Source organism: Hippoglossus stenolepis, chromosome 12, assembly GCF_022539355.2.
Source record: "Hippoglossus stenolepis isolate QCI-W04-F060 chromosome 12, HSTE1.2, whole genome shotgun sequence".
Classification (NCBI taxonomy): domain Eukaryota; kingdom Metazoa; phylum Chordata; class Actinopteri; order Pleuronectiformes; family Pleuronectidae; genus Hippoglossus; species Hippoglossus stenolepis.
Genome location: NC_061494.1, coordinates 2,094,694 through 2,228,210, shown reverse-complemented (window position 1 = coordinate 2,228,210; position 133,517 = coordinate 2,094,694). Strand labels below are relative to the sequence as shown.

The window sequence follows — 133,517 nt, the reverse complement described above, 5'->3', positions numbered from 1 at the left end:
GCAAATCTATTAATTGTCAGTGTTTGATTATTCACACATGTTATATGAATCATCATCGGTGTTGTATTAGTTGCACTGATAGAGGAAGTGGACTGATGTAGAATTAGCTAGGTATCTTATTTACACAACATTGCATTGTATATGATTACATTTAAAGCACTCTTTGGGGGCCCACTGATGGCCACAGGGGCCCTCAACAGGCTCTTAGTTTGCTTCTACTTTCTATAAAGCCCCTTGAGTGTTTTTTATTTGTTTTCCATTTCCATATATATCCCAACTGGTGGTAGTGTTACTGTCCACTCAAGGGATTGGAGGGTTCACCTGATGTTTCAGTGATCCACATGATCTACATGAATGTCATGGATGAATTTACACGACTACAATCAAGGCTGGATAACCAGCGGGGCAAAGCAGGCAGCTACTATGTGGTATTGAACTCCTACTGTATAACATCTGACTTGATATGTATAAATAGAAAATATGTTTGGGAGTATCCATCACCACAGCACAATATCACCAGAGTGATAACTACTATTTAGTACAAGATCTTGAGGACATGACTCTAGAAGATATCCTGTGTCAAAATCCAATGCCTTCTCTTGTGGCTCTTACTCATTGGAGAATAAAATGAATGAATTCAAATCCTTGATGAATTATGTAACTACTCTTTAATAAGCATGTGAACATGTTAAAATCTTAAGTGCATGACCGACAGTTTGAGCAATATGTGTTTCCATCAGACACACAGGGCTGCAAACACACGTGCATGCATTCTGCTTGCTTCAGTTTTAGCAGTGACTCAGCAACAAATCCTGCCTCACTTCCAGCTAATGTGGGGGAAAACAGGAGCAAATCGAGAAATGGATGCATCTGTTCTTTCTCTGCAGGTAATCAATAACAGTCCATTCAGAAATCAGACTTGAACAAGTTATACTGAACTGATATTGTGATGATATCTCAAGGAAAGAAAGAAAAAAAATTGGCACTGATGATGTTATTTAACATTAAGAAGCTTATAAATGATGAAACTACTGTCTTTCATGGGTCATTAGAGAGACTGTTGAAAGTATTGTATGGTGTTTATCTGTCCAAAAAAGATTAACTCTAAGATGGAAAAGAATGAAAAACCTCCAACACAATCCAACCTGCCAACCCCGGCTGTGGAGAATTTACTAAATGCTTTGAAAATGGGTCAGATATCTGAATAGTCTAACAACCAACTGTTTCATCTCAAATGAAACTGGACCAAGGGGACAGTTCTTTGGACCCTGTACTAATCTGCTTAACAGACATGGAAAGTCATGACGACAGCCTGCTCTCTGTTGTCCAGGACTTCTCGCCTCCGCCTTTGCCTACATCTGGAGATTTAACCGAGGACCCTGTGTGTGATGCTTGCTAACTGGCAAAATTTATAGTCATGGGAAGGGGGACAGTAAAAAATCCAGAAAGCTTTATCATTGGACACAAAATCAATAAACCTGAGTGCCTGGTGAGTCATCACACAGATGAAACTGTTTTACAGGAAGAGAAAAGACAGATTTAGATGTAAAATGTAAAATGTTGATTTTATAATAAGATATGGATGAACAGTTAACAGAGGATTAAAACAGGGAGAATGGGCTTTTCATGTCATGAAATGAGCCTTGCCTTGTGTCCTGCTGCTGGTTGACTTTACAGTTTCTAGTTAACTTAATTAGTTGTTTTGTGGCAGGAGTCAGTCACAGAAAGGTGTTACTTTGCACTTCCTGCTGGGCTGATGTCTCCCTCTGCTGCAGCATCTGTACCGTGTGAATCCTCATGGTAAACACAAGAATGGTTTTGGTGCTGTTACTTTTCTCACACTGAATTCTATATCTAGACTCAAAACACATCATGATTTGGTGTTATAGAAATAATAACAATGAATGTAAATATCTTCAATTTTACCGTATTTCACAACTGTCATCCTGATATGGGAACCTTGGGACTTCAATGCTTTCTCTCAACAAGAAGATAGATGCTAGATCATTATGTGATGCGATTATTGTTATTGGCAAACAGTAAAAGTTTAGAGAAAATGAGCTGTATCCTCACACTGGATTGTGAGAATACACATAGATGGGACCTTGTCGCCACCCAGCTGTGAGAGGGTCAGCCTCCCACTGTTCTTCACTGTCTCAACTATGTGTTGAGAGACTCTTCACACTGTTACTGCTTTTTGTGTATTTACAGCGAAATGAAATAATGACACATTTTTTACAAGGTTCAGGTTGTCTGAATCCCTTCATTGTTTCAACCTGGTGGACAAATGCATGACAAATATTTGTGTGGAATTGGAGTTTGTGCCAACACCAAACCAAACACAGATTATCTATTAGTATCCATGATATAATGTGCTACCAAAAATATTAAAGTCATCAGCACTTCTCGTGTTTAATCCCCCCCAAAATTTGCGGAACCTTTGGAATGACTGGATTTTTTGCATTGATTGATCATAAATTGTGACCTGCACTTAATCACAATATGCTCGAGGTAACAACACACAAAAAACAATAATCCTTCATAACTTTACTCATTCAGGCAGAACTTTGGACGGTTCATCCTACACAGCTGCTTCAGCTACGACATGTTTTTTAGGATATCTGGTGTGAACAGCTCTTTGGGGGCCACAACCTTCGGGGGCTGCATTTGAAGACCGATTGCATCACAGCGGCTCCTTTAAATGCGGCCCAGAAATGTGTCTTTCAACCCTCGAGCAACGGAGACTCCACTGAGTGGATACTTCCCGGACCAACATATCCCAGCATTCATTGCGATCCAGTGACAAACTGTTTTGCAAAGAGGTTATGGCGGCAGCAAGCAAGGAGAACATGACAGAACACTTCATTTTAAAATTCAAGTATCTGCTCCAACTCAACTGAACAGCTAACAGTACACATGTGAAAAAGTATCTTTTCAGCATTTTGAATCAGCTGAAGAATTTTCTTCCAAGCTCTGTTGCTAGACAATGCCTTAAAGGGAGAGAAACGCTGGGGATGCAATAAGAAGACTAAACCATCTCATTTCAGTCCACGCAGCTGACGAAGGATGCAGCCAACAAAGGATGCATCTGACCTCGACTAGACTGTGTCCTCCAAAGGATTTGGTTCCTGAATTGAGACACAGCTTCTATTTTTTTGAAGTCCTTTTGTGGTAGTCAGTGTTTGGATTTATTGTTCTGCTGTGTTACCCAACATTTACTGAGTCTCCCCCTCAACAGCAGGATGCTCCCTGCACTGTTTTCATGTTGGTACACACCATCCTTTTGGCCTCGTACACACCTGGTATTTACATGGTTTTTGTGATCCGATCAGAAATGGACAGCTGTGACACCTGGCATTAAAATGGGGCCCCGTTTACCAATGTAATGATAGTATTGATCATTATGTGGTGATCAGTGTAGATGTTGTGGTGTTGGTCACAAACAAATCTACGAGAAGAGAAAAAATACGTTTGATTCATAGTGAAACTGCAGCGGATCAGAGGACGGCAGCTCAGTAGGCAGAGGCCCTTCACATGTGGCCCAGGATGGATTTGGGATCACACTTCTAAAAGAATGTGGTCTGGCGTGTTCAGATCTATATCTGATCTGAGTGTGTTCACACCTGTACTTAGTGCTGTCCAGTTGAGATCGCATCACAAAAACCACATGTTAATACTGGGTGTGTACGGGGCCTTTTACACCACACACACATCTTTACAAATCGAATTATGAACTGAATGGCATATTATATACAAACTGTTTTGTTCCTGAACACTCTCTCCACACACACAATCTCACACTTCATCTGAACTCGGACTATACTCATCATGAACTCTTAATGGAAGCTTCTTTCATATGTTTATTTAATGGACGGTTAATTGTTCTTATTTGGAAATTAATTTGTTTGCCATTGATTCCAGAATATTTTGGTCAATATGAGTTCTTTGTCTGTTTATTAATCATACCTATTTGATTTGATTGTTAACTTGATTGAATAATTCAATTGACAATATATTGATTAACCGAATTGATTGTTTGTCATTTCTTTTTCTTTGATGCCTTTTGTAGTTAGGTAAATAAGCTATCCAGGTTAACTCTCTTACCGGGAGATATTACAATTTTTGACAGGTGAAGAAGCCCTGTCTGGCGCCCAACTCTTTTATTTTTTCAATTTAGAAAACCTACTCTACAACAAAGAGCTTTTGGCTCTTCCCAATAGGAGTAGTAGGGAGAATAGCCACATTAATGAACAATCTCCATTTAGAGATCATTTGTGTAACTGTGTATGTGTGGATTACAAAGATGTTAGATGTGTATGGAGCCACTGTGTCTCTCACTCCATCAGTGGAAGTTGTGAGGGTTTGACCAGGCTTACCAGTGGGAAGTTGGACAAGCAGCCAGACAGGCAGGTAACAGACCCCAGGTAGCTAAATTCTGACAACAGGTTAGGTATATAAAGAGGTAGGGGGTGCGCATATATAATCACTAGTGAAAGCTGACAAAATACATTTTTAACAGATTACACATCGACTACACAGATCTGTGAAGACTCTCAGGTCATGGTATGAGGTGCTATAAAAAAGGAACAGGACTTGGGTCAGGTTCTTAACAACGTTCCACCTCTCATTGTAAAGTTTTCTTCAGATCTGTGGGGAGTACGAGGTGACATGAGAGTCGTTGAGTTCCCATGTGAGGCGTTAGGCCCCTGAGAGTCATGGTGTGTATGGGCGTTGAGCTGCTTGGGAGAAACATCAAGACTGCATCCTAAGTGGTGTCACAGGCCACCGCCTCTGTTTCGTGATTGTCATGGCTGGAGGTATCGCAGGCAGGCAGGACCCGAGTACAGACAGGTCAGTGCAATAAATTTACATCGATCTACTAATTCCAGAAATCTCTGTCAGTCCGTCTGTGGCTTACCCTTCTCAAGAACCATTCATTTTATTGGCTTCACACGTGGCAAGTGCTGTGGTAAGAGCCCGATGAAGAGCAGTGTTGAAGTTGGTGCGATGTGAACAAGCAAGACGTTTAATATTAATACATATTCAGTCAGTAGTTGGGCTGTTGACAGGTTTTGATCTATAAACCTGAATTTAACCTGCTCCTGAGCAGCTAAGCGGTTGGTGATTTACCCCAGAATGAGACTGAAAACCTAGAGTTGAACCTGAAGTTATCTCGATAAGCACACATCCTGTTTCCTAGTACAGGTGCCTGCTATGAAAACAGCTGCAGGAAATGAAATGTAGGGCGACTGTGATTTGATTACAAGTCTGGCTGTGGTATGGTCTGCCACAGATCATGAGCCAGTCGGGTTGCCTCACTGTGACAAGGGGCTGTTAAGTGGAGGAGCAGCATATACTGTATGTACAGAGATACACTGTCTCATGTAATAGCGCTCGCCACCTCTACATTCCCACGTAAACACAAACAGACAGACACATCAGATGAGATACTCACACAGCAGGTGATTACACAAACTGCATCATCTCTGTCCACTCTTTTTAAGTTTTAGAAAGTGCTTGACAGAAGTGCAATGGCAACAATGGAGTAAATACCAGACCTGTACATATTTATACCAAACCCAGTTTTGTATATACTCAACTTGTAACAATTCACCTTGCTTAGGATGTAAGGGGGAAATTACATACGCTAAGGAGCACGGGTGGATCTGTCACGCTGTGTACGGGCGCCGCCGCCTGACCATCTTACAATAAACGAATAATACTTCATAGGACCGATAACCTTGTCATCTGGCCCCACCACATATGAAATAATATATATAATAACGAAATTAACCCAGAACGTTGCATTCAATTATCTGTATTTTCAATAAACCTAATCATACACACGTAGCACCTGGACGTGTGCCCGCAAACAAAGTCGGGAAAGTGAACACAACCACTCAACTTAAAACAAGTCACATACATCAATATTTCCCCCAAACCCCAGGTTCATACAGTCCCTTATAGTGGTGAATCCCAAAAAACGTCCCAAAGCAAAGTTTAAGCAGCTGTGGCGTGGTGAGATTGCCGCAAACAATAATAACAAATAGGCCACGCTATTCTCACCACCTCTGACCACCCAGAAAATGAGTCCAGTCCTAACGGTAATCCCTGAAAGTTTCGCCCAGGCAATAATCCAGTTTATTTGGAAATAATCCCTTGTAGGTCCTCAGGTCCGCAGTTAACTCGAACGTCGCCGGTCGCTCACCGGCCCGCACAAATAAAACAACCCCCTGTCGAGACGTCACTTCCCCCCATTTTGGATATAAAGAAACCAATATATACACAATAATACATACAATAAACAAATACAGACGGAGATCCAATCCCTTATCCTTATAATTTAAAGCTTCTGACAGATGGATATGCACAGACTATAATAGATGTAGGTAACAAGAGCAGATTTATCTGTCCTCCCTAACACATTTCCTGTACATATAAAGTGCACTTAGGTGACCTTTACAAACTCTTCATCATTTCACACAGAGGGATCTCTCAATCTGCACCTCGGCCAAGGCTAAGGCTTGATTTCTTATTGCTTCTGCGCACTCTTCTTTGGGGAACGATGCAAATAACGCTTGCCAGTGTTGCAAAGTTGCGTTGCTTCACTGACTAACTGAATTGTTCCCTCTTCACTTAACACACTTGTCAAACCATCATCCATCGTCCAAGTTACTTTGATCAAGTGGATGGATGCTTAATTGTGGCGACTTGTCCTTGAGTGGCAATTTTCACACTCATACAATAGACTGATGGTTATGCGTGGAAGTCACTGTCCCACCACAGGAATCTCAAATAGTCTTGGGCTACATTCATACCACTTCATTTACGTTTGAAAGGGCATCAGCTCTGCCATGGATAGGCTTGGCGTCCAGACTGGAAATGCTGCTGGCTTTAGTTTGAAAACTCTGAGGCAGCATTTATTCTGGATGGGCAGAAACTGAGATGTTTGGAAACGTAGACACTAACAACTGCTCACCGATTGGGTATTTTTGGCTGATTCGTCAGGCTTCTATGCCGTTTTCAAACGAAAAAAGGAGTCTGGATATGGCCTAGGTCTTCTGATCTTACTTAAAATTGATGAAATATGAGTTCATTGTCACACATTATTGCTGCTAGCTCCTTGCAAAATTGACTCAGAACACGTATCAAAGTTTTCTGTGGGAGATACACTGTGGTAAGTAGGGTTCGTTCATTGTCAAGTTCATTCTCTGTAACCTTTGAAGCATCTCCATGAGTTATCGTTCTCTCAGGAAGGCTGGGTCATCGTTAAAGTACACTCTAAAAACGTATCTGTTTACCACTTTTGAATAAATATTTCTGTGTTCACTTAACTGGGGAGAAATATTAAGTTCGCCCAACTTGTCTACATGGTGAGTTTCAACTATGCATTTTTTCAAAGTTAAGTACACGCCCAAATTTGCCCGGGCTGGTTCCACTGCAGATGCCTCTATCACAAGAAGAGAAAGGAGGAAGAGAAACGGGAGTCCTAATATTTGAATATCATTAGGGTAAGTAACCATCTTTGTTTTGTCTTATTCACAACTACTAACTGCATCAGCAAAGAGTGAAAGATATCATTGTTTTACGCGGCACTTAAGTTAAATTACGAAGCAAATTTAGAAACTCATATAGGTATTCTTAGCTAGCTAACATTAATGTTGTCTCTTTTTGTCACTTTGTTTTGTTTTATGGCGGCAGCCGAATTACATTAAGTGTCACTGAACTTGTGTAGTGTTAGTTTTGCTACTGCAAAGGTAAGAGAATAAGTGTTTTATTGCATTTTAAGTTAAAGCTGGCACTGGTGTTGACATATAGTCATGTTAACGTGGAGAATAATCCAAAAGCCCATGGAAAAATCTCATTGTCTTTTTGAGGTAGAACCAGGACGATGCTAACATCCACAAAGCCTACAAAAATCTGTTATCCACTCTGTGGATGAGCAGCTGCAAAATGTTTTTTCTTGTTCTCAGGATGATTCACTGGAAAGAAGGAGAGAGGTCACTATCCGTTGTCTGGTCGTGTATTTTAGAGAAAAGGAGGAGGACCTCTTCAAAGAGCACTTGGTAAGAAACACTGAAGTTCAAACTGTTCACTGTACTTTGTGTTGCCCTTGATTTTATATATGATGACTTAAAACACCATATATTTTCTCTACCTATTTATGCCAGAATGGTGAAGTGCAGGCTACCGGTGAGGTGATGAAGATTGTCGTAACCGGAGGTGCCCTAATGTCTGACACAGCCAGTGCAAGGATAGGGATCGAGGGACCACATGTCCTGGAAGACCTGAATGTACCAAGAGCCTGTGCATTGCTAATGGGGCTGAAATACGCGCTACACCTCAGCTATCCAAAAGAACTGATCAAAACATTTGAGGTATTTCAAAAGATACTCCTTGGACTAGATGGTCTGAAGGCGAGCCCGAAGGCAATGTCTCTAAAAAAATTAACTGCTGGCCTAAAAAAGCAGGAAACATTGCACTGTTTATTGTAAAGATTACTATGTTGAATTGTGTTGTTTTGTACAGAGGTGTTTCTACTTTTTGACTGTGACAAAAACTGGATTAAGTTCCAAATATCATCTAAAATATTTTTTAAGAATGTGGTAGATTAAGCCACTCCAGTGAGTATGTGCAATACCAGGTCCCTGGCCCATCTAAATGGAACAGAACCATCATTGACATTGTTAATCACACCATTACACCTGTGTTTACCTTTCAATGACTTGTAAAAATGGCGGCTAAAGGGCTTACTATGAAGACTATCTCATTTGAGGATGAGGAACCAGCTTAGTCTTTTTTTTTTCAGTATTGTATGACATATCTGATAGTACTGCGCCAACAGTGCATGTGCCTAATCGCACCATAAATGAGACAAACACACCGGTGGGTGCTCAGATGGGTGCAAGTGCATTTACTATTCAAGCAAAGTTGGTGAAGGCTGGGGAATCAAATGGATGTATCAATTTAAACTTTGATGGGGTTTGAATTTTGGATGTTTTTGTGGACTGGACTGAAATAATCACTGAATTCTCTGTAAATCATACTTTATTGTAACCTCTAAACTTACATTGTAAGTAAAGGGAGACTGTTTGTCTGATGTAGCTCTGGAACCATTAGCAGTTGGGATAAGGTGTCATCCTCAGTGATGCACAGGATTTGGCTCTGAGCAGCTCAGTAAATGCAACTCTTCACTAGAATTGTAGATGTTTATCTTGACCGAGGAGATGTAAAAAAAATCATGATAAAAAATGTAAAAAACATATATCCATCGTCACTGTAGATGGTTTAAGACTCCCCATGCTCATTCATTCATTCATTCACACTTTGTTTTAACTTGCACTGAGGTAGGAACCTGGACACAAATTGCATTCAAATCTTAACATTATAAAAAGCCAAATTAATAAAATTGAAAAATGTATATACATAAATGTGTATATATTTTAATATATAATGTTAAAACTCCTGAAACAACTAAAACAAGAATAAATAGAGGTGAAATAAAATATGTCTAATTGCTCAAAGAATAAAAGGTGAGGCTTTAGAATTCTCTGCATGTTATTTACAGGTCACAGGTGCACAGGGAGAACATTGTGATTTTCCAAGCTCAGTAAAAGCAACTGGCATCGGCAACATAATCATCATGTGAGCATGTTTGATAAGGGTCATTGAAAGACTGCAACGTAAGGGAGATTTTAAAAAAGCAGTAAGAGCCTCTAAAATGAAATAAAAAAAACAGATCTTGCCTTGCAGAGAGAGAGAGGGAGGCCCACCCAACATCAGCCATCAGCTCTTTCAGCTCGCCTGATTGTATTATGATTATCATTGGTAATAAACCTAAGTGCAGTGTGATAAACTAGAGACGCAGCTAATTTCTGCTTGTGTAAAATTTTACCACATCCAAGACCGATGGGAAGGTTCCCTCAGAAAGCATCTACTACAAAGCAGAGAAAAGCAAGTCAGCAGTCCAGTGCACAGACCATGTCTTTCCCTTTATGGCCACAGTTTATCATTTTCTAATTATCCAGCAGGATGATGCTCCATGTCAGAAAGTAAAAGTCTCAAACTGGCTTCATGAACACAACAGTGAGTTCAGTGAACCTCAGTGACCTCCTGAGCCCGCAGATATGAATCTAGTTGAACCTTTGTGATATGGTAGACCAGAACATTACAGAGTTTATGTGATGCAGTCATGTCAACAGGGAGCAGAATCTAAGAAGAAAATGTCCAACATCCTGCAGTATCAATGACACAAATAACTACAGATCATTGGGGTGTCAGATAGGTTCTGTGTAAGGAAAACTGATCCAGATCATTATCACTGACTGTGTTGTCTTGGGAGCAAAATTAACCAATAAGCAGCTAATGCTTATTACACCTGTTTATCTTATGCATGTTTATGATTGAATGAACCTGTCCATCAACATCAGTTCCCTGAGCACTGTGTGGAAACAGTACTGTCCTGTCGCCCGACGCTCTGGAGGAGCTTTGTCAGGGACAGAATAGCCGTGATGATGTCATCATCATGCCATCAGGGTTGTTGTTTCGGTTTCTTTGACCATTTTTCTTTTAATGTACATTAATATTTCTGTTGGGAGCTGGCGGGTTTATGACGATCACCACCTGGTGTTCACAGTCTGCACTATCATTTACAACTACATCAGTAGAGATCAATGCACTGTGCTTCTATTCTGGTATGTTTACATGCAACTAGTACGATGGCAGCTGTTTGATGATTTTATTTGTAATTTAACATTATAATGAGAGCTCAAATCTTCTTTCTCAAAACTACACTCCTGTGTTCAGTGTTCTAAGTAGAAAAGAAGTAAATTCAGCTGCATTACTCAATGTGTACCACTAGAGGGTAGTACAAGTGTACAAGTAGAAAGTGAAGGAGGTTTACAGGCCTCAGGAAAGGAGGGGAGAGGGGTGTCTCACACACACACACACACACACACACACACACACACACACACACACACACACACACACACTATATATATAGATATATATATAATATTTAATATTAACGACAGAGTAATAATACATGATTTGTTAGTAATGTCTGACGTTTCAACAAATATAATTGTAATGCATGAACTGCATTATATTGTTAACTAATCAATCAGACCATTAAAACCTGTCACCTGTCAGGGACTGATGTGTATTTAGTGTATATAAATAAACAGAAATACTTTGATCGGGCATCATTTAAATGTTGATGTTTAATGATCAGTGTATACACAAGATTCTTCAGCACAATTAATTACAAACTATAATATATATACTCTCTCTCAGTTCCACCTGAAGCAGTGACATATCTTTCACTTACAAAGGACGTTGCAAGATACATTGGAATTTTTCAACCCACGTATTTAATTTCTTAGTTGCTGAAGAAATTAAATTAAAATATGGCACTGAAAGTAAAAATAAGAATATGGTTAGAAATGATGAGCTGTATGAAGATGTATCTTATTGTGAAGCACACAGGGTTAATATGTTCTGACCATTATGATGAAGTCAACCTCCTACACACTCAGCCACAGGTCAGACAGCATTTAGCCCCTAAACAAAGAGCCGTGCATGGCTCAAAACACGGCCGAGCAACCTGAACATCTGTGCTGATTGTCTGATCCCTCCGCTCTGCAGCTTCCAGAGAACAACAGCACAGACCTTTCTCTCAGGCAGATGTCACAGAACAGGACGCTGAAGAATTCCCCCTCTCTTCTTCTCTTTTTAGATCTGACATTTATCTCCTGCAGCTCGCTAAGCACCATCATGCCTTGTGTGTTATAGATTTAGACCGACAATTTTATGGAAAATAATTCTATGTGATCAATCAAATTGATTTTATTGCAGCCCAGATATATGAAAAGAAAGATAATTTGTTTTAATCAGCTAAAAACACATATTCTTTTTACATCAGTGTGTGCAGCCTGCAGGCCTGTAGCTCTGGGAATGTTTCTCCTGCACAATCATTATTTTATATTGTCCCCTGCAGCGTTTTAAAGTTTTTTTATGGCGTTAGTTCAACATTTTCACTGAGATTGTGTTTTAAATACCATTGTGGACTCTTATTTTAAGTGATTTTTTTATTTTCTTTATTTTTATCAGTGCTGTTGAGACAGTAAAATTATACAATAAATTATTATTCAAGCGTGCAGAATAAGAGAATATATCTTTATTGTGGATTAGCCTTGTATTATTTTAAAGAGGGTTTTTAATTTAGTTGGGGCAATTAATTGTACTTATGCCAAATAACTTTTCAAAAACCCAGTCTGTTATCTGAAAAATGTAATGTAAAGGGAATCTTGCATGTGTTACTCACAGCACTACGTGGCATCCGACAAGGAGAACATCTTTAAAGTAAAATCAAGAACAAAAAGTTCAGTAAAAATAGAATTGATTGTTTTCAGTGTTTATTTGATTCTCCTTTTATTCATCAGTCTGCACAGCTCTGTATCTCCAGAGCCACGAAACCAGGCCACACATACACATGTCACCAGTAACACTGGGAGGTTCCCAGCAACACCTCAGCTCTCTGTATCACCATCACAGGCCATTCTTCTCTACCAGTCCCCTGCCAGACTTATAAAGCCCACCAATACCCCCATTCAAACCACACCTGGTCAAGTTTGAAAACATGACTAGTGGATTTTAATTAGGTGCAATTAGAGATGGCGACCATGCGGAGAGCTGCATGCACCCCCTGCTTTTTAGACAGGGGGAGAGAGAAAAAATAGATGCGCTAATTAGGCCAGAGGCTACTTTTATTCATGTGACCTGTGGAGACCCCGCGCAAGCTGTTTAATGTCACTGCTCTGACAATTAAAGCAGGAATTCATTTGAATGAGCGCTGCATGTTGACATAAACAGACACCATTACATTCACGGCGGTGGGAAGAGTTGCCTGTGAGCCGTGAATGGCCTGTGTTAATGGGCCAGCAGTAACAGGTGACAAGCAGAGGAGGAGAATGATAGAAGCACGTGCAGCCATTTGCACACTTGTCGACATGTTGTGTTTGTGTAGATAAATACGAAGCCGGCGAGCTACTACATTGAGAAATTGTCGGGCAGAATGTTTCTGTCACATATTCCTTCACAAAAGATGATAGAGGTGAGTAAGTGTAAAGATTTCCCTTCAACTCATGGGAATTGTGTAGACAAAACTTCAGTTCTGCATCTAAATGACTCGGGCGACAATTTTACACTTTTTGTCAACTATTCCCCATTTTTCCAGGGGGACCTTTGAAGACCCTCTGAGGACCCTGAGAACCTGCTTGAAGACACCAAGTGGACCCCAACAAGGCACATCAGTGTTTTAAAAGGACATTCACAGTTCTTCTTCCTGTCACAAATTAGCTGAAGACACTTTTCATGCAGCCCAATTTCATATGCCATTTGTGTCACTTAGACCAAACTGGTCATTTTCTTGGCAGCTGCACTTTTTTAAAGCTGTTGGCACCCTGCTGTTGCAGTCTACCATCCTCTGGAGGAAAGAAATAAAAAAAGAAAGGAGTGATGGCCCTATTATATCCTCAGATGTGAGACGAGAGTGTCCAGGAGGGGGCTGGGGCTCCGCTTCATTGGCTGAAAGCTGCACATTTTTAGGATTTAGCGTCTTAAAATGTGCCCCCTCGCCTTTTTTTTTGACAGGCCTAAATGCCCTTTACTTTTTTTATTATTATGTTTCCATAAGGCTTTGGCTAAACCTGTTGCTCCAAGTGTGCCTATCCCGCTCTGGTAGATAAGGCATCAAGGATTCATGGGAATATAGTTTTAGTTCCTGAGTGTCTGAGGGGGAACATGCAGTGGAGTAAGACAACACACAGGAGATCCAGATAACAAAGACACAGTTCTTCTGCTCTGCCTCCAGGTTGTGGCGGCAGTAACGGCAGTAAGTGGGACCTGATGGTAATGTGGACGTAAACGGGAGATTACATGTTTAAGCATAATTACTTTAGGATTTAGATAGAATACATGTACTCTTGTTTTCTTTTCTGTCATCCTTAATCTCATCTTTTTGACTCCCCACGCAGATTTGAATATTCATCTATTTTACTGAGCGAGCGGAAACATACTTTTTACAATTTATTAAGGATGATCTCATAGAACACTCTTTAATTCTTTTCTGGAGTTTGGATCGTAAAGGGCTGTGGATGTTTGGGAGGAACACAGCCAGTCAGTTTTATTTTAATAATAAATATTTGACTTTTGTTGTTTTGTTGATGCAGAATCTAGCAGGGTTTTTTTCTCTGTATGATTTGATGTCAGTCCTCAGGTTTGCTGTATTGTCAACACAAATACATGTTGGTTTTTTTGTGCAGGTTTCCGACTGGGTTTCCACAGGAAGTGAGGTCAGAGCAGGTTTTGATGAGTAGTAATAGTGTGGTGACATCAAACATGCCTATGAACCCCTGCATGGTGCCAGAGCAATGAGGATAAAGACGTTCTTGTCCCTGTGTGGCACATTTGTGTCACTACTGAAATGCAGTCTAAATCTGAGCCATGTGGGTGCGCTCGGGCGATGGAGTCCGTCTGCCTGCTTGACTTTCTGTCCTGGATGAAGCTGGCCCTCGGTGTGACCCCGCAGTGACCCCTGGAGCTGCTGGAGGGGCCTCCTGAGCCGATGACTCTAATCCTGCTTGGTCCTGAATTAGGCCACGAGAAGGGAAGCAGGAAAAATCCTTTTGATTATTATGAAGACTTAATTAATTATTTATTTATTTATGCCATTATTTTAACTAGCACAGCCCCAGCTATTACATTTTTTTGACTCAATTTGAAAACTCAAAATGCAAAATGACCTGTTTTTTTTCTCATTTTAATCGAATTGAATTCTAATCATATTTTCAAGATTTAAATACTTTCTGAATATAATTAGGAACCGTTTAGGCAAAATCACAAGCGCCTAAAATTATTTAAAAAATTAATAAGAACCAAACTGTGCTTGGTTGAAGAATTAGAATATTAGAATAACAGGAGGGAAATTAATCTAAATTAAAAAACTGGTTAAATGTGCAGGATAAAATTAATTTTATTAATTTTAATTGAGAAAATTGACAGAATCTTTGAAGCAGCGTCAGGTTTTACGGTTTGACAACAGACTTTCCTCCGGGTTCTGACCCGCTGATCTGTCCGGGCTCCGGGTTCCGGGCGCTCCGGTCTCCGGGTGCTCCGGGCTCCGGTCTCCGGGGGCTCCGGGGGCTCCGGGCTCCGGACTCCGGGTTCCGGGGGCTCCGGGCTCCGGGGGCTCCGGGCTCCGGGCTCCGGGGGCTCCGGGCTCCGGGTTCCGGGGGCTCCGGGCTCCGGGGGCTCCGGGCTCCCGAGCCGGGGAGACGTTTCTCCTCTGTCCGCAAACCTGCGCAGCTGCAACGGCACCACCGCATCCTACATGTGAACTACATGTGAAGTGTGCAGGCCTTTATTGAGGCGTCCATTTCTTCATTATGACTAATGAACAGATACAGAAATCAGACAAAATGAAATAAATAAAACAACATTAACACAAGTTCAACATCATCAGGTGCAAACAACATTATGAATAAGTTGACATTTTTCCTGCGAATAAACAATATGGTAATCACTGGAAACAATAAGAGATCGGTGTGTGGGTGCGTGCGTGTGTGTTTTTTTCTCTCATTCCACACGGGTGTTTGTGACTTAAAGAGGTGTGTGTGTGTGTGTGTGTGTGTGTGTGTGTGTGTGTGTGTGTGTGTGTGTGTGTGTATGTGTGTGTGTGTATGTGTGTATGTGTGAAGTGAAAGTCAACAGATCATTATGGGTGTGAGGTGACTCGAGTATTTTCACTGTGAATATTGACAGAATATAAACCAGACGGAGGAAAGTAGGGCCTGCTGAACTTGTTGGAAATGTATATATTTTTCCAATATTTTCAGTAACACTGTCTCACAATTATTTCTTTATTTTAAAATGATTAATTATTATTAAATGTATTTTTGTAGTTGATGCTATATCAGTATTATTATTTTTAATTGTTTTATTATACTTTCCCTTTCAAAATAAAGCGTGAGCTCCTGCATCAACAACGCGTTGAATTACAGAGAGATGGAAACGGGGAGATTTTCTCCATCATCTGCTGTTGATCTGTCTCTTGACAAACACTAATAAAGTTAGGAATTCAACAGGCCCCGTGTGGCCCTGTGGGGATCCGAGTGAATGATGGTCCATCTCACCGCCTGGTGATAGGTTGACAGTCAGGTAATGAAGGCCTCTCTGTGGTTCTGCAGCCTGAGGCCCGCAGCTCAGTGAGTGGGAGGCTGCTGAGTGACGAGAGGACACAGTCACTGTGGTGTCTTCATCAAGCTGCTCACTGGGGTCACATCTCACTGGGGTCACATCTCACTGGGGTCACATCTCACTGTGTCCATTAGAGAAGAAACAGCAATTTAATGTGTCATTACAGGACAATTGACAAGTTTATTGGAATTATTCATACACAAGGAAAAGTACACACATATATTATGTATGTATCAAAATATTCATAATAAATCATTAAAGCCAGTTTATTGATCAAATATATACATTGTGTTCCATCTAGTTCCTGCTGCAGAGAAATAAAATAAAACAAGATAAAATACAATATGGGCTATTGGTTAGCCTGGCAATGTCCAACATTTACAAGTGTTAATATTCAGTGTTTTAGTCTTAAATATGAGCTAAATCTGAATTTGTGATAACATTCCATTATTTACAATGCTACATGTTCGGTTCAATTATTGATGTTTTCTATTCTTTTGTATTGAAACAAACACAGAGAACAAAATTAAATCAGGCAAACAAAAAGAGGACAGCTTCTGAAATTATTTTACGCAAAAGAAAGTAAAAGAAAAGAAACAAAATACTTTCCACTCCTCCACATTATGCTATCCTATTTTCACGGAATCTCTTTTGATAAAGTTACTGTATTTTCACCCCAGTAAGCTGAGTATATTTATAACAACTTTTTCAATAGAGTTTTTGATGTTTATCCATCAACTCTACAACCCAACATGTAATGTTAACATTGTGTTGCTCCTCCCCTTGCAGAGGAGAGCTGTAGCTGTATCTACTGAGATTGATTGTTAAGGTGCTGGTTACAGGAGGCAGACCACCACCATCCTCGTGTCTGCACCGAGACCTGCAGCTCATCATGTCCAGCTGCACTGCTGAAGCCCCAGTGAGAGGCACCACAGCTTGTGATTCACTGACTGGTCTCATCAACACACACTGTAGATACACTTCCTCATATGTCTGACCTCTGCACAGTCCCAAGAATAAAAGTGCCAAAAAATTGTTTCCAGAAAAAGGACCTGTTCTTCAGTAAATGTCATTTGTCATAAGTTGGGGAGAAATACAAGACATATTAATAAAGTATATAATATATATTTTTATTTCCTACTGTTAAATGTTTCTCTCATTCATCAGTTCATTATGAAAATCAACCTGCGTGAATTAGGTGTGACAGTGAACATCATGCCTGCTTTTATTGTTTAAGCCACTTGTCAAATATAGGCTACATGTTATATTCACCACCACACAAGAATAATTTGATTGATAAAAAAGTACAATGTTCTTTGTGATTTACTGTAACTAACTTTCATATCTTTGATGTTGATGGATTCAGTGGCAGGCATGGAAAAAGACACATGCCCAGGGTATTGATTATTGCAGAGGTGCTCATGGTGAAATTGGCTAATCAGGTTGATGGTAACTGAACGTGACTTAATAATAATAATAATAATAATAATAATAATAATAATAATAATGATAATTCATTTTATTTATTGGCCTTTCATGACACTCAAGGACACCTTACATGTACAAATAATACAAAATAAAACAGATACACAAAAATAAAAACAGACCAAACATGAATACAAACAATATACAACAACAGACTGACAAAATAACAAGTAAATACGATACAAATTATAGTGAATACAACGGAAGAGGTGAGTTTTTAAACGGGATTTGAAGGTGGGGAGAGAGTGAGATTCACTGATGGCTTGTGGGAGAGAGTTCCAAATAGAGAACAGTGGAGGTCACTCTGTTTCCAAATCAAGGTTAGTGTGACACACGAACCTGTCCTTGGCCTGTAGCTGTACTCACTCTGATCTTGAGAAGATTCAGCTCCGTTAACCAGTTCACCAACAAGCCACAGGCCTTTTGAACCCACTTTCACTTCCAAGCTCTTCACTACTATTGAACGTGTCCATGTTGTTGATTTCAGCCTTGACTCTCCACTGACAGACATGCACAGTGTTGAATGCACTTAACATGCCCACTAGCTGCCTGCTTAACTTTAATGCTGTTATTTTAAATGTGTTCATGGATAATGTGTCTTATAATGTTATGTTATGTTGTTTTTAAATGTGATCTTGACAAATAAAGCTGAATCTTCATGTAAATTAAAATATACATTTATATTTATATAATATTTATATTATAGGGCTGATGTAGATGTCAGTCATAAACGCAGAGTTTGTTATTTTAATTTAGCTATTGAGGAACCATTATAGTTGCATATGTAATTTTAACTTAGCAAATGCTGCATGTCATGGCAGAGAAAGAACCATCCATGGCTCCACAGTCATGCTCACTAAACAAATGTAAGCGATAGAAGTAAATTCTAAACATTCACGTGTTTACCCGTGAGATTAGAAATAGCCCACACGGGGGAGAGTAACAGTGAAGCACATGTCACTCGGATTTCCTGACCTGCCGCCGTCACTTGAACTTCTCGTTCCCATGGCAACAGACAACACAAAGCCAGTGTGGACGAGCCGACGCACGAACACGGAGAGACAGAAGCTCAAATCGTGGCAGCTCGTAGAGGCACTTCCGGTGGCAACAGAACCTGCCACTGATTTGTAAAGGCAGTCGCCGCTATGTTAAGGCAGATGTCAGTTGCCACAGCTGTTTGTGACTTATTCTGGGAGATTTGGACAAGTTTGTGAACGTTTACTTACTTGTTATTGTTCCGGGTCATGGATGGTTGAGACACTTTGTACAGTTATGGTGTCGTCCCTTCACATCTGTTTTATTATTTTCTACTTTCTGTGCTTGTATGTACTGTATTTGAATACGGCCGAATTCCCAAATAAATATTTTCTCAACTAAATATCCAGATATATTGGTTTTCATCTGAAAAAAATGTTGTGGGGAGTTTAGTTAAACTTTAATAAGATTTATTAGGAGTTTTCTGGGTCCATGTCATGTTAATTCTTTTATTTATGTCTACTGATCATTAACAAGATGCGCCTGTGCCAGACTTCAGAGTCCTAACAGCGACACAGAACAAATAACTTAATCATATTTTTTTCAAAGCCAAAGAAATCCAGTCTCCATGAAAAAAGAAGTTGACTAGTCAGCGCATAATGTAGAGGAGCGCTTGGGCTACCCACACTAGGTTTCCCTAAAGATCGAGGAGAACAAGGTAAAGATGTTCTTTTTTTCTCTTAAGTTTTGTGTGTTTTGAACTGCATCCAAAATTAAGGTGATATTAGTGTTGGATACGTGGAGGTTATATTACATGTGCTGCTGTCAAAACACTTTTGAGGACATCATTATTACTTTGCACTGTAACAATGTGCAACAAGTGACAAGTGGACACTTCACTGCATTACCATCTGTACATTACGGTATTTCCATAATGTATATTTATGTAGCCCTATTGTGCATATCTTTATCTGATTCAATATCTGGTCTTTTTCCGCAGATATCCAAATCAGTTTGTTTTTTGAATGTATTGTTAGTTTCCATCATCTGCAAAATTAGTAGAAAATGTCTTTCCTTCACTTGTCTTTAGTCTAGCAGCTTGAAGTCTCGCGGTAGAGACAGTTTCATGCTGTGTTAGCCTATAGTGTATTATATTACAACAATAAGTCAGTTGTACTTTCCGGTCCACAGAACAGTCTCGGGGAAAATCATGTCATGTCTGCCAAGGTGATGTTTCTTATGCCATACGGGAATGGTGTGTCTATCTGTGTAATGACCTTTATCCAGGCATCGTTTTTAGATGTGGATAGAGAGTTGAGCTGTTGTTAAAAGGATGTACAACAATCTGTTACATGAATGTGGTAGGACTTAGCAGTGATGTCAATGCAACATGATGCTGAATGACTGAAACTGGAACACTGCTTTCTTTTCAATGAGTTACATAAAAAGACTCAAATTTGCTCTGACTACTTCTCGGTCTGAAATGATGACAGTGAGAAGCTGTTATTAATGTGTCATTAGCCAATTAATGTTCGTGCCTTGTGAACTTCAAAGATGTTTTTCATATTAAAGTCACTTTAACCCAGTCCTTTGTAGCCCTTTTTAAGGTTCCATTATTAACATTTAGCATCACTGACACAATATGTCATTACAATAGACAATGCTATAATTTAATGCTTTAATTTAGTTATTATGATCTGCATTTGCACAAATTATTCAAGCATAAAAAAAATAAAAGGTGATTATTTCAACATTTTGAATGTCTGTCATCAAAAGCATGTTTCAGGTTGTACTTGGTAACCTTGGTGGAGATGTACTTGAAATGACTCGTTAGCCAGGAAAATAACAGTTTGCTTCAATATCAGTACATTTCACTTTATTTCAACATCAATATTGATGTCCATGGAGTCATTGTCAGTTAACTGAATTCATATAAGTACCGAAGACATGGGAATAAAACTTGGCTAAAAAGTCCGTCATTGGTCTGGTATATGCACTGATGCTTTTACACCATATAAGTTCATAAAAAATATGTGGAAGGACTCGCAATAAGTCTATTTTAAATGTTCTTATGGATGTTAGTGTGTTTAACTAAGAGTCCTTGGAGAATGACTATGAGATCCCGTCATAAGGTAAACATCTGGGCCAAAGTCAACTTATGATAGTAAATAAAACTGTAAATGGTTTATATGCAATTGGAAAGTAAGATTCTGCGAGTCTCTCTTTGCTGTCTTCTACCACAAAAACACTGAATATATTAATTCAGCCTAGAGTGGATAAATATAAATGGAGAGTGTGCCTGGTCCTACTGTTACTAAAATGTCGTTCCTTTGAGGTATTTCCACAGTGTGACAACAAAGGCAGCTGCCTCTACACACTGTGGTCTCTGTGGACACCGGAAGTGCCTCTACGAGCTACCGCTGCCACGGTTTGAGCTTGTCCTTACTGCGAACACGAGCGATGTCTTACCCGCGCTTCATCAGCCGTCTGTGTAAACACGAGCAGGATGCGTACGAAACCAAGGTGGCAGCGGCCGAGTTTTACAGGCTCAACAGAGTCCCGGAGCAGATAGAGCGAGCTCTGAACGAGCTGTTCCTCCACAAGCCCGCAGACCTCCACGGTTACCTGGTATGAGCTGCTAATGCTAATGCTAATCACACAGCTCATCTAACCTCTGCGGTTAAAACTCTGCGTGTTTGTGTTTTTTTTTTTTTCCATTAAAGAGAGCTCAAATTAAACGGAAGCAGTTCCAGCAGATCCATAGCAATATTCTAACGGTATCAGACAATTTCTAATACAGGACTTACTTTTACTTTAGTTACTTTGAGGTTTCACAGGGGGCGCTGGAGAGCCCCTTTGCCCGCCCTTGTCCCCGCCCCTTTAGACATACACATGCGCGAGTTCCAGACCCACTAAGAAAAGGAAAGTAAATAAAACAAATTATTCGAAAGTATTCGTATTAACGTCATCTGGGCTGAAAATGAATGTCAGTACTCAAACAAACACAACACTACGGCAGCACTGTACATCTGTGCCCAGATGAAGGTCAAACAAAAGCTTTTAAGGGACAGTTCACCGAAAAATGAAAGTTGACTCATTATCTTGATTATCTTCAAATGTTAAAAAAACACAAAATGCCTCAATGCGCCTGTGGTTTCATCCGAGTGTCCTTAAGCACCGACGTTCAAATCCAACTGGAAAAGGTGTCATGTACACCAGGTTTTTAGCCTAAATGTCCGCTACAGGAAGTAGCGATGCTACCGCGTGCCTTTGGGCGAGAGCTTGTGCGGTGTGTGCGTGGGAACGTATACACGGCTCTAGAGGACATTTAGGTGGAAGATTGTTTTCTATTTCGTGGAGGTTGGAAAGAAAGTATAAAGTTAAAATGTATAGAAAGAAGTCAAAGTTAATCAGTGAAAGAACGAAATCAAACGATGATATTGTTTTGTTTAGTCAATAAAGTCAGTATGTCGAGAGTAAAGTAAAAATGTGGAAGGACTGACAGCTATGTGAGCTGCCGCTCTCCATCTTTCTAAACTAGTGTGGTTTTTCCTTCTGAACGGTTTTTTGCACTGGTTACCTCACTGATTAGGCTACCACACGTGTTTATGTGCCAAAAGAGAAAGAACTTCCTTGTTACTAAAACAGATTCTGATTAGGAAAATACCTCTCTGTAACTTTGTTTGAGTTAGTCGCAAAACTCGATACAGATCACACCTTTTAGACATTGTAGATGTAGAAACCTCAAAACTTGTGAATGATGAAAAACTTTAGTTTTTTTGTGATACATTTAAAGATTCATAGTCATCTCTGACAACACCCAGTGAAACTCTGTAACTCCCCTAGCATTGTATTTGTTGGGACAGTCTTGAATTTTCTCAAAACAAATCATCCACCACATTGTTGCATATTTAATCATAACCACCAGGACAATGATGCCACAGTGTCCACTTTGTGTGCAAAGATTTTCTTCTTGACTAATTACAGGAGCTAAAGTAATTGAAGGCAGAATGTGGGTTCCACTCCCCCCAATGTGGAAGTTAAAAATGTCGTTTTCATCACTTTAGGCAAATTACTTCACAAACCTTTCTACACCACCAAGGATAAACAGGCTGAAGGGACGGGAAGTTTATGATACAAGAGGACAACTGTCTATTGAGGTGGAGGTCTTCTGCATCGTCCGCAACATGGAGAAGGTAAAACTCAGCCCACTTTGCCTTTTGGCTACAGATTAGTCAAGCTCTAGATTAATGTAATATCCGCAGATGAACTGTTGAAATGATATTTGTTTAAACATCCCTGACTGACGATCTAATGCTCATGTGCCAGATTCTGGATATTCAGTTCAGTGTACTCATTCAGCATGAGGAGGGAACCAATAGAGATTAAACAAAGGAGATGAGATTCATTAGTGATGTGCTGATGGTTTGAAGTGACACTGAGGGGCCTCATCAAACATGCAGGAGGTGCTGATGTGACCAGGCAGCTGGAAGCAAGAAGTGAGGGAAGAAGGTAGCAATCAAAAACAGGGCATGACCCTTGACCCCTGTCTTTTCAGTTTTTTACAGTATCACAGGAGGCAGAAAGATGAGATGTGACACTGACATCACAGTGAGGTCACAGAGGGCACAGATGGGGGGGCTTAGCCAATGTGCCCAGCGGCATACATGCTTTTACCAGACAGTGTTCCTTAAAGCTATAATGTCACTGTCAGGAGCTGTCGGCCTGTAATATGTAAATACCAGAGTCACGATAGATAAAACCTAATGTTTTGAAATGTCATGATAAAAAGGAAGCAAGATTGGACAACAGAAATAAGATGGCAATCTAAAGAAAGCTTGTTATCGCAGATGACCTGATGTGAGTTTATCTGATAGATGTTTTTAAGCTCTGAGGGAGATGAGTAAGTTGATATTGATCCATTGTAAACCATTAAAGACAGACCACAATATATTATCTTAAAGGTCTTAAGACAATGCTAAGACCGTGTCAGATCCCACCAGATTTAGAGCCCTTTGAGCAATTACCATTTTTAAGACTTTCTTGTGAGTTTGTGTTGCATTTCATTTTGCATGACAAAAATATTTGGGTTGTTAACAGAAATTATGAGCAGAATACAATAAGAGTCAATCCACTACAACCTAAACACACAAGAGGTGCTGTTTTAATCATTTTTCTTCAACAAAGAATTAAGCTTTTTGTTATGAAGTAAACAGAACCTACATTAGCTGCTCTCTGGCATCATGGAGAGGTCCACTGTCAGTCGTCAGCATGAACAGTTGTGCCCTAAGAAGAGGCTGTGGAGAGTGGGGGTGTTGTGAATGATGATAGATGGGGAGGAGATAGCATATAGATAGATACGCCTCTTCTAACCAAACTGCTGGATCCATGTCAGGTGGCGGTGACTGTGTCAGTACAAGTCATGTTAAACTTTATTTATAAAGCCTAATATCACCAATCACAAATTGGCCTCAAGGGGCTTTGAGAATCTGTAGAGCATATGGCTGACAGGAAAAAACACTCCCCCTACAAACCTTTAATTCAAGGATGGAAAGACATGCAATGCAATAGATGTGTGTAAGGACCAGAAGAACATATCAAATTGTAAGCGTGAATGAAGAATAGGAGGTTGAGACAGTTCCAGGTTCTGCCAACAGAAGAGCCACATGACCTCCTGTCCACTATGAAGACCTGGACCGAGGACAGAATACACAAACACACAAGAGGCAAAACCAAGCACATTATTAACACAGCTAGGAGAAGAACACAGAAGGTGTTGGGGGTGGGGGGGTTTAACGATTGAGCCTGGGACTTATGGAGGACAAAGATCTGCCAAGTTCCCAGGACGTCCAATGGTCCAGCAGAGCCTTAATGAAAGGACAGGACAGGGGAGAGAAAAAAGAGGAACTGAGAGACACAAAGACCACTGCCTGGATGCTCATGTGCTTGTGGGAATAAACACATTGATCGTCAGAAACGTGTAGTGGTTTTCAGATAATTTACATTAATTCAGTTCCAGGTTTATTTTGCAGTATTAATATTCATTTCTGGATCACAAGTGAGTGTAGTGTTGGTGTGTGGAGGTTGAGAGGATGTAATTCATAAGGCTCTTTCTTCTCTTCTTGTTCAGAGCATGTGCTCAGCTGCTGTCTCCAGCCACTTTGGACCTGAAGAGACATCTGAGGACTGGAAGGCAAAGTGTCAGGAGAGGGCTGACCATGTGATGACTGCCGTCCAGTGGGTCAATGAACCTTTCAACAATATGCTGCAGGGCCAGAACCCCTGTGACCAATCAGAAGTTGATCAGGCACTCAGGTACTGCTCAACTGAGTTACCCTGCTTTTCTGGAGGTTCAGATATTAAAAATAGAACTTTGGTTTTTCAACCATCTCTAGATAGTCCACAGATTAAATTTAGCATTTTTAACAAAGATTTCTACTGTTCGTGTCAAAAACTATCATCATTGGTGTACAGAAAAAAAAAGCATGATGGGAAAATACTTCCCTCGTTTCAGGTCTCTTCCCTGATGAAACTTTGAGTTTCCATTGTCGCGTCACAAAAAACTCAACTAGAAACCTAACCATTAGATTTCTTGAACATAGATTGTCCAACTAATAGTTTGTCACAATATTGTGTAATTCACTCATTAAGATCATAAACTACAAGGAAGACAAATACACATTAATATAAAAGTTTGCCTTTTTAGTGCATTAAGATCCAACGGGGTCACATGTGCCTTGTGTTGACATCCTGGAATGGGGTCACGCAGAAGTTAATGCTTTGCACTTGCAGCCACATCAAATCATCATTATGTATTGAGCTCCCCTTGTGTCTCAAGACCCAATAGAAAAGCTTGATGAGTTACCTTGGGGGTTGGGGTGAACAATGCCATAATAGATTCAAATTTTGAATCACAAAGAGTGGAGACATTTCAAGTATATCACATCTTCCATTTGTTGTATACTCTAATACTTTTAGATAGAAAGAGTTGTACTTTATTATCTTAGATAGAGTACTTTATTAATCCTAGTGGGGAAAACATTGCATTTATTGGGTATTCTATGAGTAGGACCAAACTGACACCTACATGAGCTCTACAAACATCTAGTTTTGATTCAAGCACAGGGATCTGGATTAATGCTGCAGTTTTATGAAATGGTTCTGTATATGTTACATAGAAATATGTACACGTATGTGTATATAATCTTTAACCTGACACATCACATGGTTTGTGACACAGAGTCATGTGGGCAGGAATCTGTTTAGCAAAGGGTAGGCACTTTCAAAAAAGACTAGGCGGGTGATTGGATGAACCGTCTGTCAATCACATCTATCACGGTTGCTGAAGTCAGTCAGAAGGAGAATGAAAACATGTTTTTGTCAAAGGAAAGCCTTCAGTGTTATTCTTTGCTCTTATTTTAATGAAGAAACACTCAAGTTCTGATGCATCTGATGCTAAAGCAGCATCGATACTTAACTCTTTAGGGAGCCGTCATTATTGTTGACGAACAATTGATTCTTGCTAGTGTCACACCCAAGACCTGCCCATAGCTGCCAGTAGCTCCTCTCTCACAGGACACCGATTGGTTTCAACCACAAGCAAATCATTTGGAGCCTGGAAAGATGGATTTTCCAGTTGCCTCACAAGGTTGTATAACCTTCGTTTAATCAGGAAATTTCAGTGAGACCAAGATCTCTTTTAACAAGAGCAGTAATACAGAGATAGGACCCACAACAGAACAGTCACACACAGAGATGCTCAGTTTTGTCTGTTTGTTTCCACGTTCAGTATTTGCTGGTGGGTTTTTGAAGAAGTAACCTGGCAGCATTTCACCACGGAGGACTTCTCTGATGAACAGCAGTTATTATTCATCAAGGTTCCGTTTATGGTGTAGTGTGGTAGCTCCAGTACTGTAAAAATTAAACAAAATATAGTATGTAGTTCTCTTGTTGTTGCTAGTGGATCGAGTGGCATGAGCGTTCAAGATATCTTCATGGCCATGCACAGACATGATGGTTCATACCACTCTGCTGTTCCTGATAGAACAATGATGCTGGATTCAAACCAACAAACACACAAACAATTGATTGAATGATTATACATTTAGGAAATAAACATTGTGAATGCAAGTGGCCGTTATGAGTTTCCTCCATCAGATTTCTGGACTAAGCCTTAGAGATAGGGCGAGGAGTTCAGAGATCTAGAGAGAGCTCTGAGTAGAATCACTGCTCCTTCACGTGGTAAGGTGACAGGTCAGGTGCTTCAGTTATCGGATCAGGATGCCTCCTGGGTGCCTTCCTTCGGAGGTTTACCTGGCAGGCCCAACTTGGGGGAGACCCTGGGATAGACCCAAAACTTGATGGGATTACATATCCCATCTGGCCTGGGAACACCTTGAGATCTGCCAGGAAGAGCAGGAAAGCATGGCTGGGAATAGGGGCATCTGGAATACTTGGCCAGTTACCTCCACGGCGTATTAATGGGATGTGTAATGTGGACATGGCTTCAGTTGAAGAGCCATGTACATGCATGACTGTGTCAGCTGCATAAAAATGGATATTATGATTCCGAGCTGGAGTAATTCAATTGTTGACCTAGATTGTAATTGATAACAGACCTTGTGTGATCTCCTTAGTTATTGTGAGTGAGTGAGGTTGACCTGAGAACATCAGCTGAGATCACCTGTGTTCCACGCAGGTGACATACATGTAGGTGCCGCAAGTATTCTGGAGCAAATGTATTTGGTGTGTTATTTTGTTGTGCTTCATGAACAGATCTGCCATCTTTTCAAGCTCGTTCATGTGGCCCAAAATATAACTTTGTCTTCTGTAATTTGGCACAGCAACTTCTTCATGGCGCGCTACCTGGAGGAGAAAGAGATCCGCGACAGGGAAAAGGAGATGATTCCTTCACCCAGTGAGTCTGAGGTGGTGCTTCCTTCTGAAACGCCTTCAAAGACTAAAGACAAAAAGAGTCCCGATAAAGGTAGGGAGCTTACTAGTTGTGAGATGGTACAGCGGAAGAATTAAAATCATTGATCAATGATTTCTCCAGTTCCTCAATCATGCACCAGCAGCCATTTACTTAACCTAATCAAGCTTGCGTGTTTTCCTCTGAAAGGGATCCTCTATCCTGTAGACTTTCTATCTGTACTCTGTTGTTGAAGTAATTCATGTTGCACTTTATATTACTCTGCTGAAAATCATGTTTAATATCTTGCCTAAGCCATGGATGACAATGACCCTTTTACTTTTACATTTACATTTACATTGACAACCGCGGGACAAAAGTCAAGCTTCAGTACAGTGGGAGACCTTGATGTTTGATTGCATCAGAAATCAGTTACAGCATAATGTTGTGTTTAGTTGTTAAAAAATATAGTTTCACATTTCAAAAGTAATTTTCTGTATCGAGGCCAGCACCTTACTGGTGATGGTTTATGCCTAAATGATCAATATACTGTCTTAGAGAACAATATATCCACTTTGATCTCTGTGGTGAACCTTCGTCCTCTCTACCCTGCCCCTCACTGATCTTATTTCATGTAAATAAAGGGGACCTAATCATATCAATAGACTGGACAAGCATGCAAACTAATTGTCGCAACACTATTCTACTGAAGCCGATTTACATAGTAAAAGCCCTCTCTAATTTGCATTTTTCAAAGATCTAAAAGGATTGTTCTGTATCTGCAGGGAATGACAGCATGTTTGTGAGAGTTCATAGAGATTAAAGTTTTTAATTTGGCCTAAAAAAACTGTCTCTAAGATCCCAATTTTTAAACTTTGGGAATAAACATCCTGTTGAGAGATAACACACAAGGATAACATTTTATTATGAGCAAAGAGTCTTGGTGCAGCGACCAATTGAATATGTAACCTTGTTGCTACTGTCTCATCAGCTGCGTCAGGTTTTGCATTCATGAATTCGTTCTTTGATCACTGTTATAGACACCAGATAAACCTCAGGAGCTTCAGTTAATGTTCACATCAGATATCAGAATGGACACAATTCAGTGACTTCAGCTAAGTATTCCTGAAACTTCTGATTAGTTCACACTCAACAGTCTCTGAAGTTTTTACTCTGAATGGAGAGAAAAACAAGCATCCAGTGAGCAGCAGTTGAGTGTTGATGAGACATGTCAGAGGACAATGGTCAGACTGACAGAAAGACGACAGTAACTCAGATAACCACTCTTTACAACTGAGGAGAACAGAGAAGCATCAGAATGAACAACAACCTTGAGCCCACGTCAGGTTCCACTCCTGTCAGCCAGGAGCAGAAATGTGAGACTGCAGTGACACCGACTCACCAACACTGGACAGTTGAAGACTGAAACATGTAGCCGGGTCTGATGAATGTGGATTTCTGCTGAGGCTGCAGGTGTAGAGTCACAGTCTGGAGTCTACATCATGAATCCATGGAGTCCACCTGCCTTGTGTCAACAGTCCATTTCTTGACAAACCTTGGGAAGACATAGTCACTGTGGTTTCTGGTTTGCTCTGGTTTTTGAATGTGCCTGAGTTTCCCCCCCGCATCTGACTTTCAGGTAAAAAGAACAGTGCAGAGAAGCCGTTCCCTCCAGCTGAGCCACCAGAACCAGTTCTGCCTGGAAGCATGGCCATAGGGTCAGTGTCTCTGGCTGTTGCCAGAACTGGGGCTCAGTTACAGGGCATCCCTCTCTACAAGTACATAGCCGCTCTAAAGGCCCGAGAGGTTAGATCACAAACAGCACAAACATGCGTATTTATGCAAACAATACATACACAAACATATTGGGAGCAACATGTGTCTTAACATATTTCATTCAGACTCCTGCACAGTTTCATATCCCCATCGCTCTGGTTACCTTGCTGAGCTGTGGGAAGGCTTCTCCTGGAAAACTGAGTTTACTGGAGGAAGTCATCCTGATCCCCAAAGCAGGACAACGAGTCAAACAGGTGCTCACCACTCGACACTCAGTGCAGCTGTGCCATGTTCTGTCTTCGGCCCACTCCCTCTAAGTGATGGCTGTTGGTATAGACTCAGCTGTATAAAGTTGTCTCTTTCTTTGTTCATGCTATGACATGGTATATATTTAGTGAGGCTACATTCAGTTTTCTCTTGAGCATTAATAAAATGCACTGAACTGTAAACTTGCTCCCCAGATCATCACAATGACCCTTGAGTTACAGAAGGAGATGATGAGAATAATGAACACTTCAGCAAAAGCCGGGGTGAGGGACATTGCTATTGATTCACTGTGAGAATTGCAACTGAGTTCACACAGGCTTTATGATGCAGAGAATGAAAAAAGCTGGAGGCAGGACTCAAAACTTTCTGTGATGGAGCGTTCCTAAAAGATATACACAAAGAAGGTTATTTCTAAGTGATTTCCATGGCTAATGTTCAAATTAACTCAGGTATGCAGGCCTGGAAATGCTTATTAAAACATTCAATACTTCTATCTGCCTTTTCTTTCACGCAGCATTTGTACTATATACACAGATTTATCTCCTCCATTGTTCAGCGACCCCTGGCACCGATATTCACAACACAGTGCAGAGGACTTCACCCCACTTTTAATAACCTTGAAATGACAACCGTTTCTTTCAAACCTATGAATAAACAGTCTATTGTCATTCACATGCAGCTTCAGCCAAGCCATTTTCTAACAGATGATGTAACGAGCACTCTAGGTTAATTTATTTATTACAGATGTGTAAAAGTACAATGCATAGATGTTGACTTGGTGAACCATGTGTATCTTCTCCAAGGTCGTTCAGTCTATTCTGCATGACAGTGGAGCGCCAGGTGTGAGCTTCGAGAGACCTGAGCAGCCTCTGGACCTCATCACTGAAGCCTGCGCTAGCCTCGGACTGAAACTGGGAACAGAGATCCATTTAGCAGTGAACTGTGCCGCCCGTGAGCTAATTGACTATGTAAGTTGAATGTCACCGGCTTCATGTGCATCATCATGTCTATGTGCATACAGCCAAAGATCTCAGGTCACATATAAATCCAGGATAGTATAATTACTGCAGATAGAGAGAGAACCAGCAATGGAGGAAATTACATTTCTTTTCTCCACTCTTCATGTCAGTCTAAAGGAAGGTATGAAATTTCCACTGGAGTTTTGAAGTCTCCAGATGAATTAGTGGACGTGTACCAGTCCCTCAACAAGAAATATCCAGCAGTGGTAGCCTTCATCAATCCATTTAGGACAGAGGTAAGTTTGTTATCTCATCATTGTTTCATCCATTGTATTATTTGATTTCAATCAAATTGATGGTGAAGTTTCTTCTGGCATGGCTGTAGTACGATGAAAACTAGTTTGCAACCAGGAGTTAACATCACAGCGAGCCGTTGACATGTGACAGGTTAGTTTTAGGGCATCTGCTGCTTTATTTACTTGCAGTTCCTCCTTTGTAAGGTACTCCCCGGTTTACTTTGAAAAGGACATTTAACACCACATCTGATCTTATCAGTGTCACAATCACATTTTTTGTCTTTTCAGCTTAAATCACACTTTCATGAATTACCATTATCATAACAAGGGCTCTATGTAGACCCAATGGAACTCTCAGTATTTAGGTTTATTTTCTTGACTGGTGTTAATGTTGTCTCTGTGTGTATGTGTATGATGATTTGTACACCCAGCTCACTTCACTCAAATGTCCATCCTTGTTCTTGTGCCCTGTAAGGACAAAGAGCAGTGGGAGAAGCTGAACAACCTGATCGGAGACACGTGTGCGCTGCTCTTGGACATCAGTAATGAGTCAAAGGCCCCGCCCCCTCCGGGAGTCAGCGGCCGCATCTTAAAACACGTTCACGAGACGACAGTCAGTGATTTGATCTGCATCGCATCAGAGCGCCAAGGTAACACATCCACTCAGGTGTGGCAGAGAAAATCTGCAGAACCACTTCTCAAGGGGAAGATAGTACTCAGCTGTAAATGAGTCAAATACTATTGAACTCAACAACCACAATAGAATAATACAAGAAAGAGAATTCTTTGAATTTCCAACTCTGCTCTTATAACATAAGAGTCATGGTAGTGGAACAAAGACGGGCACATCTGCTGTTTCAAGCTTTCCCTTACCATCACCAGAGCAGGTACATGTGCCATAAAACATCAGCTAATACACATGCAACACAGAGCATTATTAAAATATATATATATATGATAAATTCACGTTAAGTCAAATGTAATTAGTAATATTTCACATTTAGGTTGCATGTTTCCTTTTGTTAGATGTGTGTGAAAGGAATGCAGCCTTACAATCAGAAAACCAGGTCCCCCATCAAAGTCCTCAGAACAACCAGGTGGTCTATATAAAGAGACAGAACCCTTCTGCTTCCCGGTGTTTAACTTCCTTCACATCCCCACCGCTGTCCTGCCTTCACTTATTACAGACATAACTTAATTCAGTGCATGTTTGAATTCTGTGTGGATTGATGATCATTTTGCTGTGTATCCTCGCAGGTCTGGAGCTCAGAGATCCACTGTCAGTCTGGGTTATGCTTTATGCTGTATGTTATCACTGCAATCGTTTTAATTACTTGATGGGAATTTCTGTTGAAGCCATACCTGAGCTGCTTAGGTATAATCCTCTCAAGGAAAAGGCACTTATATATTCTATAGGCACATGTGAATACTGGATACTTATAACAAACGTAATCTAACCCAGTGGAGGCTTTCTCTGATTGGCAATTTTAAAACTGCCATGAATGTAATAGATTACTTAATGTACCCTCTTCTTGGCTGAACCTTGAATTTCCTCACATGCAGTGTTTTCCATGGGTTTATGGAGACATCATCAGAATCCGAATCAGGTTTTGTTGCCAAGCAGGTTTACACATACAAGGAATTTGCTGTGGTGTGTTGGTGCAAGTATAAATATAGAAAATATTATTAAAAAAATAAGTACTATAAGAACCAGGGGAGGAATTGTGCAATATGTACAGTCATAGAGTCCGTTATTTGCCATGGGAAGTCAAAGTGTCAAAGTGTCCAAGTCCCAGGCAGCGACCTCAGTGCAGTTCAGGGTTAGGGTCCCAGGCCTTGCTGGTGAGGCCAGCAGCAGTCCACCTGCTTATCCCACACACTCATGGTTCCACTGGAATATTGTGCAGTGTTTTGTTACTGCCCTAGTTCTCACTCACCACACAGGCAAACTCTAGATCAGGGACATGGGTTGTTTTGATTGAGGGAGCTCTCACAGAATCAGAACAGCAAAGCTGATTGTGTTTGGGGGAACAAATCAAATAAACATATCAAGGGAGGATTTATCAAAAATACCATAAGGACGGGGTTGGCTTGGTGGGGGGAGGGGGGGCTGCAGCAGCAAGCAGTGCCGGCTTGATGCCATCAGCAGAGTAACAGTGTCCTGTTAGAATGACTAAATATGATTGGACATTACTTGTTAACTGGAAGCTGAGTTGCTGATAGCGACACGTGAATGAAGCAGATAAAGCAGGACTTCAGTGGCTGAGTCTCCACAGGTTCTTCATTTCAAAATCATTCATCTTTTCCACATGTGAAACATTGCGTCTCTGGTGGATTGTTATCAATTCTAATTGCATTTGTGTGTTTGTGTGTGTGTGTGTGTCTTCACCTGTTGCCCTGCAGGTTCAGTGTTGATGGGAACAACATGCAATGAGCCCTGCACCTACGACTCCTTATCAGATATAGTGAGTTTATTCTTTTATTTTGTGTCACACACACACACACACACACACACACACACACACACACACACACACACACACACACACACACACACACACACACACACACACACACACAATAATAATAATGTATTGACTTAAAATATGAGAACAATGTTGACAGTGTGAGAACCATTGAAACACCTGAATGTGCAGCTCTCTGCTTTGTAAAGGTTTATATTATATTAATATAATGATACAGTAATATATTAATATTAATATTTTATTCATATTAACTGTCCTGTTTTCACTCTCACTGCTCTCATAATGCCACACCAGCTATTTTCAGAAAATGTTTAAAAACACACTTTCCATGACACCTGCTCAGCAGCAAACAGACACAGACCAGTTGTTGAACAGTTGAGCAAAACCAGGATCAACCATCATCCAGCAATTGCATTTGCATGCACATGTACATATGTATACATGTTGTCCACATGTACTCTCTGTGAGCACCACTCTGAGATTCTGCTCCATGTTGAGCTGCACATTCACGCTGTCAATCTGTTCTACCACATCACAACGGCTCTGGATTCACACCTGGTGACGGGACACAGACTCACTGGCATGTTCAGGAAAAAAACACTTGATGACAATGACAACATTTAGTTTTGTCCTTTTTTGTGTCTTCATCAAGTAAAAAACAAGATGTTGTGTCACAGTTGTAATCAATAAAGCTTTTTTGTGAGCATCTATTCAGTGTGCGTCACAGCGGTTTCCGTCTCGCAGTGTGCTGCTCTTCTCCTCCCTCAGGCTGTGGGTCTGGGCCTGGACTATGTCAAACTGGGAGGTCTGAGCGGTGCTGAGAGGATGACTAAATACAACCGGCTGGTTTGTATAGAGGAAGAACTGGACCAACAAGGAATCCTGGGTGGGTTTTCTATGCTCCTCCCTCATCGTTCTTTTTTTTTAGCTGGACAGAGAAAAAGGAGACCAGACAAAGAGAGAGAGAGAGAGAGCACATATCTCTCTCTCTGTGTGTGTGTGTGTGTGTGTGTGTGTGTGTGTGTGTGTGTGTGTGTGTGTGTGTGTGTGTGTGTGTGTGTGTGTGTGTGTGTGTGTGTGTGTGTGTAAAAGGAAATGTGTGAGGAATCATACAAACGTGTATTTGTGTGTGTGTGTATGTGTGGGAGAATGAAAAGCCCTACCTTGGATCTGTTAATTGGCTGCCTAATTACACACTGGGACAAATACTTTCCCAGTCATCATTTCCAAATGATAGATGCAGGCAGGAGCAGCGGAGAGTTAATGAGAGAAGACTACATGTGTGTATCCAGCTCTGATCAAAAAAACAACTGTATTTATCCTGTTTGCTGCTGTTTGTTGTTTGTGTTGAAATGACGTGCTGCAGCCCGGAGTGGGCCGAGGTGCAGAAAGAGACTCAGTGTGCTTCAGCTGCAGCAGCGGGGACATGATTTCAGTCCCGTTATGTGAAGCATCTGTGTTCCTCCTTTTGTCCTCTCACTTCATTTCATTATTTTGTCTTGTCAGTCTCCAAGGAGAAGCACCCCCCTCCACTGTTTGCTGGAAAACCACAGAAGGAGTCCACTGCTGCGGGCAGAGCTCTGTCAGAGGAGGCCTGAGGCAACACAGCTCGCAGGAGAACACGACTGATAAACCCACCACATTATATTTAACTTTCATCACCCAATTCTGCTGTGATCACTGGGTCACAGGTCAGGATTTCACTTCTAATAAACATGATTAAGTGCATCAGTTATAGTGTTACTATTCTCTTTAAATCAAAACGAGGCTATTCAGAGACAGACTGAGAGGGCAAACGCGACCTTCAACAAAGCGGCTTTTAAAACCCCTAAACATCTCGTCACCACTTCAGGTTTGAGCCACTGTAGACTGCAGCTCCTTCCACAAACAGGTCTGCTTTCAGGTCACAATCAACCATCTCCATAAACACATCCAAATATAGCAGCACTCAGCAGCCACAACACACGAGCCTTCACTATTCACTACAATGGAGACAGGAGAGAGCCACTGATGGAGCTCATCATTTCATTTCACCACTTTAATTTTAAGCATGTTTTTTTAATGAATAATGTTTGAATCTTTTCATTACATTTTTTTCCCTAAATTTTTTTAGTATTTTGTATTACTGTCAGGAAAAAAAACTAAATCCTAAATATTAATATTACTAAAATATTTGTGTATATTTTGAACATTTAATTTGAGTAAGCGTGCCGTTGTCCTCTGAATCAGACCCCCGACATTATTGACTGATGAGCCATTAAAAGAAGTCCACCTATGTCTGTATACATCCGTAATCAGAGCAAGCAAAGTGATTCTTAACGTTTCAGATTGTTTTATTCCGAGAGCAGCCGAAGTCAAATTGCTCAAATCACGAGAAAAAAAAAGTTTGAGATGTTTAGGTCTTTTTCTGATTTCCTCTTCTGTTAATGGTGTCGCTGTCCCTCTGAGGGGAGGGTCCCGAGTCCTGCCCCTGCGTTGGGACCTACGATCTAGATTAAATGTGAAATTGAAAACACTCCAATGATTCAGATGAATTTGATCATTTTTAAACTCTACAAGTCAGGGTCACCCATCGTGCTCATTCATAAGGGACTTAAGTGAGTGACAGTCACACACAGAAAGGCCCCTTCGCTGCTGGTCAACACCGTGGACGAGCCCCTCTCGCAGCTCATTGGCTTGTGGAGGAAACGATTCTGTCAGTGTGTAAAAACAGCAGAGGAGCTACGGCTCTGCACAGACAAAAAAGGCGCTTGTATGTAGGAGCTTCCTCGGTGCTATGCGTACAGGCCACACTACGTCTGCATCCACGTGTCGGCCAAGTGAGTTATCCTCGCGGTTCATATTAAACAGACCACAGCCCTGCTCACTATACAACAGTCCTGCTGAGCTTGTTTCTGCTGGAAGTGAAAATATAGACTGAGGATGTAAAGAAAGAAAATGTTCTTTAAAAGACGTGCTTCATTTTAGTCATCACATCTTATATTTTGATTATGTCGAGGTAATTCAATTCAATCGCTTCGTCTTCTATAATTTTCATGAAAAAAGAAATTACACATTGTATTTCATTCAATTGGTTTCTCGATTTGCCGGCAGCTTACACTCCGCACTGCTGTAAAAGTGTGTGAGTGAAGACAACCTCTAATCAATGAAACGTGCAGACACAGACTGAGGCCGGGCGCACAGCGGCGTCTCAACGGAGGCTCCCTGGCAAGGCAATTACTGTGTTTGGGAAAATAAATGAAATGACTAACAAAATAGGTCAAATTAAGTGTTTCCCAGACACACTAAAAGGACCTCCCTAATTGCTGGTCCCCGAAGGGACCAAAATACAAAAACAACAAAACATCATATTGTATCGGCCCGATGATGACAGAAAAGACGCTGACAATAGGTTGCGGTGGCGAAGAAGACGCTGGGGAAGAAAAGGACACAGCATGGTTCGTGTAATTACATGTTTTGCCTCGATCGGCAGCGAGCGCATCGTCTGTCAATCACCGTCAACATGTCCGGCAGCTGGAGCAGATGGTGGAGGAAGGAATTGAGCCGCTCATTGACTTTGTTTCTTGCCGAGGGAAGAGGCACACTCACATCCCTCCTCCTAGGATTCAAACAGACATTGTATGTTGCCATACTATTGAGTTATGCCACGATGGCCTCGACAAGAAGAACCTCATTGGATATGGAGGATATGAGGAGAGACAAATCAATAGGAAGGCCTTCTCTTCTTTCTTCATTCTACTCCTACTGAAGCACTGACACTTTATCCTCCAACATGTCATCGAAGAAAATTCACACATCCTCGTGCTACTTCTCTCACGACAAAACAGGAGGACGCAAAGCCACATATGCTCTGTGCACAGGGGATTAGTTTAATCCCTTCACACGCCATTTCCTGTTCCTACTGTTGTGACTAAATCTGCGTTTAAATAAAGTTAGCGTCTTTGAACAGCGCTGCTGATGAATCCTGTTAGAGCCACAATGGCATTTCCTCCATGCTCTGTTAAAGGGGAACCGGGAGCTGGAAATTGCACCTCAGTGCTAAATGAAGCCTAAAGCTTTAATTAAGAGCAGCACACAAAGAGTGACGGATGCTGGCCGCCGCTCACAGCTCTCAGGTTTCAGCCCCTCACTCGAGGAGGTGTCTGGGAAATCTCGACAGGTGCTGAGGTGAAACAAAACGAGATGAGAGCGGCCCAGCATTGTGGTTAAATCGCCAGCATTCACTGTGACTTTGAAAGGGCAAAGGCGGATCCTCGGCTCGTTACCTGACTCACGGCCTCTAATCACGGAGGCTTAGAGGTGAAATCCACTGGGAAGTCACTCCAACACTGTTGCTAAACCGACAGTGGTGACACCTTCTCCTCTCCTGCTGCAATGCTGAGGAGACTTTATTAAACGTGTGCAACAGAATCTACAGAAATGAAAATCGTAAAAAATCAAGGTCAATTTTATTCACTCGGAATCAAACTCAAGTTTCTTACATTACCATCACAGGTAGCCCCAGTGGGACATCATGCACTGCAGCTAAATCTGATACAGACACGACTGTTATCAAAGTCAGAGAGAGTGGAGCCGGTTCGACTTCAGGGGGAGATTGTAGATTATAAAAGAAGTAGAAAATGAAATTAAACAAGTGTAGGAGACACAGAGTGTCACAGAGAAATGACAGGAAATCCCCATAAATCACTTTCACCACAGCAGGAAGAGACGGAAATTCAAATTGTAAAATTCATCTCTCTAGTGACTTGATTGAAATGAAGCTGTGGAATCAATTAAAAGACAGAAACAATCACCTGCCAATAAAGTTGAGCTCAAAAAGCTCTTTTTTTAACCAATAATTTGAAACAACTTAATAGTGAGATCTTGCTGGGGCTCCTTGGACGTGGGTGACGTCTCTATTCTGCTGAATCAAATAAACAAAAGAACAAATACCTCATGAATGACTTGTGATAACTTTGCATAGGTGTTCATCTTTTAACCCACTAAACCTGCATTCTTGCTGAATCACATGCTTCTCACTGGTAACTGTACCGACATGTGGGTTTGAGCAGGTTGGTTAAAGATCAACATCTAAGTGAGATGTGCGAAGGGCTGGCGTGTCCTCTCTCCTCCAGAGCAGGTCGTGTGCTGCAGGGAGGAGGCAGGGCCCTACATAAAATGGTGGCCTAAGAAGGCTGAGGGGTGTAAGTGTGAGTGAGGGGAGCAGAGGAAACCAAATCTGCCACTGTGGCCTGTAATTGCTCACTAGGTGGCTACAAGGTTAACACTTGTCTAGACAGAGCCATTCACGCACACATTCTGCTTTGGCAAAAGCTCAAGGCTGAAAAAGCTGCTTCACTGTTCCTCGCACTGCAAACAATGAGCTGGGCTTTCCCTTCGGTGTGAGAAAAAGAGCTGAACCGACCCGGAGAAGGTGGTTTGTTACGCACGCCCTTCATTTCAATGAAATCTAACGGCCCCAGTGGAAATCAATGAAACATCTGTGCCCTCAGTCCACATGCTACCTGACCTCCGTCTCCATTCTGCACGTCTGCTCTCGTTTGTCTCCTTCTGAGGTGGAACTTCACTTCGAACCCATCTGACTGTATCACTGACTCCTCCTGATACAGTCACATGACTTCAAATGTGAAACTGACTATAGGGCGGCGCTATATGACCAAAATCTTGATAGACAGTAGAGCATTATCTAAAGCAATCTGTCATTTCTATATATTGTAACATCGCTCAGCCCAAACAGACGGTAAATTAAAATGCTTGACATTGATTCTGCATCGTGTCCATCACCCACATCCATCTTTATTTCTGTGATACTCTTGTCCGGGCCGACCTCAGCCTGGTGGCACTGTCACACCGCAGGGGGGGGGATAGAATTGAGACCTGCACAAAGAGACAAACACACTGACCCAATCAGTGTTGTCTCTTTTTAATCAAAAGACAGAAGAGATGTATGCCAAAAATAACCAGATAAACTGTGTGCATGCACATTACTCACGGCTAACTTCACTTTATAGATAACCATCAACTTGACAATGTTCACACAGTATTGTACTTCACTCACTGCTTCATATTTGACTTGTGTTTGTATGTCCTGAAACTCTGAGGCGTCTGTGCAACAATTTGTGTTTTCTATAACACCTAAAGGTAGCTGTTCATGTTCATCACTTTGTGGATATAAATGTATGAATATTCATTTCAACTGAAGTGAAACTAAACCCATGATCATCACAGAATCTAACTTCAAATCATGCCTTCACCATCTGTCACCATCCGTTCTCATAAATCTTAGCTTTTTTTGTGGGAAGTGTCGTGCACGTTTCAAACCTTATATTCCGCATTGTGTTTTTAATTTTGCTCAAATAAAATCATATTGGTATCAGTATTTATTTGTGCGGGTATGTGCTAATATGAAAACTTTTATTTTACATATTAAACAATGAAGAAGAAAATGCCCATTTATGTTTGTATTATACATAAATATGTTTGTTTTCCTAATTCAAGATCTAAATATTTGGCTGTAAACCAAAAGCTCCGTTTGACTTCAGACCAGAAACTACAGATGGACTAACCAGTCAGTGATTGAGGAGCAGTAATGGACCTGGTGGATGCACCTCAGAGAGTTTCATGTGAACGAGATGAAACTTACTGGTGTCGGGTGGAGACTCCACTGCGTCCCGTCGCCGTAGCAGGATCCTCCGCAGCTCCTCGTCGGGGTTTGTTGACGGAGGTGCTGCCTTCGGTTGAGGGGAGGCTCTATTGAAATTCCCCTGGAGGGTTTGAACAAAGCATACACACAGAGGCCTGGTTAGCGAACAGAGCGTATAGATGGAAGTAGATCTTATTAAACCAGACTTTAACTGGGGTGGCTGCATCTCTCGTAGTCTGACACTTCATCCTGTGTGTCTGGTGTTGCAGTAAAACTTTTTCTTCAGTAAAATATCTGACTACTGGATTTTATGTTATTTTAACATCACATGCACCTCTCTACTCCTGAGTAAATACAGTTGAAGTTCAACAAGTAAAATAAGGTCTGTGAGGATATTTGATTGTTGATCATTACCATGATTCCTTTAAGTTCCTGAATGGCGGAATTAGAGGGCAGCCTCTGCATCTGACAAAAGGGAAATGGGAGGAAAAAGACGGGTTTGGTAAATAAGCAGCAGTCTGACCCATTATACTTATTTTGCCACAATCAGCAGAGACGAGACACTGTAGGTAAGCACGGGGCCGTTTGCTTTCTACAAGAAGCAAATGTGTCAACACACAATCATTCTGAGTCACGTCAATTTTCCCATCCTCATTATTTCTAATTACCTGGCAGAGCAGGTCCTAATGCTATCTAATTTGACAGAGTTGTTGTGGTGGAGGAACACGCAGACTGAGATGTCTTGGCCGTATGTTGTGTTTTATCGAAACAAGAAGCTCTTAGATATTCCTGCACACTGATGGATTGAGGAGCACTGAACAAAATATGTACTGTGTATTTACTGTGTACAGGAAACTCATTCAGGCCCACGACGGCTGTCAAGAAAAAAAACGTATTTACCTTGATCGGAATTAATGGAATAGTTTTATGTTTCACTGTCTCTGTGTCTGCAGGATGTGTTCTACTTTATTTAGGAGGGTTTTGGTCTTTTCTTTGTCTGCGTGACGTCTTCGGTTCCATTCAAACAAACAGCAAACACCACTTCCTGTGTTGAAGGAGATTCTTTTCCCAGATCAGACACAGGTTTCACAGCAGCAGAATGTATGGATGCTCCCTGCCACCTCATCTCTGCTGATGTCAAAAACCTCACCACAGTTTCAGATCCATCAGCCTCCTGAGAATCGAGTATAAACCTCTAGCTACTTGCAGAACTCTCACTTCACCATTGTCTCAGTGTCTCATTTCATTTATTTCACCTCACTTGACTTATTTAAGAGGCTTATTTATTCCAATTCGGTGTGCACAAACATAACAAGCCAGACGTGTATTAATTGTTATTGATTATGTAAAGTATATTCCATGAATGGAGCAGGTAACATGATGTTTTGTTTGAAGTAACAAACAAGAAAACTGCCAGCAGAAGTTTCCTGCATCATGTTTCAGGCCCTGCGATTGGGTGAGAGGCTGAGTCCACCCTGCAGAGGAACTCCAGAGAATTGGGTCCGGACTTTCTCCAGAGGTTTTCTTTTCTCATGATTGAGGAAAGAGGTGGTGCAGCAGGCAGAGGCAGGAAGTAACATATTCATTCTGCTGCAGAGATCAGGTGTTTTTCTTTAACAGCACATCAACACAGGTGTCGACTCTTATCACCAGAAACTCTCTTGACATCTTTGTCTGTGTCTTCTATGTGCCTGACATAATCAGCCCCTCCACTCGCAGTGAATCCTGCAGAGCGTCTCCTGCTGTGTTCACACATCGGCTCCTCTTGACTTTCTGTGGACTTTATGCAAAGGGTCCAGTTCTATCAGAAACTCAAGCTAGTAATCAATTTGGTTAACAATTTGTAATGATCTGTGAGAATTAAAAATCCACTGTGTACACTGCCTTAGCTGCAGGTTGGACATTGTGACGTCCAATCAAAAGAAAAGTTATATATATTTTAGATGCAAACAAGATGATGGTCTGTATGATGAGTATATATAAATCAAGTGACAATAAATTAGATTCTGAGATTTGACACCATTAATGGAAAAGTTAATAAAGATTAAACTGTTTTTAACTTTATATATAAAATAGATTATTCTAACAGTAACATAAGCACGTTACTTGAGTGAGGCACACAAATAAATGACTCAACATTGAATACACCAGTGGTTCTCAACCTTTTTTCAGTGATGTACCCCGTGTGAAATATTTTAATATTTTTTATAAGTACCTCCTAACCAGCGCAAAGCATTTTTGGTTGAAAAAAGGATGTAATACACAGCGCTGTGCCATCAGTGTCTGATTTATATACACTTATATTTTATTGAATAACTATTTTTAAAGGATTTTTGAATGGATGCTAATTTTAAATATCACGTACCCCCTGGAGTGCCTTCATGTACCCCCAGGGGTACACGTACCCCCATTTGAGAACCACTGGAATACACAATATGGTTTAGAACTAATTATATTTAAATTCATTCAAATAAATTATAAGTGGAATATGTTTAATAGTCAATACACCCAGATAAGACCTCCACATCCAGTCATGTGTGCCAGCAGCTAAGGGTTTAATAGCCAGAAACACAGCAGGTCAAAGGTCACAGGTCATGTTGGTGAAGTCACCTGTCTCCTGGCTCTGTTAGCTGACTGGCCGACCGGTCGGAGCTGAACGCCTTTCTTGATCCTCAGCATCATCTCGTCCACCGCCTGCTGCCTGACGTCCACTTCTGAACACACACACACACACACACACACACACACACACACACACACACACACACACACACACACACACACACACACACACACACACACACACACACACACACACACACACACACACAGACGTCATCCCTTTGCCTGCAGCTCTAGTCCTTTTCAATGGACACGCTGTATTTAGTGGCTTCTGTGACACTAAATGAGGGTCTGCCTCAGTGTGATACTGTGCCAAGAACCAAAATGAGTTTAAATGATTTTGAGAGGTGCAAGGCAACGTGTAATTCATTAGCAGTGCAATTGAAATAAAACTCATTTGGATGTGAAAGCGTAAAAATGACACCAGCCCGTGGGACCAATCAATTAAGTCTTTTTTTGGAGAAACTCCAGGGTTTCCTCTTAATTATGCCATAAATACTGACTGAACTTTATTATCCTCACTTCTGTTTTTGGCTGTAGTCATGCAACAATAGTTATTGCTGTCCCTAATTTTGTAGTATTCAAAGTATGCCTGTAGAGCTCAGAGCCGTCTTGGTGTGTGAGGTTACTGAAACTCAACAGGAATGAATTTTGACTGGTTGTAAAAACACAAACACAATTCATCAGATTTCCATCCGAGAGAAAGAGAGTTAAAAAAAGTGGCTAAGAAAAATAAAACTCTCCAATAATGCGGCCTATTGGCTAAGAAATGCGAATATTTAATTTCCTATCACAGTGCATTCAGCGACACACACAATGGAACTATTGTCCGTAAAATGTCTTTAAAATGTCACATACAAAGTACTTTGTGTTGAAGTAATAGTGAAATATTTTCCTCCAAAGTGCTCAGAAAGAGACTATTATTCTGGTGTCAGAGAAGAAGATCCTCTGTGCGTAGTGCCCAATTCAGGCCTCACATATTCACAAACGTTGAACAAAATGAGGACTTAGACAAGCCTGTTCAGTCGACACCCATGTCCTACCTGCGCCGACGAGTCAAGGCTCCCCTTTTGTTTGCACTAATTGAAGAATTTAACACGTTGACCTGATAGGCCAGTGATGGAGATTTGAGTTTGAATTTCTCATGCGCCACTTGCTTCAGCATTTGTCCTTCTACACTGAAGTGACATTGATTTGCAAAGGAAAAGGTGAAAGGAATATATTCTAAAATGAAAACTATAAAAAAAAAAGTTAAAAATCCAGACCAGCTCTCCTACACTGAAATGCAGGAGCCACAGCAGCCCGTAGGAGAATGAAAAACAAAATGAACATATTCGGGAGGAGAAAGGAAAGATACACTGGACGTTTGAATTTTCAGAGAGTGGACATTACTCCAGCATTTCCCTCAGTGTCTTCACTCAGAATACAAAGAACACAACGAGACACCAGAACCCAACAAGAGGGAATATTTGCAAACTACAGTTTTGTCAATTCCAACAATATTATCTAGCAGAATCCTCTTTTCAAAATATTCAAAATATATAAAAAAGAAATCTTGTCCCATCCACTGTGGCCTGTGTCTTTACTTTTAAAGGACACATCTTCCTTTTTCATTTAAAGGTTTTGGTGTCTGGATAATGTGACTCTGTGTGACCGTAGTGTGGCCCCGTATTTGAGACACTTTTTACTTTTGCTTCTCTCAGAAAGAAAAATTCGAAAGCTGAGAATGAAACCAGACCTTCAGCTTTGTGCATTCTTTTCTTGCTTAAAATGAACAAATGAAAAAAAATGAACAAATCGTATTTGTGTTGTTGTAGCCAACAACACAAATACGATTTGTTCATTTTTCCCAGGGGGAAGAATCATTTGTTGATTAATTATCCTGCACATTGCAGCGTATTATTTTGTAACTGAACAACACATGGAGGGATTTTCACCAAACTTGATGTGAATATTACTCGGGAATGTATCTACAGATTATGAACTTTTGGAGCTGATCCGTTGGGCTTGTTGCATCAACGCACACAGTGAAAGCAGTATTTCATGCTGGATCCTGCATTCCTGCTGGATACAGTAAAATCTTTACAGATGTTTTAACAGCCACTGATGCAGGTAGGATTTCTCTTGGTGTTCTGTTCTTTTCGATGCCATTCAGTTTCAACTTTTACAAATTAAATGCAGATCTCATGATTAAGTCAGTAACACTGATCATAGGTTGATCACATGTACACAAATTCTCTATCTGCACAGCCAACACTCTCTGTCATAGGGGATGGGGGGATGGCTGAGAGGGGATGGTTATTTAGGGGAATTCTTTTTTGTTCTAAAGGGGATTGTATCCCCCCTCATCCCCCAATAAACCACTTACTGGTTGTAGCCAACTACAATACATCTGCTATACTACTGGTGCTTAGGCCTTGTCTTAGTGTATTAATACTGCATTCCTTTAGAACAACAAAGACCTGCATCAGATCACACCGTAAGTTACAAACCGTGATAGACACCTGCCAGTCTATACAAATTCTTTATACTACATGTTGAATGGTGCAGCAGCACACTGTATACAATTGTGGATGTTTGCTGTGTACCTGGTGTCTTGGCAGAGTCGTGGACCTCTAGTTGGATGTCAGTGCTGATGTCCTTTCTCTTTCGGATCATTGACAACAGCGAGCTAGAGGGGAAGGCACAGACAGAGCAGCTGATTATGATCTAGAGCAGGGGTCTTCAATGTTTTTCAGGCCAAGGACCCCAAACTGATGGAGAGATGGAGCAGGGACCCCCTATATGTTTTATATTAAACTGGGCCTAGTGCCATGTATAAACATAGCTACCCTGTTATTGTGCATTCAATACTAAGCTATTCAAATAATACACAGGTTCATATATTCATGTTTTTATTTTAAACATGTGCAAGGTACAGGGTGGCCGTGCCACTGCCATTTATAAACATACATTTTGCATACAACACTGAGCTATCAAAATAATTCACAGATTCATGTTAATGTGTATTTAAAGACATTTAAATTTGTGGAAAAAAAGTTGGTTGAAAAAAAAAATTGTCTAATCAACCAAAGATTTCGCGACCCCCCTGCAGTACCTCCGCGGACCCCCTAGGGTAACTAACGGTTGGTGGTTCAATCCCAGTCTTCCCCATACCGTAGTGTCCTTGGGCAAGATACTGAACCCCAAATTGCCCCTCTAATAGAAAAATAAGTGCTGCCCATAGATGCACTGTATGAATGTGTGTGTGAATGAAAAAAAATGTAATAAAGAACTGTAAAGAGTTTCGAGTCATCATCAAGACAGGAAAGGTGACATATAAACACAGACCATTAGTTGTTTGCATTTCATTGCACCAAAGGTACTAGGTTAAAGATGTATCCAAGTAAAACAGACTGATGATGTACAGAGCAGACTGTGTGGGATCAAACCTGAGTGGGTTGGAGGACAGGGCCGGGGGAGGTGGTGGTGGTGGTGGTGGTGGTGGTGGAGGAGGCGGAGGTGCTGGGGTGGGGATTGGGTTGGTAGCTGCCTGCAGCTTCTTCTGGAGCTCCTCAACTGGCCAGTCGATCCCATCCAGTTACAGTAAACACGCGGCGACAGCACAGAGAGCAGAACACAAATTTATGCTGACAAAAGACACGAGGAGAATTTCATGGTCACACTTTAAATCAAATGGGGCCTGTTGGCTTTGTTGTAGCCTACACACACGGTGTTCCCTCTATAGTGCCAATAATGTGCTGGCCTCTATAGTGCACAGTGAAATGCCCCGCAGCTCATCCTGTCCTTACACTTCCAAATATATCCTCACCTGTAAACCGCAGATCCTTGACCTCCACTTCAGTCTTGGAGCATTTGTCACTGCACTCCCTCTTCTCCTCCTCCACAAGCTCCAGTTTGCGCCTCAATGCCGTCAGCTCCCTCTGAGCCTCACAGCTCTTCAGCCTGTCCTCCATCTGCTTTATCTGAGGATGGACCAACCACAACATTCAATTCTTTCACTGAATAAATACAAATATGAACCACAACAACAACTAACAACTAAGAGTTTCTTTTCTACTCTCCTGCCAGCACTGCGGCTCCGCTGTTTTTGATTTCTGATTAGTAGCTGCCAGTTAACATTCAGTCACCGGCTCTCAGACCCTGTTCCTTAACCAGTGTTTTAATTGTTCCTCAAATGAAGGGCATGACAACCTCTATCCAGCACCAGGAGAGATCAGTGATCCCACTCAGCTCTAATTGTTTTCCATCAGTGCCACAGGGAGGTGGGGGAGGTTGGGGTCGGGCTGGAGGCGACACTGCTTCCTTTAATTATTGATGTGGCAAGTCATGGCCCCGAGGTGTTTCTGTCATGGCCTGTGATCAGTCACCAGACAACCCTCCTATGTAATTAACCAGCTAAATAATTATGTTTCTTTGATTGATGCAATTTTGATGCATATGAAATAAAGGGATTACAGGAGTAAAGCACAGGGATGGGTTTCACATGCAATACTTTTCTTCTATTTGAACTAGTTTTGTGTTTCTAACGAGTTATGTATGAATGAATAAAACATACTTAAGCTTGACTGTCATAACTTGATATTTACGTCTGTCATGTTACATATTGCATCCTGCATCTTCTCAAATATCTTCAGGCAATCCCACTAAAGCCTTACCCCCTACACAGGGGTCTGTGAAAGCAGGAGGCACCACAATGAGAGCTCCTTTGTTTGTTGGATTTACTATTTACAACATGAAAATGTCAGAACAAGTAAAAATAGATAGGCAGGTCTACAGTGCACAAGTGAGCATCCACTTTACTTTTCTTGTGCATGTGCCATATGGATGCTCCTGTTACAGACTCGCTGCACAGACTCGACATTTGTGGACTCTTACAGCCAAACCATGATTTGTCTTAGAAGACAAATCTTCTTGCGCTGTCTGTTACTCTTTGCCCCCCTCTGCAGTGCAACAGTACAAAGTAGTATGGCACTCAGAAGAGTGCATACCTCCACAGAGGCTAAACAGTCCCCTTATTAAACAAAACACATAAAATTTACTTCATCCAGGTTTCTATTTGGATCTGCATCAAATTCCACACACTCACAGATATCAGTCGCCTAAACATGTCAGATTGTTTTCATCAAGATCTATGAATTATTCAGAGAATCAATGAGAATGCTGAAAAGCGCCCTGTCTCGCAACATTAAAGAAAGTGAAAAGAAACCCGGATCCTCCTCCTGATCTGGATCTACACCAAAATCTGATCTATTCCTCCTTGACCCAAATCTCTCACCGAGTTTTACAGAAATCCATCGAGTGGTGTTTGTGTTTACAAACAAACAAATGGACAGGGGTGACAACATTATCTCTGTTTAAAATGTCGAGCAGAATAAAATCTGGCCAAGGATGAGGAATACAGATACCTGCATATTAAAGTCTATAAAATGAGCTGTTTTGTTTTCTAGATAGTGTGCCTTGTGGGAACAGTCCACACAGTGGGCCCTTCACAGACTTGGGAAAATGACAATTTATGTCACACACACTCATAAAAATACAAATACAATGAATTTGAAATGATCAAACTGACCTAACTGACTATTATAAAATATCTTTTCAAACCAGTCGCTGGTTCTAATTCAGCAGCACCTGCTGCCTGAGTATTTGGCCTAATGTGCTACAAGCAGACAATTAAACACAACAACAATTTAATTTTTTTCTTGAAAGAAAAAGCTCGGCTCTGAAATTGCCTCCAAATTAGGTTTTTTGTCCATTAAAAAGAACTGAGTATGTTATTCAAACCAGCAAGAAGAAATGTCCCTGAATCACAAAAGCTTTGTTCTTTACAAGGAGACAAAAGTGGACATCTGACCATGAAGTTTGCTTCCTCATGATTGAGGAGCATGTATTTTGAACAGATGGATGTTTTCACTATTTCCTCATCTGATGGTCCATGTTTCTTAATCAAGAATCAAAGACGCCCAGCTCTATTTGTGATGTTACATTCATAAGGTATCAGAGGGACCTGGTTGTCGTGCTCCAGCCTCTGTGTCTCCAGATCCTGGGTCAGGCTGGTGACCTGGCTGAGGGCTTCCTGTAGAGCATGGCTGGGCGAGGAGCTCTGCATCAGGATCTGACTCTGTCTCTGCAGCTTCTTTTGCTCGACCACCATCTGAAGAAAACAAGGAGGACAGTGGGTATTCCACCTGAAGGAACACAGTCAGTCAGACACAGCCTAACATCATCGCACAGAGAATAAGTAAGGAGCATGGAGGGCTGCAGTGAAAACACTCACTGCTCTGCCAAAGTTCTCTGCCTCTGTCCTCAGAATCTGCTCCAGGCTCAACGTGTCCTGCAAGGTCTTGTATTCCTCCACAGCAAACTGAGACACTGGACAAACATTTCCAAACTGGGTCATTGACTAGCAGAGATGCATTGACTGTGATACAGTGGTATCTGTGTAATTACTATAGAACAATAAGGCCATGCTCTGTTTTCCATACATAATTATTAGTGGATGTAGAAATGAAGACCATATTGACTTACCTCTGTTATATTTCCCCAGGAGCTTCTTTTGCTGCACTGTCTCAGCAATTAAAACAGTGTTATCATGTTTCTCCTTCAGCAGCTGCAAATGGAAGGAGGGTCAGAGCAGGGAAACAATACAGATGCTGCTGGGGATAAAGTGTGGATGGAAACAAACACTGATGTAGTTTGTTTCTTCCCTCCATGCATATTTATGTTCATTTGATTTCAGTCTGCTTTGTCCTTTCCTTTCCCTGCATTGCAGCATACATGTGTCCACATGTGACCTGTGGAAAAGTGGTCAGACTGTGTACATCACCCAGGTGCGTCAATGCATGCATGTTCAACCTTGTGCATGTGAAAAAACACTCATAACAGCTCCAAGGAAACTTTAGGACATATTCTTTTTATACTTTCAGGGAATAGTTTTTAATTGATCAGTCTACAATGTTATTAATATGTTTCATTAAAAATCAAACTATTAATTAAACTGCAATTTACTTGAAATGTAATTGATATGGAGGTTTGGTGACTCTTCACCTTTGCTCGCATAAAGATGCTGTAAAGTCAATTCAATTCAACTTTATTTATGCAGCACCAAATCACAATACACACAATTACAATGCACTTTACATAGTTAAGGATTTAACCTACCACCACCGGTTGGGTTGAGAGGAGAGAAATGAGAGAGAGAGAAAGGAGAGATTTCAAGAACTAGAACAGTAGAACTGTTTGCTAGTCTTACTAAGGACATAGATTTATAATGAAAAATAATATATTGTATTGTACAGTGTGAGTGACAGGTCAAAACAAACAGAAGAAGGTTTGAACTTACTTCTTCTCTGGTCTCCCTCAGTTGGTCTCTCACTGCCTCAAGATCAGTTACTGCTTGAGTTTTCTCCTTTAACGTTAACTCCAACTTACTTTGCAGCTCTGAAACAAAGACGATCAGAGCAGCTTTAAACAGAACTCTTAAACTCTTCCCTGTCGGACACTGTGAAGTGATTGTCTGAGCCTGAGGGACGGCTGGCTCTCAGAGGTTATTTTGTGAGTTGCTCCTTTGGTAGAGACCTGCAATCTCAGGTGTCCACTGAATATGGAAGACATTGATCCTACCCAAATCCTCCAAACTGGAGGGTACACAAATATGAAAACGTCATTTCTGTTCAAAAAGAGAAACTGGGAGGAGCAGAGTCTGAGTTGAACGTGGGCCTGATGTTGAGCAGATGGAATCAAAGCCGTGGAAACAGATACAATACCCAACTGGGCATGTGAGCTGTTGAAGTAGGCTACAGGGCATTTCACCCCGATCAGTGTTCTTTTAACCAGCCTTTTTTAGAAAACCTGTATTTGGTTTGTGCTGACCATGAGTCTGGCTGTTATAATGAGATCATGAAAATGTAACGAATGTGTTTACAGCAGAACAGCGGTGAAAAGCTGAGAATGGGCTACACTTCCTTTTAGTATATATATTTATGCATAACTTAAATGTAATTTGTATAAATATACAGTGGAATGAAAGGACAATCGCAGCATCAACACTTTGTATTTGTCTAGATGGATGTGCTATCACCTGCTTCATGTGTTAAATTCATAAAAACGGAGGAAGTGGTGTTCCCAGGTAAAGCAGCTCACAGCAGGAGCAGGCAGAGACATTTAGGAGGGTACTTAAGCAGAAAAGGTTGTTGACACCTAAAATTGTTTTTAGCGAGGGATGATATGACCTTTGTTGAATAGGACGAGTATTCTGATGAATAAAATTAAATGAAAATGCAGTTTCACAGTGGCAGGACCTTGCCTGGGTCTCACCGCGATGTGCTCGGCTCCCAATCTACAGCTGATGTTTGATCATATGTTAAAAGTAAAAAAAAACAACACACTGACCACTAGATCTCCATTAACATGTTATTATGGATTTTGACCATAATAAGTCTACAATCTTGGAGCAACGTATTTCTGTATTAATAATTATCTGCATCAGAGTTTATCATTTGCAAATAACACTATTATTTCAACAGCCTTAAACAACATGATGGGAAAAGCATCATGGAGTGTGAATCCATTATCACCAAAGGTATAATTACTGCTTAACTAAAGGAACTGACAATTACATGTTTCCACTGACAGCTGGATGAGAAGAAAACACATATGTAGGTATTAGTTATTTATCCCATGCATATGCAATGCATCATTTAGCAGATTATAAATTAGTATATATTTTTTTAAATCTTGGTTTGTATGTTTCATATATACATATTTATATAATCAACAGAGGCCGATACTGTTGTGTTACACATATTCCTGAACAGCGACATGTCGTCTAACGTCACACAGTAAATTCACTTTGACATGAATGACAAGATGTGATAAAAATGGACCATTAAGGTTGATACTAGAACATTTCTACATGGCTGCAACTGTGACTACAATGCATGGTAAGTGTGTGGTAAATATGTAACACACATAACGACTGCAGACATCCAGTACCTGAGATGGTGCTCTGGCACTGAGGGGAGGGGCAGACCTTGCTGGCTGCTTTTAAGTCTTCGCCGTCTTCGCCATCTTCCTCCTCCTCTTCATCCTCAAGGCTGATCTGTGCGATGGTGCTTGGGCTGAGGTGGGACAGCAGCATCATGCTCTTCCTCTTCAGAGAGCGGTTCTGATGGTTCAGCTGCAGCGAGGACGCACAGAGAGAATCATGGAAAGACACAAAGCCAGGCGTTAGTGAATAAAAGACATTGATGGCACTGTAAAATTACTTAAAGCTGCTGCAGGTGATATTTTATATTTCCCAAAATGAAATAACTGTTTTAATAAGCACTATTATTTGCTATCCATGTTCCCTGCAAAGTAAAAAATGTAATGTCATAAACACACAGCAGATTTAATCTCAGTGCTGAAGATTGTCAAGGCCAATTTTTGGTCACTGACCTAATTGGTTGATTCTGTAAAAATCTTCATACAAAGTGTTGAAAAGCTGCGTGAAGCACTGCCACTGTCTAATCCCATTATTCCAACAGAAACATGCCACAGGGAGGCAAAAACTCATTCCTCTGCAGGTACACTGTCTGTGATCCTCAGCTGCTGGAGAAGATGCTGGATTTCTGTTTGCAGCATCAAATTCCTCTGTCCCCCAGACCCCAAAGTTTAGAATCATCCATTTAGACCCTGTCAGTTTTCACTAGAAATGCGCCACATAAATACAGACCAGACCATTTTCTTTTTACTGCAGTTAAAGCCGCGACTTAAACCCAAAACATATAACACACATCAAATTGTATGTAAATTCACGTTGAAGTCAACACTTTTAAATTATAGTACATGATGATGATGATCATACAGATAATATTTACTGCATATTGTCAACTATAGAATGTTTCCTTCAGTGTATTTTGACCTGAAATAACATGGTTGAAAATGTACACACATAAAAGTGAACTCACTTTAAAGTTTGGTAATAACAATGTACTCTGTAAAATCAGTTGGACATGATTAAGTTGCAGTAACAGTAAACTTTTCAAAGAAGTGGGCTTTTTCTTTCTTTTGACTGGAGAATAATTTAACGGATAATTTCTGACAGCGCGGCCGTCACAACAACACTTGAGACAACTGTAAATAGAGAGATTACAAGGTGCAGCCACAGACACAACCTCTGAACGCACAACTTACGGACCATTCAGCACATGTTGCTTAAAAGATGACATGAACCCAACAAAACCTGACAGAGGCGGCCTCGTACACGCCTTCATTTCTCAAATCTGCATCCCCGCTGGAAAACAGTGATGAGGGAGCAGAGAGACAGACGGGGCGGATGAGATGTTTGTTCTGATTTTCTCGTTTCTCTTGGCCCTGCAATCAGCCATAATGGCAGGACGCATGCAAAAGCAATGATAAGGTGTGAAAAAAACGACATCATTAGAGGAGCACAAGCAGATGAAGGAGGCAGAAAAAAGCAGTGGATATCTCTCCTTTTAGATGTAATCACAGTTTTTTGACGTGGCGTGTGTTCGCCTCTCGCATCTCTGTGCATCGTGTTTTTCTGTTGATCATAACTTTTAACACACATTCTTATTTGGCATTTTTCCTTGAACCTCTTTGCAAATTGATCAGCTTCTACTCTAAGCGCCATGCATTCTAAACTGCCACAATGGCCATTCCATTTCTGAAAGTTCAATCATCAGGACAGCCATATGTTTCAATTAAGGAGACCGTCACTAACGCAAAACATGAACGATGCCAATGTGAAGGAGATTGATGCCAATTATGCATGTTTCTTGGTGTCGTCTGAAGGAAGAAAATTGCCTGGAGGGTAGAAAAAAAAGAGGAGGAATAGAAAAGGCGAGTCATAAAAGAAACATTTATTAATGGCATCCTGGTGGGAGCGGATTGCAGCAATTCCATCTTTTGATGATGCCCTTCAGGCTGCATCTTTTCTTTTCTGAAAACGCAATCAACAATACATAACATGGACTCACATTATTTTGATAATAATCTACAATTGGTGGCAAGAAAAGTACATATGAAATTATATACTCAGATAAATCAAGGCTGGCATAGCATCGGGTGAGCACTCTCCGGAGTCACAGTCACGTCCCCTTCATCTTGCTTTTGATCACACATCAAAAATAAGAAAGATTAAGCATCAGAAACACATTCTGATGTGACTGGTTGTAAATTGCTAACGCCCTCTGCTCGTATTTTAATTCAAAATATTGAGGACTTAAGGAATTGCTCTGAGCTTCAGCCTCATTCAGACAGGGAATATTGCGGAGGCCAAATTATCATCATCTACAAGGAAATGCATAGTTCAGTTTGTCTGCTCTCCTGCGACATCTCCGCGTGTGTTTTGACTTTAATTTAAATGTAAATAAGTGATAAACTGATGTATAGGAAATGTGACTTTGTATATAATATTGCTGAAATGCTAGTAGAAGGATCAACTCTGTTTAAAAGGGTAATATGTATGAAACCTATTCGACTCACGGTCCTTACTGGTTAATGAATGCATTCTCAGTCGGGGTCTGGCTATGGTCGATGTTTTATATTAAGGAGGGAGAAGACAGACGCAGAGAGCAAAAGGCCAAAGGAACAGAGAGCTTGATAGAGAGAGCGTCTGTCACACGGCGAGCTTTTAGTCTGTATTTTGTCTCTTAAACGCCGTATTCAGTGGACGTACATCCTGCTACATTATGTCTTTTCTGAAGCCAAATTCCTGCAGTCTGTCAGTAGAAGAGGAAATCTGCCACAAAACAGTCTCTCAAGACAATGACTATTCACCATATTTGATTCTGTCATCATCTGCTCAGTATCTACCTTTGTTCAAACCAGCACATGTGATGACAGAGTAGATACTATGACAAAAACCTACAATACATTTGGTCTCCTGTTGTCTGAAAAGAGAATCTGTCTTTATATCAGGCCAAAGAAAACTTCTTTGACAGACATCTGCATCATGAGTCAGTTAAAATATATATTTTTAAAATTGGTTCAATGTGGTTAAAAGCTTCACAGTTACACTTTTTTGCAAAAAAACCCAAACAACTCATGTCACAACAACATCATGACGTTTTACCTGCAAAACAAAGAGACAGGATAAGAAATCAAGATGACTGCGATAGTTTGAAAGCTGGACTGGAAAAGTATTTTGTCTGCAACACAACAGATCAATAGACCTATAAACAAACATGACACTAAACTGAAAACCACCTGCCTTACTCACTGTTACAGTGGATGGCAGGGACCAGTCCACTGGGTGTAATGCCACAGTTCAATATTAGTAATAAATCACAAAATAATAAGGAGGTGAGGTTGGAGCAGCAGCCTAACTACCCCAGCCTGGCCACTTCTTGTAGAGGTCAACAAACTGCTGTCAGCTATGAAAACTTCCCTCCTACACATGTTGCAATGGACAGGATTATTATTATTATCATTACCTCCAAGAAGAAGGTTATGTATTCACCCCCGTCCATTTGTTTGTTTATTGTAAGATTAGATGACAAATCCTTTTAAACTACAAATTACAATTAAACTTGGTGGAAGTAAGGGTCAGTAAATGTGGATATGGATCCAGATCAGTGGGATTGTTCATCAACATTTGCCTTGATTGCTCAGAAAATAATTCATGGAGTTGATGCATGTTAAGGACACTGATATGAGTGTGTACAATTTGGTGCAGATCCAAATAAAAATCTGGATCAAGTGATGTAATTGTGGTTTCATAAGGCGACTGTTGGGCCTTTCTAGTTCGACTATTCTAGGTATTAATATTAATCAGCCTTGTAATTCTTTTTTAAATAGAGTGATCTTGGAGCTGCTCTTGGTGACCGGCCCTGCTTTATGGATTATTGTACACTACCGTTCAAATGTTTGGGGTCACTAAGAAATGTCCTTATTTTCAAAGTAAAGCACTGTTTTTTTCAATGAAGATAACATTAAATTAATCAGAAATACACTCTATACGTTGTTAATGTGGTAAATGATTATTCTAGGTTTAAACGTCTGGTTTTTAATGAAATATCTACATAGGTGTATAGAGGCCCATTTCCAGCAACTATCACTCCAGTGTTCTAATGGTACATTGTGTTGGCTAATCGCCTTAGAAGACTAATGGATGATTAGAAAACCCTTGAAAACCCTTGTGCAATTATGTTAGCACAGCTGAAAACTGTTTTGCTGGTGAGAGAAGCTATACAACTGGCCTTCCTTTGAGCTAGTTGAGTATCTGGAGCATCACATTTGTGGGTTTGATTATACTCTCAAAATGGCCAGAAAAAGAGAACTTTCATGTGAAACTCGCCAGTCTATTCTTGTTCTTAGAAATGAAGGCTTGTCCATGCGAGAAATTGCGAAGAAACTGAAAATGTCCTACAACGGTGTGGACTGCTCCCTTCAGAGAACAGCGCAAACGTGCTCTAACCAGAGTAGAAAGAGAAGTGGGAGGCCCGGTGCACAACTCAGCAAGAAGACAAGTATATTAGAGTCTCTAGTTTGAGAAATAGACGCCTCACAGGTCCTCAACTGGCAGCTTCTTTAAATGGTACCGGAAACGCCAGTGTCAACGTCTACAGTGAAGAGGCGACTCGGGATGCTGGCCTTCTAGGCAGAGTGGCAAAGAAAAAGCCATATCTGAGACTGGCCAATAAAAAGAAAAGATTGATATGGGCAAAAGAACACAGACATTGGACAGAGGAAGATTGGAAAAAGTGTTATGGACAGACGAATCAAAGTTTGAGTGTTTGGATCACACAGAAGAACATCTGTGAGACGCAGAACAGGTGAAAAGATGCTGGAAGAGTGCCTGACGCCATCTGTCAAGCATGGTGGAGGTAATGTGATGGTCTGGGGCTGCTTTGGTGCTGGTAAAGTGGGAGATTTGTACAAGGTAAAAGGGATTTTAAATAAGGAAGGCTATCACTCCATTTTGCAACGCCATGCCATACCCTGTGGACAGCGCTTGATTGGAGCCAATTTCCTCCTACAACAGGACAATGACCCAAAGCACACCTCCAAATTATGCAAGAACTATTTAGGGAAGAAGCAGGCAGCTGGTATGCTGTCTGTAATGGAGTGGCCAGCGCAGTCACCAGATCTCAACCCCATTGAGCTGTTGTGGGAGCAGCTTGACCGTATGGTACGCAAGAAGTGCCCATCAAGCCAATCCAACTTGTGGGAGGTGCTTCAGGAAGCGTGGGGTGACATTTCTACAGATTACCTCAACAAATTAACAGCTAGAATGCCAAAGGTCTGCAATGCTGTAATTGCTGCAAATGGAGCATTCTTTGACGAAAGCAAAGTCTGAAGAACAAAATTAATATTTCAAATAAAAATCATTATTTCTAACCTTGTCAATGTCTTGACTATATTTTCTATTCATTTTGCAACTCATTTGATAAATAAAAGTGTGATTTCTGGGTGACCCCAAACTTTTGAACGGTAGTGTATGTAATATTTTTGGCCACAAATGGATCAAATACTTAATTGGTTACATATATTTTCTTTTGTATAAATACTTTAAACATTGATACATCTCTCCACTTATGTTAAACACTGTCTTTTCTCTTAAATGTTTTAAATATTGTTATTTTGCTGATGTGCTCTGTTACACATGACATAAAATGGGAAATTTGTTAAGCCCTATGAAGCAAAACGTGATTTGTGAATATGGGCTACACAAATGCAAATTTGAGTGATTGATGATACGGTCGATTTCTATCTGCTCCATCTCTATACCTCCCGCTCTCTGTTTCCTACCTGTGTTTGTAATTGCATGTCTGGGAGTGAGGCAGGACAGGAGGATGCTAACACACTCTGATGAACCAGAATACTGAGGCACAAACACTGTCCACGTTTCTGGAATTTGATATGGAGAACATTAATAAACTGCCATACCCATAATGCATAACTAATAACCCTCATCTTTGGGTTATTAGAGCTATGAGTTATTAGCAGAATAATTGAATAGAAGGTGCTTTACATTTTAAGATTGTTTCGAAGTAAGTTTATGTAATTACTTGTTATTATGACAATAATTTTGACAGTGATATCTTACCAGCATCTCTCTGCTCAGCGATGCTCATTAGTATATTTATTATATTTAGGAAGGAGAGACTGACTGTCAGTCTTGGTTCAATCTTTCTCTCCTGTCACACCTTCATCTTGGTATTTGGGCTTTTTCACCTTATGTCATCAGTAATAGGAAGGAAATGCAACAATGCCAGGATGTTAATTATAAATCTGCTGTCCCATCCAGGTATTGTAGGTCTTCCCAACATCCTCAAAATAATGTGGATGTTACATTTCCTTTCCTTCACTTTTACAGCTAAGTAGGGGCGAGGGGTGACGTTTCAGACTTCTGTAGAGAAATATGATGCATTCATTTTCAAAAGGCTGAGAGAAATAATATTGTATTTTAAAAGTGTTGAATTCCAACCCCTTTCTCAGCAATCATTTTGTTTTTGTGTTTGTTTGTCGTGGTTATGAAAAAAAATCTGGAACAGCTTGGAATCAAATCAATTTTTGGGTAAAAAAGAGGAGGAAAATTTATTACAACATTGATGCTGTGTAGGTGTAAAATCCTGACACTGCACTGGACATAGGAGCAAACTAGACAAACGATAATAACAAAGTATGACTTCCCAAAATCCTCAGCAGCCACTGAAATCATCTTGAGCCAAAAGTATTTCTCAACAACCCAGTCCAGTCCCCTGCAGACGCCGTATAGTATTTGGACCAGTACAAATCTTACTTGTCACTCCTATAAGATGAGGATGAAAAACAATCCAAAGGAAAGAGGACCGCTGGAGGCTCAAGGACGCAAAAAACAAAAAGGTTATAAAAGTCAACCTTCACCATAATTCTCCCTCAGCCACCCACTGCCCAAAATCTGCTCCAGCCCACCTGGCGGACTGAGGGGGCTTTTGTCCAGAAATTGAATGAGAAATGATTACAGTGATAAGCTCAACACCAGTGGGCTGCAAAATCACTACGTGCCAAGCTTCCCCGCTCTCAATCACAACTCGCATTTTAGCAAGGACCCCAAAAAAGTGTGCTCTGAATCAAAAGAGTCCAATACAATTCTACACACTAAGATATGGGGACAGCAGCAGCACTGGAGGACCACAGAGTGCTTCTGATTGCAACACACAAATTGAATGTGTCAGTGTGTGATGGTTTCTGGAATACACAGACTAGAGAGACATCTTCAGTGACTGATTTCATGCTGCAGAATTGATTTAGCCAAACTTATTCTAAATCAGCGGACATAGATTACAGTAGTCCTAGCTTGCTTTATCTTCGTGACGTGATTTCCTATATTGTGAACATGGTATTGGACTTATGATCCATGTTAGTCATGTCAGTAACATAGAAACAACAGATGACAAGAGAGACAGCTAGTTGATTGTCTCATCACAAAAAACTGTTGAGTTTCTCTATAATATTTAAAGTCTTGAGATAATGTATGTTATAATTTGTAACTATAAAAATACAATTGAATTGAATTGAGGAAAAAAAAGAACTGCACCTTAGAGGCCAGGGCTTCAGCACTTTCTCTACACGTCCTCTCGATCTCCAGGTTCTCCTGAATCACACTGACCTCTTCGATGACCATCTGAGACACTAGGAAAAAACACAGTGAAGTGAAGACACAGAAAAAATATAAATACGCTGACTTTATTGTCAAACTTGAGGCTGGTGTACAACGTGTAATTTTGGGCTGCTCCAAATTATTGACCTCACTGATCACTCATGTCCACTGAACCAAAGACAGCCAGTGTCAAAATCCAGACCGTGTGATTTCTGTGATACAAACCAACTAATTAGAACAAGCAGCATGAACTGTCACAGAATACACTGAGTGGTAGACTACTGTAAGTACCTTTACCGTACTCTGACAACAGTACAGATAGTATTTAGGCTTTGTTTCCTCAAAATTACATTTATGTGCCATTTTGTTTTTGACAAATGAATCTCAAAAGAAATATGCTGCTTGGATTATGTTAAGTGGCAACGATTTGCTACGTTTTGCACAGAAGTCTTGGTGACGCATTTCACTGTTGACTCATTATTTGATCAAAACCAAGGTCTCTACCAAACCCTCACCAAGAGCTTTGAGTTGCCTAAATCTAACCATATAAATACAAAAGTTTATTTTGCTTTAGGTGCCATGAGTGGATATTCTATAGAATGTACAAATTAAAAGAAATGCCAGTCAACATGTACATATCTGTTCAGTATGATCATTTCCTGTGTGTGTGTGTGTGACTTTGCAGGTATGTTAAAAAAAGACATGATCTGTGAGTGTGGTGGTTTGTCATCCTTGCTGAAGATCTTTTGGACCCATGTTACAACGTGTGACGTGAACTGGAGCTCCGTGGAACCAGTAATAGAGGAAGAGTTCTGATCTCACTGCAAAAATAGTTATTTGAGAGAAGACAGGCTGCAGTTCGCAAACACTAATTTGATTTACAATCTACACAGAACATGACACCAGCCACCCAGAGGAAACAGAATTCTACATTTAGGTAAAATGATACCAAAAGTATTATCAGCTAAATGTGTAACATTGTTCGTATGTGTTATACAATATTATGTGTTATTAATAGATTATATGTTATGATATTCGGTTTTTCAATTATAGATTTTTAATTTATTGTCATTAAGAGATGTATTACTACATTGATTATCTAATAAGAACTGTTTGAAATATAGTGGAAACAAATTATGAAATGGCCAACAATGAAAATACTCAATGACTTTAGTGATGTACTAAACGTGTTAAACTTGCTAAGAGGTGTCTTTACAGTGCCTCACAGAGTGGACAAATAAGTGCCCACATTGTCACAATATTATTAAAGAAAATAAGGCAACAGTAATTTGTTCAAATTGAATGGAATAGCCTCTCTGGTTCAACTGGTAACAGAGATCATCAAGGATCTGTTATGACATCCGGTCGCATTCGGTCATTTAAAGCTAGGGTTGGTGATACTAAAAAAACTAGCAAGAGCAGGTTACACTTTGGAAAAATGCAACCCCACCCACTCCCATCAGCCCTCTCGTCGAAGCCACGCCCCAAAACACATGAACGCGCACTGACAGACAACTGCTACAAACTAACTTTTATGTGACTCACTTGCTAACTTCTTGTTATCGCCTCTGCCTCTGCGATGTGGGTCTCTCTGGCTAAAGACTTGACATGCACAGAGTGAGAGCACAGCAGGGTGCGCACAGGCAGGCACGTGGATTGCTTTGTGGCACACAGCTACGCCGAATCATTTCAATCAGTCGGATTGAAATGATTGGTAGTGTTTACGACTAATTTGCCCCACCTTTGCCCAACTAATAAAACCACACATTAATGGATTGAATAAATCAATGGTTGATGATGAAACATGAACATGAGCGTTATGCATGTTAATCTTAATATTCATACTCTTAGTAGCCTTTAATGATGTGACAATGTTATTGAAATATAGCAAATAAAACTCTACTGAATGACTGCAGTCTTTCAATGCAAACTTACAAAGTTAACTCATGGCTATGGAACCTGATCAAAACGCCATCAAGGAAACAAATAACACGATTGGGTTGTTCTAAATGAGTGGGTGACTTCTCACTTCATTGCACAGTTAATTGAGATAAGAGTGCCACAATACTTGACACCCAAGTATATTTCTGCTTGCTATTGTGTCTGCCATCTGAGTAGCCCCATTGGTGAGTGACCTATGTGCCCCATTATGATTTGAATTCAAAAGGAAGTGAACTAAACAATGTTACCAATGCATCTTTTATTAAGATAATTGTCCCTACCTTTTTCATTTTCCTCAGCCAAGGCCAATGTGTATTGAGTATAGACTGAATAGGAAACAACTTTAGAAGAGTATGAATAATAGTTTAGGGTGTGTGTGGGATTTTTGTTCAGAATATTACATGTGATGATGCACTTAACCCAGGGTCAAGGAAAACATTTGCCTTTATGCCTTATTTCTTAGCTAAACGACTGTAGCATGTACAATGAGTGCTCCGGTAGAAAAATATATGAGAAAAATGCAGAATTTTTATCTGATAAAACAATGAAGGGAGTTAGATGAAGAAAATAAATAGAGATTATATTTATATCTACTACTTGATGTTTTTCTTATAAAAATATACAATGTTTGTTGAATATACCGTAACGATCTTATATCCTGATCTTCTATGAAGATCAGTAAAGTCCATGCAGCTTATTTCAACGTCCCTGATACATATCTATATGTTAAAGGTGCATTACTGCATTTTTGGACAGCAGAAGAACAATCTGAGCACACGACATCTCACCTGTTTTGGAGAAAAAAAACCTCACATGAGGTCATAGAGCCTCCGACTGAATAATGTCATAGCTCACAATAATGGGACATTTGACAGTTCCATGACAAGTGGGAAAACTCCAGATGTTTTATGGTCAAAAATGCTCAACAAGTGAGTTTAAGTGAACTTTAAATTCAAATGACACTGTTCTGCTGTTCCAGGCCAAGCATGATGCTAATGATTAAAGCTTTGACCAGCATAAGATACAACTAAATGTTATCCACTTAAGATTTTGAAAATATTGCAACTGTTGCATGGCCACGAAGTGTGTGAGGATATATTCATCGTATGTCCACATCTTTCATAGCAGCTCAAAATGTATGATCTGGATCTATGCAGATAAACAGAATCATGTGGTTGTCCACTTTCCACTTTCATGGCTGCTGACCATAGACTATGATTGCAGCAGGACTGCTTGATATATAATATTTCTCCTCAGATACTCGACCATTACTGACAATAATCCATCAATTCATTGACCTTCAGTTATGCTACAAAGTGTTTATTCTAATCAATGCTGCAAATACCCTTATCTTGCTGATGTTCTCCTTTACACGTGGCATCTGTTGCACCTCTGTCCGTCCTGGGAGAGGGATCCCTCACATGTGGCTCTCTCTGAGGTTTCTACCTTCTTTTTACCCTGTTAAAAGGTTTTTTTTTGTAGTTTTTCCTGACTCTTGTTGAGGGTTAAGGGCAGAGGATGTCACACCCTGTTAAAGCCCTATGAGACAAATTGTGATTTGTGAATATGGGCTATACAAATAAAAATTGATTGATTGATTGATTGATTTCCGCTTCCATGAGTATTTTTAAGGGTTTTAGCAAATATTTCAGAATCACACACACACACACAGAGATGCTGCTGGTGCTGCTTATGCTGGTCCTGCTGCTGCTGGGCATTAAGTGATATATATTTTTCCGGTCGCCTATATGTACACACGTACAGAACCTAGAGACATTAAGTTGATTTACAAGTTAAAGACTATTGATTGGTGCAGGTAAAGCTAGGAAGCTGAAAAAAAATCTGATTACAATTCCACATCACACACTGTGATGTTGCTTAAGATGCAATCACACCTCAATAGAAAAAGGACGCCCATAAACAATGTCCTGCCACTTAACTAATGAAGCATTGTGGTTGAGCGAGGGAGATATTCAGCATTAGTGCCATTGCTGTGGGCCATTCGGTGACACCTAATTAAGAAGTTGATGAACGCCGGCGTTGGGCAATATCCACGTTCCTCCAGCGCCTTGCACATCAGTCACTGAATAGCACTTAGCTGCCAGTTTTCATCCTCAGCCCTGTCTCCCTTCCTCTCTGCCTGTCTCCATAATGCTGTGGCCACACTCAACCTATGAAAGGACGCCTTGAACTAAATGACATGTTAATTATAATTACTGGTAGCCATGGTAAATAAACAGCGGTGGAAGTGTTGAAAGTGTATGAGCACGAGTCGACGGCGCCCTCTGACTCGTCAGAACTGGCAGTCTTAATTGTAAGTTTCGGCCTCCCCATCATCATCACTACATTTTTTTCTCCCCTCTTTTTTGTGTCTGTCTTTTTCATCCTCCTCTCAGGAAAGACAGTGATTACCCCTGTGCCGACGTGCTGCATAATGGTATCAGCGCCGCCAACGGAGCAGTGAATTAAATTGTATCTGCAGCCGCTGTGAAGCCTTGATGAGGGGGGCAGATGCCTTTGTGGTGTTATCATTATAACACAATGGTCATGTTGTCATCAACCTTGCCATCGGCAATTGAAAAGGCATGATTGTGTGTTGGGAGCTTTTTCTCCTGTCCTCCCGCTTGTACCCCCCCGCAACCAACCCTGTCGCCCCACCCCCAGCCGCTTCGTTGTGAATAGGAGCAATTTTCTAAGAGCTATGAAATCACGTAATAGGTCCTAATATGCAGCTGCTTGGCACAGTGAGGCAGCTTCTATTAACACGGAAGTCAAACACAATATGTGTTTTGGCTGGAGAATCACATGAATACATGAGTACGGGCCAGATTTATTCAGATGAAAATCCACACAACTGTCACCATCACAAAGACAAACTATTTGCTCCATCTTTTGACATGTGGTGCCCTATGTCAAATTCGGTCTCAACTAAAGTGGTCAAAGCAAAGCATTCAAGTTGTAAAGAAAATCATTTTGGGGAATTGAATGGGGGCTAAAACATCAGAGACATAACTGCAGTGTTAGGAAACAGATTTATGATAAAAGCTGGAGCTGTGACGGTGCCGTTCCAAAGCCTTTATCTGTGTCCTGGTTCCTACGGCTGTGATCACTTTCAAAACCATGATGTTTGTAACATTAGAACACATTTTCTCTTGTCAGTGCGTATAATGTCCTTTCAGCATATGTTGAATCTGATACATCTTTTTAAGGATATACTGTTTGTTTCAAAATGTCTTAGTGCCAGTGGATTTGTTGACATCAAATGTTGACAAAAACACAACATCTAATAAATATTCGAACATGAACATTTTTAAAGTACTGCTCAAGTCCCTTCAAAAGATGTATTTATATCAGGTGTTTATGTGGTCTCTTCACATTTGATCAGAAATATTTTTTTACGTAAAAATGCTTCAAGTGTCGGATTAAATGAAAGTAGCAGAATAGCCGACTTTCTGTGTGTTTGTGGATATTCTTTATGCTTTACTTCAGAAGAACCTTCATGAAAACATTGCTTTATAGAAGAGTAGTACTCCCTGTAAACTAACTTTGAAATACAAAGTCTAATCAATAACATGTGGGAAAATATGCTGACTTCTTCAAATAAACTACTACACTTACTTATCAGTTGTGTGTTTTCAGGTATTTTACTAATGAATCCCCTTAAAGCTTTGATTGCCAGCTGGGGGCCACTGGGCCACATCTGACCCGCAAAAGCTTCTCATGCGGCCCGCAGCATATTTTGAATTCATAAAATGTGAGGGCAATAAAGACGTGTGTGTTTATCTGAGACGTCAGACAAACATGGATGAGGCAGACGGAGATGACTTGGAGAATTATTCATCATGCACCGATATCTAGAGGTAGATTATTGAATGGCATGATTCTTTATGTGGGGAATCAGTCATTGTGGGAACTGGAAACCATGGCCCAGGCTGGTGACCAATGAAAAATGCCCTCCCTGAAAAAAAATATTTTTATATCATGGTTTACACTTACATTTACACCTTCTTACAAATGGTTTACTTTCACACTGTAAATGAGTGTCTCTTTCCCTGGCCTCACCCAGGTTCGTCCCACAGACTTTACCCCTGATGCCACTGGGACAAAGGGATGACTCCTTATCTTCTTCATGTCACTTTGTGGACATGCTTTGGGCCATGACAGATCAACTTACCTTGCTGGATCTCATTGAGCTCCTTGATAGCCATGTCTCTCTCCTCCTCCAGCCTCTTGCACTTTAGAAGGACAGACAGAGCAGCTTTAATACAGGATCACTGCTGTTTTCATCACCCTTCAACATGTCTGCCTCTGCATATCTTACAATGCATTAAAAATCACTTTCTATAGAGCACTGAGGGGACGATGAGGGAACTTAAGGCTGGCATAAAATAATTGTCATTAATCTGAATCGAGGTAAATGTTTGAAATAATCGTGATATTGATTTGAAGTCAAATCGCCCAGCCTAAGATTATACCTGTAAATCGCCAAAAATGACCACTGAATTTAAGATGGCCGACTTTCTTTTGGGTTTAGGCTATAGCTGTGTCTGAATTCAGGGCCCGCATCCTTCAGACGCTGCATTTGAAGATCAATTGCGTCACAGTGGCGTGACTTGACTGTCTCATTTCCAAGAAACCTTCAAAGGCAGCTGACAAATGCGTCCTTCCATCCCTGAGAAACAGAGGCTCCAACAGGTGGATCCTTCCATCCAGTGAGTTGAAGCGGAACAGGTAACGGTACACAAACCAAGGGGCAATAAATCGTATTTGTTGTGTCCTACTTCAGCTCTGTTGCTAGACAACAGAAATAAAGGGTGGGAGTTGCATGGTCAAGCCATTTAGCCACATCCATGACTGACACATGTGACAAGATTCCTCAGTCTTCCAGAACAAACATTAAAAATTCCTCACAATAAAACAGGGTCCTGGCACCGGTCAATGCTTAGGCCCTAGGACCCAGAAGCCTATAGCCCTCTGCACGATTTAAAATGCATATTTAAAAAGTCCAATTTCCACATTTGAAATGACAGTATATAGGGGAGAACATCCGACCCACGTTTGGTGCTGTGCAGCTTTAGTTGGCTGTAGTCAGATATAAAATGAACAGTGAAAACATTCCTCTCATTTCTTGTTTGCGCCGTCAGCACAGCTTTAAATAATGCCCTTCAACAGCCACCTCTCCATGTCACCTCTCTCTATTCACACGTACAGTGCTATTGTTTCTCTGCTCTTATCATTAATCCCCATTTGGTCAAAGTTTCATCCAGCTTTACAGTCACATGTAGTCGTAATGAATGTTTCTTGTGCAGAGTCTCTCAGTATAAAAGGCCCTGCTCTCCCTGTTCCTGCTGCTGTTGTATTTACAGTAAGTGACTGTACCGCTGCTACTGTAAGTCACCTACATCACGTTCATGGTGCGGGAGACGAACTCTACATAGTGTCAAACATACAATATGTGGGTGTAACCCTGAGCGATAATGACACTCACCTCCGTGGCTGCTGTCTCATGCTTCCTCTGCAGGCTTTCATACTCGTGCAGGGCTGTGGGGAGCAAAGGATGCCAGTGAGCCATCTTCTTCAGTAAAGCAAATGTCAGTGAAGAGCACAGTGCTCGTATGTTCCTGTTTAAAACACAGTCGACGTATGGAAACTTGTCCAGCACGTGAGAACGTCTCATCCAGTGACTACTGCCCCTCGTGCCCAGTGACTGACATGGGGATTTGAATATAGCCACAACTCTGATGGACCCAGATATCTGCCCTGTGGTGTTACTTCAATAGTCAGAGGACGTAACAGGAGCTACTCTCCAATTAATATTTGTACCAACAAATAATGTGGCTGGTCACTCCAAAGATAAAACATGTTAAGTACAGATAGCAGCCACAAATGGTAATTCTACTTTGTAATAACTTTTCACAGTGTATGTAATGTATGTATTATAAAAAGTATATAAAAATTAGTTTACAGACTAGGACCGTACCTTATAGACATAAGCAATAAACCTCAAAGACATGCTGCCATGTTTTCCACATGGAACAACATGTTAATCAGTGGCCACATTTAGCCTCTGTTTGCTGCTTGTGCTGTCATGAATTAAGGAAGTGACTAAAGATACTCTTCTTCTGCAGTGAAGACTAACTCTTGCTGAGGGTTAAGGGCAGAGGATGTCACACCTTGTTAAAGCCCTATGAGACAAATTGGGATTTGTGAATATGGCCTATATAAATACAATTTGACTGATTGATTGATTGATTGATTGATTGATTTAGTTATGGCTCACCCTCTTGTCTGACAGTTTTGCATATTATGCAGTTTATTTCTATTATTCACAGACAATGAATAATACCAGGCAGTGGAGCAGAAGGTATTGATATCCAGGGGGTTCTTCTCATACTGCCTCAAAGCTGTAGTAGTGATCATAGGTCCTAAATATAATGTGGAATGAAGTACATTTACCTAAATACTGTAAATTCTACTTTGTACTACACTTCACTGTCACATTTGAATGATTCTAACTCCAGAACATTCAAGGGGAAATATGTTATTATTGATACATATTGATACTGATACTAGTTCTTTTTAAAATTGAAAACTATTGACCTGATAAAATATAATGGATTTTGTAAAACTGTATTAGTATTGTTGTTATAATTTATTTGTCTCGCCCCACAGCAGTGAAACATTGACTCCAACAACAGGGGAGCTTTGATTTTCTTGGGGCCACTCGAAAGTAGAAGTCAGGCCTGAAGAAGCAGTAAGTCTGAATTCCTTCCCGTGGGGAGGAAGTGCTGTAAAGGAACAAACTCAGCTGGAGCTGGTGAAGATTAAACGTGAGTTAATCATTTACGACTTGGTCTGAAATCTCCTGAAGGGTTTGTGTGCGTTATATGCGTGATTTGTGTATCGTCAGTGTTCGTGTGTGTGTGTGTGTGTGTGTGTGTGTGTGTACCGACATGTGTGCGACATGTGTGTGGAGTCAACCCGCCGCCGGGTCCCAGGAGCACGTCCCTCACCTGTGTTTGACAGCTGGGTGACCACACGGATCTTCTGCAGCTCCTCAGCAGCCATGATGACGAACTGGGCGGGCACAGCTGAACAGGAAGTGGCAGGTGAGACACACCTGTCGGGTTCAGCACAGTAACACGTCCTGCCAGCTGTGGAGCACCGGCGCCATTTTAATAGTCCCACCCCGCGCTTCATTTAGTAATTTAACTTTTCATTGATAACATTATTAATAACGTATACAGTAACATGTATATATGAACAGGCAATACATGAAACCTAATTACCTGTATTGGGTGCTGTTATTGGTGGGACCATGTTAAACCACAAACTGGACATCAAACAATCACATTTTATTTGTGTAGCCCATGTTCACAAATCACAGTTTGTCTCATAGGACTTAACAAGGTGTGACATCCTCTGTTCTTAACCCTCAACAAGAGTCAGGAAAAACTACCAAAAAAACTTTGAACAGGGTAAAAAGAAGGTAGAAACCTCAGAGAGAGCCACATGTGAGGGATTCCTCTCCCAGGACGGACAGAAGTGCAACAGATGCCACGTGTAGTACAGTATGTACACCATTGATGAGAAGAACCAGTTTGTAACATAATGGAAAGTTTGTTAGTGTTTATAATATTTGTACATAGGAAAATGTCTGATGGATGATGGGAACAGCAATGACAATTGAAATGGAAGATTTATTGCCAGTAATGGTAGAATATGTGAGTAGGCATATTGTATATCAAGCAGTCTTGTTGTAATCATAGTCCATGATCAGCCTCCACCACGACCATGACCCACCATCACAATCTCTGATTCGCAATCCACCGTCATGATGTGGCCGCAGCACTGATCCTGGATCTGCAAACGATAAAGCACAAGGACTCCGGGGAAGATGTCAAGTCAGTAACATGTATTGATAAGACATTAATGTGATAAGGAAGGAGAAGAGGAAAGAGAAGCTCCATGTGTCATGTGTCCCCCTGGAATTCTAGACCTATAGCAGCAGAACTAAGAGCAGGTCCAAGACAAGCCTGGACCATCTCGAACTATAAGCTTTATAAAAAAGAAAAGTTTTAAGCCTACTCTTAAACAGAAACTGGGAGATGGTTCCACAGAAGAGGAGCTTGATGGCTAAAAGCTCTGGCTCTTACTTCACTTACAAGTAAGCCTGAAGTCTGGGAGCTCAGTGCTCTAGTGGGGTCTCAAGTAGATTCTCATAAAGATATGTCTTAGAGTTAGCAGTGTTTCAGAACAGAAAGGGGAAACGAACACCTTTCAGTTACAAAGCTCATATAACACTTTATATAAATGATGAGCAAAGCAAACTGCCATCATCATGTGAGAGGAGGCCTATGAAGTGTGTCAGAGCTGCCCATTTAAAACCAGACAAGATTTCTCATATAATTTAATTTATTCAATGACACACAAACTCACAAAACCATTTTGCACAACAAAGATTTAGTTTCTGTAAACGCATGGGAATGTTTAACACACTTCTTTTAACCCTTTCATGACAAAAATCAGAACAATAAAACACAAATAATGTTATCATCCACTGCAGCCGCTCAAGAGGAGATACAGGAAGCAAGAGCGCCCTACACAGGGGAGAGGAGGGTCATGAAGTACCAGAGGAGCAACACACAGTGAACAACTCTGCTGGTGGCCCTCGTTTGTACGTTTACTCAGGACGTGGTGGATGGTAACATAAGAAGATTTAAGTAATGGTGAACTTGAAGTCACCGACATGAAAAAATACAGCATTTGTCTTTATTAAACAATATACAGGAGGGTGGACAAAAGAAGAGAAAGACCAGATTTTAAAGTCTCCCTCGGGTTAATACCAATATGGTGACATTAATGAAGCTGCATTTTGTGTTGTTCAGAAAATAAATCATTCAAAGTGTGTCGCTTCGTTAAGAAAAGGACAATCAAGTGGAATTATCACCTCTGACATTCTCAATAAGAAAACCAAGCTTTATGAGCATCACCTTAATGGTACCGACTGCAGGGCTACTGCTGTATTTCAGGGTGTTTGTTATTTTGTCGACCTCCATATGTAGACACGTCTTTCTTCCATTAGAAACCTCTTGTTTTTAGCTGGGGATGGATATTTTATAGTATTTACTGACAAAAAGAGGGAGATCCAGCAGTAACACACCCCAATAAATAAATACTGATCTATCATTTTAAAGAAATGTTCACGTTTTTTGCAATCACGGGTAGATATTACAACCACAGACACTTTTCATACACAACTTTTGGACACAGATACACAACAGTACATCTATAGAAGGGGAAGCTATTGCCCTGGTCTCATTCAGGGTGGGGGAGAAGAGAAGGGTGATGCTGGGGTGAGCTGATTCATGGGAGGGAGACTAGAAGAATTGGAGGTAACAAGAACAATGGAGAAAGAGAAGATGACGTTTGGGATGGGCAGAGACAATGTCGGCCTCGGAGCCCCTGGAAGTGCAGAAAGGAGCAAAGGGAGAGGAGGATGGTGGGTAGGAGGATGGTGGGTAGGAGGGGTGAGCGGAGGTACAGCCAGAGCAATCCTTTGTGTGCCTCAGTGGCGAACAGCAGACTCCCTCGGGTAAAACTCAGCCAGGGTGCTCTGAGGAATCCTCTTCAGCATCTCCTTGGGGAAGATTCGCAGCAACTGCCAGCCAATGTCGAGGGTCTCGTACACTGTCCTGTTGTCGTACGGGCCTGAGGGAGACACAATGGTGGAGGTTAGTATCCAAACATACTATTTACTAATGCTGCCTCACATAAAGGTTTAGGCAGAAACCGCTCTTCAAAACCAAATGTCAAGGAAAGAAACATCAGGTATTCAGCATTTAAGCTGCAGTCAATTACTTTGAATCCATAAAATGTACAGATCAGGTAGAATGGGTAGTTCAACATTCATCCAATCCAATAAAAAAAAAACACCACACTTTCCATCCAGCACTGACTAATATTAACATTTGGTGGATAATGTAACTAATAATTTAGAGTTTCAATTATCCTCCCTACAGTTTTCACAACATAACCTCGAGCAGCCGATTTCCAATCCTCTTCATAAACCACCACCTGAATGTTAATATGAACCTGAACATAGATTACCCCTTTCAGATAGAAGTGTTTCTGTTTCTGGGAGCTCTGATAGAATCTCTGAGAATGTTTAAATACATTTTCAGACTTTTTCCAGGATTTACCAGGACGGGTGGGAAGCCTGTTATGCTTTCCTCAGCCAAAAATCAGTAAACTACACCAATCAATATATCCTAGGAACAAACACACCTGGAAATACATCTGAAACATTATCAAGACGGTAATGTTGTTTAAATATACGTAGACAACATGTCCACACACAGATGAGTGCTTGCAGGGTTTCACTTTGTGCACCAGCAGATCCTCTGCAGAGAAATGTCCTCTCTTACTGCCCGTCCTATCTACCCGTATATTGTCCATCTGCCACCATGAGCTTAGATCATTAAAATAGAGCCCTTTGTGTGTGGTACACTGAAAAAACAGGGGTTTGAGCTGCATGAGCAGGAGAGATGACAGAGAGAACAAGCTCACATCTGCCTGCACGAAGCAGAAAGAAGGTGAACCGTCATGTCCAAATAAGTGAGCACACATTAATAAGTATTGTGTGTAGGTGTCAAATTACAAAACCTGCAACTACCTATTATTTTCATAATTAATTAGTCTATTGCCTTTTTTGGATTGATCATTTAGTTCATCAAATGTTTAAAAGTTGTGAAAAATGTTCATTATAAGTTCCCAAAGCCCAAGGTGAGGCCTTCATTCAAACTGCAGGCTTTGTCCAAAACCCAAAGAGATTCATATACAAGATAATACAAGAGAAATCAGCAAACTCACAATTGAGAAGCAGGAAATGTTTGAAAGTTTTGCTTGATAAATGACATCAATAAAGAATTGGTAATAATATCTTAATAGTTGGTGAACAATCATCTGTCGATTGATTGGTTGAAGTGAGTCATGGCTGCCCTTGTGAGGACAGAGACAAAAGCATTTCCGTGGTTGCCAGCTACTGCTTCCACCTACACTATTATGAATGTTGAAAACAAACTACGTCTGTTTTTGCAAAACTGCTTCTTTAGCATGTTCTCACCTTGAGCGATGAAGTTCTTCTCAAACTTCTGTAGGAACTCCAGGTAGAGCAGATCATCAGAGGTGAGGGCCTCCTCACCCACCACAGCCTTCATAGCCTGCACGTCCTTACCAATGGCATAGCAGGCATACTGGAGACAAGAGGAGACATCAGTAATACTACTGTAGTTAAACAATACCAGGTCAAAACACACCTATACAGTATATATGACTGGACTGTGTGTGGTCAATGTGCGAAATTTAGGACGTGGTTCAGCACCAAGTGTGTGAATTTAATAAATAATCAAATGTTAAGTGGTGGAGACTTTGTGTTAATTGTCTTATTTAAAATATTTGTGAGGAAGCATCGCTCATTGTAAAGATCTCTCTTTTCCCTGTCTACAGTCTGAGCTATGTAAAGAGAAAAGTCGTAGTTGACAGCATGTACTGTTAACTCAGTCATTTAGAGAGAAAACTGTATGTCCATGTTACAGGGTGATTCATTCAGTACAATAGGTAAACCTTCTTACCAGCTGGTTGGAGACATCAGCATGGTCCTTCCTGGTCATCCCCTCACCGATGGCTGACTTCATGAGACGAGACAGTGAGGGCAACACGTTGATGGGTGGGTAGATCTGAAAGACAAGTATGAAGGTTGTCTTACTAATACAAAATTTAAAACCTGCTAAACGCTATAATTGTTTTAACAATAGAGGTTAGTAAAAAAAAGGGAGTTACATGGGTTTTTTTGTGTCGATAATTTAACAAACAATAATAATTATTAATATTCATTGTAGTAGTTTTGACTTAATATTACATTTTATTTGACTGATGATTTCTCTTTCATCAGTCACAGCACTTTACTATTAACACCAGCAGTTTGCTTCTTTAATTCTGTCGTTTGGAGGTTGACTCCAATTTGAAATGTCAAGCATCATGTGGTGTTATTTGTTAATGTGTCGTTAGGAATAGATTGTTTTCATCTGGTTAAATGACCAAGAACATAGGTGTGATTCATCACTCCATGTACAGTATTAATGTTTAAATTCACACAAAATGACTAGCACAGCATGTGGCATTTTAAATCAAGCATCTAACTCAAAAACGGATATACCTGTCTGTTGTGCAGCTGTCTGTCAACATAGACCTGACCCTCTGTGATGTATCCCGTCAGATCAGGAATGGGATGGGTGATGTCTGTTAGACACAAAAACAAACAAGACTTATATCTCTTACAATTAAACACAGAAGAGGAACTATTATAAAATAGAAAACACATGTAGGAGTTGAGTTAACACTCTCAGTGAAGAACATCTACAACTGAGATACTATTCAAAACACATCTGTTAGCTTTTCATTTTACAGATTTAACTCTGAATCAAAAGCCTGAGAGCCCTTGGGAACAGCAGTGTTTAGTAAAACTGACACTACCTCCTCAGCGAAGATGTAATGGGGACTTCTGTTCAACTATATAAGAGTATCCTCTTCATACTTGTTGCTATGGTAACTTAAGTCATCAGAGATATCTCCCGAGTGCGTATCAGATCACTTCTTCAGTAATTGAAACAATGACTTGCCAAAAAGATTCATGCATTTAAGGACAGATAATGGAATATAGACATATAATCATTATAATCATGTCGATACACAATGGATACATAGGTTGAGGAAAGCTATTAACCCTGCTGTGAATGACACACAATAATTCATATCAAGTTCCAGTACGAGACTGAAGGTTGTGAAGATTCAATGTAAAGCACAGAAAGCTCTTGTTCTGGTGCTGCAGCTCTCACCATCGTTGGGCATGGTGAGAATGGGGATCTGAGTGATGGAGCCGTTTCTGCCCTCCACACGGCCGGCACGCTCGTAGATGGTGGCCAGATCGGTGTACATGTAGCCGGGAAAGCCTCGGCGACCAGGCACTTCCTCACGGGCAGCAGAGACCTAAAGGTGGGCGGCATGAGTGGTGTAAAAGAGGACACAAGGTTGTCGACATACAAATCCATTTTATTGCTTCACTTTTCTCTTATTTCCAGGTTTGAGAACATTTTAAAGCCACATTGATTAGTTGTTTGGCCACTTGGGAGCAGTAGTGAGGTGGAAATTTAAAGAAGTTAATTATCACCTTATACAAGTACTGCAACATACATATTAGATAAGTATTGTCTGACTACAAACCCAGCACAGAGCAACATTAGCTTTTATGCATTTAGTATAAATGAAGATATTGAAGCCTAAAAATAACCTGGCTCTGTAGCTGCTACATGTTCCAGTAGGTTCAGCAGCTAGTTTTAGCTAACTGAGTCTGTCTGTTTGGTGCAGGACAGGTGGTGTACAGTGGCTACGTCACAACCCTTTCACTCAAAACTACCGAGCCCCCTAAGTGACAAGGGCTAAAAATAAATAAAGTATTGCATGCGCACGTGATATGCGTCAGTCCAGAGTGTATTTCAGCTTTCTTGAAAAATAAACAAAACCATGAGTTAAAAGAGGCTAACAAACTCCACATTACTGAGGGGAATGACACCAATGGTTTTAGTGATCAACATTTGGCAGAGCCATAACAAACCATTTTCCATTTAGTTTAATAAATAATAATGATTAATATTATTCATAGTAGTAGTTTTAACTTATTACATTTTATTTAGCCTGTAAACAATAACAACAGTTTTGAAGCACTAAATACTGTAAATAGACTTTGAGTTATTATTTAAGATCTTAGTTTAGTTTTTTCAAACAGCTCACGCAGTTCACATTAATGAGTGAGATAACTAGCAGGTAATTAGTGAGTTATTTAGCTAGCGCACAAATACAATCTGCAGATAACAGTTGTTCCAGTTGGAAAAGCTGATAGTTCTTTCTCTAACCGTTTGAAATCATGGAAGCACCATTTAATAAAAAAACTTTATAACATCAAGTGGTAAATATGCCAGTTATTAGGAACTGCATATGTGAAATGCTGGTATGAAAATTGTGACAGGCATACCGTAGAAACAGTATGTGAGGGTTCTTGGGGCACAAGTGACACATTTCACCAAGCAGTTCTGTTTATTAAAAATAATACAGCTTTAAAGTCTGTTCTCTGTTTCCCAACAGACCCTCGGGTCTGTAAAGATGGAGATGTAAAGATGTTTCGTATCAGACTGAATAAATTGATATTTTTATAATGAGTAAGACTTGATCTTACTGTGGCTTTTTGTGCTATACTATTCATCGTAAACAACAACAAAAAAAAGTATTTGGAATCCATTTACTGTTAGAGAGTCAAGTGATGCTAACTCCTTCAGTATATTTCAGAAGAGGCCAACAGCTGGTTGGAAATGTTGCCATTCTGTTTTCAGACCCTCTGCAAAAATGACCAAAAGTAAATCCTTGTTCCCAAAGTCAAGTGAATTCAGAGCAAGCAGGAAAGAAAATGCATCTCATTCATCTTTGGATTCAAAGGTTGATGGGCAGGCTAAACACTTCTGAACTGTAGATTCAATGCAAAACTAAACCTTCACACATATGAATGGGAACCGAAGTTAAATGTTAATGTCCTCCTGGCTCTTTGTAAGCACAGAAATACCCATCAAGCTGTCTGAGTCTTAGCTGACTATTGGTGCAGCGTGCATGTGCCAAGGTTAGGGACAGCGAATGCAAGAAGGGAAACGCACATGCGCCATTTAAAAACCCACATTGTGCTGCCGGTACAGAAACACAAAAGAGTGAGTCGAGGGGGCCTTAGTCCTCACATGAGGAGAGAGGAGGGCAGAGAGGGGGGACCATTTCCTTTTAAAGCCAAGCGGACAGTAATGAAATAAAGGTATTTCCTACACAAATGAAGGACACATTACCCTCCCTTTCAGCAATGACTTTAGTGAGTCCATCACCTTTGTGCTAATGCTGCAGAGAATTTACACTGGTGTGTTATGTTGACACGCTGCCACACAAGCAGCAGCTAAAGCAACAGACTGAGTCTTCACAGAGGATTCTGTAGGATTATACTATGGTGAAGATATAACTGAATACATGTGCTTAAATCGACAGTATTATAAAATAACATTGACAGTAAGGCACACGTACCTACAGCTCCATTAAAAAGCTTGGTTCATATCACACCTTTTCGGCCGTCTTCATACACAGCATGTTTAAAATTGACGCAGATTTTCACTCATGTTCAGTGCAGAGGACTGCTCCCAAAATGTGACTGTGTGTTTTTAACAGGGTTGGGTATAATTTAGAATGTTTCCAATACCAATGCTAAATCAATACTTTTAAAACAGAACCAATACTTTTTTCAAGCATTCCAACATCATGGCGAAGGGACTCAGTGTGGCGTACAGTCTACCCTGAAGTAAGTCCGGTCTAAGGAGATTTTATAACCCCTTGTCTTTTAAATAACGCAATGGCTGAAGCTCTTGGCAAGCAACCATCACCACCACCAACCCCCTGAAAGAAACTATATTAAGTAGCAGAGAAAACTTACATCTAGCCCCTCTAATAGTTGGCAAAGGTGCCTGCACCATTGTGAGACATTTTTTCCCATGTTCAAGTTAATTAGTAAAAAGTGAAGCAACAAATACGGACTTATCCGATACATAACAAATTCTGCTTGCTCAAGTTTATTTTTAAGTGGAACTAGAGACCATGTAGACATGAAGATCTGTCGACATGTTCATGAGTTGTTGCAATTATATTATTACACTTTGTACTTGTGGATCAAACCACAACCATCTTCAAATTTTTACGTCATCTGCGCATCTCTTAGGTTTTGTGATTATCTCGCGCACAGTTGAAACAGCCTCTGTGGTGACTCCTCCTGTAATACAAACGTCCCCAGGAACGAGGGAACGCACGCACGCACGCACGCAACTAACTGACTAATTAACTAACTTTACTTTCCAAACTAAATTCCTAACTCCAACAAAAAGTCTTGAAAACAATATTAGCAATTAGCTTTTGATAATATGAGTTATGTTTAAAGAGTTAGATCCTCAATAAGTACCATTGGGTTTGAGGATTAGAGATTAGATAGAGAAGGCAGAGAGTATTGAGGAACGGGCTAACACATTTTTGCTTTTGGTGTTTTCACAGAATGTGTTGGCATCAAGAAAAATATAAATCTCATCTTTATCCATTCACAAGAACATCCTTACAAGTAGCTTAACTAACGAGTGGTGAAGTGAAAAGACCTAAGAGCTCAGACCTTGATGTAGTGTGTCAAAGTCTTCCTGTAAATGATTCAAATAGACAGAATATAAATGATTTTCTACTTTCAGTCAAAATTGGTACCTTCTTGAAGTTTGGCAGTGGCTGTATTAACCACACTACATCAAGAGCAAAAATCATTCCTTTCCATCAAAGAGCTTAAACAAATGTGTCACATTGGACAGGTAGCCGTACCTCTCTCAGAGCCTCAGCGTAGGAGCTCATGTCAGTCAGGATGACCAGGACGTGCTTCTCACACTGATAGGCCAGGTACTCTGCTGTGGTCAGCGCCAAGCGTGGGGTGATGATACGCTCGATGCTGATTGGTCACAGAAACAATCACAGCAAGTTATCAGTATGTACACTTAAGAAATCAAGGTCTGAATTCAACTTATCAGGGAGAACATTTATTCTAGAGACTGGGCACAACTTCTGTGAATATGAATCTAGAAAGCTTTCTGACAACATCATCTCTGATTTCCATTGCTAAAAGAATTCCGTGAGTATCTATGACTTAAAAATATTGGCATAGCTGGTACGATTACAGCTTTCACATATTATAGGTGAATCTTACGTGGGATCGTTGGCCAGGTTCAAGAAAAGGCAGACGTTGTCCATGGAGCCATTCTCCTCAAAGTCAGACTTGAAGAAGCGGGCAGTTTCCATGTTGACCTGCGACACAATTGATACAAGTTAATGACACTGAGCGCTCTTAGGTGAAGGATCTTGATACAACAAAAGGCTGATTCAGACATCAGATATGCAACATTACTGACGTACTAAGTATCTGTTACATCAGAAGCTTTTAAACTGTGAGGCCGGGGGAAACACAGAGGAAGAGGCAAAGACACAGTGTGAGGTGAAAGGGGCATGTGCATGTTGGTGTTCTAAAAACAAAGGTGGTTTTTATAGGTATACCAGCTTAAAAACACAACCAGCAGTTGGAGCACAAGCTGTCAAACAACCCATGGAAACAGTTGAAGCATGTTAACCCAACTGCCACAATACGCATTTAAAAAAAGGTTCAAATTCTTGGAAGTAAAATCTCAACCAAATCTGAGCATATTGACATGATATTCATATTTTAAAAATTAAGTGTGACACTCTACTCAGGGAAATTATCAACTATCCATCTCGAAGAAATGTCTATAAATCTGCTGAGGAATCGCAAAAAGACTCCTTAAAGGGGACATAGCATGCCCATTTTACCACAAGTTGATATGGTTCCTTGGGGTCTTAATGAAATGTCTGTAACATACTTTGGTCAAAATACCACAAGGATCATTTAAAACAGCACCCTTTTTACCCTGTATAAAACAGCCCTCCACAGAGTGACCTGTTTTGACTGCCTGTTCCTTTAAATGCTAATGAGCCAGCTCCCCCCTCCCCCCTCTCCCCCCATGATTTTAAACGATATAAATTACATATTTTATATGATATAAATTATCAAATATGCATCCCATACTTTGTATTCCCCTTCTGTTGTCCTGGAGTTTTAATTTTCCCAATCACATAATTAAATGTCCCCTCTGCCCATCCACTACAAGCACACAAGCAGACAGACAGAGAGAGAAAGAGAGGGGGCTATGAAGACCATCATTTACCCCCGAACCCCGACATTCAACGGGTACAACAACAAGCGGAGAAAGCAGGGGGGACCGGCAAGACCATGTAGGGAGACTTCCAGTGCCTTGTTACGACACAAAACCCAGGAAGCTCAATCGAGTCACTCAAGCATGACGTTTCTGACTTAGAGGAACTATAACAAAACGCGCGAGTGTTTTTTTCCCAGAGTTTTTGGGTTGGTAGACATGCCAGATACCCACATTAACCTGTAGAAGCACTAACAAAGTGGAATTTGCATGCTATGTCCCCTTTAACACTGAAGGACTAACATGAGAATCTGTAGGGTTTTCAGTTTGTTTCAGTATTAAAGTAATCAAGGGGTAGCTGTCTGCAAACAGGAACCGCAACTACACACTTCTGCACTTTGATTGAGCCGATTTTCCAACATGTTGTAACAGTAACGACAGTTTTTGTATCATAAATGTAGGTACTGCCACAGAGAAAAGGCATTTGACTCCTTTCCCATTGCTAGTGGAGCCTTCCTTTCTGTTCTTCTTGCTCTGTATTAGGAACAGGAGACAGCAGCATGGAGGCCAGAGACAAGGCCAGGGTGGTTACTTTTACAACATAAATGTACTTTAGTCTCTTCATACACCAACTGAACAATGTTGTCATATACCACAAGCCTTCATTGCCCACATGGCACACGTCATAGCATCGCTCTGGAAATGGGGCGAAAATTTGTGTTCGCCTGGGAGTCACGTTTCAATCACTGGTGATCGGAGTTGGAGCCGATAAATACCTGTGACCCGGGAATGAAAGCTGATTGTACCCTTTCACACTGAAGACAAAAGCCAGATGTTAGTGGGTGTTGGTGAGCTTTTTTGTCCAATGTGAAAGGGGCTTTGCATAAATGCCGGTTATGGCCTTATACAAGCATGACAGAACCATTATGGAAACAGCATGGTGCACAGAGGGACTGCTGTCACTGCTGATAGCAGTTGTATGTTGGAGGACCATTATGAATGAAAGGGACACTTGCCTCCTCTCATCACTTACCATGAATTGATTTTCATAAATTTCATTGTTAGGAATACCACTGCCTGTTTCGTAATGTATAAAACATGAAGTATATAATGACAAAACTCTTATTTCTGTTTGCTCACATGCTGTGTATTGAGTGTTTTCTTGATATATATAATTTACAATCGATGCAGTAAGCCTAAGTCTGTCCATATAAGACTGCTATAACGTTAAAATGAATTAGATGCTTATTCTGACATGAGACCAACATGTTCACTTAATGAGGAGTAATGTGAGATCTTTGGTATTGTTGCTTTAAAATGACTGCAACTAATAAATGGACTTTTTTCTTTTAGGACAAAGACTAACACAAAATCTGAAATTAGTTCAAATTCAACAGAAGCCCTGCGGTGCTCTTCTGTCTAATTAGTAAACAGTGTCTTGAATGTGTTTTTTTTTTTACTATTAAACACATACATTGCTGTTAAAGTGTGCACTATGTCCTTTAAAAAGATTCATATCCATGTGATGAGTTGGATAAATACTCAACTCTCCTGCTAGACTTAAACACAACACAAAAGAAGAGGGAAGGGTTAGTATTTAGCAAGTGAACCGTGTGTGTTAGAGGTCAGCACCGTCACAAATGGGGTGTTAGAGCAGACGGGAGGAGCAGCTGAGGAGGAGAGAACTTGATACTGCAGGGTTGACAGTGTTAAAAGGACCTGTTGAATTAGTGACCTGTCTACATGGCCGAGGGATATGCTCAGAGGTGCAGAAATAACAAGAGGGACTTAAAGGTTAAATCACCTGATGAATAAAAGACAGAAAGCAGGGTGGGAGAGAGGAGACAAGGTGTCACATCAGGGTTAAGAGGGGGATTAGAGTTACAGATGGGGGAAAATCAATGTTTGAACAAGTGTCTGCTGAACACTGCCTGCTCACCCCCATGGCTGCAAAGACAATGGCAAAGTTATCAGAACTGTAGTCCATTACATCCTTGGACTTCTTCACCAGGCCAGCCTGGCGACAGATCTGGGCAGCGATCTGGGAAATAGAAAACACACAGAAGGATTTAGACAGTCAAGATGTCTCAACCTCAACACACAGACTCTCTTAATATAGCTGATGTCACTAAAATGTGCTAGGTAAAGTTTAGGTATCAGTCTGAGGGTGTATGTCAAGCAGGGCTGGGTTTTGACAGTATTCTATCAAATCTGAATCCTTTGCTAAATGTAATTTGATTCGGCTTTTACTTTTGCAAGTGTCAAGATTATACATAGCTAAAACTCAAAGATTCAGAGATGTGAATCTGTAAAGACAAAAACACTAGATTTAGCCTAATTGATGTTAGATTAAGGGGACAACATATGAAAACAGCCTAAAGTTTTATTTCAGCAATTTCTAGTTACCACTAGTCATGTTTGTTATGTCTACTGTCAAAAGTGAAGACCGTTTATGTTTTTGTTATTGTTTTTTTCAAACAACAAAGGGGCTCTATGGCACTGAGGCATAAAACATATCAGGCTTTGAATACAAAGGGTATTTTAATAAAAAGATTGATATGTCAATATTAAATTGTTGAGTTTAATTAAAAAAACTAAAACTATGAAGTTTCATCTTCAATATGAAACAGTGGAGTTTGGAGTCTATGCACAATTCACACAGACAATAATTATCACTGGATCAAATCATTGTTTCTTTTCATGAAAGTAGTTGTCAGAAATACATTTTGAAGTAAATTCATTTTAAAAGGGCTTTATGCAGACAACTTCTCTAGTACTTAAGTTATCAATAAATTGGTTATACAATAAACCCCAACTAATTTCTTTACTAAACTGATCCATTTAGCAGAGTGAAGAGTGTTATATAATGAATTGTGGAAGGAAAGAGGAATTTCACGCTCGTCACATAATGCCACAGCCACTGCCTTGATCAGGCCTGACCTCTCCATGCACCCAGTGTTCAGACACCTGGCCCATAGAGGAAGCCATGGCATGAATGACCTCTGTGACATGTGCTTAATGAAACAACGAGCCACGTTTTCACAACATCTCCACTGCACGACAAGCCACTCTGGGATTCTGTGGTAGGACAGTTTTGATCACACTTTGTAGAAGTGGGAATGGAACTGAGCTGTTAACACTGGGAGTGTTGAGACAGTTGTGGATACTTTGCACAGATTCTCTCCAGTGATGCCATTACTGATTTTATTGTACTTTACTTAGATTTATTATTGAAATAGCACTAATCATTATGAGGGGGGAGCAGTGGAATATATTTTGTCATTCACACACACACAGAAAAACAAGAAGTTTAAAACCGATTTCTTTTTAAATAATGTGCAAGTGTGGATATTTAAACATTCCCCAAAATACACAAGGAAATAAATTGTTGTGGCTGATAATGGACAGCATGGTGAGAAAGTAACAGCATAAAATTGTGTCCCCGAGCACTGATGTGTAAAGGACTGTAGGAGTGAAAAGAAGAATAGAAAATCCTCTTCTTTTACCTGAAGAGCATCGAGAACAACCAATGGTCACTCAAGAAACTTCAATTGAGCTAGAGTAGTTCAGTAGATGTTTCGACAAACACAATGGAGTTATCTTTGTGGCCATTATTTATTTCATCACCTCCACAAAGGAGGTTATGTTTTCACCCGTGTGTCTTTAGTTGTTGTTAACAAGTATTAAATTGATTAGAGTGCACCCTACATTGGCCAGGGAAGAACTCCTTAAAGATGGATCCGGTTAAAGGGACACATTGGGGAATTGTTTTAAATTTCTGTCCCCAACATTGCAAGATGGGGCATTGTTCAGAATATAATGACCGGATATTGATGTAGAAAAATCGGACATATTTATGATTTGAAATGTATGAGTTTTTACAATTTGATTATCACACTACGTCCTTTTTCCTATTATTTTTCTATTATAAGAGCTAGACAGACATGTGTAGGATTGTTTGGCCTTGGTGGAGGTATGTGCTCTACAGAGTGTATTTCTAGTTTAATTTATTTTTTTGCTTTCGGAGAATTTCCCGAGCTGTCCTACTTAAACTAGCCTATTGTGACAATCTAGCTGGAAAAACCACAACAAAGCTGTTTGTGCTGCACAGCTGTCAGTCACAATGATTACGACACACGCTGTAGCAAAGGTTCGATGAATGCCAAGCACCAAGCAGTGAATTCAAGCCCCGTGAGTTGGGCTCAAGTTCTGCTTTCTTTACTGTTTACTGGCAAACTACAAATCCCACAGACAGACAAGAGTGTTTCCTACTTAATCCATAGTTTCTGTTGTGTTTTTTATGTCCATGTATATGTGTGCAGGTCATGTATTGCACTAACCAATGAACAGTTAAATGTTTTACTACACTGTTTTTATACAACTTGATATATTAATGTGTGGAACATTTATGTTGGACACCTGAGTCATGGAGTTTAAGAAAGCAGAAGTCAAACTGGTGTCACATGACATAGGAGCACAGCAGACATGTGAATAATGTTTATTCATGTTTCATTAAAATATTACTGTTGTCATTTCAGCATGGGGCTCACTTTTGACTTTGGGAACACATACACTCATTTAGCTTCTAGAGAAGCTAAGTAGCTGAGGTTTTGCCATTTTAAAAATGAAGATAATCACACACTAAGTTCCAGTAATTGAATTTTTAAAGGTTCTATTTTCATCAGGATTTATTCCAAAGTAAAAAGAAGAATAAATAAATTAGGTGTGTTTGCCGTTTAGCCTACCATCGTTTATATGAATGGGGGCTAGACAAAATAATTTGAATGTCAATATTACAGAATGTTTTTTTTCTACAATAGTACATTGTTGACATATGTACTAGAAATGATCAAATCAGTTAAATAACATAATCACTGATTTATTATAGTAAAACTGATTAGCAATGTATTAAGCTGGAAGCCTTTCTTTTAGTCTAAAATATTTGTATTTACTTCACGTTTTGGTACAAGGGAGGGGTCTGATACATATTCCTCGCATTCAGAAAATTCTTTCAGGCTGGTAATCAGGTACCAAAGGAATTGTGTTTTTCTATGTCTGTTGAAATGAGCTGGTCTGGTGGTCTCACCTCATTGTGTGGTAGCCCAGCAGCTGAAAAAATTGGGATCTTCTGTCCTCTGGCGATGCTGTTCATGCCATCGATGGCTGAGATGCCAGTCTGGATCATTTCCTCTGGGTAGATACGGCACTGAGGATTGATGGGCTGACCTGGAAAATATGGAAACACCATTTCACTTTGAGACCCCATGCAAAACAAAGACACACGTCCATGTTCATAGAGGCAGTGGACAAAATTACAGAACGTGCCTTTTTTTGTTTGATTGAAAATGTTCTATTAGCATCAGGAAAAAATCCTACAAATCCACAGAAGGGCAACAGGTTAGTGAGGTCATACCCATAATGTCCAAGTAGTCCTCAGCCAGCACATTGGGCCCACGGTCGATGGGTTTGCCAGATCCATTGAACACGCGCCCTGAAAAACGAAGATTGTCTCCCTTTAGCCAAACAGAAATCAAGTCTGTAGTATGATAAATAGCTGATAAATAACTACGTTGTTTCTTTGAAAGTTCAACTCAAAGAAAATTACTAAGCAACAGTGATAAAACGCAGTTCATTAGATGACACTTCCAACCACATCTGTTCTTTTCTATTTTGTGTCAGATTCTTAACAGATAAGAGTGCTTCTGATGGCTCTTGTTGAGTCTACAAGTAACAAGTAGAAGTAATTATAAATTCATGGATGTGATAAATGATACTTCAAAAACAAAAGCAGGTTTACTTTCTACAGCTGTTCAAATATATGCAACCTTGTGCTGTACTGAGATAATCGCGCTGATTGAGATATTCAAGAGCATTCACAGAGGAGGTTTGATTCATTGCTGTTGCTTTTACCATTTACTGAGTAGATTGAAAATATAAGTAAAATAAGCACATTGAAGGGAAATGTGGTATGATTCTCTAAGCAGCATTCAGTGTTACATTTGGATTCAGTTTGCTCAGTGAAATCAAATTGATGATGTCATACCCAGCATGTCCTCTGATACTGGCGTACGCAGGATATCACCAGTGAACTCGCAGGCTGTCTTCTTGGCATCAATGCCTGAAGTTCCCTCAAACACCTGTACAAACACACACACAGCAATGACAATGCTAGCATGTTAACGATTAGCAAGTACAGGGATTACCATGATGGTTAAGCATCTTATATTTTCCAGATTGCTTTTAATACAAAATGACAGCATGGGATAATGGGAATGTAATGGACAAAATGAAATGACAGGGGTGACAGATGAAAGGATAGTGCTTAAAAAAACAGAACATTCAAAATATTAGTATTAATTCCCTGAGGACTATTAATATGTACAATCTAATAGTTGTGGAGACATTTAAAATAACAAATTCTACATGACAAGAGGAAAAGTCAGTCAAAATTGGCATCTATATCTAATATTTGTGCTTCTATATCCAGTAGAATCTGAGATAATTGACAGGATTTTACCAGACTGAGGGAAAATATGTGCATCAACAAATAATTAATAGGGATCCGTGAATGTCAGTAAAAAAATGTTGCACCAATCCATCAAATAGATGTTGAGCTATGTCAAAGCACAGGATAGGTCAATTTTGGCAAATGCTACTCATGCTTGAGTGTAATTATTGTGGACTATTTTCAGCTTTGGATTAATGCACATTTCACAGTTATTTACAGCAGCAGGACGCTGACACAATCGGTGCGAGTCAGTCAGCCATATTAGATCCTGCTTCTTACCTGGACGACTGCCTTGCTTCCAATCACCTCCAGGACCTGCCCGCTCCTCTTGGTGCCATCTGGCAGAGTCAGGTGAACAATCTCTGCATATCTGGGGAACTAGTTCAGAATGATAAAACAGTTTCACTACAGCTGCCCAGAGATGAAACTGGTATCACCAATACAACAGGGATCTGCCAATATGACCGTGTATACTTCATAGTGGCTTCTGAAAGTCAATTTGCAGTTTTGCCAATTCCAGTCTCATCAATATATTTTTTAAATGAATTTTCACAATAGGTGAATATCTTACATATTAATCATCATCGTCATTATTATTATTATTATTATTATTATTATTATCATTATCATTATATGATTTCATTTATAGACTCACTTTCACATTATCCAGGATCACCAGGGGTCCATTTACACCAGACACAGTGGAGTAAGCTGAAAGACAGAAGGGTTACATATAGAGGTTCATTCATTTCTATATTTCAAGAGGCCACAGGACAGTAAAATAAGGCAGGTAAAACTAACAATATTGGATTTCTCTTGTGGAACTGAAAGCCACCAATCAACATGGGAACAGGTAGACTTCCTTCCAGCACAGTTGATAATCACAGGCTGACCTTTCAAGATGAGACTTAAACAGCTTTCATGCACTTCCAGGCCCAAATGTCAAAGACAGGCAAATGTCAGGGAAAAATGCATGAAATCCACTTGTTCATGAATAGGGAGTACAATTACACAGGCACGTAGTTAGTTCTGAGCCTCACAATAATAGACTACTAAATGAAGGGTCATCACCGATGAAGGTTAGTGCGAATAGCCTTTGGCCTCCCCCAGTATTAAACAATAATCACTGCAGCAAGATGTACTGAAGGAACCTACTAGAGCTCAATGAAAACTATATGTCAAATATGTCAGCAGCGTTGCACACTGCCATTTACCTGAACTTGGGCTGCTGCGTATTTCTTTAATCATCAGTAAGATGAAACAGTTATTCACATCTTTGTGCTTAAAAAGGACCATTTCAGTGGTTCCATGCAATCAGTGCAGTAAATCCTGTGTCCTTACAACCTACATTACCCACAGTCATTTCACAATTGATGCAATAGGTGCTGTAAATTGCTACTTTAAATTAGTTTTTCCAATCATTCAGGGCCTCAGCGATTTCAGTTCATTTCATCAAAATCAACTCTTTATTCAAGTTATTATTAGGTTATTGCATCATAATGAAACATGTGTCCACACTAGTTTTACGTGTAGTTACGTAATTTTAGAGTTTTAACTCTGCTGAAATTGCATAGTTACCAGTGAATCCTATCTGTTGGTACAATGAGGTGCTGAAGTGAAGGTCTGGCGGTGGAGTTTTTCCATTAAGCTATGGCATGGCTTTACATTAATGCCATGCTCAGATACTTTCATTATGAAAACCTCTTTTGATTTGTCTGGATTTTTTTCTGTAGAACAAACTCAGAATATCGATTTGAAAAAGTTCATATATAGACTATATATGCACACACACAGTCTAGACCTAACTTGCTTGCTTTCTTTACCAAAGCAATGCTGTTTGCTTGAGTTTGGAAGGGATCTGCTGACGCCCCCTTCATCATTCCTGTGCACATCTGCAGACTTACGGGTAAATTCAAAGATGAGGGTGGGAACTGGAGGCGGCAGCATTGTTTCCACAAGGTTTCCTAACATGGTCTGGTGTTCCTCTTTATCTGTAAACTGTCAGTCCTGGGGCTGGTATCAAAGACGGGAGGAAATTGGAACAGACTGGTACAAATGTAAAGCTCAAAAGCTTAGTGGGGGGCATTCACTATGCCACTAATTAGGCAGAGGCCAACAAAGTGCCCTGTCAATGTGCTACAGTATTGCAGCCATTATATTATATAGTATCATATTATACTATGTTAATGGAAATGTATGTGTATATGTCAAAGTACCTTACAATGAGTAAAATGTACTCAACTAATTATAAATCAACTACAGCCATGCTCTGATTTTCCCAAAGTGAAGATAAGATATCAAAACTTCGGGTTAAGGATTTTTATTATCACAATGACCATCTAAAAAAAAAAAAAAAAACAAGCACAAAAAAAGCACAAGAAAGGCTTCATTAAAATTCCATCAAATTTTCACAACATTATGTTTTCTTGTGGCCAGGTCCTTTCCCCACAAATGGCAAATTATCCGTGTTGGCCATGTTTATAAAAGGACTTAATAGCTACACTTAGCCTACAAATTGCCCACAGATCTCAAAAGAGATGCATATGGCTATTTCCTGAAGGGCGATAATAATGCTGCAGGGAAAATTGGGCTACATAATTATACAGTAACCTCTTGGAAATCCACAAGTCAGTGCATCTTTAGGTAGACATTTGGTTACAGTGACAGGAGGGGGTACGTGCATTTAAAGAAATTTGAGGGGACTTTTCCTTTTTCACTGTGACCATCAAGCTACATCTGACCACCACAACATCATGTCCGAGAGATTCAAACATTAATATTAAACCATCATGAACACTTTTGCTCTTTGGACAAACAAGTAAATTTAGATAGAAGGAAGCATCCAAATATTTTGTGCTGTAATTATTAGCCCTTAACCATTATTTACCTTGTGATTCACAGCAGATTTACCACAGATTAAATATACTCCATCATGTAGCTGCAGAGGTCAGTTAGCATCTACTGGGTTTATTCCTTCTAAATGCTGAGCATTAGTGCGATAGGGCAGCTCTCTGAAGGAGCACTTGCTGTTTGAGTTAAGGTGACACTGACGCCAGACATTTATTAATTCTGAATTTATTTAGCTATGTTAGCTGGTTTTTATATACTGGTAAAAAGTAAAAGACACAAAGCACAAGAATGTCAAAATTACCAGTGCTTAGTCTACAAAGTTTCTTTCATGTAGTGTACTCTGTAATTCTGCCTGAAAATCTACAATGGCCAACGCCATAAACATTCAAGAAATATATTAAATGCAGCTCATGAAACAGCATTCATGTCTTCCGAAGTTTGATTCCTTAAAACTACTTTATCAGTCATTTGGTGGCACTAGTCTTGAGTGTGGCAACATTATGAATAAGTAGTTCTAGTTGGATTAAAGGCCATCGTTGGCTCCATGTAGCCCGTTATAAAAAGGAGAGGAAAAGGTACACTTATGTAGGACTGTTTTTTTTTTTTTAAAAAGTGGTTTGCACTCTCATTTCACTAAATAACAATTGCTCAATGGCCTATATGTTCACAAGGTGTGAAGTAGCAACATTTCCCATTAGGTTTGGAAAACTTTCTCCACCCCTCTTTTGCTACTTCAGTTCAAGTGCAGCAGTCCCCTGGCTTGGCATGCAACGGCAGTGTGGGTCACCCTGCAGCCTGTTCAGCTGCCAGAGCTCTTTGTGTACAAAGATGTTAATTGGTCCTAATCCGCTACTAGAAGCTGTTTTGGTAGCCTGACCTCGCACCCTGAAGGACACCTTGGTGTGAAATACTAAAGAGCCCATTCAAGTGCCAGAGAAAAGAGGCACAGAGCATTCCAACACAATTCAATTTCCCAGCTGAAAGAGGGGAGAACTGGAGGGGTGGAGGAGGCTGGAGCTCGGATGGAGATGAGGGTGCATCATCAATCTGACAATAAATGGACGCTACAAAGCAGTGGCTGCTGTGATGTGCAGCTTCACAATCACGCCTTAGCCTCTACTTCAAGGGATTCCCACAGCCCCACTGGACAAGGGAATGCTAATTGCCTCAATCCCTGCAACCAACTCAAACTCGGCTTCCCTTGCTTCACCACATACACACGACATGCAACAGTGAGTCGATAAACCAACATGATAAAGAGATGCTTCTTCAGACACGCACTGAACTCCAGAGAACCACTGGACATTCTCCAGAGGGACAGCCCCTCTGAAGAATGTCCAGTGGTTCCAATGACCCTCTTTCTCCTAAAGCCGTTTTCAGATGTGACCTCCAGGTAAAATCCGGAGAATTGGCCACGGAGTTTACCCGCAGTTTGCCTTTCACACATGCACAACGCAGCGGGAGGTTCTCTGCACAGACGCGTTCACATCAGCAACAAATCCTCCACATCATTCAGCTGAGAGGTGGAGCAGCTGGGTGCAGCAGACAAAGGCAGGAAGTGACATTATCTCAGCTGCAGCTATAACGTGATTTTGTTTACAGAACCCCGAGACCAGCGCTTTTCAACACAAACTCTTGACATCTCACCTCCTCTGGAGAAAATACAGAGGGGTTAGAAAGCAGCTCAAGTTTCTCCTGCCAGTCCCCTGGTAAAGGTCTGCAGAATGTCCAGAGGAGCCGAAGTGAGAACTCATCGAGTGACTGGGTGTGTTGATGACGTTTCTATCAGATGACAGATGCCAACTTGAGAAAAACTAAAAGAATGCAAATATGACAGGATGAAAAAGCAGAGCCATACATGAAGACACCGACGACAATGTCAAGAGATTTTTTTGTGATAAGAGCCGGAGCCAGCGTCGCTATGCTGTAAAAACATGTAAAAAAAAAAAAGGGAGGTCCGCAGCTGAATTGTTCCTTACTCTCTCTGCTTGCTGCACCACCCCTTACATGTGTTGTTGTGAACGCATCTGAGTGGAGAATGTCCCGCGGCATTGTTCAAACTCCAGAGAATGTCCAGACCCAATTCGGTGGACATCCTCCTTCAAGTCTGAAAACAGATTCTGACTCCTCAAACTCATTTCATAGCCTTTGTTTCTCTTTTGTCACTGTCAAGTTGAGATTGACATTGATGAGGAAGGTAGTCGGGAAGATAAAGTAGTCAACAACAGGGTGAAAAACAAAGATGTGTACCTACAATGCTGGTTGGGATTTATTTACCTTCTTTTCCACACCTCGTATGGCTGGTTAAAACAGTTCACTTTGACAAAAACTCACAACAAAGGCTGTGGGAAAGGATTAGCAGCTAAGATGATATGAAGAGGCAGAAGCTCAATCATAAAGATATAGGTTTGGCCCACCCCTTATACCACACTCATGTCAAGTGTGTGTTCTGAGAATTATTGAGGTTACAATATAAATGATTGGAGAGAAAAGTCCACAGTTGGGCTGTAAGATTTTCAAAACAAAATCTAATTAAAGTACCAGCTTCAGTAGACAGTGTGTAATGTTACACATCTGCACTGAAGTCAAGCCAATAGGGGGCAAACACTTGCATATAGATCTTGCTGACTTATCGATGGTTAAGCTCTATGAGACAAACTGTAATTTGTGAATATGGGTTGTGAATGGATTGATTGATTGATTGATTGATTATCGGAGTGGGGCTTTTAAGAAGCTTCTGGCAGGGGTCCTGAGGATGAGTGCAAGTAGCAGACAGACAGGGCTGTACAGATGACATTGCTCAAATTGTTTCTGGTGCCTCCCTTGCCTCACATGGATAGCACGATAACTGCTGAGTCCTCAGATTTGTCATTGTTGTAGGGTGAACCAGCTGCTTTAAAAAAGGTCAAATGCTGTATAATTAGGTTGCCAAGATAGGTCATAGTGTGATCCATGGCATCCACTGTTATTACTTTCTATTTTAACAGTGGTTTTAGTTGTGACTTATAAGCAATAAGATTTCCCTATTTTAAATCACTACATCTAGATAACTACATTAAGATTGATGATAATTTTCTAATCAATCGATTATCTACGTCTTATATCTAATCTAACATCATCTTAAATCAAAGTGATGCAACCTTCAGCAGAAAAAATTGAATGCAAGCTCATAAGAAAAGTTATGATATTCTAAAATGAAAAGAAAAAAAACTACACTACACTTACAGGGAAATGTAATAACTTTGTCCACCTGCATTATTTGTGTGTTTAAAAAAATTGGTTGCTATGGTGTTGGATACACAAGCACAACAAAACATCACAGATCAAGTTTTCGAACTACAGAAAGTGCTTTGTGCTTTTAACATTAAAAAATGTGTAAATAAAAAGAACTATCAAAAAACTAAAACAGATGAAGGCCAAGTTGGAAGTTGTGTTAACAAATTGCAAACAAATTTTAGAACACAAAGCATTCTGAAAAATCCTAGGTGGCCATACACAGTATCCAGGATAGACACACCTCTGTGGTTTGACAGATCAAAAGTCCTCCTCCTAGGTTTTTGACACCCCTTTAAAATTGAGACAGGCTTTTAACCCTGCAGGTGCACAGGTACTCTGTAAAGAAGACTCCCTACCTCACTGTACTGATTGTGATGAAGTGTCATAAGTCCATGGCATGATGAACTGAGGCTGTTTTAGAGCAAAGGAAGAACTGCCCAGAATTAATAATTATGTTTAACAACAACAAAAAACACTGTATTCACAAAAAAAAATGACCAGACCAAGCAGTGTAGTATAGAGACTGAGAGGCCTTCAGATAATATCTGTGGACAACTTGAGAGGAACGCACCAAATACTAATATAAGATTAACTTTCTTTTGTATTTTGTTTAAATTCAGTTATTCATGCCAATCAAGCACATTTGAATTTTCAGCACAATGGCATCGGCACAAAATATATTGTATACATTTATTAAAAGTAATCATGTCAATCAACAAAATGTTCACAACTGAAGCCCCCATTGATCTCATCATTCATTCATACGTCCATTTCTAAGTGTCTATGTAAGAATAAGAAAGTGACATCTTGTCTGTTGTGCCCGAGCCAGAAAAATGGTGACTTCTATGTGAAACTAGCACTCGGAGATATACATGTATTGAGCTCAAATGCATCTGGTTCATTAACCAGAATTTCACCAAATTGCACCTGTTATTCCTCTACAAATACATGATACCTGCATTATCTGTAGAGAAATTTACAAAAATGTCAACTTTCAATGTAAAAGGAGCCAGAAAAAATTCCTGGATCTGCCCCCTTAAAGGGCCCATATTGTGCAAAATAAGTTTTCTGGGGTTTTACTATCCGTAATTACTTGAAGGGGGTCAGTAGGGACCCTCAAAGTATGAAAACAGTCACTCCGAGGACTTTTTCACTCAGTCCATTCTAAGAAATTTGTTATCGAAAGGTCTTGTAAAACTTGAACAAACATGGGGACGGTGTAACTTATCATCAGAAACATCCTGTTGTAACCGACTGTAAATATGTGGCTGGTCTTCTATAGCTGCCAACATAACAACGTGTCTTTCAGCTGTGTTTACCAGAGTGAATGCGCCAGAATGAGACCGGTGATAGGCCTGATCGCCTGTCACTCAAAGTGCAGTCAGCCAATCAGAGGAGGGGCTCAAGAGGCCGGTGAAAACAGCCTGTTCTGTCTGCAGCTCCAGAGAGAGGCAGAAGAGAGGACATGGAAATACACATTGCAGCAGTTTTTTCAACTTTAAACCACTGATATATCATCTTAGGGGGACCAATACCTCAAATTAAATCCCAGAAAGGGGTAAAATATGGGGCCTTTAAACTTGCTTACAGACAAACGACAATGGAATCAACAATTAAATAGTCACAAAAACAACAACATGCAGAGATTCGACGGACAAAGCTCTACAGGTTGTTACAAGCTGTTCTACAAAAATAATGTGTTAACTGTTCCTAGAAATGTTTATAGTGACTTATTATGCTTGATCTTGACCATCAACACTATGTTGAAGTGCTAAAGAAAAGACCCCATTGCTTTCCATTTCCTAGAAGCCCTGCTTTTAGAAGACAGAAGCACAAAGATGTTCGTGGTTCATTTATTGCACTACAACAGGGCTCTTGAGAACTATAGTGCAGCACTAGGGAAGTTAACTGACCATGGAAATTGAAAGGGAAAAATGTTTTGAGATGATGAGATTGAAGAGAGTGCGCCAAGAAAATAGTCATATTAAAAGTGCATATATCTCTTAACTATCAGAATATATTATTAGTAACAGTAAAGTGCAGCCAGACGTCCATCTGGCCTCTCATTCAGTGGATGTTCAAATTAAAGCCAAGTACATTAGTTTCAGTGTAGGGGGCATTGGGACAATTACATTGCATTACAAAAAGATTTATGCTTTAAAAAAATAGCAAATTGTATGTTTTTAATATTTTTATACACCATCTGCAGGATCAACGCTCACATGTGCAATAACCATAGTGCAATAATTCAGTTTGTATTGTATCATCTTATGTCTGACTTATAGATTTTCTGTATGGTCGCACTTTAATTAGTACAGTTTGTACTCTTAATTTAAATGTCTACTATGTCTGAGTGCATCAGTGGATTGCTACTAATTAGTAATGATAATAATGATAATTATAACCTGGTGCCACTTTAAATGTCAGTATATAAAAAGGCTAAACCACTGATACATTGTCATGCTAGTGTTGAGTCCAAAGGTAGGGGAAGTGAAGCAGTGGAATGGGGAATTTCTTGCAGTTGAAAATACATACTCACTTCTCTAAATGATCCAATAGTTTGTCAGATGAAGGATGTCAGGAAAATAATTTTCAGTGGTCAGCAAAACAAGTGTGCATCTCACAGGGATGACTCTGTGCTCATGCAGCAGACAGAAATGGTGTCAAATCCTTAGCCCACATTTGAATGTTCTTTCATGAAAAGAATGGCAAACGCCCACGGGAGAGTCTTTTTCTCTAACTGACAAACTAGCTGTTTAAGCCTAATTAGAATGTGGATTATAGAACTGCGGCAAAAATAACATTGATTTTATTGAAATTACTTTCAAAGTGACAGATGAGACACTTGTTTATCGTGACTACACATTATTACAATTAGTGCCTTGCTACATGTCTTTTCATTGCACTAAATGACAGAATGCACAGCTAAAACAAAGACGAGCCATTTCGTGGACTAATAGCTTTTGTCACATTTGACATGAGAGAGACAAAGGCCTCGTAAAAGAAAAGACTTGGTCTGATAGGAAATGTCTTTATTTGTTTATTTTTCCTGCTCTGTCTCGCAGTGGCTTTTTCAATAGCTGCCTTAGAGCTCTGTCAAGTCAAAGAGGTGGTGAACAACCATCTCATTATCGTGATCTTATAGACTGGTTGATGCCTGGCAACTGGCTATACTGAATAAAGTCTGTGTGATTTCCTACACTCCCCATTATTGTTACGGTTTGCTTTAACTCCAACATGACTGAGGCCCTCTGTCATGTGTTCTTGTCAGATCTTCATTTGGAGATTCACCAACACACTTATTCCAGGTCTGATAGAGGACATGTCCTGCCCCTGATGAATCAAGACAGAAATTCATTTGACAATGGCTGACTATGACACCCCTTCTATAAATCCTGCTCTCCTTGATTTGGTTATGACAACTCCCAAATTCTCAAATTTCCTCCAGCTTACTGCTGATGGTCTTTAAAGGGGCATTCCATAGATTTTACTTATGATCCTCCAAGCAATAACCAGTCCGTGAATACAGATTAAATTGCTGTCTGAGGCTCTCTCAAGTCTCAAAATATACCTGATGTTACAGTAGGGCTTCGGGACATGACGATGAATATCATGTGACAATAGATAAACAACTATTGTTTGATATGCTCTATAGCAGTGGTCTCTTCGCAGTCGATCCCTGTAACGCTCTGGACTCACTGGCTTCTGTTATCCGTTGTTCACACGTGTCCGCTACTGGCGACAGAGCTGCAGGTCTATCTACTGCATTTCCTTGAGTTTGTGTATTAAACTAAAAGTCAGGACTCTGCTCTCTATGAAGAGATGCAGCTTCCAATCTTGTGATAACAATCAAAGCCCCGTTAGAACAAATGAATGGATGGATGAGGAAATGAAACACTAGAGTGCTTTTACTTTGAAATGGGTTCGGGAAATGTTGGAAATACGTACGTTTGTGACAAATCCGACAGATAAACATTGTGGTTGAAAGCAGAATAGAAAGAGAAAATTATCTTTCACCTGAGTTTTAATGTTTATCTGTTGAATATATAATAACACTACCTGTATGCGTTTCAAAATAACCATTCATTTGTAAAAAAAGGGGGGTTATTGTGAAATATTTGCAGGAGCAGAAGATGCTCCACGGCTTCATACTGTTTACTACTGGTATTTATTTAAGTACTAAGGAGTACTTTTAAACAAGGAAATAGTCATATTTATGGCCATATTCAAGGCAAAGCCTATGTAAAAACATTGTGCTGCAGCACCAGCTCCTCTGCAGAGATGAACTGAGAAGCTGAATTTTGTGCATCGAACAGATTTTGTAAATATGATTTGATATAAATGTGAATATTGCGCATTGAATAGATTAAGTTGCATGACGACCTTTCTTTGAGTATATTTATGCTCGTACATTGACCCTCCTAAGTGGGTTTTTTGGAAAATATCAGGGTGGTAGATCTCGGCTTACGTTTGGAATTAAAAAGTGATCTTGGCCTTTAAAAGGTTAGGTGGCCACTACTGCATAGTCTATTTTTCTTTGCATAACAAATCACTGTTCAGTGCAATACTTTTTCATCATTCCACTTTGTGTTCTTCCACATGACAACAGCTACAGGCAGGAAATTTGAAGGCAGCACAGACCAACGTGGAGGAAAGTGAACATTACACAGACCACTGGTTTGAGTACGAAAAGTCTGACACAACAGAAAACTGTCCGGACTGGGCCCCACAACACATTCAAAACACCACTAACGGGAGCACGAAAGTTGCAGTCTGACAGTTATGCTTCCTCCCATCCACACTCCTTCATGCTTTGGCCCCTGATCAATGGCAAAGTGATAAATAATAAACTGCACTGAGATAATGAGGAAAATTGAAAGCAAAATCATTGTAATGTATTGATCAGTTGTTTGTTTTACTTATATGAACTGCAAAGGCACTCAGTAGCACGTATACCTCCGTCAAGGCCAACCAGTCCCGTTAAATTCAATGAAGCTTAAAGCCTAAAATTAAACTGACCATATTTGCTATTAGGGGAACGTCTGGAACAAGATGGTAGGCTCCACATTTGTTGTGTGCACTGTCATTATTTTCCTCCAAATACATTGCATTGTTTCTGCATAGTTTGTTTTCCTCGTATATATCACCTCATTGCTTTTAGTTAGCCTACCAACCAGCTGCCCCAGCAGAAACAAGCATTTCCATTGGTTTGGAGAGGAATCGTAGTCATCAAGGATGCTTCATTAAGTGAGGGTGTTGCACAAAGAACTACAAAAATAAACAAAACAGTAGCAAAATGGTGAATCACATTGATTACCTGCGAGTATGTGTACTCTTATTATACCTGGCCTCTGTAAAAGCCTCTCCTATATAAGAATAGTATAAGGGATATTAAAGCAAAAGCATCTCCTCTAACTAGCCGCAGGCACTTAAAACATGAAACACATATTGTGAATGCAGCACCTACAGTATCTGAAGAGCACAGAAAAAGTTTCCTGACACTTACTTGGTGTTTATCATTTGGTTTTGAATTGCTGCCTCATCATCAGAATGGACCCGCTGCTGTTTGTTATGTGTTTGATGAGAGAAAAAGGCACGCCATTCTGCACGCCAAGAGTTGTATGGTTAGATGTTTTTAGGACAAGGGTTTTATCCCATGTTGCACCCTCTCTGCTTAGCTCTCAGATGGCCCGAGCTCCATTAAGTCATTTCCTTCCAGTTTGCTAAAAGGCTTTTAGTCTATGCTTGCCTCTCCGACACTTGCACAAAGAGAAAGCCATCACCTTGCTGGCTTCATAGCTTGAACATGGCTCAGCGTAAGAGCATAACGATAGCATAATCAACTTCGCCGCAAAGACTCAACATCAGGCCCAGAGAGCAAAGTGCCAAACAACACAAAAATTTGTCAAAACTTCCTGTGTTGAATCAAACCATGTAATCAGCACAGCCAGAAAAATGAACAATAAGGCCAACACAACACACAAACACAACTGACGACTGTGGTCACCAAGGTAGATGAAGCTAGATAAATGATGCTTTTGTTATATTTGAGTGGGACAACAATGGAACAATCATCCGCACCTTTTCTTTACAGAATACCACAATTTAACCACTCCCAAAGCAGGATACTTATCTAAAACCCTGTAATCATCATAACCCATGTGATTCTCTCAAATAATCAAAACAGACGTGTATAGTTTGATCAAATTCCTGTTCTGTTTTAAAGGAAAGATGACTGAACTTAAAATACTGCAGTGATTAGCAGGCAGATAAAACCCTTCAAAGCGTGAAAGCACCAGCTCCCCCCCGCTATAATCCACACTTATCATGCAAGTGCTAATAAACCTGAACCATCACGGACTGCTAAAACGCTCAATGTTCAAACTCTTCAGACTAATGAAATTTCAGACAGATTAACCCACTCAATACAATTTTGGGTTAACTCTGGATACATCAGGACTTTCAGTTAAATTAATTTGAGTTATATATTCAAAAGGAAATCATTTAGATGATACAGAAAACAGAAAAAAGATTTCTAGTTTCCATGTTAAGAGTCAGTTTTAGGCTGCACTTAAATCTATAATTCATGTGGCAAACAAAACTGTTTTTTAATCATTTTAATTTTCCAGGATCAAAATGTACCTCATTGACTTCATATGCTTTTCGGAAAAACAGCACTGATGACATTTTTAATTGCCTGACAAAATTATAATCAACTTTTTGCCCAACAGTGAATTATTATTTTAAGGAAAATGAAAAAAATATCAATGATTTCAGCTTCAATATTTCTTAATATTCTATGATACAAAATTACATATTTGTATTTTGAACAGTAGGCCTAACAAAACAAGACATTTGAAGACATCTGCTCTCTTTGTGTCATGTAACATGTAATGGCCATTTCCAAAGTTTTACTGCCATTTCATAGTCAAGCAATTTAAGAACAATGATGATAATTACTAGTTGCAGTCCTAAATATCAAATAAATCTGCTGGGCCTATTGCTTTCCCTCTTCTGCTTTCCCATCCTTTCAATATTTAGGGAATAAATACCTGCAAAACTAATCTGACCATTTTGTTTATAGCACTGTTTTCAGAATATGTGGGATTTGATTTCACAATTTCGAGCACTTACAACAAAAAATGAGCAGCCAAACTCTACATCCTATACTTCTTAAAAAAACTCAAATGAATGGGTTTTCAGTGGCTCAATGATGTAGTTCACCCTAGAAACCTCAGATAAAAAAGTACTGCATCAGTATACAACAATATTTATGGCAAGAAATGTCACAAGTAATGCTTTTCTTCTCAGTATTGAGAAACATTTGAAGCAACATTCCAATTCAACAGCACAACACAGAGTACTACGCTAAAATAATGATCTGGCAAACTACTGTGGGTTATATTAAACTGCAGCTTCCCATGTCTGACGACTGCATCCTGCACCACTCATGTGATCCAGTCACATGATGGACAGATCGTCCATCTGTCAGCATTATGTTCCTCAATACGCTAATGCTGCCAAAATGTCGATGCTCATCATCGATAAGATGGCTGCGCAGTTACTTAAAGCTTCAGGGGCAGTGAAACCAACGTGACACGTTTCCATCTCAACTCAGCACATCAGAAAATAACAATCATTTCCCGATATCTCATTCATTCCTGAGGCTGCCACCGGTCAGCTGACTGCCTGTGCTAGCTAATCCACTGCGCTGTGACATTTAGCTGCGTCAGATCGACGTGACGCTGAGTTTGTACACTCACAACAACAGTGACAATTGTGGATTTACCCCGACATGTAAATCCTTTGCCCACAGTAATATTCATTTTCCGTTTAACCGAAGCGTTTAACGATGAATGTACGTCGTGCCACTGTTAGCTTCAGCCAGGTAGCATGTTAGCTTAGCTGGCTGTCGCAAATGGCACGAGTGGGTTTGGCTGGTTTTATAAATGTAGGTGAAACACCGATTGGTGTCTATAGTATCATTCAATCATCACACAAACCACCAGCCAGTGGAAAATACCAGAGTTTATTTATAATCGTGATTTCCGTTTAGTGACTTCTTCGCTTGTTAGCTAACTAGCGTTACTGCCCCTTCATGCTGCATTCACGTTCACTGGGAATATCAACAATTACATCATGTGAATTGGGTTTTCTATACTTTATGATCATGTTTCCACTCTCACATAGGTTTAAATTACACCCTCTCAGCAACAGTACTCATATGAATACATTTTGCGCAAAGTCAAGACTATTACAAATCCAATCCAGTCATCCAGACCCAAAAGTCCCTGGAATCCTGAAAACAGCCACATTTCATGGTCAAAGTCCATAATACTTAATTTTATAATTGAAGGGGGCAGAGGTTGCACTTTGTCTGCACAATTGTCCTCCGGAGGTTGACATTAAATACATTTCCCTACTAAATTGTCGCATTCCCCACCGTCCCCGTGTCCTTGAACGCAGCACCCTTGCTAGCCACCCGCTACATCCAGCAGCTAATGTCACATACTTAGCCTGGGCTGAGAGATGTAGTTTCTGGTCACAGCCTGGGTGTGAGTCCTCGCTGCGGCCGCCATGCCGTTCACGTCCATCGCCCTGTTTGACACCAGTGTTGCCATGTTCGAATACAGAGGTTGAAACCCGAGAGGAGATGATGCTCGCTGCGCTTTGCTCACTGACGCTGGTTGATGCAGATGACAGCACAGCAATGGTCATATGACTTTGAGGAACCGGAAGTTGGATGGAGCCAGGGTCGCGCGTGTTGTGCGTGCGTGTGATCAAAACAGGATTCAGCTTGGTATCACATTTCAATCACGACACGTTTCTAGAGCATGTAAGTGAAATACTAAACAGTGTCACCACAGGAAGTCCAAAAGTATAAGCATTCCTATTCAGGTTGCTAATATTAAATATAACAATAATAATAACTTTAATAATAATTTGGTTAGCAATTATCTAAACAAGGTTACAAAGTGCTTCACAAAATCCACGGCAAAAAATGAATGAGAAAAAATAAAACGTATTCAATTCTGTTAAATGTTAAGCGCCAAATCTTAACATAGTAAGGTTGAGACCTTAAAATGTATGGAGAAACCCAACAGTTCCCACAATGAGCAGCACGTTGGCGACTGTGGAGAGAAAAAACTCCATCATCACCTTTTTTTAAGTTTGAAGAAGTGGTCACCAGTTACTTCAATTGCATTGAATTTGGCTGCAATGCTGTTTACCCCTGAAACTCCTAAGGTTTGAGTCCACAAAGTGTTTTGTGGACTCAAAGCCCTTAACCATCCCTCCATCGGCATAGTGGTGAGTAGATAATGAGTGAATTTTCATTTTTGGGTGAGCTATCCCTTTAAGCTCGCCAGTCAGACTGGTTGTTGTAATGAAAATAATAATCTTCAGTTGTACCTTGGCGTCATCAGGTGTTTCAGCCTTTTAATCGCAATAACGTTGAAAATCCGAACCTGAGGGTACGCTGAGGCTAAAGGTAAATCTGATTGGCTACTGGCTTGTATGGCAGTACTCTGAAAGCCATGTGGCCCGCTCAGTAGATCAGACATTATTACCTCTATGCCTTTTTAAACTAAACACCTACTGTCAGCAGCAGGGTCAAAAGCTGACCCATTTAAGAAACTACATGAAATATAGTTGCAATAAAAATACGATAAAAAGGAATAAAGAATAAAGGAACAAATCCCATCTTAAAAATGCTGTACTATAAAACTATGTTTTCAGGCATGATTTAAAGACAGGTAGTGAGTTGAGCCTTATCTCATCAGGTGTCCCAGAGCCTCGGGGTCCTGACAGAGGAAGCCCTGTCACCCTGAGTAGCCAGCCTTAACCTAGGGACAGCCAACAAGGACAGGCTGGCCGATTTCAGATTGCAACTGGGATTGTAGGGAGTCAAGAGCCAGCACATGTTGAGCTTTGAAAGTTAATAAAAAAAATCTTAAAATCCATCCTGAGTTTAACTGGCAACCAGTGAAGGGATGCAAGGATTGGTGTGATATGAGACCTACAGTTTGTTTTAGTTAAAAGATTATAGCTGCAGTTAGTTGCATGCTGCCTGTTGAGCTACATGGAAAAGTGTTTTTCATTTTGAAAGTTAAGCAAGTGTTGGATGTTTGGGGAAATATAAAATGCAGTTTTTTTTTTCATCCCTATAGGGGAAAAATATTTTTTTCTTCAGATGAGGTTTATATCTGCCATTTTAACCCCAGGCATTTTTACTAGTCTGGGTAGGCAAAATCCAGGTGTTATTAACCCAAATATTATTAATTACTCCATTCTATTCATATTTCCCAGTAAACCATTAAACTAAAGCAGCTAAAAGGATTTAACTGGAATGGAATGCCCAACAGTCCGCTTAAATTCAGTCAAGCTCTATAAAATTGCACACACTCAAAGATATCAGTGCTCTACATAAGACAGATTTTTTTCATTAAGATCTATTAATTTTCTCATCGTAAATCAGTGAAATTTCAAAGAAATCTCTTTCTCGCCATGTTAAAGAAAGAGGGGAGAAAAAAATGCTGAATCTGCACCAAAACATTTTAGGGGGGTTTTCCCTGCCCATCCACCAAGTTTCATGGAAATCTGTCCAGTAGTTTCCCATAATCTTGCATACAATCACACCAATCAACAAACAAATGAACAGGGGTGAAAACATAACTTCTTTGGTGGAGGTAATTCATGTTTAATTATATCTCTGATTTCTTTCCTGCTGGGACTTAGGCTACATCCACATTTTTGAAAACGCATCAACTCTCGCTCATTTGTCAGGCTCCTATCACATGACCCTCTTCCAGATGAAAACAACCGGCCTCATGCCACCAGTGTAAAATGCAACATGGATTTTCAGCTACAAGTGTTGCTGACTCTGTTGTCTAACTAACAGTTGTTGTGCAGTTTCTGCATTTTGCAATAATACAACTGCTTATATGTGTAGGAGATGCATACCTTCCTGTTTACACTGGCACATGCATGCACAGTGTATGTGAGTAATATATATTACCCCTGTATAGAAAGGGGAGCCAAGACATTTGTGTGGACAGAAATAAAAAATGTCAAACATAGAATATGTTGAGACACCCAACAGTGGGAACTGTTGGGTTTCTCTCTAAAGAAATCTAAGGTCTTGACCTTCAATGTAAAGTGCCTTGAGATAATGTATATTATGATTTGCTTTTCAAATAAAATTGAATTGATTTGAATTGAATGTAGCCTTGGTCCAGCAGCAATACAAATAATCCCACACACCTTGAACTGCATAGGGCAGTGCTCACAAGGTCATTAACTTAAAGTGTTGTTTGTTTGTTCCCTTTATTTGATAGTAACCAGACAGGAAATGTGTTCAGAGAGATGGCTGTGACATATGACAAAGGGCATTAGCTGGAATAGCACTATGCATAAAGACGCATGTTGGTGGCTGGTTGTTTCCAGTGTAAAGTGACTTTCTCATTTCACTTTAATGCTGCACAGAATAAAAAAGAGATGATGCAGCTTACAAAAGTGGAGAGTTAAGTATCTGTTATGTAGGACTAGATGTTAATCTCCTTTATCGCACACTTGAGAAAGAGATACTCAAGTGATATAAACAGAAAACAGTTCCTTCTCAAAAGAAACCACAGCAGCTTGTCTGCCTTTCGTCATTATTGACGAAGGAAGTTGCAAGGCATTGAATACAAATTTAAATTAATTAAATGTCAAGCACTTGACATATCCTTAGCACGATGGTGGCATACTTTTAATTATGAATTTCCTGTCACAGCTTCTAATATTATTGCAAAACCTGGCAAATATCCTGTATTATGATGCCTGTCATGTGAATGTTTCCACACAGTCATACCACACTCCCTACACTGTTGCTTTAAGTTCTACAGGAACTGTTGAGTTTCAAAGAGTCTGCATTGGCCCAGAGAGCAAGAAGATACAGAACTTTATTAATGAGTGGGAACAATGTTTTTGCACAAACTCTTCAGCTCCCGACCTCCTAAGTAAAGGTGCCAGAGACTTGTGACCCCATTAATTCCCTGAGACGGCAACATATAAAAGATATTGATTCGAAGATTGCAAAAAATCACCTACATGCACATGTTGCATTGTTTCCTGTGGTGGACAGAGACAATTTGAAGGAGGATGACGTTTTATTTTATTATTCTTATTATTTTATGGCTCAAATTCACTTTCTAATGGCTTGTGATTTTTTTTTCTGGAAAAAATCTTTTTACCCCCAAACACTGGTTTCTCAAGATGCTCGAAGGGACCCTGACCCAAGTTTGGAAACGACTGCTCTAAACAGCAGATCAGTCAGTATGTCATCACTGCGTTGCTGTTCTAATGGGAGTGTTGTTAAAATGTCAATTTTGTTATATTGTCACAACAGGTACACAGAGCAATTATACATTAACTGCAAGCTGCATCAACAGAATGCAAAATGGGAACAGAGCAGAAAGACAGAGAGGCTTCTTGTGAAAATATGAAAAAATACCTGTGCATGAAATAAAGGACTGGTTCTCTTCTCAGAGTTGAGGGAACAAAAGTAGCCCTTCACTATTTGACAGTAATGACACTGTTCATAAGATAGTCTGTAAAATCTTTCTGAAATGTTGAGAGATTTGTAGCTCAAAGACCTAAATACCTCTGTTGAATACAATGTAAATGTGCTCTGTGTGTGTATTTGTGTGTCCCTCTAACACACACAACACCAACAGTGTGTCCTGGTGAGCAAACGGTTGAGTGACAAGTAAAATGAAATGATTTCGCTCACGTTCCTCCCTCAAATCTCTTGCTTTGCTGTTTTCTCACTTTTGATGCTGTGATCCATTCTCTTTTGACGAAGCATGTTCTGCACAATAGCTTGTAAGCGAGTGTTTGAAGATGATTTTGAACCGTGCCCCCCGCACAACCGACACGCTGGCAGCCACACATCACATACAGACACACTACAGCTCTCTGATGGTGGAAAAGCACTACAGATTGAAGTGGTAAGCACTGCCATGGTGAGGCTGATGGCAGCCCCTGGAGAGCTCATCCAAACGTTTCAGGCTGCATGCAAAAAATAGCAAATTAATGCAAGTGAAGGGCTTCTTCCTACAGGAGCAGTGCCCTCATTTTGGAAAAAACTGTTTTTGTCCCTCAGTCTTTTATGATGAGTTCAGAGGGATATGACATCCCTCAAGCACTTCATATCCAACCATCAAGGCAAAATAGATATCATAATATTCATAATTTTGTATGTCTGCCGCTGTTGTTGTTAACAGGCTCACACAGTGTCCTTATGTAAGTTAAATTACTGATGGTAACCAGGAACTACATTAACCAACCCCTCATCCCACTGTTGGAGGTAGTGTGTCACTGTCCTTTACGCTGGACTCACACTTATGCGCTGGATGCAACTCAGGTTTTCATGCGGCAAAGGAAGCACCAGCCATAGAAATCATTGTCAAACAAACACGCAAGCGCAGGCGCTAGCTCATGAAATTCTGTTGTGATCGTGTAGACGGAGGCAGCTGGCTAACCTGGTGTGTGTTCATCTGGTCCTGTGTACTTCTCTTTAGCATTGCATTGATAGCTAGCATGGTACGTATGCTTGAAAGCAGGCTTAGTGTGTCCCAAGCAGGGAACTGTAAGATTGTTGTCATTATGGTGATCGTGCTGGCACCAAACATCGAGCGCGCCCACCATCAAGCAAAAAGGCAAAGCATATGTTTGAGTCCAGCGTCTTGTGGAGATTGTGGTGATGGGGTGGTTTGATTGTACATCTGAGGACTCTTTCTTTTTACCGAAACCAATATCTCCCCATAACTTTAAAACTGCCTAAATCCACAGTTTTAAATGACAAGCATCGGAGGGGCAATGCATACCCTCTGCACTAAATATGCCCCAATTAGGTTATGCCAACACCATTTCCTAATGATGTCATCATGACGAAGCAAAAGTCAATGCATTACTACACTATATGACGTCCTTTTCTGACTTTATAGTGATGTCACGATTGCGTTATTCCTGCCATATGATCATAGATTATTTTTCAGTCTATATAAGCTTTAGGTCGTGTCTATAGTCCTGTATCATACCTCGCCTCTTTTAACTATTCATGACGCCATTTACTGGCTTCATCGTGACTTCATAAAGTCCCAAACAAATACACACACACACAGACAGAGGCAAAAACACTCTTTTAGCTTTTGCTTTCTTGCTCCCAAATGAGTGTTTTGGTTCAGATTCACAGCTCTCATCAATTGTTTCCCAGCATGAGCAGGCAGCTGTTTTTAGTGAAGTGGAACCAATGTTTATTCTAGCCCCTGATTTTGATGTAGCTTTAGCAGTTAGTTCGATTTATTCCAATTTTACTATCAGCAGAAACTAAAACATTTAGTTTTGTCTCTAGCAGTGAAGTTTCAGTCTGCTTTTTGTCATGCATTTCTTTTAAATGTATGACTTCTATGCATTTTGAGTTCTTACCGATTGCAGAGTTAGTTGAAAAGGCTTTGCTTACTTGTTCATACACAGTGTCGATGTCTATGTAATGATCCATGTATTATCATCCAGCTGGACACACTCACCGGTTCAATATTTCTGGAACTTACTTCTGATTGCATCAAGAGTGATAGCCAACATTTGCAGCAGTGCAGGAAAAGCAAAGGTGTAATGAGAAAGAAAAACGATGAGACAGTTTAAAAGTCCATAGCCAGACATAACTTGAGACATTTAATAAAAATCCAAGGTCCAAGATCAAGAATCCCTCAAAGGGGGTTCATAGAAGCTGTGTCTCAATTCGGGGCAGCATCCTTCAGAAGCTGCATTTGTGGACCAATTTACGTCACAGCGGTGCAACTAGACTGTTTCAATTCGAAGGCTCTTTAGTGACAAAGCGAAACGCAAACGTCAGAAGAATTCATTTTTAAACTAAGAACTCAACCGAACTGCTAAAACACATTCTTTTGACGTTTTGAATCCACCGAAGAACATTTTCTACTCGGCTGTTGGATGCAGCCGTTGGAGGATGCAGCCGTCGTCGGCTGCGTAGACCAGGTTATGCGACCGATTGAGACACAGCCATAGACTCATCTCATGAACACAGTGAACATGGCCCCATTTGAAGGCAGCAAACAAGTAAGATTAATGTTGCCTCCACATTCACAGCTTACCTTTCTGAACATCGCATGATGCACTGACAGAGACATAATGTCACTGAATACGAGATGCAACAGGTAAAGAGGCTAAAACTACTTTTAAACATGAGTTTTGGGCAGCAGGTCAATCAGTGTTATGAATGTTAAGTTGCTTCCCATCAAGGCAAATGTTTGCCAACATGTAAGCCATAATAAAAAGAACATGTGTCAAATCTGTGCAATTTTCAATTTGTTGTGGAGTTCATCTTAGGTGACCAAGAAAAACGTGAATGTAGCTTTAACCAGGTTTTTCAGCCAAACTTTACTTAGACATTAACCATAGTTTCATTGCAGTCCTTCCTCAATCTCAGAAGTCGCTGAACGTCATCCAGTATTGTTGAGCATTCTTCAAACTCTGATATTAAGCATTCAAAAACTCAGGAACTGAATATAATGTGCAATGATATACATTATCATTGTGCTGTCTGTTGACAGTATCTTTGTTGATATAATCAAATGCAACTTGGAATTCTTCTGAGTGTTCATATTCCTAAAGAGCTTTTTCATTTGGACATTACCTTATTTACTACAATGGAAATACAGCCAACTATTGAGTAGATTTTCTTGTTGTCTAGTCATGGATAAAAAATATGCAATATTAATGTTATAATTTGTCCCTTATAGAGTATATGACTCTGTTGGTGTTCAATACGATACGATATAAATGTTTTTGTAGGTTTGTGCACACTGTCTATTCAAAAGTTGAAGCTTGATATTTATACAAAACAAGTTGTTTTGATTTAGTATTATATATTTTATTATTTACACCCTCCTGCTTGTATTGTTGATTGTAGAATTGATGTCATGTGGTTCCGGGTTCGAATCCTGTCTCTATGTTTCCAACGCTGCAGCTGGTGGTAACCTCCAGTCACAAGTGCGGCCCATTTACTTTGATGGTGATATTAGCCCTGTTCATACAGCGGCTAAAGGTGGGATTGTTGTGCCATTTCGCTTCAGCATTCTGTATAAAAGGTACCAAAAAGGAAACAGAAACAGAGGGGGCTTCGTTGTTCCACATTGATGGTTTACTTGTTGCTTGAGTAAAAGGGAGAGCCAGCATGGTGGGACAGGATGCCGATGATGTTGTCGTCCTCACAATGCCTCTTAATCTGAAACACTGGCGCGTTATATAACTCACAGACAGTGGCGGCATCATGTTGCCTTTGTGTGATTCATTGTAAACAAGTGAAGGGTCAGAGAAATTGCAGAATGTCACATTTGTGTGGTGGCCTATTTTATTAGTGTTTTATTTGAAGTGTACTCTGGTTTGTGTTGTCAGGTAGAATTCTCCTGGGGCTCCATCAGTGAGGGACTGGCTTTCCAGCTGTAGCACAACTGTCGTAAATGTCTTTCACCTAAGTTACAATAAGGCAGCTTTTGATTAGTTGGAGTTACTTTTTTCACACCTGATCTTTTATTTATTCAAATCAATTTAATATGCACCACAGCAGTCAAATAGTGCTCTTAAAAAAACAAACACATCTCTTATTAACAGCTATTAAGATATTTTAACATACTTTTAGTTTCGTATCCACACTTACTTTCCTACATTTGTGGAGTTTTTGTAAATCATTTTTTATTATATTTGGGGAATTGTGTCCAATTTTACTGCTTTATTGCTGGAAGGGTTTTTGGTTTTGTGGTTTTTATTTTGGATAGAGCCAAGCTAACGTTTAGACCTGAACTGATCTTTTCCTTAAAACTTTACAATGTACAATTATTGTTCTCTATTGGGACAACTTGGGGTCAGTGGGAAAAGCATGTTACATGCTCCAATATTCACCAGCTAGCTAGCTTGTACTGATCTTTGAGACTGATCCAAAACAACGACAGAATTTATAGATTATAAATTACACAAGCATTACACAAGCATAGCTGTTGTGAATATGGAACAATTAATAGTGCACCTTGCAAACAAAAGACTAAGGAAGTAATCAAAGAGAATAGCGACATTGCTAAATGACAATAGCTTTACTTAAAAGCTCCATTGCAAATAATATGACAGCCTATTTTACTACGCACCAGGATTTTGTGCCAGCGTACCCATTTACAGTCCTGGTCTACTTTGATTGACAAAAATAAATCTTGGTACTTAAACCTCAAACTGTGTGTCAGTAGTGAGGGTGCAATTAAACATTGTCTTATGTCATTGTCTTATTTCAGCGTGTTGGGAAACTTTGATTACTTCATGTGTCTATATTAAGTGTTTTATTGAATACAAAAGTAGAAACCTTTCTTTTTACACTCCCCTCACTTCTTTGATTACTTAATGGGATTAATTAATCTGTGAAGAAGCAGAGTGACCACACTGCTTCACAGGCCTGGGAGGCTGGGAGGGGAATCCTCTGTATTTGTTGCACTGCACAGCTTAATGTGACCAGATCAATGTGCTACAAGGTAGATTTTTTTAAAGTAAGACTTGTCAGCCTGTTAATCCCGAGGTCCACTATGTGACTCACACAAAAAAACAGATACTAACAACAAAACAGGGTGTAGCCTTACTTCCACCTCCAAGAACCTGATCTCTAAGACAGGAGGGACCATGTGATGGGAGAAAATGTGTTGGTGGTCTGAAGCTGTGACAGCCCCGCGCCTGCAGACATAACCTGCATTCCCCTCCCTGAAACCCCCCACTTACAAAAACATCCCTGACCTTCCTTCTAATTGGACTTTGGGGTGAAGGGAGAGAATGGGTGGGGGTGGCGGTGGGGGTTGGAAAGGGGGTAGGAGGCGTTAAGTGTGACCTTTTTTTTTCTCTTCTGGGGAGTTTCCCAAGACACAGTGGGGAGGATTGGTTTCTTTGGCTCCGCTCACAAAAGGGCCTCAGTTTTTTTTTTCTGTTACCGGACAGTCCCTGCGATTCTGCCGGGATTACTCTGCTGTAAGAAGCAGAGCTCAACTCCGACAGATCACTAAATTGTCTGAATATTAAGAACAAACTTAAACTTGCGGCAGCATCTTTGCACCAAGACCATCCAGCTCTGAGGTCCATTTCTTCTGTTCACAGCCAGTGGTGGGAAAAGTCCTTATAACAGCCACAAAGTGCTGTATTATTCTGTGTTATATTTTAGACTGCTACTAATCAGGCAGAAGAGCATTTTGATGTCTGCAAAGTATAGTAGTACAATTTAACAACTTTAAAATTAGGCTGATATGTTTTCTGTGTACAAATCATAGTCAGGATATTTTTGCACAGTTATTACATATATTTTATGGATTAAAAGCACAATTTCCTTTGAACTGAATTCAAATTGTATAAGTGGAAAATATCATTGATTGGAAATATGTACAGATACAGGTACAGGTACACTACTTGATTACATTTATATCATCACTTTTCACCACTGGCAACAGCAGACACACACCATCCTGATGAGGCCACGCTGCTGAACAGGGGCTTGTGGTGTATATCCTCTGCTACTCCTTTGAATACAGTTGCTCTGGATTTATGATTTGATATTGCTCTAAAATGTGTTTTCCAGCTTTTATTTAAGACACTTTAAAAAAACAAAACAGATGACCTGACTCTTTTCATGGTGTCATGGAAAGATGTTTTTCTCTCTTTGATGGCACAACCAGTAAAGCTCTGTTGCTGCATACCTCGGTCACCACACAGCAGGCTCATCCAGGACCTTTCGTCCCCTTGCAGACTCAACTCCTATTAAGTGCACAGATTAAGTGTGAACAGTAAGCTAATGTCACTGCGTCTCAGGGCATAGGTTTGGTTTCAGAAGTGGGAGGTACAATGAAAGTTTCTTTATTCCCACTACAAGCAAAACTAAAACTGTGAATGCCACACGAGACAGTTGTGCTAACTTTGGAAACAGTTGTTTAAAATTCTGAACTTCATTAACTTTTTCTAAAGTTTTCCTCCACACGTCATTGTCTTCATCAGTGGAGAGTGAGATTAATGATTGACTGTGATTGATGTTAAAAACTCAAATTTTGTACATTTAATATCCTGATAAAAAAATTTTTTTTTTAATAATGGCTGTCCAAACAGAGAGGGATCTAAAATGATTTAGTTTCAATGACAGAGCTCTTTATTGATAGATGTTTTTTACTAGAGGAAACACTGTTCTTCCCTTTATTGTTGTTCAATTCTAGTCTATTTTACGAGAAGTATTCACTCTAAATGATTTTTGAACCCTCAAAACATACAAGATCAAGGTAGTGCTCAGCTTTTAGTGGTGACAGCCTTTCTCTGGTTTAGACCGAATGATGTGTTGATCACTTATTAAAAAACTTGGGCCCGCCTGCCTGAGAAGCAAAACTCAGTGTTGCTCCTGAAGCTTATTATTCTAAGCTCACAGCAGTAAATGGTAAATGTCTGTGTTATATAGAACTTTTCTAGTCTTGATGACCACTCAAAGCGCTTAGTAGTACAGTTTTACATTCACCCATTCACACACACATTCATACAGTGCATCTAATGTATATGCAGCACTTTTCTCTATGAGAAGGGGCAATTTGGGGTTCAGTATCTTGCCCAAGGACACTTTGGCAACTCTTTTATTTGACCTTTGGATGTTTTACTAGTTTCCCCTTAGTCACAATAATAAAACACTTTCATACAAATATCAAATATTGAGCTTATAATAAAAAAGGAATACAAAATTAAATTGACAAAGAACTTTTTTTCATTCTCAGATTCTATAGATTTCAATGTGGGAATTTCCTGCCTTCTTTATTTTAGATCTTAACTCAGGATAACTCTGGGTTCTGGGCAGTTGGTCATAGGAAAACAAGACATTTGAAGACATCAGCTTGGACTTTTGGGAATAAGGACAGTCATGTCATTTTTTCACTAATTTCTGACATTGTGTATTAATAAATAAAGTAAATGGCAAAAATAATTGATGATCAACATTGGTGTCCTAATGAAATTGATTTAAAAGTTTTAGTCTTACTGTAATTTTTTTTAAAACCTCTTGACCCACTTTATAATCTTACCATCATAAGACAAGTTTGAATTTAAACCACCAGCTCTACATATTGTTCCACTGTAATCAAAGGGCGAAAGATAACAACATTAGAAAGTCATATTACCAAAAATAGTGTAGAAAACATGGAGGTATAACAGTCATGAAATTTATCATAACTCAATTCATAGCAACATGTATGAAAGAAAAAGGAAAATCACACTTTGTCTGTATCCATATACATTATATATATGCACATTTGTACCACACGTTTCACAAATTTCAAGATATTTCACAAAGACAGCACCAAAGAGCTTTTGATTGATTCCTCAACCCTGCAAATACATTCATTCATTATTTTCCAGACACTAATAGTCTATTAATTACAGAATTGAATAATTTACAATAAAATAACAATTTTAAGGTACTTTTCTCATTTCCAGTACTTTTTATACTACAATAATTCCATTCAGTCTTTACATGCATCAGTCTGCGTAAATCTTCTTATGAAAGCTGTGGATTCTGAAAATTTCACAAAGAGAGGAAATGTTACTATAGCCTCAATGAATGAAAAACCTTGTAGTGTTCAACAAAGCAAGCAGCTTACTGATGCTGAAAAGCCCTTTTTAGGACTCGCCCTTTCAGCAACTCATTCCTGGAATTAGCTTCCACATGAAATCAAAACTGTACACCGAAACTCTGAGAACTTCCAGTGGTATTAAAATCACAGACGAAAAAAAAAAGTCAGGTGCCGCAGCTTGACAAAGAAATTGCCACAAAGCGAAGATTTTGTTGTAAAATGTTAAAAAATCTTCTCCAAACCACAGAGAAAACAACACTGAACAATTGAACCATCATACTGTATGACAACACCTTTTCTGGATTATGTTTTGGTTTGGTCCAAATTTAATACAAATGGATATACAAATGATCTCTTTTGTAAGATCAATATTTGTAAGAGGTATCTGCATAAGCAAATTGTATTCGCGTGTCTAATGCACTGGGTTTCACGCTGACACTGGCCTTGCAGTGACCTTCAAACATAGGCACTTTTCTTCCCCAATTTCTTTGTTGAAAAAAAGTTATGACGCATTTCAAATTTTAAACATTCTGATTTGCTGACAGGGTCTCACAAACTGCTGCTGCTCTTTCTCTTTATGTACTCACTGCGGTGACATGCAACTACCCAACACAATCAAATAATGAAACTAAATTCAATAAGGTACAATCACTTCACACTTTCTGTCACCAATCCTATATCCCTTGCTGTAAACCAAGTGCCACTTCCCCTTGTGGAGGTTTTGTGGCATGAAGCAGCCATGTTCTCTAAGACCCTGTCTAAATGATTATAATTGACCAACAGATAGAACTACAGATTTTATAATCAGAAACCTGAAAGATCCCTCATTGATCACCTCAAAGTGGGCCTTTCTAAATGTCTGTATATCTTTAGTTACTTATGAATATTTTGTGCAAAATCCTCCCATTGCCACCCTGTCCTTGTTAGATGAGCTTGTACAGGTCTTTGTTTTTCTCCTTGTACAAGGTGCCAGATGTGCAACTGGAATACATGAACTGCTACAGAACTTGACACAGATAGATGGTAGAGACTGAGCAAAACCAAACACAGACAATGAAAGCCAAGGAAACAACCGAAACATGTCCAGAGGAAACAGGAATCCATCTGTGGGAAAACAAGGCATCATTCCAGAATTTTCTTATCCATTGATTCTTTGCCATTGGTCCGCGAGTAAGGCTCAAAAGCAGAAGAGCTCAGGTAGCGGGCGGAAAGTTCCTGCAGGTTTCCAGCCAGCGATCCAGCCATGGACAGGGGATTGGAGGAAATGCGGGTGGCGACGCCACTGAGTAAGGAGGGCATGGGGAAACTGAAGAGGCTGTGTGCTGCAGATGAGCTCTGCAGGCCTGCCACTGTCCCTGAGCTGGTGACAGTGGGTAGAGGAGGGCTGCCGCCTGCCGTGCCAGTGCTGCCTCCACCACTGCTGTTGCTGTTATTGCTGCCATTGCTGGCCATGGCCATGGAGGGAGGGCGCAGGGCAGAGCCCAGAGAGCCACTGCTGCAGTGGGGTAGAAGGCCTGACAAGCCCGGAGGTGTCAGCAGCCGCCCCTGCTCCAGCAGTCTTAGGACGCTGCAGGTTGCTGCTGTTTCTGAAACCACTGAACGCAGCTCAGAGTCCTTCCCTTGGTCCTTCTTCTGCTTAGTGCGCCGGTTCTGGAACCACACCTTCACCTGGGGAGGTACACAGATGAGAGACTTGAGTCAAGTCAGAGTCGAGTTAGTTTTGACTAAAAGATTTGAAGTGTTCATGACTTGAGACTTAGACTTTAGACAGATGACTTTTTTTACCTAAATATTAGCATATTTATTGTGAAGTTGCGCTTTGTTTTTGAGACATGATTGGGTGATTTTGAGTAAATTCTCATAAAGTTACTGCCAACTGATGCAGGACAACATCAGAGGCCAATGCAAGAGACTGATATCATGTAAGGGGCGAGTCAAACAAAAATAATATTTGGATTTAAATATTATGTTGTCATAGCGATGACAGTTGTAAGAAGAGAACAGCATGATGCTTTGTAGTCTGTCACCACAAAACACACAAAGAAAGTCACTGTTTTTTTAGCAAATTTCTTTTCTGATCAAACATTAGCTAGAAAGCTAGCGTTAAGTTTAAGCTACGTTATGTCATTCAGAAAGAATTCCCATGTGGTATTGCATGTGAAAAAATGTGTTTCCATAAGAAAATAGACTTACTCAATAGAAATGTCAAGCCAATTTTATACATCCGTCCATTATCTATACAATTCGTTCTTTCAGGGTGGTGGGGGGGCTGGAGCCAGTCCCAGCTGACATTGAGCGAGAGACAGATTGCCAGTGTATCACAGGACCAACATACAGAGACAAACAACCATTCACTCGCACATCCACACCTACTGTGAATTTGGAGTCTCTAATTAACCCTAATTCCAATCTGCATGTTTTTGGACTGGGGGAAGCCTGAGTATCCGGAGAAAACCCACGCAGACACGGGGAGAACACGTTAACTTCACAAATTATAACTAATTTTCCCAGGGCACTTTTAGAGTTGGCTACATAACATTACTACAGCAGCTAATGATTGACTTTCCGTGGCCCAGAGCATTTCTAATTCACCAAGACTCGCCTCTATAACCACAAATAAACTACATTTAAATAATACATGTATCATTATCACTAAAGGCAGAGGAATGGCTCAACACGAGAAACATGAGCAAGCGAGAGCAGCGAAGTGAGAGACAGAGATAGCTAACTGAGAAGCTAAAGTACGCCGCAGAACAGAATTGCATGTAAACGTGATAAAGTCACTCAAAGGAGGAAATGACTTTAAATGTCATTATCAGATATAAGAAGAAAGTAACTACATTACTGAGATCGAGCAGCAAAACACACAGTAACACCGGCAACCAGAGATGAGACGATCCGCCCACCACGGCACTTCAGGACGTGTATACATCAGCGGAATGTTATGACAAATTGTGGCCATTTGTTTTCCATGCTGCCATTGGACATAACACATGCACTTGTTAATGTTAAATATCAGTCGGATGTCTAAGGTGTGAGCATCCTGCAACATGTTAGCTCACTTTACATGACTGATTTAAATGTAGAAACTGGAGCAGATCATCAGAACACGGACTGGCTTGTGACTTAAAGATTTAGACTTGAGTCTTGCGCATGTGATTTACTCCCACCCACTTATTTTACATCACCTTTTTGTGATAGGTGACGGATAGAAAAATCCATTAAAATTTAAACTTTTCTATTGTCTGTGGTATAGCTGTAAGGAAAGCGGCATTCTATAATTCACTTTCAATAATATTTGCTGTGATTATAGTATAAGTAGTAATCTGATCGTCTCTGTACTTGGAGATAATTGCACAATGAACCATACAAGTCGGTGTCTTGACAGATTAAGTTAAAGCTATTATCCAAAGCTTTTGTTCGGAGAGCATAAGTGGCAAAGTGCCTGCCCATTCCCAACTGCTGCATTCAGATTGCTGCTGGTACTCTTTAATGCATACTGTAGCTCTTAATCCAGGGATATGTGCACACATAGACACACAATCAAATCTGGTCCAATGTGTAATTGATCAAACCTCATGGAGGAGACGGCTCACAGAACTTCATATGTCAGAACACTGTGGAACAATCTCAGCCTCTTACGCTGCGAAAAGCAGATCCAAGCTCTCGTGTGTAATATTTGTCTTAGACATTTCTATTCCGTCGGTTTGTTGGTTTTACTCGATCAAACCAGATTGTTGTTCTAATGTTGCAAAATTGTGATATGATGGTGATTTATTTAAAGATGAGATTATCAGTGGAAACTGACAGAGAATAAATATCTAATAATTTTGATAATGGCGTAGCAGACTTCTGTTTTATATTTCCACAATACAGTTTTTGGAGAAAACCACCATTATAAACTTACAGAACACTCAAACTACTTTCCGATATTTTATGGATGAAATGTTAAAATATTTATATAAATTAAATAACTGTAAGTTGCAGCCATTATTATGTTTGTATATAGATGATGTGCCAAAATAATTTTAAAGGCACAGAAGTGCAGACACAAACACCATTCACTTGATTTCAGAGACCTGCACCTTCCTGGAATTAGCATCATGTGATTCCCTCACGCTGAACATGTAGATTACACAGAGCCTCAGACGGAAACTGAACAATCCCAAAAGTGAAGTTGCCCTTTTTAAAAATCCGAGGCTGCCATGATTACACATCAGAAAGGAAAATCTCTCTGAAATGATATAAAAGATATTATCATGAGCTTCTCCATTTGTTTCAGAAATATTGCCAATGTCTCTTCGAGTCTGTGTACAGCATATATCCAGCAGTTTTGTAATATCAAAATAAAGGGAAAAAAATGTGTTCATTTTATTTTCACACTTAAGAATGGAAAAAAATGATCCATTCATTTTGATAGCACTGATTAAACTGTAGCAAAAGCGCCAACCTTGTAATTTAACATGTTTAATCAAGTCATTCTTCTGGCTCGACAGATCTATTCAGTTATTTTAACAGTTCCACATAGTCTTAATTGATGTCAAAACTAAAACAGATACCGGCTTGTCTGTGTATTGTACCTGTAAATCTCCTGTAATTTCACCTGATTGCTTTCCTATGGAACAAAATGTTCACGTACCAATCAGCAGTGAGCCTCCAGCTCAATCCTGCTGCCCAGTCCAATCACATCTGAATATCTTTTTTTCCCTTTCTCTTCAGTCTGTGGTTTCACTCCTCACCCTCTGTTCACAACCATCTCACGTCAAGAGAAGAAGTCCAGCCGCTCAATCCAATATTATCTGTTTGTGACTTAAAGACTTCTCCGTGGGAACAATCGTGTTCATTTTGGGGTGAAATTCTCTGATCACAGACAATGACAAGTTGAAGCAAGTAGCTTAAACAAAGATCAATGCACACACAGCAAACCCCCGTCATTCTGTAATGTAAACAACTTGTTAGTGCTGGGGAAACAAAATGTTAATTTCATTATTGTCAATAAAAGGTATTTCATCAGGACAAGAAGACACACAAAGAAAATCCTGAAGCCTTTGTCCTGCCTAAACAAAGGTTGTTTTCTATAAAACCTTTTATTTGAGCACAATTTTTAAGACACTTAACTTGTTTTGACTTTAACAACAATTGTGTGGCTCAAATGAACAATAAACTTATTAAAACGTTACAATTTTAAAACTTTAAGCAAATAAGTAAAATGTGCAGAATTAGTAGTAAAATAGGACCCGTGGGGTTGATTTAAATCAACCCGCAGATTGAAGATGTTGCTCGCGATGTCACTTTGTAAGGAAAAGGCCGTCTTCTCAAAGACCTCCACTTTAGGTCAACATCGTTCAACGGCATCGAAAGCCACAACACATTAACACCGAAGGCCCAGCCGAGGGCCCCGTTAGCCGTTTTGCACACTTTTAAAAACACATAAATAGGTGAATAACACCAATGCTCCGGCGCAGACCACTGGGGCTCCCTCGAGTCCAAATCACAGGGTGAGTGGTGCTCTGGAATCTGGTGTCAAACGCAAGAGTGCAAATGCAGTTCAACCACAGCGGACACTGCGTGACCCATTGCTGACCCCAGACATATGACATGAGTAGGAAGTCTGCAGTTTTTTTTCCAACGGCAGATTTCGTTTTAGCAGCTTGAGGCAATATTGTCAAATAACACTCCATAAGCCGAATCACCACTACATGAAATGAATCCAGAAGAACAATTGATTTCATTTACTACAAACCAATTCAATATTGTCCAGTGGTGTATTCATTGACCTAAATACAAACTAAAGAATCACCACAGCTCTCATGGTCAAAACGTTGAATTAGAAGCGCACCTACATTAACTGGCAAGTCTGTGAATACAACCAAAAGCACAACTATTTGTTATTGATTATTGGAGCCATTAAATGTTCATTCATATCTGTAGTAACAGGCCCATATCTTTTTACATGATCCGCTGTGAAACACAGAATTCTCACTTCAATCTCTGATTTAAACTCCTTAATATGTGAGATAATCACTTTCGATTAATAGGTTCTGTCTGACTTGAAATTGATTAGTGATTTGTGTCAGGGCTTACAAATCATATGAATTGACTTTGATCATATTGGTAAAATCCCCTTCTTCTGTTACAAAGCGAGTGGTCATCATAGATTGTAATGCGATTGTCTGAAGTCAAAATAGACAGTGGGTGAAATTAAATAGACAAAATACATTAAATTACTTTAAATCATTTAAAAACAAATCAATCAATTGAGTCTTTTGCACCATAGCTTTTCCTGTTTAAGCAGAATAAATTCAGAATTTAGAAAATGAGCAGGGACCAGTGTGATGAATACATACCTGAGTTTCAGACAGATTGAGCTGGCGGGCCAGTTCAGTCCGTTCCCTCCCAACCACGTACTGGCACCTCTGGAACTCCATCTCTAACCGGTAGAGCTGCTCTGCAGTAAAGGAGGTGCGGGTTCTTTTGGGCCGGTCCAAATCCAAACCCTTCGGCAGAATAATCTCTCGGATGGAGCCTTTAGCATCTGCAACAATAAGCACTCTAAATCAACACGGTTGAGGCAAAGATTGCAACCAAGTAACAATTCAAACAAACAAATAAAATATATAATTTCCTGTTATTATATAGGAATAAACAGCACAGTTATCAAAAAAATTATAATACTATTAATAACAGTATCAATAACACAGAATACACCCAATTGCACAGAAGTACTCAAATACTGATTTTACTTTCTGAATTTAAGTATTTGTGGATTTAATTATGGACAAATAAATTATATATCAATGAGCTGACAACACTTAATGTTTGAAATTATTACATTTAACATAAGAAACATATGTCATAGTCTTTTAATTAAATGATAATACTTTTATACTTATTATTATTATTATTGGTATCAATTCAAATAATATGTATAAAAATACATTTATATTTCCTGACAAATGTGCATATCCAATTAGTGAAGATTACATTACAAAACAGGAAATAAAAATCACGTGTACATCATGTGGTTCCATTTTAATTCACTCGTTTAATCCACATGTTAGCACACAAGAGAAATTACAACAGTGTGTGCTGTCATCAGAAATATGAGCAAAATGTTTAAAAGCTTAAATAGGGTATCTTAATGTATCATCCTCTCAAATCGAGCAAAATTCTTTCAGACTTCAGGTTCGAGTGTTGCAAGAAATTAATTTACAATAATTGTGCTACTAACAAGAAACTAAATAATAAATACAAATCTATGACACAATTGTCCAAAAACTAAACAAATTAAAATATATAATATAAAATATAATTTAGGGAGTCAGTTTGCTCTGTCTCATAATATCTTGTGTAATTAATCCTCTGTTTTTAATTAACTTATATTTATTATTAGTTTATTACAAACACGCACACACATACACACACACACACACACACACACACACACACACACACACACACACACACACACACACACACACACACACAGTGTGCATGAAGGAAATACTCTCTATAGGCACCTGACAGTCATTTACACAGTTCCATGTGTGGTTTATATATTTCTATACAATACTTTATAAACAGCTTCCGTTTTTTGTGTTTAAATATTATTAATATTAATATGTATGCCCCTGAAAGTAGTATAAGGCGGTACATATAGTATAAAACCTCTGCTGTATGTAGCCTTCTTTATCCTTAAAATTTGTGTCACACCTTTGAACTTAACCAAGGAAATATACATGATTGTTTTATTTATTTTAATAACTAACATTAAACTTTAAAGAATTACATTAGTTAAGGTACGAATTCATAAGAAAGATTCAGCTTGTGGTTTTACTTTAAAAAAGTCAAATATAAAATCACTAATCTCATGGCCTATTATTAAATATACATATTTAACAAATAACAACAGTAACATTTTTTTTTTTAATATCTCACTCTGAAGAGCAGGAACAAAAACAGGGGTCTCTTTATCTAAAGGCTCCATAGATATACATTTAAAAAAACTGTTTTCATTACCGATTTTTTCATTTAAAGGAATATTTTGTTGTTATTGTCCATCTTCAGTCAATGAACCAAAAAACAATGTCTGTTATTATAAATGTAATAAAATTTTGTTCTGGAAGATTCTCACATTTTGCTAATTGTGAAATTCATGTAAATCTAACGGCAGTTTATTTTACTTCAGATTAAATCTGTGCCTTCTCTACAGTATGAAACCTCAAGGTTGTAAAAACAAAAAAAGAGAGAGAGAAAGAGCCGTACCTCGGACCAGGATTCTCCGGCAGTAGTCTGGGTCCCCTGTGCTCCCTCTGTTCTTCTCGCAGTTGTCCAGAGTCCCAGAAGGGGAAAAGGAGTCCTGCTGCTCCTTGAGGAAGCTTTTGGACAAGCTGCCCTGGGAGTCCTTGCCATCCTTTCCCTCCTTTAGTCCATTCTTCAGCACCATCCCTTCCGTCTCTTGGTTGTACCTGACCTCCATCCTCAGTTTATCCTCAGGACCTGCGGTTCGCCTTTTTTTTCCTTTGTCAAGTGAAAAAAAAGGATATCTGGGAGAGCACGGCACACCAGATCGTCTGGACAGTGTGGGTTTTAGTTTCAAAACAGCACCTTCCAGCAGGACAGAGTCAGCTATCTAATGTTTGGAAAAATACTTCTGTCGCCAGACCAAGGAGCCCTATTATCACTGACCAAACTCCCTTTGCCCAATGATCATGGACTTCTCACTGAAACTCAACAGTAATTCAGTGCCCCCCTTTCTTCGCTACATAGACATCAGGCTGATAGATGATCTTCACATAATCAGAGCCATGGAAGCGCACTTGCTGTTTCAATTGATTACGGTAATTTCGCTGCCTCCACATTTGCGTAACCTCATGAATACACTAAATTGTTTGGGGAAATAGATCAGGTCTTGATAGAGGGGTTTGCTCGTCCCGTCCCCCTCTGTTTGCCTCCTCTCAGCCCAGGGAATCAGGACAAATGATTGGTCTTGTCTCGCAACCAAGCCTCCCTGAACCCCACATGAATGCTCACAATCACAGGGGTACGACTCTTCCAGATCTGTAAAAAGTTCCCGGGTGCTTCATTCTTCCATCCGCAGATCACGGCCAGACATTTTTTTTCCTCCCCCCGGACTTCTCACAGTGCACCTGATCGCCGCAGCATGTCAGCGAACTTTGATCCCGTTTTTCCCTTTGGCTCTCTCGCCAATCAACGGAATTCTGCAATGAGCAGATCTCGCCACTATGCTATTGTAGGCAAGAGACACTGGGAGAGAGCTGGAGAGGGAGAGAGAGAGGGATAGGTGGGAAAAAAAGGCATAACAGACAAATCCATTTCAATCTGAATTTTTGGAGGCAATGACAAGCCAGCGAGTTTCAGCCCAGCAACAACGCGGGGCTCTGCTTTGACGGGAATTGTTTTAAAGTTTCCTGTGTCGTCCTGTGTTCATTCAGAGCAGCCCAGCGAGGTCCTGGCCGCTAACGCCACATTCTTCAGTATTAAAATGATTGCACCCCAGAAGCCATCTACACCTCTCATAGTCTTAACCTCCACATTTTAAAAAGACAAAAACAGGAGAATAAAACTTGTCATTAGTGCTTAGACTGCTAACACTCTCTCTCACTCATGCATACCCCTGGAATGGCCCCTACCGCTCTCCACCACTCGCCTTCCAGCCCACTAACCACACACCCACCCGCCCTACCACCAACTCTTAGCTATTTTCATTGTCAGTGCAACAATATCTCTGAACACAGCAGTGGCCAGTAATCCAATAAGACCATTGATTAGGCCACAATGATTCAATTCAAACCAGTGGCCTAGTGCAAGGAACATTCTCTGGCCCTTCTTGTCACCTTAGCTGGCCAGAAGCCCTCTTCAACCTGCCCCCCTCCTTGAGTGCCATTCATGCCTTTATGGGAAACAGAGAGGAAAAGGAGTGAAAGATGGCAATTATCTAATTGGACTATTAACAAACAATTCTGTGAGTGTGGCTGCCCGGCAGTAGTCTTTGGGTGGGTTTAAGGGCTGCATGTTGGACTAACTTTATTCACTGAGTGTTTGGGGGGCTGCTGCTTGGAGTGGGGCAGGATCTATTGTTTGAGGGAGGTAAAAAGGAGGCTAAAAAGGGAGCGACTAAAGGGGACCGGAGCTTCTCAAGCTGTGGTGCAGAGCCTCAGCCTGGGAAATAGATTGAGGATGCAGCATCTTGGCCTCTCATTGACACACAATGGCTGAAGGGGAGAAAGGACCGATGTTTGGTTTCTACATCCCTAAAACTATCACACACTCAAACCTAGAATATGAATAATATAACATTTTTGTATTTCAGGTTTTGCTAATATAATGCTTGAGAGAATTTCTGAGTTTTCACTTGTAGATAATGGGTTCCTTTAGTAGGTCCTCGTAAACAAAAGGCTTGTGTATCCCGTCACCAGAAAATGAGCCATTAGGCTCGCATCACATCAGAAAGCTTCAAAGTGCTTTAAAGATCTTACACTTTCAATGCTGCTTGAAATAGGCTGTACGAAAAGGGACAATATTACATTTGTTGACTTACACCATATGCTGCCATTGTGTTGTGATGTCACTGCAGAGTGAAACTACAACACCTGGTATCAAGCTGCTACCACTGGTTTGTGTGACCGTATTTTATTGTAGAGACAATAAGGTCATTAACCAGCTGGATGTAATGGTGGTGATGTCTTTTGACCTTGTGGTGCCCCAAAGGTAATGTTCAAATAATCGACATAAAAATCGTTCATGTTACTTTCCAAACCAGGAGTGTTACTCCTTTGTAATGCCATGTTTTTCTACATTCTCCAGAAGTAAGTCATAGTCAGTAAAATCACTATTCAAAACAAATCACCCCCACTGTATATTCAATATTTCTATACCAATATTGTTGTTCCCATAAAAGGGATTGTGTAAGTATTAAAATTACGCTACTAACTACTACTAACAGTGAATTTACTCATGTAAAAATGACTTGTATAACACCTTTACCACTCCAGGTGTAGAAGTAATTCTTTAACCTTCATTTTCTTCCTGTTGGAGGCTGAACTCCAAGGTATTGCTGCTTCAGATGCCTTTGTTCTATCCACTCCACAAACTTATTAATACCAGACCAGTATCGATTAATATTATTGTTGAATGTTTGCACTGCAAAAAGCCTCCATAATGTAATATACTAAAACTGCATACTGTAGTATGACACAGGAGTGTTTGACTAAAACTTGACCTTGGCGAATATGGCAGATGTAGAATCCAATTCAACACAAGGGTTCCTTTAATTGGCCACAATCACATGACAAAGTTTGATATAAAAGAAATGAAAAAGGTGAATCCACAGGGTTTGAATATATTCCATCATGTGTCATTTCTACTGCAAGCATCCAACTTTGGAGGCAAGTGCCCTCCCACACACACTCACACACATTCACAGCGCTCTGCAGTGGTCCAATCACCACAGGCCAGCACTGAATCACCAGCCTTATTATCATCACTATTATAGTCATCATTTTTAACACAGCATGGCTTCAGTGACATTCTTTAAAATACTGGACAGTGCTGTGCTGTAATGTGACCCGGCTACAACCAGCTTCTCCTTATTTCAACACAGGAAATTAGAGCCGTTCTAGGGACACATTTAATGTCTGGTTTCGAAATAAGTGTGTCCCAGGAAATCAAATCGAGCCCCAAACTGCTGCAGCCAGCTGGACAGAATGAGGGGGTGAAATTTCAAGTTATTTCCAGGGAGGAAATGGTTACTTTTGCTACAGAACCTGCTGAGATGCCAGCATGTTTGTTTGTAATGTGACTGCCGCACATAAATAGTCAGTTAACACAGTCAAAGCAAAGTGGAGAAATGACCATGTGCCTAACGCCACAGTTATGCTTACTGTAACTGCTATATGTTGACGCTTTTTTGTCCTGTTATTAGGAACCAGGGCTACTTGGCACTTTGCGGCAAAGCTTTTTGGGTAATTCTTATACAAGGTAGGTTGCTGTGGTGAGCGCAGGCCTTGAAGAGCCTTGATGTCTGATTGACAACATGGTAACGCAAGATGAATGGTTACATTCAAAGCCCTGCTTTACGTTTACAAATGTGGTGATTATGTTCCACAGTAAGAGAGCAAGCTGTTCTTGAACCCTATAAATAAAGAACTTGTTTCCATCTATGGCTGAGGGCAACACTCGCAGCTGAGCTCAAACATTGTTGAGCGCTGATGGGTTTCTCTGCAAGCATGGACTTTTTATCCAGATTCCATCTTCCCTTTGCTTCAAAATCCTTGGTGCAAAAAAAAAATAAAAAGATGGTGTCCTCGTAGTGACTGATGATGTTGTGAAAACAAACTTCCACACCAATTAAGCTTCATCAGAGCTGTTGAAGTTTACACATTAGGTTTAAACTAAGTGGTTCTGACAACCAAGCTAATAATTGGGATTAATTGTTGTGTGTGTTGGTTTGTGGCGTAGGAACCCTGTGTTCTCAGGCCAGTGACAACTCTATTGTTAATGCGTACTAAGGGCTTCCAGATAATCTGCTCAGCTAATGTGCTAATTAAAAATGAAACTATATATTCTTACCTTAAATTCTTCTAAGGATTGTTTGACGGTGTGACAAAGTGGGGATGCAGGGTTTCTTATATAGCATGAGCTGTCTGACAAGTATCCTTTCACATTAAGTACAAGCCTCTACCTGGCTCTCAATGGTATAGAAATGTATTGTTTTCATTCAAGATGTGGTGTTTGACAAAGTGCCTGAACGTTTAACCTTGTTCACTGTGGTTTGCTAATTGTTTTCAACAGGCATGATTTAAATAGAGCTGTCCACTAGATAGACCAGCGCTCTCTGTCACTGTGGAGCTAACAAGGCAGTATCTGGGCTCAACCACATCTCATTGGGTGATTTCCTTGTTTAAACCAAAAGCTCTTAACATAGGGTGCCTCTTCATCAAGAATTACCAAGGCCTCAGAAAAGTACATTATGGTTTGGAATCAAGACATTTGATGAATGTAGATACAACAGTGGCTAATGTGTCCAGTAGACGCCACCTGCATTTAGGACGGTACATGTAATTTTGTCATTTTAAAGACAGAAAATATCTCAGTGCTGTTGTACTAATCTGCTGCTGACAATACAATATTGTAATTGTGACATACCAGACAGCCTAAAACCTGCAACAAAGCCTAAGCAGTAATTGGTTTTTCTTCTGTACATTCTCCGTGAGTAGTTTTAGATAACACTCTTTTGTCCCACAGACAGCGCCTTGCTGTAGTAATTGTCACAGGTGTAATTCGAGCAGTTCCTTTGTATCTCTGCAACAGTTACGTCCCCATTGGCAGTCGAAGAGTGCATCAAGACTAAAGCATGAGGGAAACAATGGAAAGCATCATAAAAGCTTTGAAAATAAATCATGTGTTTTTTTCCTCCCCTCTTTCATCACTCAGCCCACCATTTGTCAGGCCACAGACAGATTCCTTCTTCTTTTTTTTTTGTCGAGGAAGATCTTTTGGGAGTGTTTGGAAACACAGCTGTGATTCTCAGTTTAACCTAATCTTAACTGTATAGGGTTATTGAGAATTACAGAAAACCATTCCTGCTGGGAGCTGTAGTGATTAAGAGAGCATATAGTTAGGTGAAGAGTAACGTCTATGTTGGGAACGAGGACCCATGTATTGACACTGGGCCCCCTACTTATTATTATAATTATTTTTACCTCTGTCCCTGCAACAAGGTCGCAGGAGGCGACAACAGAATGGTTCAGTTCTACAAGGGTACAGTACAATTTGGAAAAACATATTTGTACTGATTCCTGTTTAATAGTTTACAGAAGGTCCTCAAAAAATAATTATACGTTGTACAATTAATGGGCAGTCTGGACAAAAGACTAAAACCAGCAATAACATAAAATCTGTCTTGCAACTGACCCGGTCTATGGCCCTCAGCCCCAAGCTCATTGCTTGAAGATTTTAGTTACGGAAAATTTGCTGCATTACAGCAAACGGGACATTAAAATAAAAAGCATGAGTAAAAAAGTAACAAATAAGCAAACATGCAACTTAGATAAAAGGAACTATAAATATATATATAATAATTAAAAATGAAATAGGTCAAGTCAAGAAAAAGCTCAAAAGTAAGCGAGAGCTGCTGCAACAGCCGACCACTAGTGAGGCGCCATCTTTTAAAATAGAAAATCCTAATTCTTGAAAAATGAAAATCATAAATCGAAAGTCAAATGTTTTCTTTTTAAAAAGCTTGTTAATTTTGTTAAGTAAATGGCCACTGTATGTTTTCGCAAACAACCATGTTTTGGGGACTATTTCCAGAGCAGAGCAGTGCGACCGGGAATGAGTAAAAAGTGTTTTTGTTTAACACACATGCTACATGCTATGTATTCAATAGACATAGGTATATTCAACAGACATGCTATATATTCAATGAACATGCCATGTGCAACCTGAGACTAGAGGTTACACAGAGACAAGGTTGTGATTCACTAATTTAGTAAAACCAAATCAGTGGTTACTTTTAGCTACGTATGTATGTAATGTATTTACAACAGAGCTTATCAATATTATTGGAGTGATTTCAGGATGTGAGCTATAGTTGTTAACACCATGGAATAGAATGAAATGGATATCGTGAAAAAAACATCAGTTCTCATTAAACAAATTCATTGAACAATTAAAAAAAGGGTTTAGCAGTCACTGCTGCCCAAGGAGATCTGAGCTGAGGACCTCCTATGGTTGAATGAGGCATTATTTGTTATGGCAAGTTTTATTTTAATGTGATAGAAATAAAAAAGGCCATGGGTCGTCTCTGCAGAGCAAGTTATTGTGACACATATATGTCACTGCTTTAGTGACCTCTAGTGGCTGTAGAAACACGGGCAAAGGAGGAAGTCATTTGAAGGAGGGAGAGGTCGCCGTAGACCTTTAGGTTGACAAAACATTAGACTATGAGGAGTCCAGTGTCAACATTGTTCCCTTAAGTCATGACCATGTGTTAATGGTAACCATGGCAACAAAGCTCCTCTAACCATAAGGTATAATTCAAACCACAATGTTTTCCTGAACCTCACCTCAAGTATTTTGTGGAGCCAAACCTGAACAAACATTGTTTCTTCCACAACCTTAACCATGTGTTTATTATTGTTACTGTAGGAACAAGGCAGCGTGGGTGTTTCAGTTGCAGTACTTGTTGTATCAATAATCACAGTAATGCAGAGACCGGATGAGACCCGGTCTCTTAAATTTCCTCTCTAAGACAAAGAAGGAAAAGGACGGACCACACACATAAAAGCAGCGCGACTCAAAGGGGAATCAGTAACACAGAGGGACAACAGGCAAGACCTATTCTAAATGAACACCTGATGTGAGAACAGCTGTGGGCAGACGCAGTAAACAGTGGCTGCCTCTCCTGAGGAGCCAGACCACAGAGTTCTGGATGAGGCATTGACATTTGTTTGGTTTTTGTATTTTTCTTTTTAAGGCCTTCTGCTGTCCAACAAAAATGAATCTGTGTCGGTTGGAAGAACGAACACATTTCTGCCCCCAGAAAATCGACTGTGCCCCACAAATCAGCTGATAAGGAGCTGTTGTCTGACTTACAGGCAAACACAGCTGCACAGCAAACGTGAAGGAAGAGGACAAGGTAAGCACAAGGAATGACAGCAGCCCAGTGATCATGTGATTTAAACAAAGACATCTAAGACAAAATGCAATCCAAACCAGCTCAGCCATGTGTGGAGGGGCACTATTTATTCACATGTGTAGTAATTTGTGGGCAAAATAGAGATTCAAATATCATGCATACCCAAAATATGTTGCAATATCGCGTTGTATAAAGGCTGCACACACACATCAATTAAAAGAGCCGAGTATAGACACACAAGTGCTTGAGAACATGATCGTGTTTTCACCGTCATACAACTGGCCATCATTTTCCATTCAACATGAAAGCAGGAAAATCAATGATGAGCCGTCCATTGTCACGGAACAAAGCAGAGCAGTCAGAGAAAAGGCAACATTGAATGCCTGGATGAATAAATCAGGTGTGACAAACAACTCGGCCCTTCATAGACAGCAGGACTTCTTAGAATTATCTTATAATTCTCAGGTTCGAAGCTGCTTGAATCTATAGGTGGAAGCAGGCGATGATTGTGCCTGACTACAGTCTCTACACGACCAAAACATATACGGCTTTTATGATCCTTTATACCAGTGCATCATTTACCTAAAAGTAAGTATTCACACATTCGAACATCCCAGACAAAGGAAAGTGATTCAATCTGGTCTCGTCTAATCAAAACCGTGCTTTTCATTTCTCTTCTGCATTATAAAAGATGTCCTTGGAGCTTCATTAACTTTCAGTATTTAAAAAAAATAATCTTTTTGCAGATGTTATAAAGTGATAAAGTGTGTATAAAGTCTAAGTACCTCTTACTGCTGAACCCCTGACACATATTTTTCATTAAGACTATGCAATAAGGTATGAACCCAAAAGTTTTGATATCGCTCATGTTCTTCCTCTTCATGTAGGTGGTTATCTTTATGATATAAATAACTATCGACCAATCTAAAAGCTACTCCACCTAATATAAATGTCAGAACAACTAATTAACAATCCAGAGTTGTGTGTGTGTGTGTGTGTGTGTGTGTGTGTGTGTGTGTGTGTGCGTGTGAATTCCTAAATGACAGGCAGATTATGAAGCTTCAGTATATTTTTCATTACAATACAACTTTAGCAAAATAAACTCCATTTTGATTCAGTTGATTTAATGTTTTTTTTAATTTTTTTTATCCAATTGAATAACAAACAACACCAAAGTCCAAATATCTCAAATAAACAAGGTTTACTTTTTCCACCTGTTAAATCTCTGTTGTAGGAGGATGTTGATTTGGCTTCAGTCATGCATGCAATGTTTTTATAATCAGAGTTGGCCATGGTCGGTCAACACATTTGAATACACCGATGCATCACTCAAATTCACACTAAAACCATTGTTCACTTACAATTCAGCACAATAATTTACATCTGTATTCTCCAATGTATTAAACACGTTTCCTCACAAAAAACCTTAATTATACATATGAATATGTACTGAAATGTAAACCATGTGGGGCTCCTGAGTGTAAAGAATTATAAAATGAGGAGGAGGCAAAACAACGACGAAAAACATAGTTTGATATTCAAATCGTATTTCTACATTAAATACGCCTTTTGAATAAAGTGGTGTAAATTCAGCCGAGTGTATGTACATTGGCCTTGTGGACAAACAAATTAAAGGTCCAAGTGTGATGGATTTAGTGGCATCTAGTGGTGAAGCTGCAGATTGCAACCAACTGAATACCCCCTTCTAACACTTGCATTTGGTAGAAGCTCCAGCCGCCTTTAGTTGATAGAAACATATCAAAGGTCCTGCTGTGACCCAGTTTGTGGTTTTTCTGTTCTGGGCTAATGTAAAAACCTGTTGGTTCAACATGGAAGAAAGAGGAGCCGCTCAATTCTTAGTTCCAAGTGATTATGCATTAATGACACCATAAGTAATGTCTTTCTTAATATTATATTCCACTAGCTCGCCCTAAATACTACACAGTGGAACTTTAAGCAATACAACTTTTTGTTAAACTAATTGTTTAATCATGAAAATCAATTATGGAGCAAAATTACTACGTTTTAATTTGGTTTTAGTTGCTCACATGTGAGAATTTGATTCTTTTCTGACATTTTGTTGTTCAGATTACCGATTGATTGAAAAAAATCTCTATAAATATATGTAGTTCGTGGCAAGAACGTGTTTTCAAGCACAACACTATAACCATTAAGACGTGCTATCATATAATAGCAATGGTTTCTTCATTAATCCTAAAAGATCTGAACTGGCAATATGACACTGGGCAGGAAATAATTTATTATATAAGATACAATTATATATTAATATAATAAAAAATCTGGATATGTAATACTGAAACTCTACATGGAAATCATTGCTCCACCAAAAGACTAATTAACAAACTTTTTTAAAATGTTTATTCATTAATCAATTAATTAATTAATTAATTAATTAACAGTCACTATTCAATCATATTTTCAATTATAATTTCTCTCCTAGTTGTGTCAAAGCCTTTCCAGAAATCACAAATACAAGATACTGCTAAATAATGAAAATACATTTCTATTCTTATTTTTGTAATTGATTTTACATCACAATTGTTTGTTCAGAAAACAATGACATTTCTAAGATATTTCGTCTGAAGAAATAATCAGAATCTGTCTTTTCAGGTCATTAAAATATTCACATTTCTAGATATAACAGTGTCGACCTGTTGTCAGTTGTAGTTTTGTCCCTGATCCTTCCAGACCCGAAAGATGTTGACAAGATATTTAAGTCACTGGGACATTGGCTTATCACAACAATAAGCATGTACATTCACTCACCTGAAACGAAAACCTGGACCTTTGTTACAGAGCTAACTCTTTGACCCCCACTCAATCAAATTTACCATATGTGCGATGGCTGAGCAAACACGTTGATTTGATTTACATGAAATCAAACTTTGATTTGCTATTATTCCAATGCATAATCAAATTCAGCACTATAAATTAGGAAACTGGAACACACAGCATCATAATTGAATATGTTGGTGTCACATTGAAATCACAGTCATATGAAGGCTCGCTTCCTGTGCCAGGGGCCATTAGAACAGAAGGTTGTGGGAGGTAAAATCTGATTGAAACCTGAAAACATTTGTAATCCTTGAGCACCAGTTTAGATGTATGACTCCTAAACCTCTGGGGCCCTCGTGTGGCCTGTGAAGGTAACACTCCCCAGTTTGATCAGAGGATTTTGAAAGAACAGCAGACACATTATATTCACATATAATATACACTTTATATATACACTTTCTCAAGTGTAAGATGAGAGTTAAAATCCTTCACATTTACTTACAATCATCATCAAGAATAAAAAAATTACGAGAATAAAACATATTTTTAAAATGCTCTAAGTATAAGGGAGCTCCAAAGGTTTCTCCAGTTGGTTAAGAGTAGAAACAGAGCAAAACATACAGTTTTATTTTGATATTTGTATTTGAATATTCGTTATGATGTTACACTAATATTTTATTTTAGCTTTTTTCATACAGCAAATAAATAATAAAAATATCTGATATCACCATCACTGATTGGACTTGTCAGTTCCATACTAAATTCTACTTATAATAGGATTTATCTTTGATGCACCTCCTCTACCAGCAGCAGAATGTGTCACAGCAGAACTTTGTTTCAATTTCAGACAATACACTGATTTACATTCATTATACAAATTACATTAAATGACACGATATATAATTATAACCATGTTATGGAGAAATTAGATTTGACATTATGATCAATCTATATCTGTGATTGGCTTTTCCTTCCTACAGGTCATGTGAGAGTTGCTCTTAAAGGTTACACACACTGAGCACTTTATTAGGAACACCTTCTTATTCATGCAGTTAACCAATTACTCAGTCATGTGGCAGTAGTGCAACGTATAACCTCTGCAGGTCAGACACCTCATCTAACATCACAATGGAGAAGATATATGGGGGACAATCATAGCACAAAAAGGAAGGGAAACATGGCAGGAAAGTAGGTCATCAGACAATCCCAAAAAATCTAACAGTTTCTAGTTTAGTTTAGTTTAGTTTAGTTTAGTTTAGTTACCTCTGCCAAGGAGGTCTTGTTGTCAACCCTGTCCGTTTGTTTGGTTGAATTACAGGTTTTTAAGTTTGTAAGAAATATGACACAAAAATAACAGCGGATTGCCTTCTGAATGTTGGTGTGATCCAGATCAGGGGGCGGACCCAAGATTTTTTACTTTAAGATTTTGGGATTTGGTGTTTTTCATACATTTACACCATTTTCCCCAGGAAATAATTCATGTTTTTTGATGAGAATTTTTTTTTTTACAATTTAGAGAACTGACATCTATGATTGTATGAAAATTGTTGGAGTTTGATTGAATTTAAGGGGCATGTTGGGCCAGGAAAATGTAAAAGACAGTAGAGTACAAGATAACAATATAATATTTACAAGCAAATAACTGATAAAAACTGTATATCATGTATAAAACTGACCAAATAAACATAACATAGATTCCGTGTTAGAAAATGGTTTCAAAGGTCAATGATTTTGTCTTGAGCTATGTTGTAATTGTTGTTTTTTAAATACTGAGGCTTGTGCACTGTACTGTGTTGAGCTTCTGATCCACTTGTTTATCACGATACATTCGTGCAGTGCTCTAGTGGGTAATATGAGCTCTTTAACATATGATGGGGCCTGGCAACTTTAAACAGGAGGAGGAGGAGGAGGAGGGTTTCAAATGCATTAATGGATCTTATGGGAAGCCAATGCAGTGAAAGTAATATGGAGGAAATATGATCTCTCACTCTAGATCTTGACAGTAGATGTGCAGCAGCTAGTTTTTCTTGTTAAGAAAGCTTGATAACAAGGAATTGCAATTATCCAGCCTAGAAGTAACAAATGCATCAACCATTTCATTTAATCAAAGAGGATTTGCAGATTTTTGCAAAGTAACGTAGGAGATCAAAGACAGTCCTAGAAGTTTATATTATGTTGGAGTTAAAGGACAAATTGATGACAGTTAGCCTACTAAAGTATCTATATCATTAAAGGGGACATAGCATGCCCATTTTACCACAAGTTGATATGGTTCCTTGGGGTCTTAATGAAATGTCTGTAACATACTTTGGTCAAAATACCACAAGGATCATTTAAAACAGCACCCTTTTTACCCTGTATAAAACAGCCCTCCACAGAGTGACCTGTTTTGAGTGCCTGTTCCTTTAAATGCTAATGAGCCAGCTCCCCCCTCCCTCCTCTCCCCCCATGATTTTAAACGATATAAATTACATATTTTATATGATATAAATTATCAAATATGCATCCCATACTTTGTATTCCCCTTCTGTTGTCCTGGAGTTTTAATTTTCCCAATCACATAATTAAATGTCCCCTCTGCCCATCCACTACAAGCACACGCAGACAGACAGAGAGAGAGAAGAAGAGGTGGGGGGCTATGAAGACAT

General features: G+C 39.9%; 4 protein-coding genes across 5 annotated transcripts; 1 reads left to right on the top strand and 3 right to left on the bottom strand.

The window, feature by feature from the left end:
* Positions 1-21,087: 21,087 nt before the first annotated feature.
* On the top strand, positions 21,088-35,143 carry eno4 (enolase 4). 2 transcript variants are annotated; one of them, XM_035171790.1, is made up of 13 exons: positions 21,088-21,348; positions 22,788-22,916; positions 24,851-25,035; positions 27,564-27,706; positions 29,271-29,437; positions 29,533-29,661; positions 29,869-29,937; positions 30,478-30,642; positions 30,804-30,929; positions 31,405-31,579; positions 33,333-33,394; positions 34,184-34,301; positions 34,922-35,143. In XM_035171790.1, the coding sequence occupies exons 1-13, from the start codon at positions 21,181-21,183 to the stop codon at positions 35,011-35,013; spliced, it is 1,728 nt and encodes a 575-aa protein (XP_035027681.1). In that variant the 5' UTR covers positions 21,088-21,180; the 3' UTR covers positions 35,014-35,143. The 2 variants fall into 2 exon arrangements, with proteins under 2 accessions (XP_035027681.1, XP_035027683.1); XM_035171792.1 differs by lacking the exon at positions 29,869-29,937.
* A 2,703-nt stretch (positions 35,144-37,846) lies between these two features.
* On the bottom strand, positions 37,847-68,365 carry shtn1 (shootin 1). The gene is made up of 16 exons (XM_035171702.2): positions 68,226-68,365; positions 66,701-66,753; positions 65,387-65,447; positions 59,209-59,303; positions 51,675-51,858; positions 50,023-50,120; positions 49,209-49,290; positions 48,958-49,052; positions 48,688-48,834; positions 46,492-46,645; positions 46,112-46,238; positions 45,269-45,351; positions 42,669-42,772; positions 40,473-40,523; positions 40,059-40,179; positions 37,847-39,292 (listed from the first exon to the last, which is right to left on the bottom strand). The coding sequence occupies exons 1-16, from the start codon at positions 68,278-68,280 to the stop codon at positions 39,261-39,263; spliced, it is 1,542 nt and encodes a 513-aa protein (XP_035027593.2). The 5' UTR covers positions 68,281-68,365; the 3' UTR covers positions 37,847-39,260.
* A 1,244-nt stretch (positions 68,366-69,609) lies between these two features.
* On the bottom strand, positions 69,610-100,452 carry atp6v1ba (ATPase, H+ transporting, lysosomal, V1 subunit B, member a). Its single transcript, XM_035172665.1, has 14 exons — positions 100,244-100,452; positions 86,261-86,316; positions 85,885-85,983; positions 85,141-85,234; positions 84,511-84,588; positions 84,184-84,323; positions 81,037-81,138; positions 78,080-78,177; positions 77,701-77,824; positions 74,109-74,259; positions 73,430-73,512; positions 72,846-72,950; positions 72,338-72,467; positions 69,610-70,923 (listed from the first exon to the last, which is right to left on the bottom strand). The coding sequence occupies exons 1-14, from the start codon at positions 100,350-100,352 to the stop codon at positions 70,781-70,783; spliced, it is 1,512 nt and encodes a 503-aa protein (XP_035028556.1). The 5' UTR covers positions 100,353-100,452; the 3' UTR covers positions 69,610-70,780.
* Positions 100,453-110,101: 9,649 nt separating this feature from the next.
* vax1 (ventral anterior homeobox 1) lies at positions 110,102-122,077 on the bottom strand. The gene is made up of 3 exons (XM_035171751.2): positions 120,678-122,077; positions 118,760-118,947; positions 110,102-114,080 (listed from the first exon to the last, which is right to left on the bottom strand). Exons 1-3 carry the CDS (start codon positions 120,889-120,891, stop codon positions 113,535-113,537), a joined length of 948 nt encoding a protein of 315 aa, XP_035027642.1. The 5' UTR covers positions 120,892-122,077; the 3' UTR covers positions 110,102-113,534.
* Between the last annotated feature and the right edge of the window lie 11,440 nt (positions 122,078-133,517).

What these genes read in the sequence shown, in the direction of transcription:
- vax1 (XM_035171751.2), bottom strand. Translation starts at nt 120,891, where the DNA reads ATGGAGGTCAGGTACAACCAAGAGACGGAAGGGATGGTGCTGAAGAAT. An exon ending in CCGGAGAATCCTGGTCCGAG is followed by an intron (nt 118,948 to 120,677) that starts GTACGGCTCTTT and finishes TTATTGTTGCAG; the next exon opens with ATGCTAAAGGCTCCATCCGA. An exon ending in TCAATCTGTCTGAAACTCAG is followed by an intron (nt 114,081 to 118,759) that starts GTATGTATTCAT and finishes GTACCTCCCCAG; the next exon opens with GTGAAGGTGTGGTTCCAGAA.
- eno4 (XM_035171790.1), top strand. Translation starts at nt 21,181, where the DNA reads ATGTCTTACCCGCGCTTCATCAGCCGTCTGTGTAAACACGAGCAGGAT. An exon ending in ACACTTCAGCAAAAGCCGGG is followed by an intron (nt 29,938 to 30,477) that starts GTGAGGGACATT and finishes ATCTTCTCCAAG; the next exon opens with GTCGTTCAGTCTATTCTGCA. An exon ending in GGACCAACAAGGAATCCTGG is followed by an intron (nt 34,302 to 34,921) that starts GTGGGTTTTCTA and finishes TTGTCTTGTCAG; the next exon opens with TCTCCAAGGAGAAGCACCCC.
- shtn1 (XM_035171702.2), bottom strand. Translation starts at nt 68,280, where the DNA reads ATGGCTGCTGAGGAGCTGCAGAAGATCCGTGTGGTCACCCAGCTGTCA. An exon ending in CACCCAGCTGTCAAACACAG is followed by an intron (nt 66,754 to 68,225) that starts GTGAGGGACGTG and finishes TGCTCCCCACAG; the next exon opens with CCCTGCACGAGTATGAAAGC. An exon ending in GTGCCAGAGCACCATCTCAG is followed by an intron (nt 50,121 to 51,674) that starts GTACTGGATGTC and finishes TCTTTGTTTCAG; the next exon opens with AGCTGCAAAGTAAGTTGGAG.
- atp6v1ba (XM_035172665.1), bottom strand. Translation starts at nt 100,352, where the DNA reads ATGGCAACACTGGTGTCAAACAGGGCGATGGACGTGAACGGCATGGCG. An exon ending in AGTATCAGAGGACATGCTGG is followed by an intron (nt 84,589 to 85,140) that starts GTATGACATCAT and finishes TTCGTTTTTCAG; the next exon opens with GGCGCGTGTTCAATGGATCT. An exon ending in GACAGCTGCACAACAGACAG is followed by an intron (nt 72,951 to 73,429) that starts GTATATCCGTTT and finishes CTTGTCTTTCAG; the next exon opens with ATCTACCCACCCATCAACGT.